We start from the raw sequence: 144,179 nt of genomic DNA, 5'->3' as shown, positions 1-144,179 counted from the left end.
TTGATATCACGTGGAGTGAATCGAATTGGCCGAAGACTGGCTTCCGTGATGGTGGGGATATCGGGAGGAGGCTGAGATGGATTATCCACTCGGCACTTCTGGCTGAAGATGGTTGCAAACGCTTCAGCCTTGTCTTTTGCACTCACGTGCTGGACTCCGCCATCATTGAGAATGGGGATGTTTGCAGAGCCTCCTCCTCCCGTTAGTTGTTTAATTGTCCACCACCATTCACGACTGGATGTGGCAGGACTGCAGAGCTTTGATCTGATCCGTTGGTTGTGGAATCGCTTAGCTCTGTCTATAGCATGTTGCTTCTGTTGTTTAGCACGCATGTAGTCCTGAGTTGTAGCTTCACCAGGTTGGCACCTCATTTTTAGGTACGCCTGGTGCTGCTCCTGGCATGCTCTTCTACACTCCTCATTGAACCAGGGTTGATCCCCTGGCTTGTTGGTAATGGTAGAGTGAGGAATATGCCGGGCCATGAGGTTACAGATTGTGCTGGAATACAATTCTGCTGCTGCTGATGGCCCACAGCGCCTCATGGATGCCCAGTTTTGCGCTGCTGCATAAAAGATTATTCCTCAAGATGAAGAATCACTGGATTGGGGGTAATATTGTGGCATGGGTGGAGGATTGGTTATCTAACAGGAAGCAGAGAGTTGGGATAAATTGTTCATTCTCGGACTGGCAACCAGTAGCCAGTGGTGTTCCGCAGGGGTCGGTGCTGGGTCCCCAACTCTTTACAATCTATATTAACGATTTGGAGGAGGGGACCGAGTGTAACATATCAAAGTTTGCAGATGATACAAAGATGGGAGGGAAAGTAGAGAGTGAGGAGGACATAAAAAACCTACAAGGGGATATAGACAGGCTGGGTGAGTGGGCGGAGATTTGGCAGATGCAATACAATATTGGAAAATGTGAGGTTATGCACTTTGGCAGGAAAAATCAGAGAGCAAGTTATTATCTTAATGGCGAGAAACTGGAAAGTACTGCAGTACAAAAGGATCTGGGGGTCCCAGTGCAAGAAAATCAAAAAGTTGGTATGCAGGTGCAGCAGGTGATCAAGAAGGCCAACGGAATGTTGGCTTTTATTGCTAGGGGGATAGAATATAAAAACAGGGAGGTATTGCTGCAGTTATATAAGGTATTGGTGAGACCGCACCTGGAATACTGCATACAGTTTTGGTGTCCATACTTAAGAAAAGACATACTTGCTCTCGAGGCAGTACAAAGAAGGTTCACTCGGCTAATCCCGGGGATGAGGGGGTGGACATATGAGGAGAGGTTGAGTAGATTGGGACTCTACTCATTGGAGTTCAGAAGAATGAGAGGCGATCTTATTGAAACATATAAGATTGTGAAGGGGTTTTATTGGGTGGATGCGGTAAGGATGTTCCCAAGGATGGGTGAAATTAGAACTAGTGGGCATAATCTTAGAATAAGGGGCTGCTCTTTCAAAACTGAGAAGAGGAGAAACTTCTTCACTCAGAGGGTAGTAGGTCTGTGGAATTTGCTGCCCAGGAAGCTGTGGAAGCTGCATCATTAGATAAATTTAAAACAGAAATCGACAGTTTCCTGGAAGTAAAGGGAATTACTAGTTACGGGGAGAGGGCAGGAAATTGGACATGAAGCTGAGTTTGGATCGGTCAAGGCCCTGTGGGTGGCGGAGCGGGCCCAGGGGCTGAGTGGCTGGGTCCTGCTCCTACTTCTTGTGTTCTTTAGATTTGAGGTTAGGATCAGATCAGCCATGATCTTATTGAATGGTGGAGCAGGCTCGAGGGGCCGATTGGCCTACTCCTGCTCCTGTTTCTTATGTTCTTATGTTTTGGTGAAAATATAATAATTACAAATGGTGCTGCAAAGAGCAAATGAAAAGTATCCAAAATCAAGTGGGGATGACATTTTATAGACTAAAATATTTGTGGCGAATTTAGAGAACCATCAAAACTGATTCATGGAACATACCACAGAAAGAGTGCTAATACCCATTATTATGCACACTTTGTATAATTTACTTGTATCTATTAGAAGAGATTTCACTTATATTTTAGTTTCAGAAATAATTAGTGTTACATGCTCCTTTGTGCAGCTGCACGATCAGATGATAGACTAGCATGAATTGACTGCTGTGATAATTGTTGTTAAGCATTTTCTTTCACCGGCCTTGCATTCCAATGTACTTCTACAAGTACATTGTTTGTCATGCTTTTTCTGTCCTGGGTAGGAAAAAAAAAATTAAAGGGTTCCGTGACAAACCTGTATCACCTCCAACATGGGACCAAGTAGCATGCTGCTTTTATTAAAGTTAAGTAAATGTACCATCCTCCGCTGGCCTATTTATCAATAGTACATAGAAATTGAATTGGCCATTCAGCCCAACCAGTCTGTGTTGGTGTTTACTGTCCATGTCAGCAATTAGCTCCAATCACATTTACCCTCCTGTTCCCCGATCCCTTCAATCCATTTTCCTTCATCTACCTATCCAATCTAGTGTCTGTATCTAATTAATAATGAATAAATAGTGTCTGTGAGACTGTAATTCATAATGGCACTGGTTATTGCCACCTAACCAATGGGGGTGAATTTCCTCACTCTGCCTTGGTAACTCAAGCGTAAACGAGGTTTCCACCAAACATCTGCTGAAGTTACATCGATGGAGCAAGAGAAATTCACCCCGACATTTCATTAACAATGTTCGTGAGTACTTGTGGGAAAAACTACAGTTTTCCTCCCCAGTTCAGATTTAGGGCAATTGCATCAGGTTATTGTGATAAAACAACCTTAGTAACATAATTAGGCGGATATCCCCCACCATCAACATCCTGGGGGTCACCACTGACCAGAAACTTAATTGGACCAGCCACATAAATACTGTGGCTACCAGAGTAGGTCAGAGGCTGGGTATTCTGTGGCGAGTGACTCACCTCCTGAGTCCCCAAAGCCTATCTATCCATCTATCTATCTAACTACCTATCCAACATAGTAGGTGCAGCACAGGAGGAGGCCATTCAGCCCATCATGCCTGTGCCAGCTCTCTGAAAGAGCTTTCCATTCCCCTATCTTTCCCCATAGCCCTGTAAATTTCTTCAAGTATTTATTCAATTCGCTTTTTAAAGTTACTGTTGAATCTTCTTCCACCACCCTTTCAGTCAGTGCATTCCAGATCATTACAACTCGCTGCGTAAAAAATTGTTTCCTCATGTTGCCTCTGGCTCTTTTGCCGATCACCTTAAATCTGTGTCCTCTGGTTACCGACCCTTCTGCCACTGGAAACAGTTTCTCCTTAATTACATTATCAAAACTGTTCATGATCTTGAACACCTCTATCCAATCTCCCCTTAACCTCTGATCTAAAGAGAACAACCCCAGCCTCTCCAGTCTCTCCACATAACTGAAGTTTCTCATCTCTGGTACCATTCTAGTAAATCTCTTCTGCAACCTCTCTAAGGCCTTGATGTCCTTCCTAAGTTGTGGTGCCCAGAATTGAACACAATACTCCAGCTGTGGTCTAACCAGTGTTTTATAAAGGTTTAGCATAACTTCCTTGCTTTTGTACTCTATGCCTCTATTAATAAAGCCCCGGATCCCATATGCTTTTTTAACAGCCTTCTCAACTTGTCCGACCATCATTGCCAAATACCCCACCATCAACATCCTGGGGGTCACCATGATGATCCGGATTCTTTCCCCTCAGTCTGGTTCAGTAAAAACTGAAGTCAAATACATTTTAAAGTTCATAACAACTTTAATAGCAGGGTTCTTAGTCTGCAGCATTGATTTGGACTCCTGATAGAGTCCCTCTATGCTGGCAGAGTAAGAACAAGAAACATACAGAAATCCATACGTTTTTATACAAATCAATAGGGGTTGGAACATACTTAACGAGGGTCAACACCAATCATAAGCTGGGCAGAGGTTGCCATGCGAGGTTACATTATTTCCGGCCAATCATAGACAATCCATGTGCTGATCACGCTGCTGTTAGACATCAAAGGGGATAACTTCCTCACCTTCCAACTTGGAATGTTCTTCCCTGTTCCTTCTGTTCCTTATCTCCCAACCTGGAATGTCTTTCAACTTTGGCTAAGCTCGTTACTTATATTGATCTGCCATAAACATGGAGACATTCAGACCAGTCCTTGACTCACATCAAAGACTCTACATTGCTAAGACAATGCAAACCTGCTGACTACGCAAACATATGGCCCAGCAGGAGGCCAGGCCACCTGTACCAATCTCAGTTACTAACTAATTAACCCTTTCTAACCATTTTGCATTCTGCTTCTTTGCCACGTAGGCATCTTAATATTTTACCGAAAACTGACCACGTAGGGATTCTCAACCACTGGCCAGAAACTTAACAGGACCAGCTACATAAATACTGTGGCTACTAAAGCAGGTCAGAGGCTGGGTATTCTGCACCTCCTGACTCCCCAAAGCCTTTCCACCATCTACAAGGCACAAGTCAGGAGTGTGATGGAATACTCTCCACCTGCCTGGTTAAGTACAGCTCCAATAACACTCAAGCAGCTTGACGCCAACCACGACAAAGCAGCCCGCTTGATTGGCATCCCATCCACCATCTTAAACATTCACTCCCTCCATCACTGGCTCACCGTGACTGCAGTGTGTACCATCTACAAGATGCACCGGAGCAACTCTCCAAAGCTTCTTCGACAGTACCTCCCAATCCCATGACCTCCAATACCTAGAAGGACAAGGGCAGCAATCACATGGGAATACCACCACCTGCACATTCCCCTCCAAGTCACACACCATCCAGACTTGGAAATATATCACTGTACCTTCATCATCGCTGGGTTGAAATCCTGGAACACCCTACCTAACAGCACTGTGGGAGAACCTTCACCACACGGACTGCAGCGGTTCAAGAAGGCGGCTCACCACCACTACCTCTCAAGGGCAATTAGGGATTGGCAATAAATGCTGGCCTTGCCAGCGGTGCCACATCCCATGAATGAATAGAAAAAAAGATGTGTGTACCTACACGCCCAGTCTCCCTGTTCCTGTACTCCCTTTAAAATTGTACCATTTAGTTTATATTGCCTTCCCCCATTCATCCTTCCAAAATGTATCAATTCACACTTCTCTGGGTTAAATTTCATCTGCCATGTTTCTGCCCATTTCACGAGTCTGCCTACATTCTCCCGAAGTCTGTTATTATCCTCCACATTGTTTATTTCACTTCCAAGTTTCATGTCATCTACAAACTTTGATATTATAGCCTCAATACCCAAGTCCAGGTCATTAATATATATCGACATGAGCAATGGTCCTTATACCAACCCCTGGGGACCATCACTGTACACTTCCCTCAGGTCTGAAAAACAACTGTTCAGCACAACTCTCTGATTTCTGTCCCTTAGCCAATTTTGTATCGACACTGCCACTGTCCCTTTAATCCCATATTTTGCTAATAAGTCTATTATGTGGTAATTTATGAAATGCCTTTTGAAAATCCATATACATAACAGCAGCCGCACTACCCTCATCAACCCTCTCTGTTACTTTATCAAAGAACTCAATCAAGTTAGTCAAACATGATTTTCCTTTAATAGATCCGCGCTGACTTTCATTTCTTAGCCCATACTTTTCCAAGTGCCAATTAATTTTGTCCTGGATTATTGCCTCTAAAAGTTTCCCCACCATTGACATTAGGCTGACTGGCCTACTCTCCCCTTTTTTGAACAGGGGTGTAATATTTGCAATCCTCCAGTCCTCTGGCACCGTCCCCATATCTAAGGAGGATTGTAAGATTGTGGCCAGAGCCTCAGCAATTTCCACCCTCACTTCCCTCAGTAACCTAGGATGCATCCCATCTGGACAGGATGACTTTTCTACTTTGAATACTGCTAATCTTTTAAATACCTCCTCTTTATCAATTTTTATCCTAGCCAATATCCTTAGTACCTCCCCCTTTACTGCTACAATGGCAGCATCCTTTTCTCTAGTGAAGACCGATGCGAAGTATTCATTTAGTACCTCAGCCATCCCCTCTGCCTCCACAAGAAGATCTTTTTTGCCCCTAATCGATCCCACCCTTCCTTTGACTACCCTTTTACTATTTATATGTTTATAAAAGACTTTTGTGTTTCCTTTTATGTTAGCCGCTAATCTAGTCTCATACTCTCTCTTTGCCCCTCATTTCCTTTTTTTATCTAGGATTGCTGTCTGTCTTTCTATCTATCTATCTTCTGACCTGCAGCCTGAAATTTGAAGGAAGTTTCAATCTGTAAACTTCCATCATCAAAAGGCAATTAAACTCTGATTTACCTCACTTTATGATTCCTTAACAACAATTAAACTTAGCTGCTTTAAAGGGATTTAACTTCATTTAAGCACTGAATAATGCATTGCATGTTACATGCCCATATAAAACACCATATCATCTGACTGACTGTGAGCAACACTACAGGACGCTCATTAATCTATAACATATTAAATTTGCTATGTATGTCATACACTGCTTATTTGGGCATCACTTGTATGTTATGCCATTAGGTGGCATCTTAATAGGATTATCTCATTACAAAGTTACCTGTCGCACAGTCACACCTGCAGCTGCACACTTCTACCACTAGATGAATTATCTTAAGCTCCAGAAGATGCAGATCCCCTTACCGATACCTACAGCATCACTATTGCCGCTGAAAGACATTTCCTTTTTCCTGACTTTCCATGGGCAATGCTACAGGAGATTAACTAGTTTGTGTATAAAAGTATTGCATTTAGCGTGCACCCATCATTCCAGCTGTCACACTCCAGATGTCACAAAAAGATAGACATTTCATCCCAGGGGCCTGAAATTTACAATCAGTTTAATGACCTTTAACTGACCTGAGGAATTTACAAGCAGATACAGTTTCCTGGATCACCATGTGGAATGCTTGAGCAATTGCTTTAAAGATGCAGGCCAAGTTAGCACCTTGGGGCGTTTTACTACGTTAAAGACACCATATAAATGAAAGTTGTTGTTGTTGTTAGCAGCTAAACATAAGAAGCCTTAAATTCTGTGCGGGGGTTCTCCTGATCTCCCATCATAAATCCGGCAGGAGACTGGCAGAGCCCGCAAGGGAAACAAACAGTCGTTTACGCCACTTCTATTGATGTTGTGGCGGGAGACCAGTGGAATGCCTGCTCTTCCCGGCAGAATTTCAGGGCCAAGAGCCATGCTGCTGAGCCAGGATTACTGGGGAGCATATCACCCTTTTCTATGTGGAAATTTTATATTACACGTGCACCTGATTGAAATTGCCTTTTTATACAACAGTAATGAATCAGAACTGAACAGGTAGAGAATAAGCCAATCAGAAGCAGACAAAGTATCTGTGGTATGTAAGGGGAACAAATGTATTTGTTTATCTCCTACAGTGGGTAAGGAAAACACAAAGATTAATTTAACAATCCGGACATTGAAGTGGCGAGCCTGGAGCACAATGAACCTTTGCACTCGCTGAAATCTTGCCTGACCAACCTCACCTGATTTCCCAAAAAAAGCTTAATTAAATATTCATAGTGAGCGACTGACTTGGATTGAGCCTGCTGGTGGGAGCTCACTGTGAGTGGAGGTGGGGAGCTCTTAAAACATTCTTGGAATAAAAACAGAAAATATTGGAAACACTCAAGTGATCTACTTGAAGTGTTTAAAATGATAAAGGAATTCAATTGGATTCTGGCAAGAGATCATCGACCTGAAACATTAACCCGATGTTTTGGCTCCACGGATGCTGCCTGGCCAATTGAGGATTTCCAGCATTTTTATTTTTATTTTAGATTTCCAGCATCTACAGTATTTTGATTTTTATATAAGCTTGGTTTGTATCCGCCCCTGCCTCAGCCCATCTGCAGCTGAAACCCTCATCCATGCCTTTGTTATCTCTAGATCTGACTATTCCAATGCTGTGCTGGCCGGCCTCCCATCTTCCACACTCTGTAAACTTCAGTTCATCTAAAACTCTATTGTCCATATCCTAACTCCCACCAAGTCCCATTCACCCATGACCTGTGCTTGCTGACCTTCATTGGCTCCTGGTGCAGCAACGCTTCAAATTTAAAATTCTCATCCTCGTATTGAAAATCCCTCCATGGTGCAAGACAAATTCGGACCTGACACTAATTGGTTACAGTGGTTGTTCTTTTATTTTGAGCACAAGCAAGGATTAATACATACAAGTAGATAAGCAGTAATTTTACAGAGAATAAGGAATTATATTACCCGTTGTCCTCTGGGTAGTGATCGTAACTTGGTTGTTGCTCGGAGTTCCTGTCTTAGAACATAAGAACATACGAAATAGGAGCAGGAGTAGGCCAATCGGCCCCTCGAGCCTGCTCCACCATTCAATAAGATCATGGCTGATCTGATCCTAACCTCAAATCTAAAGAACACAAGAAGTAGGAGCAGGACCCGGCCACTCAGCCCCTGGGCCCGCTCCGCCACCCACAGGGCATTGGCCGATCCGAAATCAGCTTCATGTCCAATTTCCTGCCCGCTCCCCGTAACCCCTAATTCCCTTTACTTCTAGGAAACTGTCTATTTCTGTTTTAAATTTATTTAATGATGTAGCTTCCACAGCTTCCTGGGCAGCAAATTCCACAGACCTACTACCCTCTAAATGAAGAAGTTTCTCCTCATCTCAGTTTTGAAAGAGCAGCCCCTTATTCCAAGATTATGCCCACTAGTTCTAGTTTCACCCATCCTTGGGAACATCCTTACCGCATCCACCCGATCAAGCCCCTTCACAATCTTATATGTTTCAATAAGATCGCCTCTCATTCTTCTGAACTCCAATGAGTAGAGTCCCAATCTACTCAACCTCTCCTCATATGTCCACCCCCTCATCCCCGGGATTAGCCGAGTGAACCTTCTTTGTACTGCCTCGAGAGCAAGTATGTCTTTTCTTAAGTATGGACACCAAAACTGTATGCAGTATTCCAGGTGCGGTCTCACCAATACCTTATATAACTGCAGCAATACCTCCCTGTTTTTATATTCTATCCCCCTAGCAATAAAAGCCAACATTCCGTTGGCCTTCTTGATCACCTGCTGCACCTGCATACTAACTTTTTGATTTTCTTGCACTGGGACCCCCAGATCCTTTTGTACTGCAGTACTTTCCAGTTTCTCGCCATTAAGATAATAACTTGCTCTCTGATTTTTCCTGCCAAAGTGCATAACCTCACATTTTCCAATATTGTATTGCATCTGCTAAATCTCCGCCCACTGACCCAGCCTGTCTATATCCCCTTGTAGGTTTTTTATGTCCTTCTCACTCTCTACTTTCCCTCCCATCTTTGTATCATCTGCAAACTTTGATATGTTACACTCGGTCCCCTCCTCCAAATCGTTAATATAGATTGTAAAGAGTTGGGGACCCAGCACCGACCCCTGCGGAACACCACTGGCTACTGGTTGCCAGTCCGAGAATGAACAATTTATCCCAACTCTCTGCTTCCTGTTAGATAACCAATCCTCCACCCATGCCAGAATATTACCCCCAATCAAGTGATTCTTTATCTTGAGGAATAATCTTTTATGTGGCACCTTGTCGAATGCCTTCTGGAAGTCTAAATACACTACATCCACTGGTTCCCCTTTATCCACCCTGTACGTTATGTCCTCAAAGAACTTAAGCAAATTTGTCAGACATGACTTCCCCTTCATAAAGCCATGCTGACTTGTTCCTCTAGCCTGTATCCTTGGTTGAGCTGTATATTTACGCACTGTCAAGAGTCCCGCTTGCTCTTGGCAGCGTGACAGTAAGTCATCATTTTATCTGAGGATCGTGTAGCACGCTGACTTAACATCATCAACTTGCTGAGGAGGTTAGGGCTGATAACAGTAAAAGTCAGTTTTTAACCCTTTACAATCCCCACCTTGAGAGTACGGCACCACAGGGGTCAATCTCTTTTGCTTTCGATTGACTTTCTTCAGATTTTAAAGTAATTCTGTGAGTTACAGTTAAAGAAGGCCTCGAGCTTATGTGCAATCGTTTGTCGATGGACGGTTACATACTTTTCATTACACAGCAGGGTGGGCAAGCCTACATTACTATAGTTAAATATCAAGAGGAAAATCTCATAGGGTATATCATTGTATAACATCTGTCCAGAGTCATAGGCAACCAGTCCATTGGTGGGCCCTTTCTTCGAGGTAGGGCAACTTAGTAGTTCCCAGGAGAAGACCTGAGATTGAGTGTGGCTCTTTGGTTTCTTAACGTTTTCCAGCCTTATCGCTCCTTGGGATCCCTTTGCTTCATAAGCAGGAGTGAATTTTATCTTGATCTTATGCCATCCTGGTCGTTGCCGTGCATAAAAGGCCGGAACCCATCTCCATGAACAGTGACAGATATATGTCCCGTTGTTGTCGGGCCAGAACCTGGGCCAACACAACTTATCCTCTTCTTGACGTGGAACCCCAATGTCTCTCACTTGCTGCCATTCCGACGGCCAGGTCTTTGCCTTGAAGAAGATTGGGACGAGATGTCCTCCCTTGAGCTTGGTTACTTTTTTCCCATTTATGACTGGCCATACGACTAGTATCCTACAATGCAGGCAGGTTCGCTTAAGACATACCTCCTTTCCTTCCGTGACATGGTATGTGGTCATTGTTACTTTTATATTGCATTGTGTTGATATCCTATGGTCATAGTGCAGTGGAGCCTGAGTCCCGGTGAGGGCGGGGGCAGATGTCTTGATTCCTCCTTCCACTCTGATGTCACATTCCCTGATTAACTGTACCCTTAAAGGCATGAGTATCAGTATTGCTGTCATAATTACTCTGATCATCTTAATATCGTCGGTGTAACCTAAAAATCAAGTATATTGTTTTAATTACCAGCTTTATCTCTGACATTTGCTGACTTAAGCTGATTAATGTGGTACCATCTCATGACCTTTTTCTTTCCCTTTGCTGTGTACTGTATTAAATATACCGCTGGACTAGCCCTGTCCGCTATTGGAAAAGGTCCTTTCCATTTTGGTTCAAACATGTGGGCTCGTTTCCCATAATTTAGGACCATAACTACATCTCCTACTTCATACTCGGAAGGTTTCACCTTTTCGTCAAAATAATTTTTGATCTGATTTTTAGATTTTCCAATATTCCGTGCAACAAATCTGTTAGTTTCATTTGCATATTCCACCATTTGATTCAGCCATTTGTTTCCAATTGCCCCTAACAGTAAAGGTGTCATTGTGGGCCCTAAAAGGTGTCCTGGGGTACGCATCAATCTTCCCACCATTGCTTGGCTATGGTGAGATACCTGTGGTGGCATGAGGGGTTGATCTAATTACCATAAGACACATGGGCAGTATATTTGCCCATTGAGTTGGGGTGATCTGCACAAAACTTACTTAGTGTAGTTTTCAATGTCCTATTTCCCCTTTCTTCCACGCCCGATGACTGTGGGTGGTGAAAAATGTACAATTTATGCTCCATTTTCATGAGCTTTTGCAATTTGGTTAAAAAGTGACCCTTGATCACTGTCGACTTGTATTGTACTCCCCACCTGCAGATCACCTCACTCAATAACAGTCTAGCCGTAACTTTGGCTGTGTTAGCTTTACAAGGGAAAGCTTCTGTAGGGTGTTTTGTTTCCGGGGCTTATCGTAGGTCAGCCAGTTATGTTTTCCTGAGCTGCCCTGCCCGCTGTGCGGTTTCGAATCGCTTTCCCCTTCCTGATTCTGAGCTCAGGACTTATCGAGTGGTAATAAGGACAGACAAACAGCCCAGTGGATTGGTGCAAAGAAAACCAATGTTTATTAATAAGAAAACTAAAACTACAAGGTAAACAGTATTATACACAAGATAAAAGGAATCGCTATGGATGCAATACAGTCTTACACTTAACGGGGTGGAAGAAACGGACACATCGAGGGAAAATTCTAAAATCACAATTTTAGCAATACCCCTTTAACTCCCACCCTTACACCTAGCTAGGTTGTCTTGTGGCGGCCAGAAAAAAAATAATGCTCACCGTGAAACAGATGAAATGGCCTGGCCCCTGTGTCCTGCTGCTGCCGTCGACATGTGGTTGCGATGTTTACTGGACGGCCTTCCTTCTTGGTTGCTAGCAGGCAAGCAGGACACTGGGCCAAGGCGAAGAGAGAAGAAAAGAGAGAGAGGTTCTGGGATGCCCCCAGTTATACCCTCCCGGTAATGGGTTAATTTCGCGCCTCATCAGTTTGCTCCATTGTCCGATTTGGGCATGAAAATGTAAGACAATAGGGTCCCGATCTTGGCCCATTTACATTAATGGCCGGTACCTGTACTGATCGGTTCCATAACTGCTTTCCATTGTTCCGAATGTTCCTTAATGGGTTACCTTTAGTCCTGGGATCACTCCTGTGTGGACCGGCAACGTTGATGGCTTGCCTCAGGGCGTGAATGCAACTGCATTGTTCAAAGAGAATCCAATTTCAAATGCTGCAGCCTTTGGCCATGTGTCTGACCGCAGCCATTTTGAAAGACCCTGGATTTTTAAAAACACAGTCACACCAGGGTTTCTTTAATAACTCCAATAAATCTTCGGTGGGGGGGGGACATGTGAAATTTTGCGAATCCTTTCACTCCCCCTGTGGATACCTAAACTTGCTTGAAGTGTCCATGCAAGGTGAGCAAAATTTTCTGACCGTCGCAAACAACCCTCCCCTTTATTTACCTATCCCTTATCCCTCGACACATCCATTCCCTTACTTGGAGAGAACCCCAGTGTACGGCAGGCATTTAGATAGAAAACAAGGTTGAATTACGACAATCCCACACGGAGGGGTCCAAATACCCCTGCACCACTTGGGATGAAACAGTATTTCGCATACTATACATTCTTCATTAAAATGAAAATACAATGAAAACAATCTTTATTCAAAACAACACCAAAACGAAAACAATCCTTATTGAAAACAACAAACGGAAGGGACCATCTTTATTAAAATAATGAAACAGGCTGCCATCACTCGCAAGTGATGCGTCACCGAACTCACGCGGGTGTTTCGTCCACCCGAGCATACTGGTCCTTCCATACCCTTTGTGTTCTAACTACTACCTCGAGACCCCTATTCCTACACTGGATGCAAACCAGATTGAGGACGATCCCGAGCTGACAGATTACTATTACGTGCGATGCCAGACGAATCCAGGAGGAGACCTCTATATTCTCAAAGTTGTCCCACCAGAGTGGGGTCGTCATACTCAGAATATCGGCCCCTATCTGGACAGTCTTCTGCTCCAGCGTGTAAAAGTGTTTTTGGGAAACCCCTACTGCTTTTAATAATTTAACGAGATGTTCTGGGAGAGAGGGGATCTGGTAGCCGAAGTGGGCTACATACTTTTGGAGGTTAGTGAAATTCTCTTTCACAGTGAGGTGAACAGTGGATGGTTCAGGGATGGGGACAATTCATAACTGTGCCACTTGAACTTCTGCCTCGGGTTTAAAGCAGAAACTGCTGTCACTCACCGCGCACCAGCTGTGCTGACCGTGCTGGTAGTGAGACGCTGCTGTGGTGACGTAATATGTCCCAGCTCCTATATACGCCACCTGTGGGGGAACATGGCCTTGTGCCATGGCTTCCATGGTGCAGTTTATAGGCTTTGCGTCAGCAGCTCTGAACCCGCACTGCGGTTTTGAATAGGCATTCAAGTGCTGGGGACACAGGATTATGTGTGATCCCCGGCTCCGGCACCCTGAGAGGTCAGTACCCGTCATAGCATGCTATCACTTTATGACGTAGGGCGAGACCGCTGTAAAACGAATGAGTGCACCCCCCTGAATGACACCAATGTTCTCCACCCTGTACACCGGTGCGGGTCGGGCCGTCCCGCCCATGACTGGCATCCTTACAACTATCCCTATGATGGTGTGGTTGGAACGCCCACAGTCCACTGGGACTGGGTAGGCCTCAGAAGCTAGGCGGAGCTGGCACGGACTTAATGTATTCTCAAAAGGGTGGAGGGCTGCGAGGTGTTTGTTGCTGATCCAGGAGGGGACTAAACCTTGCTTTAAATCCTCCAGATTGCTGCGGTCCTCGCCCAGCAACCATGCCCCGTACAGCAGGCACACTTCATTCTGCACCTCCTGGTCTGACGCAATCCGATCCTCCCGAATGAGTGCATTCACCGTCTCTGCATGCTTTTCCAGCTCCGCTATGATCTCCTTTAAGTGGAGAGTCATGGCCTGATCTTCGTGCAGTTCCGAACCCACCACCTTATTCGCATCAATTAATATTTTCTTTAATTGCGTTTTTAAACCACTAATCTGGGTCTGCAGCTTGATGTCATCTAAGCTGTTGATGACAGAAGACCCCGTGTTAAAACCAGTTAAGACATCGTTAAAAGCACCCCTTCTTTGTCTCCCAATCCCTTCCAAAAGCTCGTGGGTGTATAGTCTGGTTCTGTCAACGTCTGATAAATCAAACTGATAAAATTTACGGAACATCTCTTTTAAGAGGGCTTGATACAACTGCGCAGTCTCTGTGGGGCACCAGGCGGGTAGGTGTACCTCGGTGAGGTTTAAAATCACGGAGGCTACCGCGTAGTGTACCCCTTGATACAGCACCTGGTCTGCAGGTACTAGCACCAAGCCGTTCCCTGGTCCCTTGGTGGTGGCGGGGCATCCCTCTACTATCATACGTGACATCGCGGTCGTGGGCAGGGGCTGTCGGGGGCGGGTTACTAATTCAGTGGCATTAACCGAGATTGGGGAGTATGGGATCGCGCATGCGCCCAGGCGCGATTCCCAGTCAATCCCCCTCCCGTCATCTTGCCACTGGCTGTGGAAAATGATGGAAATGGCTGTGGGGCAGACCTTCTATGAACCCCACATACAGACATAGATCCCCTGATCCGGTTCCCACCATTTGTCCCAGCACACACTTAACCCTCCCTGGGTCCCTGTGATGGTCCTGTGGGTGTTATTCCCTAACCTCTCCCACTCTACCCTGGGGTTCCCCATATCCTTACTTAATTTTCTAAGCCACCACCACCTATCCAGGGGAACGTTGCCTTTACATGACAAACATATTCCTTTTCCCGCGGTGACGCTAATCCTTGGGGTGATAATTCGTATCCTCGGGCACTGGAGGGAGGTCTCCCCATATGAAAAACCGGTCTGGCTCGAGTACTGGGTCGAATTTGACCCCAGCCATCCGGGCCAGCTCCCCTCGTGACTGTACAAGGCGATTTCATCCGCCTCGCGTAGGCCACTCCCATCGTGGGCTCGGGGCGCCGTTTTTCCGGAGCATCCGAAGATGTGGTGGTCCTCGGTGTTGCCCCTTCTCGCGAGGCTGAGCCCAGACAGGGCGAGCAGGATCACACCTCCGAACATTCCCTTTAATTCCCTGTAAAAGATAAAGAACATCTGGCCGGGCCCCCCATGGGCTTCCTGGCTCGGGTGAAGTGTGAGCGGGTCCCTCGACCTCGACTCACGTAGACAACACTGGAACGGTTCCATCTTAAAATTACACTACGGTTCCACACCTTATAATAAACCTATACATTTTAACTTAAAACTACAAACTTAACTGCTAAAGTTATATACATCCGCCGCCCGTCTCCGAGCGGCCAGCTCAAATTCTGTCAGGACTGCTGCAGGCTGCTCCCTGCGGCATGGCTGTACTGACCTTTACTTCCGGTCCCTCACAGCCCGCGACTGCAGGCTGAGGACCTTTGTCTTTCGACTTAACTTTAACGCGGGAGGTGGCCCTTTTAAACTGGGGAGCCGGCGACCATGTCTTCCTAGGCTGGGGTGTCCGAGGGGACCTCCTAGGAAGTGCTGTTGGTGGGGCTACCCTGGCGAGCGGACCCTTGCTGTGGGTCGCAGTCCTCGCTGGCTGGGGGCTTTTCCCCTGTGGCTCCTCCCTTCCCAAGTCTGAGCTGGGGACAGGCAACCCCTCGCTGCCTGCTGCCGGTGGCTGAGAGTCTTCCTCTCCAGGTTCAATACCTGGGTCGGGGGCGGGGCTACCTGCCTCGGGCTCCTCCTCCTCCCCACCTGAGTCCCAGAAGAGAGGGGGAGTGGTTTGGACAGGGGCCTGGGTGACTCCTTCCCTGACGCACGCGACTGTGCCTGCGTGTGCTGCCTGTGAGCTGTGACCTGCTGGGAGCTGGGGATTTCTAACCTCGGGTTGGATCCCGGCTGCCTGCTTTCTCGCCTCCGATCTAAACAGCTTACATTGGTTTATATGAAACCATTTCATCCGCCGGGGCAATTTTACAGCGTAAACCATGGGGCTGGCTTTATCTACTATGCTATAGGGTCCCATGTACAGTGGCTCCAAACTCCCCACTCGGGCGTAGTTCCTCACCATTACCTGGTCCCCTATCTCCCACTGATGACTTTTGTTAGGCTCGAGCAGCAATCGGTTATTCCGATGCTGCTTCCCCATACTACCTGCTGCCTGTTCGTAAATCTGCTTCAGGCGCTCGAGGAGTGTTCGGGCGAATTTATCCCGGTTTACCTCCCGAAGCTGCCCTTCAGTAAGAACTGGGGCTAGGACATGGGTGGGGGTTCTCATGACCCTACCGGTCATGAGCTCGTGCGGGGAATACCCCGTACTCTTTGACTGACTGGCCCGGATCCCCATGAGGACCAGAGGCAGGATCTCTGCCCATTTTCGGGGCGAGTCCGCTGTCTCCTTCCTCAGCCTTTCTTTGACGGTGCGGTTCATGCGTTCCACAATCCCTGAGGACTGTGGATTGTGGGCTACGTGCCACTTCCCCTGAATACCGAGCAGCATAAGTGTATTCTGCATGACCTGGACGGTGAAGTGGCTTCACTGGTCGGACTCCACAAATTGGGGTAGCTCCCATCGTGAGAACACCTCCCTGACCAGGATCCTTGCAGTCCCTAATGCTGTGGCTTTTCTACAGGGGAAGGCCTCGACCCACTTGGAAAACACGTCCACCAGGACGAGGCAGTGTTTGTAGCCTCCCTGGGCGGTGGGTAGGGGCCCAATGTAGTCGATCTGGATCGATTGCCATGGTCCCTCTACTCTCCTAACGTGTCCCATGAGCACCTTCCTTCTGTGGGGGTCGGGGTTATTTGCAGCGCACACGAGACAGCTGGCACAGAACTCGCGGACATCTTCCCGGAGTCCTGGCCACCATCCCGCCTGCTCCACCCGCTGCCAGGTGGTCTCAGGCCTGGGTGTCCTGCTCCCGGCCCTTCATGGGCCAGTTGAAGGAACTCCCTCCGGTGCTGCTGGGGTACTACCCACTGTCCTTCCCTGAACAGCATGCCCTCTCTTATGGAGAGGGCTGCCGCGCCCTAAGGGCCTTCTATCCTCCTACCCTCGCTCACTGCGCTAGTGACGGTTTTCAGGACAGGGTCCTGGGCTTGGACTGTTTTAAGATCCGGGGCTAATGCTACCCCTAAGCTCCTCTGGGTCCCACCCCTGCCTCTAACTGCTGCCACGGGCCCGGACCCATAGGGGTCCCAGAAAATGCCGGTGCGGGCACCCTCCTTGGCCAGCGTGTCGGCCTGCTGGTTGCCCTGGCTGCGGGGTTCTGCGGAGGAGTGGGCCTTCACTTTGTGGATAAAGACCTCGCCTTTCTCCCCCACGGCTGCCAGGATTTTCTCCATGATGTGGAGATGCTGGTGATGGACTAGGGTGGACAAATGTAAGGACTTGCACAACACCAGGTTATAGTCTAACAGTTTTATTTTAAATCACTCACCTGACGAAGGAGGAAAGCTCCGAAAGCTTGTGATTTAAAATAAAACTGTTGGACTGTAACCTGGTGTTGTGCAAGTTCTAGGATTTTCTCCAGCAGGGGTTTTACTGTTAAGGGCCTCCCGTCAGCGGAGGTATATCCGCGACGGGACCAGATTGCCAGGTATTCTGTGCACGAGTTGCAAGTGAACATACTGTCCGAGCAAATCGTGTATGGGGTGGGGAAGATTTCGGGGTGTGTAACCACGTACACTACCGCGGACAGTTCAGCCTGCTGGGCGCTCATGGTGCTGGGGAGCTTAATTGCCAGGGCAAGGTTTGCCGCTGGGTCATAAACTCCACACCCCGTGAGTCGCTCACCAGCAGATATTGTGCTGGAGCCATCCACATAGATTTCACGGCCTGTGGGGTGTATCCCGACCCGTAAACCTATGCCTACTTCCCAAACCCCTTCTGTTCCAGGATATACCAGGTTAGCTGCGAGCTTTGGCTCGCAGAGCCCTTTTACTTTCAGGTCCATCTGTGAGAGAAGCAGGGTCCAGCGAGCAATGCGGGCACTGCTCACTGTCCCATCCTTGATTCTCCCGTCCAGGAGCATCTGGGTGGGCGTGTGATGGGTGAGGAGGGTGATGGGAGAGGTGCCTGTGAAGATCAGCGATCTTTTCACAGCCCAATGTGTGGCCAAGAGGTGCCTTTCACAATTGGAGTAGCTCTTCTCCGATTCTGTGAGTATCCTGGAGGAGTAGACCACCGGTCTCAGCTTGCCATATAGGAGCAGCACAGCACTCAAGCTGTCCCCGCTGGCTGCTACCTCCAGGAAGAACTCTTTCCCTCCATCTATGGCCCCTAGAGCTGGTGCGGTCTGCAGATCTTTCTTGAGCCTGACAAATGCTGCCTGGCAACTCTCATCCCAAACCCACTCCACTCCTTATGCAGGAGTCGGAGCAGAGGGGCTGCTGTGGCCGCATAGTCCTCAATGAAGTCTCTGCAGTACCCGGTTAGCCCTAGAAACGATCTCACTCCCGTGACTGTGTTGGGGACTGGTAACTCCTGTACTGCTTCCCTTCCAACTTTATCTATGGTCCTTTCCCCCGCGCGTATTGTCAGGCCCAGGAATTTCACCTCCTGCTGGCCGATCTGCGCTTTCTTAGGGTTCACTTTAAAACCTTTATTCTGCAGCAGCTCCAGCAATTCGGCCAGTAGCGAGCATGCTCCCCGACTGAGTCGGTAAACAAGAGCAGGTCGTCTACATACTGCACCAATTGGCTGGGCTGGCTAAATTCCTTTAAACTACTTGCCATGCACTGGTGAAAGATGCTGGGGCTGTTATGAAAACCTTGCAGCAAACAGTTCCAAGTATACTGTTGCCCTTTAAAAGTAAAAGCGAACTTATACTGGTCTTCCCTCCTCAAGGGGATCGACCAAAACCCATTTGAAATATCCAGCACCGTGAACGTAGTCGCGGATGCTGGAATGCTTCCGATGAGGTCGGCAACTGCTGCCACTGTGGGGGCACACGCGGGGATATTGCTGTTGAGCACCCGATAGTCCACCGTGGCTCTCCATGAATTGTCCGGTTTCTTGACCGGCCAAAGCGGAGAATTAACATGAGTGGCTATGGGCCTCAGCACTCCCTGCTGCACCAACGAGGATATGGCCATCTCGATATCGGGCTCTGCTTCTCTAGGAAAGTTATACTGCTTCTGGGGCCGGGCCATGGGGTCCCCGTCTACCCTGACCTCAAACCCGGTGACCCTCCCGCAGTCGTGTTTGTGCGTGGCGAACGCAGCCATGCGAGCCTGCACGACTGCTTTAAATTCCTCCGGGACACCCTCCACCATGAGCCCGAGGTCGTAACCTCCTTTCGGCTTCACAGTACACAGGGTTCCCTTCCCTTCTTTTCCTGGGATAACTACCACACCATTCTCCTCACCCGTGTCAGCTCCCCAAAGGCAATGGTTGCGGAGATCCACGAGGATCCCGTGGCCCACGATGAAGTCGGCCCCTAGGATCCCCTTTCCTCCCTCCGCTTCCCACCTCGCCAGGACACACGTCCACTTGGTTTGGAGTGGGCCCAGGTGGACTGAGAGCGGCTTGGAGAATGCTCCCGCCTGTTCCTTACCGGTGAACCCCGATAGAACGTATGGAACTCCGCTAGACAGAGGTGAGGTGGTGGGATTAGCTGCGTGGATCACGGTGCATGATGCCCTCATATCCAGCAGATAAGTCCCTTTAACCTTCTCTACCTCCATCTGCACGAGCGGTCTCTTCCATCCATCATACCGGAGAGCACACAGGTAGACAGGCTTCGTGGGCTCTAGTCATTTCAGGGCATCGTCAGAGGGGGCTGAGGGAGCTACCACACCAGTAGTGGCTGCTATTTTTCCCTGGCTGGCCATAAAAGATCGCATGGCCTCAAAAAATGACTCCATGGCAGCGGGGGCAATTCCTGACTCTGCCTCCCCCATCGCTGCCTTTTGGGCTGGGGCGGTGGGATTCTTTCCCTTGGTGTCCTTCCAGGGGTTTTTACAATCTTTGCGCCAGTGGCCGTCCTTCCCGCACCCATAGCAGTTTAATTTAGCCTGGGCGGGACGATTCCCTTCCTGGTGCCATTCCCTTTTATGCTGGGCCCCTGGTTTAACCTCGTAGACTTTCCCCTTGGGTTGGTAAGTCTCAATACTGATATTTTTAAATGCTATCGTGAGCTGGCGGATCACCATTTCCTCGGTGGTCTGGGGGTTACGGAGGTCAAACCAGGCCGCAGCTCGAGTTCGAATTTGGGGCAGGCAGTTTGCCATGAGACAGCGGAGCCAGTGGGCCGATTGATCTCTGTCCAGGAATGCCCCCCCTGGCATTCCCGGGCATGCGCTCCGGTAGACTGGCCACAGCCTGTCTGCGAAAGCCTATGGGGACTCCCTGGGGAGCTGTACCGTTTTTCCCACCCGGGCGAACGGACTCCCATCATTTAGTCTCATGGCCTCCAATATCTCATCCCTTAACTCCTTGTAAACTTTCTGCCCCCTTTTGCACTCATCTGATAAGGTTTGGAGGAGGTCACCCCCCAGAGAAAACAGCAGCATTTTTGCTTGTTCTGCTTCATCGCAGTCATTAACGCACGCTGCCTGCTCTATCTCACAGAAGTGTAAAGAGGGGTCTCCCCTCACTGTAAGCTTAGGGATATGGCTAACCATGGCCCTGAGCTGTGGGGTGCCATGCGGCACTACAAACTGGTTCTGGATGGCCCCTAGGTCCTCGCCATCGGCGGGCGGGCCGTACCTCCGTTGTCGGAGGGGGTATACTAGTCCCGGTCCTGGTCTATCTACCAGGGCTTGCTGGGTCTCCCCCAATGCTTCATCCTCCACCATCCCTTGCTGCCAGACCTCCTGAAAACTCGGGGCTATGGGTGGTGGCCGTGAAGCCTCTGGTTCCCTAACCAGTGTTGTTCTGGGAGCTGCCTGTGGGACTTCCCTGCTTGGGTTTCCGGTAAAATCCGACTGGCCCGCCTTCGGGCTAAGGAGGCATACCATGCCCTTGGCCCTCGCTAAGGCCATGCCCAAGCTTTCTATTTCTTGCCTGCAGGGGCCATGATCTGCGTCTTCAAACCCCTGGGCGCAGGCCAGCTTATATGCTGCCTTTACCTCGCCTACTTTCTCCTCCTGCTCTTTTAGTTCTTGCATGAGGCTGTGGATCTTACCCATTAACCTAACCTCACTGCCTCTCGCCTCTCTGACCTGGTATTCCAGGTGTTCCATTCTACCTCTAGTGCTACTTTTGAGCTCAGTGATCTGGTATTCCAGGCACTCTACCTTTGCCTGGTGGTCCCTTGCCATCTGCGCCCTTTCTTGGCTAATTGCCTGGAGCGCCGCTACCCCTTTCTCTTCCGCTGCTGTCTTTTCCTGCAGCTCTAGGGTCAACTGCTTAATCTTGGCTGCTCGCGCTGCTACAGCACGGTCTAGTACTAAGACCTGCGTTTTAAAACACAAGAGCCTTCTCAATACCTTTCTTATACTGTTTACTTGCTGTCCACTGGATGGCTGCATCTATGGGACGCTCGGCCTTTAACATATCGCCCACCCATTTTTTCGCGATATTTATCTTGCCGCACACATAGGTAGACAACCTTTCCTCCATTGCGGATTCCTCTTCCGCACCACTGTCTGCCTTGTTACACACTTTCGTCTGAGCTCCTACCTGGCTCGCCATTTCTGTAGGGGGTTTTGTTTCCGGGGCTTATCGTAGGTCAGCCAGTTATGTTTTCCTGAGCTGCCCTGCCCGCTGTGTGGTTTCGAATCGCTTTCCCCTTCCTGATTCTGAGCTCAGGACTTGTCGAGTGGTAATAAGGACAGACGAACAGACCAGTGGATTGGTGCAAGGAAAACCAATGTTTATTAATAAGAAAACTAAAACTACAAGGTAAACAGTATTATACACAAGATAAAAGGAATCGCTATGGATGCAATACAGTCTTACACTTAACGGGGTGGAAGAAACGGACACATCGAGGGAAAATTCTAAAATCACAATTTTAGCAATACCCCTTTAACTCCCACCCTTACACCTAGCTAGGTTGTCTTGTGGCGGCCAGAAAAAAAATAATGCTCACCGTGAAACAGATGAAATGGCCTGGCCCCTGTGTCCTGCTGTTGACGTCGACATGTGGTTGCGATGTTTGCTGGACGGCCTTCCTTTTTGGTTGCTAGCAGGCAAGCAGGACACTGGGCCAAGGCGAAGAGAGAAGAAAAGAGAGAGAGGTTCTGGGATGCCCCCAGTTATACCCTCCCGGTAATGGGTTAATTTCGCGCCTCATCAGTTTGCTCCATTGTCCGATTTGGGCATGAAAATGTAAGACAATAGGGTCCTGATCTTGGCGCATTTACATTAATGGCCGGTACCTGTACTGATTTGTTCCATAACTGCTTTCCATTGTTCCGAATGTTCCTTAATGGGTTACCTTTAGTCCTGGGATCACTCCTGCTCGAATTTTGATGTGTAGGCCGGCAACGTTGATGGCTTGCCTCAGGGCGTGAATGCAACTGCATTGTTCAAAGAGAATCCAATTTCAAATGCTGCAGCCTTTGGCCATGTGTCTGACCGCAGCCATTTTGAAAGACCCTGGATTTTTAAAAACACAGTCACACCAGGGTTTCTTTAATAACTCCAATAAATCTTCGGTGGGGGGGGGGGGACATGTGAAATTTTGCGAATCCCTTCACTTCCATCCATTTTTTGAATTTGTCAATAATAACTAGGCAATGCAAATACCCTGATGGCATTCAGTGCAAAGGCCCAATAAAATCAATTTGCAAATGAGTCCATGGTCCTTCCTGGAGCGCAACGTAAGAACGCAAGGTTGGTATGCAAAGCTGGGCTATGCTCAGATAGACTAAACAACACGCAACTCTCTGAATGATGTCATCTTTACATTTGGGCCACCATGCAGCCTTTTGAATCTTGGCTGCTGTGGTTTCTGCATCTATGGCACAGTCGTGAAACATATGGAAAAGTTCCTCAGCCACACTTGGGGGTACACAAGCGATTGGAAACGAGACTGGATCAGATTGGTACATTAACAAAGGTTGTTCTGTATTGATAAGTATGGTCTCATTAGCCCTTTGTGCGGGTTGAGGTAGGGGTTTGTTATCTTGTTGCCAAGCTATTGTTTGTTCATACAGTGGCCAAGACACTTGTAGAGTGTGCAAATCACACTCTTGTGTTTCCACAGTTATGGCACCGACTGGAAGAGTTGGCACCACACGGACTGCAGCGGTTCAAGAAGGCAGCTCACCACCACCTTCTCAGGGCAATTAGGGATGGGCAATAAATGCTGGCCTAGCCAGCGATGCCCACATCCCATGAACGAATAAAAAAAAACTTGCCATGGCAACCCTGTGTGGGTGGCCTCTTTTGGTGCTCTGTCAGCCTTGGAATTATCCACAGAGTGTGGGTCAGTTCCTTAGTACGAGTCTTAACTTTACCTATAAAACATCTGTAAGGAGTCGTACAACACCAGGTTATAGTCCAACAGCTTTATTTTAAATCACAAGCTTTCAGAGCTTTCCTCCTTCGTCAGGTGAGTGCAGGGTTCCATAAAGGCACAGCATATATAGTCACGGAACAATGCCAGATGATTACAGATAATCTTTCCAACTGCCCGCTATCACACCTTGGCAGAGAGGTAATCACAGCAATCAAAGGAGTGGATGGTGTTCAGACAGAGAAACATTACACCCAAGACTACTGAATACACAAGCGGTCAGATCACAAAGACAGACAGAGAGAGAGAGACCCGAAAGGCAGAGAGAGAGAGAGAATGACCAGTTGTATTAAAAACAGCTAACTTTTTTTCGCTGGTGGGGTTACATGTAGCGTGACATGAAACCAAGATCCCGGTTGAGGCCATCCTCATGGGTGCGGAACTTGGCAATCAATTTCTGCTCGCCGATTTTGCATTGTGTGTCTCAAAGGCCGCCTTGGAGAACGCTTACCCGAAGATCGGAGGCTGAATGTCCTTGACTGCTGAAGTGTTCCCCGACTGGGAGGGAACCCGACTGTCTGGCGATTGGTGTGCAGTGTCCGTTCATCCGTTGTCGCAGTGTCTGCATGGTCTCGCCAATGTACCATGCTCCGGGGCATCCTTTCCTGCAACGTATGAGGTAGACAACGTTGGCCGAGTCACAGGAGTATGAACCATGTACCTGTGGGTGGTGTCCTCTCATGTGATGTGGTATCTGTATCGATGATCTGGCATGTCTTGCAGAGGTTGCCGTGGCAGGGTTGTGTGGTGTCGTGGATGCTGTTCTCCTGAAAGCTAGGGAATTTGCTGCGAACGATGGTCTGTTTGAGGTTAGGTGGCTGTTTGAAGGCGAGTAGTGGAGGTGTGGGGATGGCCTTAGCGAGGTGTTCATCGTCATCGATAACATGTTGAAGGCTGCGAAGAACATGGCGTAGTTTCTCCGCTCCGGGGAAGTACTGGACGACGAAGGGTACTCTGTTGGTTGTGTCCCGTGTTTGTCTTCTGAGGAGGTCTATGCGATTTTTGGCTGTGGCCCGTCGGAACTGTCGATCAACGAGTCGAGCGTCATATCCCGTTCTTACGAGGGCGCCTTTCAGCGTCTGTCGCTGCCCTAAGCTTGACATGTATGTTCAAGTTGTCAGGAGATGCGTCAATGCCAGATTCATCAGCCGCACTCTCAAGACAGTCCAGAATGTCACCCGAGCACAACGCAATGCCATCGACGCTCTCAAGACCAACTGCAACATCATCATCAAACCAGCGGACAAAGGAGGAGCCATCGTCATACAGAACAGAACAGACTATTGCATGAAGCATACCGACAACTGGACAACCAGGAACACTACAGACGGTTACCCGCAGATCCGACCAAAGAACACACCCACCAGTTCAACAAATGATCAAGATCTTTGATCCAGACCTTCAAAGCATCCTATGCACTCTCATCCCACGTACTCCCCGCGTGGGAGACTTCTACTGCCTCCCAAAGATACACAAAGCCAACACACCCGGACGTCCTATCGTATCAGGCAATGGAACCCTGTGTGAGAACCTCTCTGGATACATCGAGGGCATCCTGAAACCCATCGTACAGGGAACCCCCAGCTTCTGTCGTGACACTACAGACTTCTTACAAAAACTCAGCACCCACGGGCCAGTTGAACCAGGAACACTTCTCACCACGATGGACGTCTCGGCACTCTATTTTGGTGTGATATCAAGGTGTCGTTCCATCAATAAAAGTGTCCAATTACACCAATGTGTCTCCAGGTTTCATCAATAGGTTGAGTGGAGAGTGGAGAACAAAAGATTGAAGGTCTGTGATGTGAATAAAATGTTTTACTGCCCAAAAGGTGGCCAACAAATGTCTTTTGCAAGAATTGTAGGTCTTCTCCACTCCCATCAATATTTGTGATGCAAAGGCAATAGGTGAAAGCTTACCTTGGATGTCTTGACACAGGACTGCTGCCAAACTTTGGTCAGTCGCTTCTACCTCCAGATGGAAAGGTTTACTCGGATCTGGGGTGATCAGGCACCAAAAATGAGCGAAGTGCTGTCTTAGACACGATTTGCACTTTGTGCTGATGTGGAGTCTGTCCTGCAGCAGAGATGCAATGCCCAGAAATGTAACTTGTTCCTGTAACAGATTTAATTTCGCGGATTTAATTTTAATCTAGCCCCTTTTAACAGTTGTCCAACGACAGTAGATTTTCCTCTTTTGTCTTTGTCGCTAGTAGCAAATCACTTATGAACTGCAAAAGGTACTTTGATCTCGAGAAACCTTTAATGGCCTTTCCCATTTGCATGTGAAAGATAGTTGGAGCGTTATGGAATCTCTGGGGAAGACAAATCCATGTGTAACTCTGATCTTCAAAGGTAAAGGCGAATTTGTACTGATCTTCCTTTCTTATGGGTACGCTCCAGAATCCATTAGCTATGCCTAGGGTCGAAAACCATTTGGTTACGGGTGGGATTTAGGATAAATGCGTTGGTGCTTCCCTCATGGTTCACAAATGTCGTTGAGGGAAGGAAACCTGCCGTCCTTACCCGGTCTGGCCCGTATGTGACTCCAGATCCACAGCAATGTGGTTGATTCTTAATTGTCCTCTGAAATGGCCGAGCAAGCCACTCAGTTGTACAATCTCGCGAAAGAAAGTCATAATAAGAATAAAATCAGACGGACCACCCCGCATCGGACCACTAGGCACCGGACACAACAAAGGCAAACCAAGCCCAGTCGACCCTGCAAAGTCCTCCTCACTAACATCTGGGGACTTGTGCCAAAATTGGGAGAGCTGTCCCACAGACTAGTCAAGCAACAGCCTGACATAGCCATACTCACAGAATCATACCTTTCAGCCAACGTCCCAGACTCTTCCATCACCATCCCTGGGTATGTCCTGTACCACCAGCAGGACAGACCGACCAGAGGTGGCGGTACAGTGATATACAGTCAGGAGGGAGTGGCCCTGGGAGTCCTCAACGTTGGCTCTGGACCCCATGAAAATCCATGGCATCAGGTCAAACGTGGGCAAGGAAAATTCCGACTGATTACCATCTACCGCCCTCCCTCAGCTGATGAATCAGTCCTCCTCCATGTTGAACACCACTTGGAGGAAGCACTGAGGGTAGCAAGGGGACAAAATGTACTCTGGGTGGGGGACTTCAATGTCCATCACCAAGAGTGGCTCGGTAGCAACACTACTGACCGAGCTGGCTGAGTCCTGAAGGACATAGCTGCCAGACTGGGCCTGCAGCAGGTGGTGAGCGAACCAACACGAGGGAAAAACTTACTTGATCTCGTCCTCACCAATCTACCTTTTGCAAATGCATTTGTCCATGACAGTATTGGTAGGAGTGACCACTGCACAGTCCTTGTGGAGACGAAGTCCCGTCTTCGCACTGAGGATACCATCCAACGTGTTGTGTGGCACTACACCGTGCTAAATGGGATAGATTCAGAACAAATCTAGCAGCTCAAAACTGGGCATCCATGAGGTGCTGTGGGCCATCAGCAGCAGCAAATTGTATTCCAGCACAATCTGTAACCTCATGGCCCGGCATATTCCTCACTCTACCATTACCACCAAGCCAGGGGATCAACCCTGGTTCAATGAGGAGTGTAGAAGAGCATGCCAGGAGCAGCACCAGGTGTATCTAAAAATAAGGTGCCAAACTGGTGAAGCTACAACTCAGAACTATATGCACACTAAACAGCGGAAGCAACATGCTATAGACAGAGCTAAGCGATTCCACAACCAACGGATCATAGGAACATAGGAACAGGAGTAGGCCATTCAACCCCTCGTGCCTGCTCCGCCATTTGATAAGATCATGGCTGATCTGTGATCTAACTCCATATACCCGCCTTTGGCCCATATCCCTTAATACCTTTGATTGCCAAAAAGCTATCTATCTCAGATTTAAATTTAGCAATTGAGCTAGTATCAATTGCCATTTGGGGAAGAGAGTTCCAAACTTCTACAACCCTTTGTGTGTAGAAATGTTTTCTAATCTCGCTCCAAAAAGGTCTGGCTCTAATTTTTAGACTGTGCCCCCTACTCCTAGAATCCCCAACCAGCGGAAATAGTTTCTCTCTATCCACCCTATCCGTTCCCCTTAATATCTTATAAACTTCGATCAGATCACCCCTTAACCTTCGAAACTCCAGAGAATACAACCCCAATTTGTGTAATCTCTCCTCGTAACTTAACCCTTGAAGTCCGGGTATCATTCTAGTAAACCTACGCTGCACTCCCTCCAAAGCCAAATATGTCCTTCCGAAGGTGCGGTGCCCAGAACTGCTCACAGTACTCCAGATGCAGTCTAACCAGGGTTTTGTATAGCTGCAGCATAACTTGTGCCTTCTTGTACTCTCGTCCTCTAGATATAAAGGTCAGCATTCCATTAGCCTTACTGATTATTTTCTGCACCTGTTCATGACACTTCAATGATCTATGTACCTGAACCCCTAATTCGCTTTGGACATCCACTGTTTTTAACTTTTTACCAATTAGAAAGTACCCTGTTCTATCCTTTTTTGATCCAAAGTGGATGACCCCACATTTGTCTGCATTGAATTCCATCAGATCAAAGCTCTACAGTCCATCCACATCCAGTCGTGAATGGTGGTGGACAATTAAACAACTAACGGGAGGAGGAGGCTCTGTAAACATCCCCACACTCAATGATGGCAGAGCCCAGCACGTGAGTGCAAAAGACAAGGCTGAAGCGTTTGCAACCATCTTCAGCCAGCAGTGCCGAGTCGATGATCCATCTCGGCCTCCTCCCGATATCCCCACCATCCCAGAAGCCAGTCTTCAGCCAATTCGATTCACTCCACGTGATATCAAGGAATGGCTGAGTGCACTGGATACAGCAAAGGTCATGGGCCCCGACAACATCTTGGCTGTAGTGCTGAAGACTTGTGCTCCAGAAGTAGCCCCGCCTCTAGCCAAGCTGTTCCAGTACAGCTACAACACTGGCATCTACCCGACAATGTGGAAAAGTGCCCAGGTATGTCCTGTCCACAAAAAACAGGACAAATCCAATCCGGCCAATTACCGCCCCATCAGCCTACTCTCAATTATCAGCAAAGTGATGGAAGGTGTTGTCGACAGTGCTATCAAGCGGCACTTAATCACCAATAACCTGCTCACCGATGCTCAGTTTGGGTTCCGCCAGGACCACTCGGCTCCAGACCTCATTACAGCCTTGGTCCAAACATGTACAAAAGAGCTGAATTCCAGAGGTGAGGTGTGAGTGACTGCCCTTGAAATCAAGGCAGCATTTGACCGAGTGTGGCACCAAAGAGCCCTCGTAAAATTGAAGTCAATGGGAATCAGGGGGAAAACTCTCCATTGGCTGGAGTCATACCTAGTACAAAGGAAGATGGTAGTGGTCGTTGGAGGCCAATCATCTCAGCCCCAGGACATTGCTGCAGGAGTTCCTCAGGGCAGTGTCCTAGGCCCAACCATCTTCAGCTGCTTTTATCAATGACCTTCCCTCCATCATAAGGTCAGAAATGGGGCTGTTCGCTGATGATTGCACAGTGTTCAGTTCCATTCGCAACCCCTCAGATAATGAAGCAGTCCGAGCCCGCATGCAGCACGACCTGGACAACATCCAGGCTTGGGCTGATATGTGGCAAGTAACATTCGCGCCAGACAAGTGCCAGGCAATGACCATCTCCAACAAGAGAGAGTCTAACCACCTCCCCTTGACATTCAACTGCATTACCATCGCTGAATCCCCCACCATCAACATCCTAGGGGTCACCATTGCCCAGAAACTTAACTGGACCAGCCATATAAATACTGTGGCTACAAGAGCAGGTCAGAGGCTGGGTATTCTGCAGCGAGTGACTCACCTCCTGACTCCCCTAAGCCTTTCCACCATCTACAAGGCACAAGTCAGGAGTGTGATTGAATACTCTCCACTTGCCTGAATGAGTGCAGCTCCAACAACACTCAAGAAGCTCGACACCATCCAGGACAAAGCAGCCCACTTGATTGGCACCCCATCCACCTCCCTAAATATTCACTCCCTTCACCACCGGTGCACTGTGCCTGCAGTTTGTACCATCCACAGGATGCACTGCAGCAACTTGCCAAGGCTTCTTCGACAGCACCTCCCGAACCCGCTACCTCTACCACCTAGAAGGACAAGAGCAAAAGGCACATGGGAACAACACCACCTGCACGTTCCCCTCCAAGTCACACACCATCCCGACTTGGAAATATATCGCCATTCCTTCATTGTCGCTGGGTCAAAATCCTGGAACTCCCTCCCTAACTGCACTGTGGGACAACCTTCACCACACGGACTGCAGCGGTTCAAGAAGGCGGCTCACCACCACCTTCTCGAGGGCAATTAGGGATGGGCAATAAATGCTGGCCTTGCCAGCGACGCCCACATCCCACGAACGAATAAAAAAATTCACCGGGAGTTACTGAATTTAACTTGCGATAATCGAGTCAATCGCCAACTACCGCCTGGCTTCTTAACTGGACCAATAGTAGAATTTGTGGTAAACATGCCAGTTCTAACAACATCCTGCTGTACTAGTGACTGTACAGTAGGCTCCACATATGGATGGCTTTCCTTTGGAATTGGGTATTGTTTTGCAAACGGATGTGGGGGTCCGTTCACAGACTTCTCTCCTTTCATCCGCCCACAATCATGCTTACTCTGGGCAAATGTGGATGCCCATTGTCGCATCAACTCTTGTACCTCTGGGTCCTTGTGGACCGAAAGTTGGTGCACTTCAACTTTCTTCATCGCAAACACAGAATGCAAATTTGAAATTTTCACGACTGACTTACTGTCACTCGCCCAAACCATCAACATTCATTGGAGTAATTAATAACGATACTGTATTGATCTAAAGCACCAGTTCCTAATATATCGTGCCCATCATTAGTTTGCATAGCTACCGCAGTGCGTAGTTGACACCCCACACCTTGTAAAGATATTTGGGCAGAGCTCAACTGATAGGCATATTGTGAAGATCCATCAAAGCCTTTTAAAAGCGTACACTTCCTTCCGGGTGCAGCGTGGCGTTCAGGATGTGGAGTATGAATGATGGTCACTGCTGACCCAGTGTCTACTAACATCATCTGCCATTGGCCCCCATCAATAACGATAGAGACAATAGGTCTAGTACGGCCATCACGTCGGAAATCCACTACTGTCGGTGTCGGGGGGGCCAACTCCCTTCACTTTTGATTCTGAATTTGTCCTTCTCGTTCAATTGGTGCGGAAGGGGTGGGAGATGTGGCAATTGCCGCCACTTGTTTAGAATGTCCTGTAATGTTACTGGTGGTCATTAGTGCCAGTAATTGACCATTCTGAGTATCGGGGTTGACGAACAGCAGGATAACGATTCCTTCCCTGTCTATATTCCTTCGCAAAATGTCTCATTTTGCCAAAGTTGTAGCATTGTGGTCCCCAATTGTTCTTTCCCTTTTGTAGTTCTTCCACTATGGCTCCGGATTTACCCCCGGTTCTAGAGTTTTGTGACCCTCCCGTTGGTCTAACAATATGTCCTTTTATATCTCCCCCAGTGAGTCTTGAGATATAAGCGCATCTATCACCTTTATTTACGGTCAGTCCCAATGCAATTTTCACCAAGGGCTGTAACTGACTTACAAACGTTTGTTTAAAGAAGGGTTCATCGCACCTAACGGGTGGCTGAACGCCTGCCATGGTGGGTGGTGCAGCAGTTTGTGTCATTTCATATACATCAAACAGTTGGTTCCCAAAAGCAGTGGGATGTTTTATTGGTCCCTGTATTGTCTGCCCACAAATCTGCATTAAATTTAGGCTGTGTATTCCCAATAAGTCCACTATCTCTCTGAACAATACATCAGACCCATTCGCAGCTTGATAACCCGTGGGGCCGAGACACTGTTTCAAGCCTCCATTAAGGTCTACGAACAAATCAGTTTTTAGGTCGGTATCCTCCAATTCCCCGTTTCCTCTTTTAAAATCTCTGCAGGCTCTAGTGAGTACAATAGGATCATTCCCATCTTTAGTGGACCCTGATTCTCCAGCCAGGGCTGCTGTTTCATCCGGCCTCAGGGGTTTATTTTCAGTGTATTTTGCCGTGACCGCTTCTTGAGGATTACGTCTCACACTGGTTGTTAGCACATTTACCAATCACCACAATCAGGATTATTATAACATGCTGCTTCTTTACCCAAAGAATCTCAAATTACATCATCTCCTCCATTTCCTTCTCCTACCCCACAGTTTGGTCTTCCTGTGGTGATAAATAATACAAGGGCTGCCTGTTGTCCTAGTTTGCCCTGCAACTCATAGATTTTCAGCTGTCACTTGGTGTGATCTGTCTCCCCAGCAGGTCTATTCACCATTTCTCTAGGAGCTCCTCACGCATCTTCTAATTGTTGTCACAAGACATTGTTTTCTCTCATTAATTCATCAATTCTATATTTCATTTGCTGCACTCCTAATCCATGCGCAGCTGTAGTAGCAGCTCCTGCCTGCAACTGAATCATCATTCATGTCAGATCTCAATTCCTACTTTCTCATTCTTCACATTTCTTTTCTTTTTCTTCTTTATCTTTTTGACTTTCGTGTTACTTGTTTTAATTTTTCCTCATTTCTCTGAGTGCTGAAACGAGCTGCACATATTAACAACTGTCTACCTTTGTCTAACTTGAACTTCTTGTCATCTATTTGACCCTGAATCTACTGTACTGTTGATTCAAATATCCCGTCTCCACTTATCACTGCTGACAAGAAATATGTAACACAAATTCTCTCTAGTTTCTTCTGTAAGGCTTTTTCTACCTCTGTTCTTACTTCCACAGTTACTGAATTACCGGTAGGTGGAATCACCTCCTGCACTCCCTTAGGAATCCTTCCTTAGCCAATTAGGTATGTCCCCATGTCAGTCTAGTAACGGGAGGAGGAGGCTTTGTAAACATCCCCATCATCAATGATGGCGGATTCCAGCGGGTGAGTGCAAAAGACAATGCTGAAGCATTTGCAACCATCTTCAGCCAGAAGTGCCGAGTGGATGATCCATCTCTGCCTTCTCCCGATATCTCCACCATCACAGATGCCAGACTTCAGCCAATTCAATTCACTCCACGCGTTATCAAGAAATGGCTGAGTGCACTGGATACAGCAAAGGCTATGGGCCCCGACAACATCCCGGCTGTAGTGCTGAAGACTTGTGCTCCAGAACTAGCTGCGCCTCTAGCCAAGCTGCTCCAGTACAGCAACAAAACTGGCATCTACCTGATAATGTGGAAAATTGCCCAGGTATGTCCTGTCCACAAAAAGCAGGACAAATCCAATCCGGCCAATTACTGCCCCATACTCTCAATCATCAGCAAAGTGATGGAAGGTGTCATCCACAGTGCTATCAAGCGGCACTTAATCACCAATAACCTGCTCACCGATGCTCAGTTTGGGTTCCGCCAGTACCACTCGGCTCCAGACCTCATTACAGCCTTGGTCTAAACATGGACAAAAGAGCTGAATTCCAGAGGTGAGGTGAGAGTGACTGCCCTTGACATCAAGGCAGCATTTGACCGAGTGTGGTACCAAGGAGCTCAAGTAAAATAGAAGTCAATGGGAATCAGGGGGAAAACTCTCCAGTGGCTGGAATCATACCTAGCACAAAGGAAGATGGCAGTGGTTGTTGGGGGCCAATCATCTCAGGCCCAGGACATTGCTGCAGGAGTTCCTCAGGGCAGTGTCCTAGGCCCAACCATCTTCAGCTGCTTCATCAATGACTTTCCCTCCATCATAAGGTCAGAAATGGGGATGTTCGCTGATGACTGCACAGTGTTCAGTTCCATTCGCAACCGCTCGGATAATGAAGCAGTCCGAGCCTGCATGCAGCAAGACCTGGACAACATCCAGGCTTGGGCTCATAAGTGGCAAGTAACACTCGTGCCAGACAAGTGCCAGGCAATGACCATCGCCAACAAGAGAGAGTCTAACCACCTCCCCTTGACATTCAACGGCATTACCGTCGCCGAATCCCCCACCATCAACATCCTGGGGGTCACCATTGCCCAGAAACTTAACTGGACCAGCCATATAAATACTGTGGCTACAAGAGCAGGTCAGAGGCTGGGTATTCTGCGGTGAGTGACTCATCTCCTGATTCCCCAAAGCCTTTCCACCATCTACAAGGCACAAGTCAGGAGTGTGATGGAATACTCTCCACTTGCCTGGATGAGTGCAGCTCCAACCACACTCAAGAAGCTCGACACCATCCAGGACAAAGCAGCCCGCTTGATTGGCACCCCATCCACCACCCTAAACATTCACTCCCTCCACCACCGGCGCACCGTGGCTACAGTGTGTACCACCCACAGGATGCACTGCAGCAACTCGCCAAGGCTTCTTTGACAGCACCTCCCAAACCCGCGACCCAAACCACCTAGAAGGACAAGGGCAGCAGGCACATGGGAACAACACCACCTGCACGTTCCCCTCCAAGTCACACATCATCCCGACTTGGAAATATATCGCCGTTCCTTCATCGTTGCTGGGTCAAAATCCTGGAACTCCCTTCCTAACAGCACTGTGGGAGAACCTTCACCACACGGACTGCAGCGGTTCAAGAAGGCGGCTCACCACCACCTTCTCAAGGGCAATTAGGGATTGGCAATAAATGCTGGACTTGCCAGCGATGCCCACATCCCATGAACGAATTTTTAAAAAATTACCTTTTTTTGCTCAAATACAGTGCACTGTTTGTCAGGTCCTGTCGTGGTCGCCAATTGTATCAGATAAATTCGGTCCTGATACCAATTGGTTACAGTGATTGCTCTTTTATTTTGAGCTCAAGCAAGGTTTAATACATACAAGTATATAAGCGGTAATTTTACAGAGAATAAGGAATTATCTTGTCCAATTGTCCTCTGGGTAAGGATCGTAACTTGGTTTTTGCTCAGAGTTCCGTCTTGTTCCTCTACCGTGAATCCTTATACACTGTCAGAGTCCTGCCCATGCTTGAATGTGACAGTAAGTCCATTATTTTTGCCGGGAATCATGTGGCACGTTGACGTAACTGATTTACTGTGAAGCAGAGGATAAAGTTGTTAGACTGCTGGCTTGACTTCTCAAATAAATCTAAAACTGACACATGGGCCCCAATTTTAAAAGGGGTGTGTGCGAGCCCCAAAGTGTGCAGCATACCTGGAGAGTCCGGGGACGTGGAGGCCCTATTGGTCTTAACAGCAAGGCCTCATTCAAATAAAAGTTCCTGGAGAACCGCCCGGCACCTGATTTGACCCACGGTCTGGCCGGCAGGCGGGAGTGAGGTCTTGGCAAAAGCGGAAGGCTGGGGCTGGGGACTCCAGGCTGATCGGAGATCAGGAGGATGCTAGGGCTGGGGTTTGCAGGGCCATTGGAGATTGGGGGAGGCTGGTGCTGGGGAGGCCCAAGGACTCTTTGTGGCACTTCTGCTCCTCCTGGCTCACAAGGAGTTCGAACAGAAGTAATTTTTAAAGAATATCACCGAGAGGGTGCAGAACATTTTGAGGGGGGAAGGGGAACAGCCAGAAGTCATGGTCCATGTGGGTACCAATGACATTAAAAGGAAAAGGGTCGAGGTCCTGCAGTCAGAGATTCAGGAGCTAGGGAAGACGTTAAAAAGCAGGACCTCAAAGGTAATAATCTCTGGATTACTCCCAGTGCCATGCACTAGTGAGTATAGGATCAGGCAGGTTAATTTGTGACTGAAACAAAGGTGCAGGTGGGAGGGCTTCAGATCCCTGGGGCATTGGGACCAGTTCTGGGGCAGGAGGGATCTGTTCAAGATGGATGGGTTGCACCTCAACAGACCATTGTCCTCACGGGGAGGTTAACTAGTGCTGTGGGGGAGGGTTTAAACTAATTTGGCAGGGGGATGGGCACACGATGAAACATTTGAGAGGAGAAATATGGTGCACAGAGGACTGGGAGACACAAGTAGCACTAGAGTAAAGAATAGTTCAGAAATAGGAGGGATCAGACAGGATGCAAATGTGAGGCAGTCTAAGATGGGTTTGGAGTGCATGTACGTAAACGCACGTAGCGTGGTAAATAAGATTGGTGAGTTGCAGGCTCAAGTTGCCACATGGTATAGTGGCAATAACAGATCCACGACTCAAAGAAGAGGAGGATTGGGTACTTAATATTCCTGGCTACAAGTTATTCAGGAAGGATACGGAAGGAAAGAAAGGAGAGGGGGTGGCAGTACTGATCAAAGAAACTATTATAGCACTGGAAAGCGATGATGTAGTTGAGGGCAGAATTTATTTGGTTAGAATTAAGGAACAATAGAGGAGCTATTACACTACTGGGTGTATACTAAAGACCACCAAATAGGAGGAAGGAGAGAGAGGAGGAAATTTGCAAGCAAATTACAGAAAGATGCAAGAACTATAGAGTAGTGATAATGGGGGACTTCAATTATCCCAATGTAGACTGGGACAGTAACAATGTGACGGGCAAAGAGGGGGAGGAATTCCTGAAATGTGTTCAATTGAACTTTCTGGAACAGTGAGTTTCCAGCCCAACCAGGAAGGAAACAGTGCTGGATCTAGTTCTGGGGAATGAAGTGGGGCAGGTGGACCATGTTTCAATGGGGAAGCATTTGGGGATCAGTGATCATAATATCATTAGGTTTAGAATAGTTATGGAAAAGAACAAGGAACAATAAAATGTGAAAATGCTGGAGGAGGGCAAATTTTGAGTTAATTAGTGATGGATTGGAATCAAAAATTGGCAGGCAGAACAGTAATTGAACAATGGGAGGCCTTCAAGGAGGAGTTGGTTTGGGTACAGAATAAATATATTCGTACCGGGGGAGGGGGGGTGGAAGGAAGGGCATCCAAAGCTAGAGCTCCCTGGATGACTAAAGATATAGAGATTAAAATGAAACAGGAAAAGGAGGCTTATGACAAATGTAAGGATCATAATGCAGTGGAGAACCAAGCTGGATACAGAAAGTACAAAGCAGATCTAAAAATAAGGAACTAAGAGAATATGAGAATAAATTAGCGGCTAACATAAAAGGGAACCCAAAAGTCTTTTATAAAAATATAAATAGTAAAAAGGTAGTCAAATGAAGGGTGGGACCGATTAGGGACAAAAAAGGGGATCTTCTTGTGGAAGCAGAGGGCATGACTGAGGTGCTAAATGAATACTTCACATTGGTCTTCACTGGAGAAGAGGCTACTGCCATCGTAGCAGTAAAAGAGACGGTAGTAGCGATATTGGATAGGATAAAAAAATTGATAAAGAGGAGGTTTATTAAAAGATTAGATCAGCCATGATCTTATTGAATGGCGGAGCAGGCTCGAGGGGCCGATTGGCCTACTCCTGCTCCTATTTCTTATGATCTTATGTTCTTATAAGATTAGCAGTACTCAAAGTAGAAAAGTCACCCGGTCCAGATGGGATGCTTCCTAGGTTACTGAGGGAAGTAAGGGTGGAAATTGCAGATGCTCTGTCCACAATCTACCAATCCTCCTTAGATATGGGGATGGTGCCAGAGGACTGGAGGATTGAAAACGTTACATCCCTGTTCAAAAAAGGGTAGAGGGATAAACTCGGTAATTACAGATCAGTCAGCCTAACGTCCGTGGCGGGAAAACTTTTAGAGACAATAATCCGGGACAAAATTAATTGGCACTTGGAAAAGTATGGGCTAATAAATGAAAGTCAGCATGTATTTATTAAAGGAACATCGTGTTTGACTAATTTGATTTGAGTTCCTTGATGAAGTAACGGAGATGGTTGATGAGGGTAGTACAGTTGATGTTGTGTATATGGACTTTCATTTGATAAAGTACCACATAATAGACTTGTTAGCAAAATTAAAGGCCATGGGATTAAAGTGGCAGATTGGATACAAAATTGGCTAAGGGACAGAAAGCAGAGAGTAGTGGTGAATGGTTGTTTTTCAGACTGGAGGGAAGTATACAATGGTATTCCTCAGAGGACAGTATTAGGGCCATTGCTTTTTTTGATATATATTGATGACCTGGACTTGGGTATACACGGTATAATTTCAAAGTTTGCAGATGACACGAAACTTGGAAATGCATTAAACAATGTGGAGGATAGTAACAGACTTCAGGAGAACATAGACAGACTGGTGAAATGGGCAGACACATGACAGATGAAATTTAACACAGAGAAGTGTGAAGTGATGCATTTTGGAGGAAGAATGAGGAGAGGTAATATAAACTAAATGGTACAATTTTAAAGGGGGTGTAGGAACAGAGAGACCTGGGGGTACACATACACAAATCTTTGAAGGTGGCAGGACAAGTTGAGAAGGCTGCTAAAAAAGAAAATGGGATCCTGGGTTTTATTAATAGAGGCATAGAGTACAAAAACAACAAATTTATACCAAACCTTTATAAATCACTGGTCAGGCCTCAGCTGGAGTACTGTGTCCAATTCTGGGTACCACACTTTGGGAAGGATGTGAAGGCCTTAGAGAGGGTGTAGTAGAGTTTTACTTGACTGGTACCAGGGATGTGGGACTTCAGTTATGTGGAGAGACTTAAGAAGCTGGGGCTATTCTCCTCAGAACAGAGAAGGTTAAGGGGAGATTTGATAGAGGTGTTGAAAGGTCATGATCATGAAAGGTCAAGATCATGAAAGGATTTGATGGAGTAATAAGGAGAAACTGTTTCAGTGGCAGAAGGGTCAGTATCCAGAGGGCGCAGATTTAAGGTGATTGGCAAAAGAGCCAGAGGCGACATGAGGAAACATTTTTTTACACAGCGTGGTGTAATGATCTGGAATGCACTGCCTGAAAGGGAGGTGGAAGCAGATTCAATAGTAACTTTCAAAAGGGAATTAGATAAATACTTGAAGGGAAAAAAATTATAGGGCTCTGGGGAAAGAGTAGGGGAATGGGACTAATTGCATTGCTCTTTCAAAGAGCTGGCACATGCATGATGGGCCGAATGGCCTCCTCCTGTGCTGTATGTACTATGATACGGATTGCCTTGGTCTCTTCTGGCCAGTTGACTCCTCCTGCATGGCTCTGCTGCTGGGCTGCAGATGGTGCCGGACCTCCCCTGCCTTCAAGTTAATGTTATGTTGTGGCGCTGATGACCTCATCAGGCTGAGACTTTTAAATATTAAGTAGGCCCCCGCCTGCCTTAGTGGGAGCCTCGAAGATGGCATGATTTGCCGTCATAAAAATTATGGTGGTCAGGATTGCGGTGGGTTGAAGCCAGGAGGTAGAATTTTCAAATTCTAACCCCTTCCACGCATCATTCTCGCTGACGAGGGGGGTTAAAATCCCAGCCATGAACTTTAGAATAAGAGACACGTTGGATTCCTAAATATGACAAAGGACTTTGAACAGATCATGTGAAGGTATTTTATTTTAGACTTTTATCAGAATATATCAATGAGAAGGCATGATACTTAGCCTCATAACACATGCAACTCAATGGCCCCAATATTTATGGGGAGGTGGGGAGGGAGCGGGGGGACGGGGTAGAGGGGGGTGAGGTTTAGCGGTCAGGAAACCCAAATTTAATGGTGGGACCTGATTTCAGTTTTTTGAATCCGTTTCCCGGCCACAGCCAGATAGATTGAGGGGCTAGCCGACCGTCGGGCAGGTAGGCCTGCGGCACCAGGCTGCAGCCAGGGAGCAGAGTGCAGGGTTGGGGATCGGAGATTGCAGGTCGGACATCAGAGGTGGGAATGAGTCAGAGATCACAGGTCAGACATCGGGGGGTGGGGGTCGGAATTCGCGGGTCGGACATCGGATGAGTGAGTCTTAGATCGAGTTGGAGATCGAAGGGGAAGAGGGCGCGATCGCGGGGATGGAAGCAGGTTAGCTTGGTGGGCTGGGTAAACACTCCTGCTCCTCCTAGCCCACAAGCAGTTCTGGAAACGCACGTACCTGTTCCATCCTGCCATATTCGCCTCCTTTCAGCTGCCGGGTTTTCTGAGGCCTGGGAAGCCCGGAAGGCCAGTGTTAAATCTGAAAGAGAGCTAAAATGTGAGGCATACAGCCTCATTAAAATATTTAAATGTTGGGGCCAGCCTCTGGAGAGCAGGTTTGTCATCCGCCCCCCAACCAGCCTCCGTTAAAACTGTTTTAGGCAGGTTGAGGTCGGGTTTCCCATTTTAAAACTTTTAACCCCCCGCCGCCCCCTGGTCTTGGGGAGTTAAAGTTATTCTCAATGTTTGTATGGCTTAAATGGGATAAATAAATAGTTATTTGTAAAAATAGAACCAATTAGTATCCAATATTTAATCATACTGTTAAGAAGACTACCAAAACGTATCAACAATAAAATTAAAAATACAAATCCATGTAGCTAATTAATTTAGGCATGCATAATGTGAAACATGATACAGATAAGATTTAGGATCTAATATTTAAAAGCCACTGAGCAGCTCAGTGGTGTCTAAACTATGGACCATGACCAGATGTGGCCCCCTAGCTCAACCAATCCAGCCCTCAAAAGCCAGGCAATTTCGCCTTACGTATGAGTCCCCCCATTCCACCCATATCCATCTCCTTGAGTTTTCCACTTTTGAGGTTTTGTTTGTCAACAAGGAAACCTCAGATCAGTTCTTCATCTCTCTCACCATCCACATCTCCCTGCCCAGCCCCAACCCCATTATCCTCAACCTTCGCTGCTAGAAATAACTTCTCCCACGTCTCCCCCACCATCACACTAACTTGCAACTCCCTGTCCTCTGGCCTCACATGTGCCACGATACTGTTGCGACTGGTGACTTCCCTGAGATCTAACTATGGCGCCCTTATACCTACCATAGCCTCTCACCCATGCCGTTCCCCAGTACAGTTCCTACAGCTGCTTCCTTAAGTCTGAGGGCAATAGACTCAATTGCATCTGGTGCATGAGTGACATGGTCGTTGTCTACCAGAACCAGCCTGACAATCTCAAGCAATACCATGTCTCTCTATGATCAAATCCAGGACAATCTTGAGCATCACAACAATCCCAGTCTCCTCTTCTCAATAACCAACACCTCCTCCTACCTTCTTCCTTTGCCCTCTCCTTCCTCACCTCTAACAGCAAGTGCAAGGAGCTTGTACAATTTTTAATCTCTAAGATTATGACTATCAGTCCTCTCCTCCTTCCTCAACCTCCACACCCCTTTCTTCCTCATGTTCCAAACCACTTATCACTCTGTAGCTTCTTCCCTAGATGGTGAAATTATTCTTGGGCAGTAGTGCAAAATGGGCAGTTGAGAATCGGTAGCCCATTTTACACCACGTCCAATCTTCATTTCATTTTTGATTATTAATGACTTGGACTTGGGTATAAAGGGCATAATTTCAAAGTTTAAAGATAACATGGAACTCAGAAATGTAGTAAACAATGTGGAGGATAGTAACAGACTTCAGGAGAACATAGACAGACTGGTGAAATGGGCAGACACATGGCAGATGAAGTGTGAAGTGATGGATTTTGGAAGGCAGAATGAGGAGAGGCAATATAAACTAAATGGTACAATTTTAAAGGGGGTGCAGGAACAGAGAGACTTAGGAGTGCACATACACAAATCTCTGAAGGTGGCAGGACAAGTTGAGAAGGCTGTTAAAAAAGCATATAGGATCCTGGGCTTTATCAAAAGAGGCATAGAGTACAAAAGCAAGGAAATTATGCTAAACCTTTATAAAACACTGCATAAACCTCAACTGGAGTATTGTGTTCAATTTAGGTAGGATGTGAAGGCCTTAGAGAGGGTGCAGAACAGATTTACTAAAATGGCCAGGGATAAGAGACTTCAGTTATGTGGAGAGACTGGAGAAGCTGGGGTTGATCTCCTTAGAACAGAAAATTGTAAACAATTTTACAACACCAAGTTATAGTCCAGCAATTTTATTTTAAATTCACAAGCTTTCGGAGATTTCCTCCTTCCTCAGGCAAATGTTTCAAGAGCTCCTTGAAGCCTACGCATTTATACATATAGAACAATACATGGTGTTTACAGACTGCCCCTGCAACTGCCCGTTGCCAAGGCAATCACCGTGTTCAGACAGAGAGGTGTCACCTGCAGAACCCCCGAATACACATTCAACAAAAAAACAAACAGGGAAAAAAAACAGAGAAAAAAAACAGAGAGAGGCAGAAACATCCGGAAGGCAGAGAGAGCCAGCAAATGACCCATTATATTAAAAACAGATAACATTTGTTCGCTGGTGGGGTAACGTGTAGCGTGACATGAACCCAAGATCCCGGTTGAGGCCGTCCTCATGGGTGCGGAACTTGGCTATCAATTTCTGCTCGACGATTTTGCGTTGTCGTGTGTCTCGAAGGCCGCCTTGGAGTACGCTTACCCGAAGGTCGGTGGATGAATGTCCATGACTGCTGAAGTGTTCCCCGACTGGGAGGGAACCCTCCTGTTTGGCGATTGTTGCGCGGTGTCCGTTCATCCGTTGTCGCAGCGTCTGCATGGTCTCGCCAATGTACCATGCTCTGGGGCATCCTTTCCTGCAACGTATGAGGTAGACAACGTTGGCCGAGTCACAGGAGTATGAACCATGCACCTGGTGGGTGGTGTCCTCTCGTGTGATGGTGGTATCTGTGTCGATGATCTGGCATGTCTTGCAGAGGTTACCGTGGCAGGGTTGTGTGGCATCGTGGACGCTGTTCTCTTGAAAGCTAGGTAGTTTGCTGCGAACGATGGTCTGTTTGAGGTTGGGTGGCTGTTTAAAGGCGAGTAGTGGAGGTGTGGGGATGGCCATAGCGAGGTGTTTGTCCTCATTGATGACATGTTGAAGGCTGTGGAGAACATGGCGTAGTTTCTCCGCTCCGGGGAAGTACTGGACGACAAAGGGTACTCTGTTGGTTGCGTCCCGTGTTAGTCTCCTGAGGAGGTCTATGCGATTTTTTGCTGTGGCCCGTCGGAACTGTCGATCGATGAGTCGAGCGTCATATCCCGTTCTTACTAGGGCGTCTTTCAGCGTCTGTAGGTGTCCATCGCGTTCCTCCTCGTCTGAGCAGACCCTGTGTATTCGCAGGGCCTGTCCATAGGGGATGGCCTCTTTGACGTGGTTAGGGTGGAAGCTGGAAAAGTGGAGCATCGTGAGGTTGTCCGTGGGCTTGCGGTAGAGTGAGGTGCTGAGGTGCCCGTCTTTGATGGAGATTCGTGTGTCCAAGAAAGAAACTGATTCTGAGGAGTAGTCCATGGTGAGCTTGATGGTGGGATGGAACTTGTTGATGTTATCGTGTAGTCTCTTTAGTGATTCCTTGCCGTGGGTCCATAGAAAGAAAATGTCGTCGATGTATCTGGTGTATAGTGTTGGTTGGAGGTCTTGTGCAGTGAAGAAGTCCTGCTCGAACTTGTGCATGAAAATGTTGGCGTATTGGGGTGCGAATTTGGTCCCCATGGCTGTTCCGTGTGTTTGGGTAAAGAACTGGTTATCGAAGGTGAAGACATTGTGATCCAGGATGAAGCGGATGAGTTGTAGGATGGCTTCCGGAGATTGGCTGTTGTTGGTGTTGAGTATTGATGCTGTCGCAGCGATGCCGTCATCGTGGGGGATACTGGTGTATAGTGCCGAGACGTCCATCGTGGTGAGAAGTGTTCCTGGTTCAACTGGTCCGTGGGTACTGAGTTTTTGTAGGAAGTCTGTAGTGTCGCGACAGAAGCTGGGGGTTCCCTGTACGATGGGTTTCAGGATGCCCTCGATGTATCCAGAGAGGTTCTCACACAGGGTTCCGTTGCCTGATACGATGGGACGTCCGGGTGTGTTGGCTTTGTGTATCTTTGGGAGGCAGTAGAAGTCTCCCACGCGGGGATTACGTGGGATGAGAATGCATAGGATGCTTTGAAGGTCTGGATCGAAGGTCTTGATCAGTTTGTTGAGCTGGTGGGTGTGTTCTTTGGTCGGATCTGCGGGTAACCGTCTGTAGTGTTCCTGGTTGTCCAGTTGTCGGTATGCTTCTTTGCAATAGTCTGTTCTGTTCTGTATGACTATGGCTCCTCCTTTGTCCGCTGGTTTGATGACGATGTTGCGGTTGGTCTTGAGAGCGTTGATGGCGTTGCGTTGTGCTCGGGTGACATTCTGGACTGTCTTCTGAGTGCGGCTGATGAATCTGGCATTGACGCATTTCCTGACAGCTTGAGCATACATGTCCAGCTGAGGGCAGCGACCCTCCGGAGGAGTCCAGTTTGACTCTTTCCTCTTCGGTTGCTGTACCGCGGATCCCTCTGTCTGCTGTTCCGGATCGTCGATTGTCTCATTGGGTTCGCTGCTGAAATCTTGGGGTTTGTGGTAGAATTCCCGGAGCCTCATTCTCCTGATGAATTCCTCTGTGTCCGCCGCGAGACTAGTGGGGTCCCTTTTGGTAGTGGGGCAGAAATTGAGCCCTCGGCTGAGAACTTCGATTTCGTCTGGTTGAAGGGTGTGGTCGGATAAATTGACAATAGACTTCCCTGTGGTTGCAACCGTGGTACCAGGGGAAGCTTGGTCGTTGCTGGTGGTGATGCCGAGTTTCTCAAGCTTCCTGCTCTTGGTTTTCATGTAGGCAGCGTAGTTCCGTTGCCTCGTCTGTTTGGCGGTATAACGTAGCTGGTCTGCTGTGTTGCAGGAACAACACAGCAACACAGCAACGTCTACCTCATACGTTGCAGGAAAGGATGCCCCAGAGCATGGTACATTGGCGAGACCATGCAGACGCTGCGACAACGGATGAACGGACACCGCGCAACAATCGCCAAACAGGAGGGTTCCCTCCCAGTCGGGGAACACTTCAGCAGTCATGGACATTCATCCACCGACCTTCGGGTAAGCGTACTCCAAGGCGGCCTTCGAGACACACGACAACGCAAAATCGTCGAGCAGAAATTGATAGCCAAGTTCCGCACCCATGAGGACGGCCTCAACCGGGATCTTGGGTTCATGTCACGCTACACGTTACCCCACCAGCGAACAAATGTTATCTGTTTTTAATATAATGGGTCATTTGCTGGCTCTCTCTGCCTTCCGGATGTTTCTGCCTCTCTCTGTTTTTTTTCTCTGTTTTTTTTCCCTGTTTGTTTTTTTGTTGAATGTGTATTCGGGGGTTCTGCAGGTGACACCTCTCTGTCTGAACACGGTGATTGCCTTGGCAACGGGCAGTTGCAGGGGCAGTCTGTAAACACCATGTATTGTTCTATATGTATAAATGCGTAGGCTTCAAGGAGCTCTTGAAACATTTGCCTGAGGAAGGAGGAAATCTCCGAAAGCTTGTGAATTTAAAATAAAATTGCTGGACTATAACTTGGTGTTGTAAAATTGTTTACAATTGTCAACCCCAGTCCATCACCGGCATCTCCACATCATGACTACCATAGAACAGAAAAGGTTAAGGGGTGGTTTGGTAGAGGTGTTCAAGTTCATGAACGGTTTTGACAGAGTAAATAAGGAGAAACTGTTTCCAGTGGTAGAAGGGTTGTTAACCAGAGGCCATAGATTTAAGGTGATCGGCAAAAGAGCCAGAGGCGACATGAGGAAACATTTTTTTACGCAGCGAGTTTTAATGATCTGGAATGCACTGCCTGAAAGGGTGGTGGAAGCAGATTCAAAAGAAAATTGGACGGTATAAAATTTACAGGGCTATGAGGAAAGACCAGGGAATGGGACTAATTGGATAGCTCTTTCAAAGAGCTGGCACAGGCATGATGGACCAAATGGCCTCCTCCTGTGCTGTACCTACTATGATGTGAATTGAAGTCAATGGAAAAGAAAATCGAGCGGGGTGTAAAACGAGGTCCCAATTCGCTATTATCCGTATGACTCTACTGTCCAAGACTAATTTCCCTCCATAGCTCCTCCCCAGCCTGCGCTGGGTTCATATTTTTGCAGGACCCATTTTCTCTATTTCTGCACTAGACCATAATGCATGCATGTGATGGGAAAGGAATAGATTGTTTTACTGTGTGAACATGTGACGTGATTTTTGGTAAGTGCATCCAACCTCACAGTAGCAGGAATTGTGCTACATTGTGAATTAATTTTAGTTCATTTGTGAATGAACTCAAAATGATCAAACTCACCAGATGGAGTTTGCTATTGCTGATTGAATGGATTTGACATCGAAGGATTGCTAAATCATTGGTGGCATGTACTTGCACTAATTATTGCTGAAGATAATTTAATGTCAGTGCCAGATCTTGGCTCAATTTTCACATGTGAGGGAAGATTTGAGGAAGGTAGTTTGGGTATACAGTAGGTAGAAATAACTGTGATACAAGAGAAATGGTGCAAAATAGTGCATGTGCATAAAACACAGAGAAAATCAGGTGGGTTCTGTTATTTTTTTTATTATTCATTCATGGGATGTGAGCGTCGCTGGCAAGGTCAGCATTTATTGCCCATCACTAATTGCCCTTGAGAAGATGGTGGTGAGCCGCCTTCTTCAACCGCTGCAGTGCGTGTGGAGAAGGTTCTCCCACAGTGCTGTTAGGAAGGGAGCTCCAGGATTTTGACCCAGCAACGATGAAGTAACGGTGATATATTTCCAAGTCTGGATGGTGTGTTACTTGGAGGGGAACATGCAGCTGGTGGTGTTTCAATGTGTTTGCTGCCCTTGTCCTTCTAGGTGATAGAGGTCGCGGGATTGGGAGGTACTGTCAAAGAAGCTTTGGCGAGTTGCTGCAGTGCATCTTGTAGATGGTGCACACTGCAGCCACAGTGCGCCGATGATGGAGGGAGTGAATGTTTAAGATGGTGGATGGGGTGCCAATCAAGCGGGCTGCTTTGTCCTGGTTGGCGTCAAGCTTCTTGAGTGTTATTGGAGCTGCACCTATCCAGGCAAGTGGAGAATATTCCATCACACACCTGACTTATAGATGGTGGAAAGGCTTTGGGGAGTCAGGAGGTGAGTCACTCGCCGCAGAATACCCAGCCTCTGACCTGCTCTTGTAACCGCAGTATTTATGTGGCTGGTCCAGTTAAGTTTTGGTGAAGTTGCCCCGGAATTTTTCTTGCGGAATTTACAAAATTCCGCACATGCTCCAGCAACAAAAATTTGTGCACATGCCCGGAGATTGCGGGAAACACTTCAATTCTGCGTTGGCTCGGCCTGGCATAGGTGGCAGACAGTTAAGGGGATTAACATTCACCTGACCTTTGGAATTAGTGAGCCCTGAAATCCAAGACTAGAGAGTTTATCATTTCCAACATTGCACTGTCTGTGTTATTGCCATGGGCTGCTGTTACTGTAGGATAAATAATTCCTATATTAATATTGGCAGCATTCTCCTGGGTTTTGCTCACTTCCTATTACTTTCTGATGGTACAATAATCGCAAGTCAATTGCGACTTGTAACAAATACTTCATTTGAAATATCAGTAGTCTTTGCAGTATTAATTAATTTGTGATTCAGAGACTGAATAACACTAACTCCAAAATGCTGGAAAATGTCACAAATAAAGGGGTAGAAATTTGTCTTGGGCAGTAGCGCGAAACAGGCGTTATTGCATCGGCTGCCTCGATATAATCCCTGCCTGTTACTCAGTTCCATTGACTTCAATAGAACTGAACATCAGGCGGGGAGTATATCAGGCGGCTGATACATTCCTCCCACTTTGTGCTACCATCTAAGATGAATTTCTACCCAAAAGTGTTTAAAATCAAACTTTCCTGGGCAGTGGACACACCCCCGGGGCCCATCACAAATTTCTGGATCCATCCCTGCAAAAGATGCATTGTTGTGACTTCAGTTTTTCCCCGCAATACAAGCGATGAAGCCTTCTGCCCAGCCATTACATCAGTGGGGAACGAGAGGGCAGACTTGATAATGTAAAGCATAGCCTGGGTAGAGTGCACCGAAGGAAATCTGTCCAAGAGGATTGCACGCTTGTAGCAGAGCTAAGCGAATCCACAACCAACGGATCAGATCAAAGCTCTGCAGTCCTGCCACATCCAGTCGTGAATGGTGGTGGACAATTAAACAACTAACAGGAGGAGGAGGCTCCGTGAACATCCCCATCCTCAATGATGGCAGAGTCCAGCACGTGAGTGCAAAAGACAAGGCTGAAGCATTTGCAACCATCTTCAGCCAGAAGTGGATGATCCATTTCGGCCTCCTCCCGATATCCCCACCATCACAGAAGCCAGTCTTCAGCCAATTCGATTCATTCCATGTGATATCAAGAAACGGCTGAGTGCACTGGATACAACAAAGGCTATGGGCCCCGACAACATCCCGACTGTAGTGCTGAAGACTTGTGCTCCAGAACTAGCCGCGTCTCTAGCCAAACTGTTCCAGTACAGCTACAACACTGGCATCTACCCGACAATGATGAAAATTGCCCCGGTATGTCCTGTCCACAAAAGCAGGACAAATCCAATCCGGCCAATCATCAGCAAAGTGATGGATGGTGTCGTCGACAGTGCTATCAAGCGGCACTTACTCACAAAGAACCTGTTCACCGATGCTCAGTTTGGGTTCCGCCAGGACCACTTGGCTCCAAACCTCATTACAGCCTTGGTCCAAACATGGACAAAAGAGTTGAATTCCAAAGGTGAGGTGAGAGTAACTGCACTTGACATAAAGGTAGCATTTGACCGAGTGTGGCACCAAGGAGCCCTAGTAAAATTGAAGTCAATGGGAATCAGGGGGAAAACTCTCTAGTGGCTGGAGTCATACCTAGCACAAAGGAAGATGGTAGTGGTTGTTGGAGGCCAATCATCTCAGCCCCAGGGCATTGCTGCAGGAGTTCCTCAGGGCAGTGTCCTGTGGCCCACCATCTTCAGCTGCTTCATCAATGACCTTCCCTCCATCATAAGGTCAGAAATGGGGATGTTCGCTGATGATTGCACAGTGTTCAGTTCCATTCGCAACCCCTCAGATAATGAAGCAGTCCGAGCCCGCATGCAGCAAGACCTGGACAACATCCAGGCTTGGGCTGATAAGTGGCAAGTAACATTCGCGCCAGACAAGTGCCAAATAGTGTTGCGTACTGTAAAAAATGCCGGTTTTCATCAGCTAACACTGGCATGTAGGCAGGTCTGGGAAATGCTGATATCAGCGGGAAAAGCTGATGGTTGGCAGATATCACATTAGAGGATAGATCTTCCTGGTCCTGTGCACTGGATCACCTGGGCACAGTGAATACAGGAAAATCAAGAGGGAAGAGTGCCCATCCATAAAGGAGCCTGCCTGTGTTTTCTGTCTTCCCTGTACCCTGGTGATCCAATATGCCCTGCACAGAGCCAAGAAATCTTGACTTATTGGAGAAAATAATGCCAATTTGGAATTTTGATGGATAAATTATTTTCTTAAACAATGGTTCAAGTTGAATATTAATAGAGCACAATGAGTACTCACAATCTGCTCACATTGTTGGATCTGTGTACGAGCAAGAGCAAAATAATGACGACGAATCCAAGTGGAAGGAGCTATCATGAAATACCTACGTCTTATTAAAAACCGATGGTTAGCTGCGAAATTTTTAAAGATATAAAGAATGGCAATGAGAAAAAACACTGCACTGTCATTTATTTTGAGCCGCCAGATGCCCTTAAAGTGACTCAAATCAAATTTTGACTTCTAGTTTCGTCAATACAATTTCCACTGTTTAAGCAGACATGTGTAGTAGAGAAACTTGAGGACACCAAAAGAAAGGTTATGTCATCTTTGATGAACCTCTTAACTAAAAGTGTAAGGACTAGTCAAATGTGGTACCCAGTAACTGCAACTCAAATTCAAGAAACTAACTTAAAAGCTAAATTTTTCAATTTTACTCTCAGGGTGTGGGTGACACTGGCAAGGCACTATTTATTGCCTAACACTAGTTGTCCTGTAGAGCATTATGAGTCAACCACATCATGTGGGTCTGGAATCACTTGTAGGCCAGATCAATATAGGTGGCAGGTTCCTCCCCTGAAGTACTAGGTGGGTTTTCACAGTAACTCCATACCACAAATTACCAGATTTATTTAATTCAATTTCACAACTTGCTATAGTGGGATTTGAACTCACAATTTTCTATTTACTAGATCAGTATCATAACCACGAGGCTACCACCTTGAACAATCTTCATACCAAGGCAGGGAATTCCTGGGAGCTGCTCCCACTCCACCACCGTAACTTCACTGGAAGTTGATGGAAAGATGGTTTACGCGTGTAAATGGGGTTTCTGTCACACTTCTGGCGAAGTTACAGCGGCAGTGCAGGAACAGCTGTAAGGAAATTCCCGACCCAAATCTCTGGTATGCTAATTCATAAAATATATTGCTTTACGACTTATGTGAATCTTTGGTTAGTTTCGTTTTGCAGCAGAGCTTAGGTTACTTCTCCTGTGTATGGGCTCAAACCAAAGAGCTGTTCTACTTGTCCCTCCACAGAGTCAGGAATTATTGGGTTGCTGATCTCCATCCAGCTACAATGACTAGATTGAAATTAGAAGCAATCTTTTCTTCAGCATATATTGTCACATTCTCTAACCATTTCCTGCATTCATTACCACCTCAGTTGATATTTGACACTTTTCTGATTGAATGATTATTTTTGCACATATACTGCAACATTTTTCAGGCATGGAAACATATTGGCTAGACACAAATGTGGCTTCACACTGTTTTAAAATTTCCTCCACCAGCTGAATTTAATTCTGTCTCTCTGAAACATGGTTTCCTCATTTGTTTTTTCCCTCACCATTTTTCAGAGTTTACTGCCAGTAGGAAGAAAAAAATTCCACTAGTATTTAAATTACATTTATAAGTCTCCTGCATGGATGGCTGATGTAGGAAGTGGAAAAATTCATTCTTGTGCAGTGCGTTTGGAACAGGGCTGTACTCCTGAGATATTATGTTATGTACTCAAGAAAATTAGTGGAAATTGTGGATGCATTAGTTGTCATCTTCCAAAATTCTATAGATTATGGTACAGTTCTTGCAGATTAGAGGGTGGCAAATGTAAACCCACTATTTAAAAAAGGAGGGAGAGAGAAAACAGGGAACTACAGACCAGTTAGCCTAACATCAGTAGTAGGGAAAATGCTGGAGTCTATTATAAAGGTTGTGATAACAGGACACTTAGAAAATATCAACAGGATTAGACAAAGTCAAAATGGATTTATGAAAGGGAAATCATGTTTGACAAACTTACTGGAGTTTTTTTGAGGATGTAACTGGTAGAATAAATAAGGGAGAACCAGTGGATGTGGTTTATTTGGATTTTCAGAAGGCCTTTGATAAAGTTCCACATAAGAGTTGGTGTGCAAAATTAAAGCACATGGGATTGGGGGTAATATACTGGCATGGATTGAAAATTGGTTAACAGACAGGAAACAGAGAGTAGGAATAAATGAGTCTTTTTCGGGGTGGCAGGCAGTGACTAGTGGGGTACCGCAGGGATCAGTGCTTGGACCCCAGCTATTCACAATATATATCAATGATTTGGATGAGGGAACCAAATGTAGTATTTCCAAGTTTGCTGACGACACAAAACTAGGTGGGATTGTGAGTTGTGAGGAGGATGCAAAGAGGCTTCAAGGCGATTTAGACAAGTTGAGTGAGTGGGCAAATACATGGCAGATGCAGTATAATGTGGATAAATGTGAAGTTATCCACTTCGGAAGGAAAAACAGAAAGGCAGAGTATTATTTAATTGGTGATAGATTGGGAAATATTGATGTACAAAGGGACCTGGGTGTCCTTGTACACCAGTCACTGAAAGCAAACATGCAGGTGCAGCAAGCAGTTGGGAAGGCAAATGGTATGTTGGCCTTCATTGCAAGAGGATTTGAGTATAGGAGCAAGGATGTCTTACTGCAGTTATACAGGGCCTTGGTGAGACCACACCTGGAGTATTGTGTGCAGTTTTGGTCTCCTTACCTGAGAAAGGATATACTTGCCATAGAGGGAGCGCAGCGAAGGTTCACCAGACTGATTCCTGGGATGGCAGGACTGTTGTATGAGAAGAGATTGGGTCAACTCGAGTTTAGAAGAATGAGAGGGGATCTCATTGAAACATATAAAATTCTGACAGTGCTAGACAGACTGGGCGCAGGGAGGATGTTTCCCCTGGCTGGGAGTTCCAGAACGAAGGGTCATAGTCTCAGGATACGGGGTAGGACATATCGGACTGAGATGAGGAGAAATTTCTTCACTCAGATGGTGGTGAACCTGTGGAATTCTCTATTACAGAAGGCTGTGGAGGCCAAGTCACTGAATATATTTAAGAAGGAGATAGATAGATTTCTAGACACAAAAGGCATCAAGGGATATGGGGAGAGAGCGGGAATATGGTATTGAGATAGAGGATCAGCCATGATCATATTGAATGGCGGAGCAGGTTCGAAGGGTCGAATGGCCTACTCCAGCTCCTATTTTGTATGTTTCTATGTTTCTAAGATGAGAAAAACCCATCTGTCATATTTACATTTGCCCCAACTTCTTACTGGGCTCATTGCCTTCGCCCCAACTCACAGGAACATAGGAATATGAATAGGCCATTCAGCACGTTGAGCCTGTTCTGCCATTCAATCAGATCATGGCTGATCTGTACGCCTGCGAGAGGTCATTAAAAAAAGCGACCCATAGCCAATTCAGCAAACCTGTCAAAACTGACTCTGCAACCTTTCAAGGTGATCAGCCAAGCCCCAGAATGACCCAACCTATTCGGTATTAACCAAAATCTTCCTTTCCTTCTGCCATGACCTTGTAGTTTTCCAAAAATGCTTCTAACGCCTTCTTGAAGGGCTGCAAGAAGTCAATCCTTACTACCAACTTAGGAATGGTGGAATAGTCCTGAGAAAAATAAAACATTTGCACATCCAACCTCACTCCCTGATTCCTCATTTTAAATGGATGGCTCCTCATTCTCCCCGGCCCCCTCACCTCAAACAACCCATCCACCTGTATGTTGTCAATGCCCATTATAGTTTTAAAGACCTGAGTCAGATCTACTCTAAGTCCATGCCTCTCCAGCGAATCCAATCACAAGGCAAGAAGTCGAACTCCAGCTCCAGCTTAGTGTATTCAGGCTGGGATATCTTCTCCAGAGCCAAAATGTCCTTTCCTGAGGTGAGGGTACACAGTGTTCCAGATAAGGTCACACCAAAGCCTTGTATAACCCTGTTATTATTTGGTTAAAGCACATTGTTGAGGCAGAATAAGAGGAGCTTTACGCTACATCTTCGACCACGTTGTGTCATGTGATGAAAATAAATGCAGTTTGCAAGGCTCAGTTAAGCTGAACAGTAGAACTAAATTGCAGTTACAAATATAAAAAACAATTGCTCCTATCGCGCACTTTATTCATCACATTCCAGACATTACTGATATTACACTCTAGATGTTACACACCAGATATCACATGTTGTTACAGATGCAAAACAATCCTAAACTTGGGAAAGAAAACCAGTCACTTAATGCTGGGTGCTTCTGTTTGCATTTTCCAATCTGCACAATCTGCTCACCAAACAACAATTAAAGTCTTATTAATTTGAGGCTCTGTTTACTTAACAACTAGACGTTGAACCTTTAACAGGACACAATCCTACCTTAGCAGCATAATACTACATCCTGACATAGCAGTCCTATTCCTATAACCAAGCATGTCACCTGGTTTATCATAAGCAACATTTCAGAAGATTTACTGGTTGGTAAGAAAGATGAAGTGATTCTATTACTGCAAAAACAGGGCCAATTTTACCCCTGTCCTGCCCACCTGATGTGAACGGGCCAGATGGGTGGTTAAAATGGCATTCGGCACTTTCCTCTCTGTTCCTGACGTGCTCCCTCCACCACCATTTTAACTGTCAGGTTTTGGGCAGCATCAGGGGATCCTGCCTCAGGCAGGCATGGGCCTTACTAACAGGTAAAAGTTGGAGTCCTATGACACAATTAGATCCCCGATGCCGATTGTTCAAGTCGTGCACAGTGATGGGACCGGCCAGTGAAACCTGGTGGCACACAGGAATGGGGCCAGAAGAGGTGCAGAAAAGTGCAGTGCTCCTCCAGGCTCCACAAGGAAGCCTTGGGCCTTCCCTGGGCTTCCCTCTCCATCCCATGATTCCCTCTGGACACCCCCCCGACCTGGCTAAACCAGACTGTTCGCAGGCTTGCCATCCTATTTGACCCTGAGATGAGCTTCTGACCGCATATCCTCTCCATCACCAAGACCGCCTACTTCCACCTCTGTAACATCATCCGTCTCCGCCCCTGCCTCAGCTTATCTGCTACTGAAACCCTCATCCATGCCTTTGTTACCTCTATACTTGAATTTCCAATGTTCTCCTGGCCAGCCTCCTATCTTCCACCCTCCATAAACTTGAGCTCATCTAAAACTCTGCTGCCTGTATCCTAACTCTCACCAAGTCCCGTTCACCCATCACCGCTCGCTGACCTACATTGGCTCCCGGTCTGGGAACGCCTCAATTTTAAAATTCTCAACATTGTTTTCAAATCCCTTCATGGCCTCGTCCCTCCCTACCTCTGCAACCTTAAGGATCAACAAGGTCATCTATGTGCGGAACCACAAGAGATGGGTGAGATCCTAAATGAATATTTCACATCGGTATTTACAGCTGAGAAAGGCATGGATGTTAGGGAACTTGGGGAAATAAACAGTGACGTCTTGAGGAGTGTACATATTCCAGAGAGGGAGGTGCTGGAAGTCTTAACGCGCATCAAGGTAGATAAATCTCCGGGACCTGATGAAATGTATCCCAGGACGTTATGGGAGGTTAGGGAGGAAATTACGGGTCCCCTAGCAGAGATATTTGAATCATCGACAGCTACAGGTGAGGTGCCTGAAGATTGGAGGGTAGCAAATGTTGTGCCTTTGTTTAAGAAGGGCGGCAGGGAAAAGCCTGGGAACTACAGACCGGTGAGCCTGACATCTGTAGTGGGTAAGTTGTTCGAGGGTATTCTGAGGGACAGAATCTACAGGCATTTGGAGAGGCAGGGACTGATTAGGAACAGTCAGCATGGTTTTGTGAGAGGAAAATCATGTCTCACGAATTTGATTGAGTTTTTTGAAGGGGTAACCAAGAAGATAGATGAGGGCTGTGCAGTAGACGTGGTCTACATGGACTTCAGCAAAGCCTTTGACAAGGTACCGCGTGGTAGGTTGTTACATAAGGTTAAATCTCACGGGATCCAAGGTGAGGTAGCCAATTGGATACAAAATTGGATTGACGACAGAAGACAGAGGGTGGTTGTAGAGGGTTGTTTTTCAAACTGGAGGCCTGTGTCCAGCGGTGTGCCTCAGGGATCGGTGCTGGGTCCGCTGTTATTTGTTATTTATATTAATGATTTGGATGAGAATTTAGGAGGCATGGTTAGTAAGTTTGCAGATGACACCAAGATTGGTGGCATTGTGGACAGTGAAGAAGGTTATCGAGGATTGCAACGGGATCTTGATAAATTGGGCCAGTGGGCCGATGAATGGCAGATGGAGTTTAATTTAGATAAATGTGAGGTGATGCATTTTGGTAGATCGAATCGGGCCAGGACCTACTCCGTTAATGGTAGGGCGTTGGGGAGAGTTATAGAACAAAGAGATCTAGGAGTACAGGTTCATAGCTCCTTGAAAGTGGAGTCACAGGTGGATAGGGTGGTGAAGAAGGCATTCAGCATGCTTGGTTTCATTGGTCAGAACATTGAATACAGGAGTTGGGATGTCTTGTTGAAGTTGTACAAGACATTAGTAATGCCACACTTGGAATACTGTGTACAGTTCTGGTCACCCTATTATAGAAAGGATATTATTAAACTAGAAAGAGTGCAGAAAAGATTTACTAGGATGCTACCGGGACTTGATGGTTTGACTTATAGGGAGAGGTTGGATAGACTGAGACTTTTTTCCCTGGAGAGTAGGAGGTTTAGGGGTGATCTTATAGAATTCTATAAAATAATGAGGTGCATAGATAAGGTCGATAGTCAAAATCTTTTCCCAAAGGTAGGGGAGTCTATAACGAGGGGGCATAGATTTAAGGTGAGAGGGGAGAGATACAAAAGGGTCCAGAGGGGCAATTTTTTCACTCAAAGGGTGGTGAGTGTCTGGAACGAGCTGCCAGAGGCAGTAGTAGAGGCGGGTACAATTTTGTCTTTTAAAAAGCATTTGGACAGTTACATGGGTAAGATGGGTATAGAGGGATATGGGCCAAGTGCAGGCAATTGGGACTAGCTTAGTGGTATGGACATGTTGGGCCGAAGGGCCTGTTTCCATGTTGTAAACTTCTATGATTCTATTCTATAACCTCCTCCAGCCCTACAACCCTCTGAGATCTCTGCACTCCTCCAATTCTTGCCTCTTGCGCATCCCCGATTTTAATCGCTCCACCATTGGCGGCCATGCCTCCAGCTGTCTATGCCCTAAACCTCTCCCCCTTGCTACGTCTCTCTCCTCCTTTATGATGTTCCTTAAAACCTACCTCTTTGACCAAGCTTTTGGTCACCTGTCCTAATATCTCCTTATGTGGCTCGGTGTCAAATTTTGTTTGAAAATCATTCCTGTGAAGCGCATTGGGATGTTTTACTACATCAAAGGCGCTATATAAATGCAAGTTGTTCTTACCTCATTACTCTGGTCCGTTCCCAAAGGGACCCCAGTGGCGGTCTCCTGCCGCCTGAAATCTCACTCCCGCCCGCCCACTGAACAGATAGTCATCCTGCTGGGTTCTGGCGGTAGACTGATGTCCAGCATGGAAATTTGATCAGTGAGTGATAATTTCCCGGGCCTCGCAGCAGGGGGGGTTGGGGGAGGGGGGAGAAGCAATGGTTTGCCGTCCGCCAGCATGAATCCCTCCTGGAGTTAAATCCAAACGACTACTTGAAACTTTTGGAATACTTGATTCTGACAATTGCTGCCAAATATGGAAATTATTTCTGTCCCAACATTAACATCCTTCATAAGCTTAAAATAAAGCAACAGAAATATATTGGAAAATATACAACTCCAGTATGGCTATGCAAAGAATATTTTCTGCAGTTTTGGACACCTTAATTTCAAAAGGATATTGCTGCATTGGAAAAGTTAGGAACAGAGGAACAGGGATGATTTTGAGATTTAGAGCTCAAAGTTTTGAAGATAGCCTCACCAAACTGAACATCTTTCGTGAGAGCCGATACCAAGGAAAACTTGATCCAAGTCATTAAAATGCAGAAAGGCGTGAATAATATAACCGTGAAGAGATTATGTGATCTCAGAACTAGAAGACTTAAGTACAAAATTGACAAACCTTAATTAAGACCAAACTTTTTTTGCGCGTAACAGTAGATGTGTGGGACAGACTGCCAACAAAGCAGTTGATCCTAGGCTGATTAACTCATTACTAAAGATGCTGGAGGAATATTGCATTGAGAACAGAATTAAAGGTAATCAGGGCAAAATTATGCAGGTGATCAGGCACTCTATGGAAAACAATGATTCCTGTTCTATTTGGTCAATAGGAACTTCGACCAGAATTTAATTGGTGAGGGTTGAATAATTAAGACAGATATTTCACAGATATCCTAAGGTTCTTGCTTGTTTGCCTTGGATGTTCAGGTATAAATATTAGAGTTTTGTCTCGGAAATTTTTACCTGTGTTTATTCATCTCTCTCAGGAGATCAATTGAATCAGAGTAGTGCATGATAGTGTAAATTACACACAGTCTCCTGGAAAGAGATAGTCTTTACTTGTTCTTTACATTTTAGTAAGGTTACAGGTAGAAAATATCCCCACCATCACAGAAGCCAGTCTTCAGCCAATTCGATTCACTCCACGTGATATCAAGAAACGGCTGAGTGCACTGGATACAGCAAAGGCTATGGGCCCCGACAACATCCCGGCTGTAGTGCTGAAGTCTTGTGCTCCAGAACTAGCCGTGCCTTCAGCCAACCTGTTCCAGTACAGCTACAACACTGGCATCTACCCGACAATGTAGAAAATTGCCCAGGTATGTCCTGTCCACAAAAAGCAGGACAAATCCAATCCGGCCAATTACCGCCCCATCAGTCTACTCTCAATCATCAGCAAAGTGATGGAAGGTGTCGTCAACAGTGCTATCAAGCGGCACTTACTCACCAATAACCTGCTCATCGATGCTCAGTTTGGGTTCCGCCAGGACCACTCGGCTCCAGACCTCATTACAGACTTGGTCCAAACATGGACAAAAGAGCTGAATTCCAGAGGTGAGGTGAGAGTGACTGCCCTTGACATCAAGGCAGCTTTTGACCGAGTGTGGAACCAAGGAGCCCGAGTAAAATTGAAATCAATGGGAATCAGGGGGAAAACTCTCCAGTGGCTGGAGTCATACCTAGCACAAAGGAAGATGGTAGTGATTGTTGGAGGCCAATCATCTCAGCCCCAGGACATTGCTGCAGGAGTTCCTCAGGGTAGTGTCCGAGGCTCAACCATCTTCAGCTGCTTCATCAATGACCTTCCCTGCATCATAAGATCAGAAATGGGGATGTTCGCTGATGATTGCACAGTGTTCAGTTCCATTTGCAACTCCTCAAATAATGAAGCAGTCCGAGCCCGCATGCAGCAAGACCTGGACAACATCCAGGCTTGGGCTCATAAGTGGCAAGTAACATTCGCGCCAGACAAGTGCCAGGCAATGGCCATCTCCAACAAGAGAGAGTCTAACCATCTCCCCTTGACATTCAACGGCATTACCATCGCCGAATCCCCCACCATCAACATCCTGGGGGTCACCATTGACCAGAAGCTTAACTGGACCAGCCATATAAATACTGTGGCTACAAGAGCAGGTCAGAGGCTGGGTATTCTGTGGCGAGTGACTCACCTCCTGACTCCCCAAAGCCTTTCCACCATCTACAAGGCACAAGTCAGGAGTGTGATGGAATATTCTCCACTTGCCTGGATGAGTGCAGCTCCAACAACACTCAAGAAGCTCGACACCATCTAGGACAAAGCAGCCCGCTTGATTGGCACCCCATCCACCACCCTAAACATTCACTCCCTTCACCACCGGCGCACAGTGGCTACAGTGTGTACCATCCACAGGATGCACTGCAGCAACTCGCCAAGGCTTCGACGACAGCACCTCGCAAACCCGCGACCTCTACCACCTAGAAGGACAAGAGCAGCAGGCACATGGGAACAAAACCACCTGCACATTCCCCTCCAAGTCACACACCATCCCAACTTGGAAATATATCGCCATTCCTTCATCGTCGCTGGGTCAAAATCCTGGAACTCCCTTCCTAACAGCACTGTGGGAGAACCTTCATCACATGTAGTGCAGCGGTTCAAGAAAGCGGCTCACCACCACCTTCTCAAGGGCAATAGGGATGGGCAATAAATGCTGGCCTTGCTAGCGAAGCCCACATCCCATGAACGAATGAAAAAAAAGGTAGAAAAGTAATAGGGGAAAAAAGCAGCTAAGAGCATTATTTTGTGGACTGAGATGTCACATTTTCTGAAACAATTCTGCTGTGTAAACATGCCATCATTGATAAACTGAGGAAAGACTTCTTTATTGGAGTGCCCAAGACAAACATTGCTCCTGATGTCTGAATTAACTTACAAGGGGTGATTCCATAACCCGGCACTTCCATTGGGGGGCACCGGTCACAGGGAATGCATCTCGTGAAATCAGGATTTCCCAAAATGTGCTCCGTGTGTGTGCAGCCCTCTGCTGGAATCTCTAGATTGTGGAAAAGCCCCTACAATGCATTTATACAGCAGAACCATTCAGGAAGCAGGGCAAACTGTCCACTCTATATGATAGGGGAGATATTTTACTGACATCCTAAGGTTCTTGCTTGATTGCCTTGGATGTTCAGGCATAAATATTAGAGTTTTGTCTTGGAAAAGCAGCTAGAACAACAGCACACATACAAACGTGTAAATGCACAGCTGTTTTTAAATTGCAGTTCATGGCTTCCTTTCTGGCTGCTGTACCTTCTACAAGGTTTATACAAGTCAACAAGTGCAAAACTGCTTTGCTGGCTTCTGGGCGGCAAACTTAACTGCCTCCACCTCCAACTGTTAGAATTGCCATGATGGGTGGCACCAATTCCAGAGGTGTTCCTGAAAACCAGATATTTTGGCCGGCTGTTAATAGTGCAGAAAAGTAAATTTTCAAAGCTTAGAACCAACCTACTCCTGCAGAGCATTAACATGTGCGGGCAGGCAGTCCGACTAACTTGCTGATTACTGTCATTGAAGTGTATCCTGGATTAGTCCAACTATTGTTCACAATGTAGAGCTGATTTTGTGAATGAGTGCTTGTGGTGGGGAAGTCTCTGATAAAGTGGAATATAAATGCAAATTCTTTCTTTCTTGCATCTTGCGTTGGCTCAGCTTTCTCCTAACACTTCCGTCTTATGTTCAGGGAGTAGGAAAGATGGGTTCATTGAGCAGAATGTAGGGCTGATGCCACGATCAGGCATGGAGTGGAGCCCGCTGGGAATGCTGGTTGAGGTATTGCAGCTCTGTAACTCCTGATTCTCTATACAATCAGGAGCTGTGAGCCTGTGATTTCCCAACCAACACTCCCTGCAAGCACCACTCCATGGCAGGAATGCCCAATTGGGAAATCAGCCCTCGAATCCACTATAATATGAGACCTGCACCATTATCTGCGCAGTGTGTGAAGTAGTGTGCCCAAGATCAACAATTGCCTCCTAATTACACCATATAATATGTTGGAGATCATAGGCAATCTCCACCACATTCTTCTTCCTCCTTCAAAAGGCCAAAAGTGTCATCCCATCGGACCAACGTGTTTAGGCTAAAACTGGTAATCAGTTTTATTTACAGGGTGAATGATATGTAGAAACAATGGGACCTAGCAGGGTCCATGTTGGCTACTAACTATTTGGTTGCTAGTTGATCTCTCTACTAGTATATCTGTCTACTGTTTGTTTACTGATAATCCAGATTGGGCTATCATGAGATGATCTAAATAACAGAACTGTAAATAATTCAAATCTTTAGGGAAAAGTTACTGTTACAAACATATTTTTATCTTTGGAAATTTTAGAAAGGTTGAATTACCCAGTGAAAATTTACTTGCATTTAGCCAGACTGGTTATGGGTAATTTTGGCAGGGAAACTCCTGGCAAATCATACTGGCACCAATTGAAATTTTAACTGGCACACAATCAATCCCTGAGGCACATTTGCTTTACATAGCTCCAGTTTAGCTTTGCGAGTCATGTTTACTTTACTACAGAATGGAAGTCATTGTAGCCTGCTTTGCTGCCCATCTAACCTCTATTTGCCGGTGTAACCAAACTAAGCCTTTGGCTTAGTGGTAGCATTCCAGTCCCTGATTCTGAAGGTGCAGGATTCAAACCTCACTCCAGACAGTCCCAGTAGTGGAGACCAGAGTTCCGACTCTGAATTCTGGGTTGACGTCCAGCGGGATACTCACATCCAGTCGGTGTGGATGGCCCCTTCTCCTCATTGTACAGGTTGTGAGACCCCATGAAACCCTCCTGTTGTATAGGACTAACCACCCTATCAGCTGGTATAATGATGGTGATAGCCATAGAAGGCGCATTCACATTGCAGCCTGTCAGACTGTTAATCAGCCTACAAATCCTTCCGCTATTTCACACTGTTCTCCAAGAGAAGAGTGTGAAGATACAGAAACAACCAAATATTAATTTCCCATTTAATGCTGAAAAGGCTTTCAGATTGGCTTATGAAAATGAGGTTCTAATCCCAAAAATGGGCAGCTTACACTCCAAGTGATTTTAGAGATGAGATAGGATGGGGAAAATATGGCTGCTAGCTCCCCACCCTTTCCTGTTCGCTCACTGCCAGATCAGACCCCTTGCTGTGGTTTTTGCCCCTACTTTCTATGTGGGGGGTGGCTGATGGCTTAAAAAAAGTAACACTGCTTCTATGTGCCAAAAAGCAGAGTGTTTATGCTCCACTTTTCTTCAGCTGGTTCCTGTGCAGTGCGTAATGTAAATAAGTAGACAAACTGAAGGGATTCGCAAAATTTCACATGTTCCCCCCCCCCGAAGATTTATTGGAGTTATTAAAAAAAATAACCCTGGCGTGACTGTGTTCTAAACAAGCCAGGGCCTCTCAAAATGGCTGCAGTCAGACACATGGCCAAAGGCCTGCAGCATTTGAAACTGGACACCTTTCCACAAGGGCAGACAGGGATTTTTTTTGAACAATGCAGGGAGACAAGCAGTTGCATTCACGCCCTGAGGCAAGCCATCAGAAGTAATCCCACCTAAGGTGAACCATCAAGGAACATTCAGGAACAATGGAAAGCAGTTATGGAACTCATCAGTACAGATACCGGCCATTATGTAAATAGGCCAGAGATTGGGGTCCTTTGTCTTACGTTTTCATGCTCAAATTGAACAATGGAGCAGCTCTGAGGAAATTCCGGACCATTATCTGTGCAAGACAGTTGGTCTTGGTTTAATAATGTAAGTTATGAGGTTAGATAGATAGTCTGGAGCCTTTGGAAAGAGATGAAGAGATGGTGGAGAACCACTGGAGGTCTGGTGGCTGTATAGGGGAGAGGTAAATTTAATGGGAATGTTATTCTGGTTCATTCTTGTGCTTTCCCTGGTGGTCAGTTCAGTGTAACATAGAGAGCAGGTGACCTTCTCCGCCTCAGGTGGTGCATGGCATCGGGAGACCAGAGTGGAAAAAATGGGGGGAAACAATGAGAGAGTGAATAGTCTAAAACATATCCCAGACCCCAAATACACTCCTTGTTTCCAGTGGTGTGATCTGGAAAGGCACCACTATGTCACTCATCAGTAAAATAAAAAGACATGAACCTGCAACTCATTGCCTGGAGAATTTTGTTGTAACATTCATCTGTGGGGACAGACATTCTTATGATTACTTGCAATATATCTTAAGTGTTGCACTGCAGCATGAATTTCAACAACAACTTAACATTGGCCCAGAAATTGCTCTGATAGATTTGAACTCACCCACTAAGTTACTGCTGCCTTTTTGGTGGCAACTTACTTCAAATGCGAGTTCAAAAAACTGCAGCGTTCTTTCCCAGGCTGTGTGAGCAGGGAAAGTATTTCTCTGTTCCTTCCACCAATTAGCTTGAAGCAAACCACACTGTGAGAACCAGGAAGTGAATGTCATTCACAAACCGTGTAGAGTAAGAACCAGGAAGTGTCAGATAAGATTAGTAAATGTACTATACAATTAGATAGAGGAAGCAAAATAAAGAGAGAATAAGATTAAAAGACTGAGATAAAAGAGACAGAAAGAAAAAGTAAAATAATTAAAATCTTAAATTTTTTAATTTAAAAAAAAAGTTTTTAAATGTCCAAAAACTATTAAAGTCGGGAGTAATGAGATTCCACATTTTTAAAAGGTAATTTTCAGAGCCAGAGAGGTTTTTTGGCAGTCATTAATATTTATCTTGCCGTTAAAAGTTAGTTTCGACCTGATATAACTCAGCGTACTTTTTTTTCTGGCGCGATTAGTTAATTTCCAGGTGGGCAGGAGAGTAAGTTCGCACCGGTCCATTGATTTCTGCCTGCGATATCTCTTCAACGCGAAGCTGTCAGATTAGCATGGAACCAGGAAGAGCAAGTTCCGGATTTCTGCATTTGACTGTACATGTGCGCTCGCTGGAACTTGCTCTCCAATTTGCCTATTAATAGTGATGAGTGCTGTTAGGCTCGCCATTATTTTACAAACAGCTTACGGCCCAATTTGTAGCACCTTGTGCAGAGCCAAACGTCACAAGAGACTAGTTCCAGGTCAGACCCAAGCAGCAAGGTGGGGGGACAAGGGGAGATGACTAAAAGTGTGGTTGAGGGGTAAGTTTTAAGGAGGCACATGAGATGGGGAGCGATAAAGAACTTGGATGAGTTTGGGGAGTTTCAGGGCGGGCGGGGTGAGAGGGCTGAGAGTTCTATCTCCGATGATAGAGCAAAAGGAAAGGGAGCACGCAGTAAAGCAACCAAACTGAACACTTCTCTGAATATTTGACTGCGGTGAATTGCAATTTCTCTTAAAGTTGTTTAAGACAATGGAATTTGGTTCTCAATTTGTTTAATGGATGTTACTTACTTGCATCAGTGCCTGTCGTTTGTATCAACTTAAAATCTAGTCGCGTCCTACTCATTCTTTCTTGAGGATGTTGATTTCCCCCTCGTTGTTTGCCTTGAAACTTGGGCTCCGATCATTGGTATCTACAGATCTCAATGTCTAAGCATGTTAATGATAGGCATTTAGCATAGTGCCATTGCATACAAATGAAGTATGTTTCTATCCCTCTCGTATCATTTTCTATTAATGTTACTATAATTGAGAGAAATGGGATCTTTTAGTGTTTAATATGAATTATACTTAGGTATCATTAAACTATGTCTCCCGGCAGATGTTGCCTATAGTATGAAAGATAAAATTCTTTTCACATTTGGGCTCAAGCACTTAGCAGTCTACAGCTCGATTTGATATAAACATCTGCAAAGGTTGAAAAGGAAAATTTCTAACATTATTCAAGTTGAACTTGCCTCACTGATGCAGCCTACCCTTGATCCTGATTCCCTAGAGTGCTGTGATGATTCCATTTTCTCCCCACTTTCGTCCCACAGTTCTTCTTTACAATCTTGAATAAAAGAAAACCCTTTAAATTTCTTTGAGGATGGAGTGTGTAAGTCTAGAATCTTCACAGATGATTACAGCTACCCAAAGAGAATTGATTTTAACTCTTCCTAATGTCAGGTAATACAATCCTCTAATCACCTCCAGAGGCTACAATATGCCCACACCTCTCATTACTTGCAGAACGACCTACAGATTGACATTTTGAGATGTCAGCTTGGCTCAGTTAGTAGCATGTTTGATTCTGAGTTAGAAGATCATGGCTACAACCTCCACTTGAACATGTAGTCCTATGCTTTGTGCCACACTGACCCTCCACTTATCTTGGTGGGCAGCAGCAGTGTGGTGCTACTGGATGTGCTCCACTGTGTCCCTTCCTCTATGTTCTGTTTTCTGGGGCCTGGGCCTGGCAGTGTAGGTCAATAATATGTAAATGAGAGAAACATGTCCTTCAACGTGTTTCCCATGATTTACATCCTTTGGATGCTGGACACTGGGGCCACCTATTAGGCCCAGGCATTCAGCATTTTCCTTACACGGTGGGGGCCTCGGATTATTTTTATGGGGCAAATCTGGGCCTGTGCAAGCACTCGGGCTGTGACCTTGCACAGGCCAATGTGAAAGCCCCATAATTTTTTTTAAAAGTTAGTTTTGTCAGGCAGCATGGAGGCTACCTGCCTCTCTTGGATGTGGTAGGCCTCAGAAGCTGACTGCAGCTAAAATACTCCCCCATTTCAGTGGTAATCCCCAGCAACCACCTCTATTTAAATGCCCAAAGCCAGAAAGTTGGCCGGGGTCAGGGGTGCAATTCTATGGCAGGCGGAAGTCCTGCCCCAGCCCCCATTTGGATGCGCATTCCAAACAATAAGCGGCAGAAAGCCAAGGCTATTATCTAAGCTGGCACTTCAGTGCGGTGCTGAGCAGTGCTTCATTATTGGAGCAGTTGTCTTTTGAGGGAGCTGTTAAACCTAGGCTTTATCTGCCTTTTGAGGTCTATTGGCACAATTTAAAACAGGGCATTCTCCTGGTGCCCTGGCTCCAACAAAAATAGGTCAACTGGTCATCTCATTCACTGTTTGTGGGAACTTGCTACATGCAAATTGGTTGCTGCATCTTCCTATGTAACAACAGTGTCTACAGTTCACTGGATTTAAAGCACTCTGGTTGTGTAAGTGCCATTTCTTTCTCTTTCTGTTTTCATTACGCTGACCACCTTGAGCACAAGTGGCAAGCTGTACTGCCTTGGTGGCAAATGCTAAATTTTTCATCATTCCAAAAAAAATTGAGGTGTAACCTGGACCTAGGAGCTAGAAAATCAAACTAGCTACATGAAGAGGTGACAAGATAGGTTGGTACTCTAAAGGTTTGGGCTAAGTAGTAATCGAACTCAAATTTCCATCAACCATTGCCCATTCACTGAGCCCTGATCTTGGGTACTGTGTCAGGGGAAGGTACAGAGCAAAGGCTCTCCATGTTTGCTCACCTAGCTGTCGCCTCAAGAAGATGTGACCAGATTACCTTCCTCTCATTGGTGCAAGTGAGAGGTGAAGAAAAATGCCTTGAAATCAGAGGAAATCAAAGCTAGCTTGGTAGCAAGTAAATCAAATGAAAGCTTTTTTTTGGGGTAACCCATGAGCCTAATCCATGCACTTTTCAGTGAGGATCAGGAACAGGAATCCTCACTGATTTTAGTAAATATTAATATGAGCATACGGATAATGACGGTTACATCATGGTTACATCCAGCCTGTTCCACACCATGTGACCTCCTGGAAGAGGCGAAAAACTAGATAAACACCCTGGCCAATTTGAGGGGGAAAAACATCTGTGAAATTCCTCTCCAACCCCTTTGGTGATTGAAACTAATCCAGGCGATCACTCTGGCCCTGATAATTCGATACATTATGTACCTTTTGTAAGAGGTGACCCTCGTCCCAGATAGAAACAGGTCCAGATCTCGCTTGAAGGAATTCAGTGAATCGGCGTCCACCGCACGAGCCAGCAGCCTGTTCCAGACGTGTACGAATACATAATACGTTCTTTTGATATTCTTTAGTCAGGTATAATTGTGAAGGTATTAAGCCATTTATAATAAATGGGTTAACACCCCTGCTAAAATAGAGAAGGGAGCACTTCCATATAAACACATTGAGTGTTCATACGCTAATATTCACATAGCATCATTTTAAAGTAGTGTTTCATTACTACCCTCACTGAGATCAGCTAATTCAGCAGAAACTACAGATCCAGTCTGCAGGGCCGTACTGGATCTGCATGCTCAGTATGACAACAGTCGGTGCTTTTACCCACAGAAGCACTGGGGGAGCTCATAAAACTTAAATACAGCATCCGGACAAACAACTTGAAGAGTAAAAGTACTGAGATGACTCAAAGTCTAGAAGTGTGTTAAAATCTTAAATACTTAATTCATGACACTTCACAAACGTCCACACCTGGCATGAAGCCTTTCCCACCTGGAGCACGTATCAGGGACTTGGCCGCGCATTCTCTCCACCAATGTTTTCCATTCAATTTGTTTAAGTTAATGAATGGAAAATTGCAGGACTTGTGCTTGCGATTTTCCGATATGCCCAGGAGTAACCATTCCTAAATACGTCTCTGATATTCAATCTTGAAAATGTTTTCAAATTAAGTTCTTTCTTGATTTTGAAAGGCACAAAAAGGTTACTTCTCATGGTAGCCACTCTAAGTAACTGGAATAAAGAAAGTATCGTCACAGTTCAGTGTCCTGACAGGGCTGGATTCTGAACTCACAGAATGAGTATGAATACCAGTTAACCCAGGGAATGAAGTTCCCTGGAAAGCTGTATGAAAATTCAGGTTTACAAGGATATAATTCTCAGTAAGTATAAAGGGACAAAACACTTGTCTGTTTTATCATTTTCTGCATAGTATTGTAATGCTGCCACATTTACCTGACGAAGGAGGAAGCCTCCGAAAGCTTGTAGATTTCAAATAAAAATTGTTGGACTATAACTTGGTGTTGTAAAATTGTTTACAATTGTCAACCCCAGTCCATCACCGGCATCTCCACATCACCTTACTCCAGGCATTCTTATGCGCTGTCAAAAAAAAGGTACCAGTAAATCTTTGTCTTGAGCCCTTTTGGTACTGATCTTTGCACCTCAAAAGCATGTATCAGGATCAAGGATCACTCAGGAAATGCCCGATATGCGCTCCAGACATGCAAAGCGTGAACATCTATCCAATAGTGATCATAACATGATCGAGTTCAAGGTAGTGTTTGAAAGGGAAAATAGTGAATCAGCTGCTAAGATTCTAGACTTGGGCCAGGCCAATGGGATGAGACAGAGACTGTCCACAGTAAACTGGGCAAATCTGTTAATGGGTGAAACGATGATGATCAGTGGGAAATGTTTAAAGAAACACTTAACGTGATATAGAATCGGTTCATACCCCTGAGGGGCAAGAACTCTACTTGCCAAAAAAAACAGCCATGGACAACTAAAGAGGTAAGGGACAGTATAAGACATAAGGAAAGGGCATACAAAAAGGCAAAAAATGGCACAGATCCTGACGAATGGGAAAGATACAAAGATCAACAAAGGGTCACAAAACAGATATTAAGAGCTACGAAAAGAGTATGAAAAGAAACTTGCAAGGGATATGAAAACCAATATAAAGAACTTTTATAGTTATATTAGGAAAAAGAGGGTGGTCAGGAGAAGTGTTGGCCCCTTAAAAACTGAAAGTGGGGATATTGTCATTGACAATGGGGAAATGGTGGACATGTTGAATAATTACTTTGCGTCAGTATTTACAGTAGAAAAAGAGGATAGCATGCCGGAAATCCCAAGAAAACTAATATTGAATCGGGGACAGGGACTCAATAAAATTAACATAAGTAAAACAACAGTAATGAAGAAAATAATAGCACTAAAGAGTGACAAATCCCCAGGACCAGATGGTTTTCATCCCAGGATTTTAAAGGAAGTAGGTGAGCACATTGCAGATGCCCTAACTATAATCTTTCAAAGTTCTCTAGATTCAGGAACTGTCCCTCTGGATTGGAAAATTGCACATGTCACTCCGCTTTTTAAGAAAGGAGAGCAAGGGAAACCAGGGAATTATGGACCAGTTAGCTTAGCATCTGTTGTGGGGAAAATGCTGGAGTCTATAATTAAGGATAGGGTGACTGAACACCTCGAGAATTTTCAGTTAATCAGAGAGAGCCAGCATGGATTTGTGAAAGGTAGGTCGTGCCTGACAAACCTGATTGAATTTTTTGAAGAGATGACTAAAGTAGTGGACAAGGTAATGTCAATGGATGTTATTTATATAGACTTCCAGAAGGCATTTGATAAAGTCGCACGTAAGAGACTGTTAGCTAAGATAGAAGCCCATGGAATCGAGGGAAAGTACAGACTTGGATAGGAAGTTGGCTGAGCGAAAGGCGACAGAGAGTAGGCATAATGGGTAGGTACTCACATTGGCAGGATGTGACTAGTGGAGTCCCGCAGGGATCTGTCTTGGGCCCTCAATTATTAACAATATTTATTAACGACTTAGATGAAGGTATAGAAAGTCTCATATCTAAGTTTGCCGATGACACAAAGATTGGTGGCATTGTAAGCAGTGCAGATGAAAACATAAAATTACAAAGCGATATTGATAGATTAGGTGAATGGGCAAAACTGTGGCAAATGGAATTCAATGTAGGCAAACGTGAGGTCATCCACTTTGGATCAAAAAAGGATAGAACAGGGTACTTTCTAAATGGTAAAAAGTTAAAAACAGTGGATGTCCAAAGGGACTTAGGGGTTCAGGTACATAGATCATTGAAGTGTCATGAACAGGTGCAGAAAATAATCAATAAGGCTAATGGAATGCTGGCCTTTATATCTGGAGGACTATAGTACAAGGGGCAGAAGTTATGTTGCAGCTATACAAAACCCTGGTTAGACCGCACCTGGTGTACTGTGAGCAGTTCTGGGCACCGCACCTTCGGAAGGACATATTGGCCTTGGAGGGAGTGCAGCGTAGGTTTACTAGAATGATACCCGGACTTCAAGGGTTAAGATACGAGGATAGATTACACAAATTGGGGTTGTATTCTCTGGAGTTTCGAAGGTTAAGGGGTGATCTGATCGAAGTTTATAAGATATTAAGGGGAAGAGATAGGGTGGATAGAGAGAAACTATTTCTGCTGGTTGAGGATTCTAGGAGTAGGGGGCACAGTCTAAAAATTAGAGCCAGACCTTTCAGGAGTGAGATTAGAAAACATTTCTACACACAAAGGTGGTAGAAGTTTGGAACTCTCTTCTGCAAATGGCAATTGATACTAGCTCAATTGCTAAATTTAAATCTGAGATAGATAGCTTTTTGGCAACCAAAGGTATTAAGGGATATGGGCCAAAGGCAGGTATATGGAGTTAGATCACAGATCAGCCATGATCTTATCAAATGGCGGAGCAGGCTCGAGGGGCTGAATGGCCTACTCCTGTTCCTATGTTCCTATATTCCTTTGTGTTGGGAGTGCTGGAGACTAAACTTCACCCCATAATGTCCAGCATATAATTCATTGCTTCAAATAAGTAGCAACACATAACTTTATTTAAAGAATGAGGAGAGGCAATATAAACTAAATGGTACAATTCTAAAGGGGGTGCAGGAACAGAGAGGCCTTGTATATGTGCACAAATCTTTGAAGGTGGCAAGACAGGTTGAAAAAGCGGTTAAAAAAGCATACGGGATCCTGGTCTTTATAAGTAGAGGCATCGAGTTCAAAAGCAAGGAAGTTATGTTGAACCTTTATAAAACACTGGTTCGGCTACAACTGGAGTATTGTGTCCATTTCTGGAAACCACACTTTTGGAAGGATGTGATGGCCTTAGAGAGGGTTCAGAAAAGATTTACTAGGGTGGTTCCAGGGATGAGGGAGTTCAGTTACGTGGATAGACTGGAGAAGCTGGGGTTGTTCTCCCTAGAGCAGAGAAGGTTAAGAGGAGATTTGATAGAAGTGTTCAAAATCATGAAAGTTTTAGATAAAGTAAATAAAGAGAAATTATTCCTGATTGGCAGAAAAGTCGAGAACCAGAGGACACAGATTTAAGGTGATTGGCAAAAAAACCAAAGGCGATGTGAGGAAAAACTTTTTTACACAGCGAGTAGTTTTGATCTGGAATGTGCTGCCTAAAAGGTGGAAGCAGATTCAATCGTAGCTTTCAAAATGTAATTGGATAAATACATGAAGGGAAAAAAATTGCAACGCTATGGGGAAAGAGCGGGGGAATGGGACTAACTGGAGTGCTCTTACAAAGAGCCGGCACTGGCTCGATGGGCCGAATGGCCTCTTGTGCTGTAACCATTCTATGATTCCATGAATTGTACGTTATGGAAGACTCCCAAATGGCACTATTTGTTTCTCTCTGGATCATTGTTAGCCATTCTATGTTGATAGAAAAACACCTTCAATTTTTAAACAGCGATAAGATTGGGCCGGACTTTTCGTAAAAGTGGGATGATACATTGCTGCTTTCTCTTTTCAGTCTCCAGTTTGAATTCATATTGCACACATATAGCTTTTCATTGTTGTAGACTTGGTGCTTCTACACATGACTTCAGCTACACCTTAGAAAGAACACAAAAGGGACCATTGTGTTCTCTGGTTCTGAAACCACATTAATCGGGTCACATTGCTACGAGACGCAATCCCCGTCTGCATTGTAAGAGGATGAGTTTTTGTGGCTGCCTCGTTGTGAATTCAGTGTTCACATGATTCATCTAAGAATCTGTTCTTTAACAATTCTTCCTTAGCTGCTGTCTCACTATTCTGTAACATTTAATAATCAGCAAATGATGAGAAGAGCATTCGCTGCAAGGTGTTAATATAGTTCAGTTACTTTTTGCTACAATTTCTCCATATGGGGCAGTTTAATTAACCTTTAGCTATATTCATGAACTAATTTGAAATACCATTCACTGTTATGAACAATAGCCCTTAATTTTCAATTTTTCTTCTGCCTCCTTTTCACTCATTTTCTCCTCTCCACAACTGCTGGGGACTCTTCGATGACTCACTCAAGTGGTATTCTTTACACGTGAGCCTATGCAGTCAATGTCAGGAGGCTATTCAACTGCCAGTCTCGTGCGCTTCCAACAGGAGGCGTTGGATAATGTTCAGTTTCAGGAACCCTGGCTGTCGTTCTCCCCTATTAACAACTGTGACGTATTTGTATATTTGTTGCATTTAATGTAAGATGTCTGACCCAGAGGACTAAAGCACAGATCGCATCGCAAAGAGAGTGGATCGTGAACTTGAGTGAGAACTTGAAAATTTGGTGAGAGTGGGAATCTGGTAAAATAGTTGGTGAACTGAAATTAAAATTTAGTTTAAAATTTAACGTAGAACTTTAAAAGAAACTGCAAGTTAGTTAACGGTTAACAGAAACTGCAAGTCAGTGACAGTTAACAGTCAATTAGCTGTTAAGTGATCACCTGAATAGAGGGGAATTACTGTGAGCTGGAAGCTGACTGATCAACTGCAACTGCTGTTCTCAAAAGGTGTCTAAAGTAGAAGGTTATCTACAGAAGCTCAGAGCGCATTGCAAAGAGAGTGGTTCTTGAACTGAACGGGAACTTGAGAATTTGGTGAGAGTAGGAATTAGGTGTTAATTTTTTTTAAAAAGCAGAAAAACCCAAAACAGACTAAAAGTTAATTATCTATATATAAATATGATGTGGAGATGCCGGTGATGGACTGGGGTTGACAATTGTAAACAATTTTACAACACCAAGTTATAGTCCAGCAATTTTATTTTAAATTCACAAGCTTTCGGAGGCTTCCTCCTTTCCACATCGTTCACCTGAGGAAGGAGGAAGCCTCCGAAAGCTTGTGAATTTAAAATAAAATTGCTGGACTATAACTTGGTGTTGTAAAATTGTTTACAATTATATATAAATAGATAGTTTAGTCAAGAGAAGCAGCGCTGAGCACCAGGGGAGGAGCTCACAGAGATCCAGAATGAAAGGCTAGGTTAATCGGGTAAGTCAACAATAAGTAAATTAATAATAATAGAGTATAAAAATATTGTTTTTTAAAAAAAAGGTTTCTAAATATAATGGACGAGCAACTGAGACCTGCAATTCCTGTGCCATGTTGGGGCTTCATGTGTCCTGGAGGGTCACATGTGCAGGAAATGCCTCCAGTTGCTCGAGCTCAAGTTGAGAGTTTCTGAGCTTGAGGGGCGGCTGGAGTCACTGCAGAGCATAAAGGAGGCTGTAGGTTTCCTGGGTCGTACGTTCCAGGAGGTGGTCACCTTGCAGCCACAGAGAGTTCAGGATAGCAAGTGGGTGGCCATCCGAAAGGGTAGGAAGAGGAAGGCAGGGCAGGAATTTTCTGGGTGTGTGGCACTCTCAAACCGGTATTTAGCATTGAATACCAGTGAGGGTGATAACACCTCGAAGGAGTGCAGTCCTGAGCATGGCAGGGGGCAGTGTAGAAATGCAGTGGTCAAAGGGGATTCCATAGTCAGGGGGACAGGCAGGCGTTACTGTGACTGCTGGTGTGTTGCCTCCCTGGTGCCAGGGTAAAGGACATCCCAGAGAGTGTATAGAACATTCTGTGGGGGGAAGGGGAACAGACAGAAGTTATGGTCCACGTGGGTACCAACGACATAGGAAGGAAAAAGGATCAGGTCCTGGGGTCAAAGTTTCAGGAGCTAGGGAGGAAGTTAAAAAGCAGGACCTCAAAGGTAGTAATCTCTAGAATACTCCCAATGCCATGTGTTAGTGAGTACAGAAATAGAAAGATAAGGCAGGTTAATGCATGGCTAGAGACATGGTGCAAGAGGGAGGCTTCAGATTCTTGGGGCATTGGGATCAGTTCTGGGGCAGGAGGGACCTGTTCAAGATGGACAGGTAGCACCTCAACAGAGCTGGGACCAATGTCCTCGCAGGGAGGTTCTCTTGTGCTGTGGGGGAGGATTTAAACTAATTTGGCAGGGGGATGGGCACCAGGATGTAGCATTAGAAAGGAGAAACAAGGTGCACAAAGGATTGGAAGAGACAGATGCCACTAGAGTAAGAAATAGTACAGTATTAGGTGGGATCAGGCTAAGAGAGAATGTGAGCCGTCTAAGATAGGTTTAGAGTGCATGTGTGTTAACGCACAAAGCATGGTAAATAAGGTTGGTGAGCTGGAGGCACAAATAACCACATGGGAATATGATGTAGTGGTGATAATGGAGATCTGGCTCAAAAAAGGGCAAGATTGGGTACTAAATATTCCTGGATACAAGGTGTTCAGGAAAGCTAGGGAAAGAAAAAAAGGATGGGGGTGGGGTGACAGTATTGATTAAGGAGAATATCGCAGTGCTGGAGAGAGAGGATGTCCTTGAGGGGTCAAGGACAGAATCTATTTGGTTAGAGTTCAGAAACAATAGAGGTGCCATTACACTACTGGATGTATTCTATAGGCCACCAGCTAGTGGGAAGGAGATAGAGGAGCAAATTTGCAGGGGAATTACAGAGAGTTGCAAGAACTTTAGAGTAGTGATAATAGTGTAAAGGGCGGGGGGGGGAATTTCTGAAGTGTGTTCAGGAGAACTTTCTTGATCAGTATGTTTCCGGCCCAACGAGGAAGGAGGGATTGCTGGATATGGTTTGGGGAATGAAGAGGAGCAAGTGTTAATGGGGGAACATTTAGGGAACAGTGATCATAGTATCATAAGGTTTAGATTAGTTATGGAAAAGGACAAGGAACAATCTAGGGTAAAAATACTTAATTGGAGGAGGGCCAGTTTCAATGGGTTGAGAGTGGATCTGTCACTGGTAAATTGGAATCAAAGATTGGAAGGCAAAACTGTAATCGAATAATGGGTGGCCTTTTAAAGAGGAGATGGTTAGGGTATAGTCTAGGTACATTCCCACGAGGGGGAAAGATAGGTCAACCAAAGCCAAAGCTCCATGGATGATGAAAGAGATAGAGAGTAAGTTGAAGCAGAAAAAGGGGGTGTAGGACAGATGTCAGTTTGATAATACAAGTGAGAACCAGGCGGAATATAGAAAGTACAGAGAAGAAGTGAAAAAGGAAATAAGAGGGAGCATGAGAATAGAAAGCCGGCTAACATAAAATGGAATCCAAAAGTGTTCTATCGGCATATAAATAGTAAACGGGTAGTGAGAGGAGGGGTGGATCGAAAAGGAGATCTACGCGTGGAGACAGAGGGCATGGCTGAGGTACTAAATGAATACTTTGCATCTGGATACATTGGTGTTACCCAGGGGTCAGTACTAGGACCACTGCTTTACATTATATATTAATGACTTGGACTTGGGTGTACAGGGCACAATTTCAAAATTTGCAGATGACACAAAACTTGGAAGGGTAGTAAACAGTGAGGATGATAGTAATAGACTTCATGAGGACATAGACAGGCTGGTGGAATGGCTGGACACATGGCAGATGAAATTTAACACAGAGAAGTGCGAAGTGATACATTTTGACGGGTAGAATGAGGAGAGGCAATATAAACTAAAGGGTACAATTCTAAAGGGGATGCAGGAACAGAGAGACCTGGGGGTATATGTGCACAAATCTTTGAAGGTGGCAGGGCAGCTTGAGAAAGCGGTTAAAAAAGCAAACAGGATCCTGGGCTTTATAAATAGAGGCATAGAGTGCAAAAGCAAGAAAGTTATGTTGAACCTTTATAAAACACTGGTTTGGCCACAGCTGGAGTATTGTGTCCAATTCTGGGCATCACACTTTCAGAAGGATGTGAAGGCCTTAGAGAGGGTACAGAAAAGAATTACTAGAATGGTTCCAGGGATGAGGGACTTCAGTGATGTGGATAGACTGGAGAAGCTGGGGTTGTTCTCCTTAGAGCAGAGAAGGTTAAGAGGAGATTTGATGGAAGTGTTCAAAATCATGAAGGGCTTAGATAAAGTAAATAAAGAGAAACTGTTCCCATTGGAGGAAGGGTTGAGAACCAGAGGACATAATTTAAGGTGATTGGCAAAAGAACAAAGGCGATGTGAGGACAACATTTTTTACACAGTGAGTGGTTATGATCGGGAATGCGCTGCTTGAAAGGGTGGTGGAAGCAGATTCAGTCGTAGCTTTCAAAAAGGAATTGGATAAATACTTGAAGGCAAAACATTTGCAGGGCTACGGGGAAAGAGCATGGGAATGGGACTAACTGGATACTCTTACAAAGAGCTGGCATGGGCTCAATGGGCCAAATAGCCTCCTGTGCTGTAACCATTCTATGATTCTAACGCAGGGCATCCGACTGTAGCTCCCCTACCACAATGAAAAACTAGAGCCTTTCATTGATGCACTGATGCATGTTACAAATAAACACGTAGCAAGATTTAGATATAAACAGTAGGTCAGATTTTACACATTCGAGCTCCCGATTTGGGTCCGGAGGTCAGCGGCCCTGAGGTATTTCTCATCCATTAAAACTGGGCCTATGAACCCACCGAAACAGGGAAGGGTTGCCAACTCTGGTTGGAGGCATTCCTGGAGGTTTGACCACGTGACATCTGACCATGTGATGTCTGATCACAAGCCCCCATTTCCCAGTCTCTATCTCCCCCAAGCCCCCATTGCCCAGTTTCCCTCTCCTCCCCCGAGCCCCCATTCCCCAGTTTCCATCTCTCCGTGAATCCCGAATCCTGAGCTCCCCCAACTCTTGAGGCTCCCTGATTCCCGAGGACGCCTGACTTCCAACCCTTGATTGTTCCTGACACACCAGCCGGTCTGGGTTCTCTGTGGCGGTGCGGGTAATGTCATTGGGCCGCAGGCGGGAAATTACACGATGGAGCCCAGTTCAACTGGCGCCTTAATGTAAACTGAAGGGGAAGTAGAGCAGTGTCCCGGTGTTCATTCATCCTGCACAGGGACAGACTGTAGCACGATGCACATGTGCGAACTGGCGATACAATGAACTTTTCTCCTGAGTTGCCAGCAGCAACACTTGGAAGAGGAACCGCTGATTTCGGGAGACTCCAGCAGAAACCAGGAGAGTTGGGAACCCTACATCAGGGTCACAATTCCACTGCACCGCTCCTCACGGATGCCGAGTGCATACAATGCAAAACTGCTCACGACCAGTCAGGCCAGTTTCCATCCATTAAATTTAATGGTCGGAACATTCCAGGCCGGAGGTGCAGAATTTTGCGATAAGCACTGCTGGCACCAGCAATAATCAGGGCATTTTTATTCCATCAGTGCTCGTAGCAGCTCCCGGACAGTGTTACCCGGGATCTGAATTAAATGGCCATTATGAAAGCAACTTTAAGTTCATGTGTGTTTACTTATAACTGTAACTTGACCCTGTTGAGAGTAAAACATTAACACAGTATATGACCACCTGGGTCACCAGAGTGCACTTACATAGCTCATTAGGCTACACCCACCCACTACCCACCCACCCACACACACCACCCTCACACATATCACCGCCCAGACACACACCCACCCACCCACACACACCACCCCCACACACACCACCGCCCAGACACACACCCACCCACTACCCACCCACCCACACACACCACCCCCGCCCAGACACACACCCACCCACTACCCACCCACCCACACACACCACCGCCCAGACACACACCCACCCACTACCCACCCACCCACACACACCACCCCCGCCCAGACACACACCCACCCACTACCCGTCCACACACACACACCACCCCCACACACACCACCGCCCAGACACACACCCACCCACTACCCACCCACCCACACACACCACCCCCGCCCAGACACACACCCACCCACTACCCACCCACACACACCACCCCCACACACATCACCGCCCAGACACACACCCACCTACCCACACACACCACTGCCCACACACACACCCACCTACCCACACACACCACTGCCCACACACACCCACCTACCCACACACACCACTGCCCACACACACCCACCTACCCACACACACCACTGCCCACACACACACCCACCTACCCACACACACCACTGCCCACACACACACCCACCTACCCACACACACCACTGCCCACACACACACCCACCTACCCACACACACCACTGCCCACACACACACCCACCTACCCACACACCCACCTACCCACACACACCACTGCCCACACACACCCACCTACCCACACACACCACTGCCCACACACACCCACCTACCCACACACACCACTGCCTACACACACACCCACCTACCCACACACACCACTGCCCACACACACACCCACCTACCCACACACCCACCTACCCACACACACCACTGCCCACACACACACCCACCTACCCACACACACCACTGCCCACACACACACCCACCTACACACACACACCACTGCCCACACACACACCCACCTACCCACACACACCACTGCCCACACACACACCCACCTACCCACACACCCACCTACCCACACACACCACTGCCCACACACACACCCACCTACCCACACACACCACTGCCCACACACACACCCACCTACACACACACACCACTGCCCACACACACACCCACCTACACACACACTCCACTGCCCACACACACACCCACCTACCCACACACACCACTGCCCACACACACCCACCTACCCACACACACCACCGCCCACACACACCCACCTACCCACACACACACCCACCTACCCACACACACCACTGCCCACACACACACCCACCTACCCACACACACCACTGCCCACACACACACCCACCTACCCACACACTCCACTGCCCACACACACCCACCTACCCACACACACCACTGCCCACACACACACCCACCTACCCACACACACCACTGCCTACACACACACCCACCTACCCACACACACCACTGCCCACACACACACCCACCTACCCACACACACCACTGCCCACACACACACCCACCTACCCACACACACCACTGCCCACACACACACCCACCTACCCACACACACCACTGCCCACACACACACCCACCTACCCACACACACCACTGCCCACACACACCCACCTACGCACACACACCACTGCCCACACACACACCCACCTACCCACACACACCACTGCCCACACACACACCCACCTACCCACACACACCACTGCCTACACACACACCCACCTACGCACACACACCACTGCCCACACACACACCCACCTACCCACACACACCCACCTACCCACACACACCACTGCCCACACACACACCCACCTACCCACACACACCCACCTACCCACACACACCACTGCCCACACACACACACACCTACCCACACACACCACTGCCCACACACACACCCACCTACCCACACACACCCACCTACCCACACACACCACTGCCCACACACACCCACCTACCCACACACACCACTGCCCACACACACACCCACCTACCCACACACACCCACCTACCCACACACACCACTGCCCACACACACACCCACCTACCCACACACACCACTGCCCACACACACACCCACCTACCCACACACACCACTGCCTACACACACACCCACCTACCCACACACACCACTGCCCACACACACACCCACCTACCCACACACACCACTGCCGACACACACACCCACCTACCCACACACACCACTGCCCACACACACACCCACCTACCCACACACACCACTGCCCACACACACACCCACCTACCCACACACACCCACCTACCCACACACACCACTGCCCACACACACACCCACCTACCCACACACACCACTGCCCACACACACACCCACCTACCCACACACACCCACCTACCCACACACACCACTGCCCACACACACACCCACCTACGCACACACACCACTGCCTACACACACACCCACCTACCCACACACACCACTGCCCACACACACACCCACCTACCCACACACACCACTGCCTACACACACACCCATCTACCCACACACACCACTGCCCACACACACACCCACCTACCCACACACACCACTGCCCACACACACACCCACCTACCCACACACACCCACCTACCCACACACACCACTGCCCACACACACACCCACCTACCCACACACACCCACCTACCCACACACACCACTGCCCACACACACACCCACCTACCCACACACACCACTGCCCACACACACCCACCTACCCACACACACCACTGCCCACACACACCCACCTACCCACACACACCACTGCCCACACACACCCACCTACCCACACACACCACTGCCCACACACACACCCACCTACCCACACACACCCACCTACCCACACACACCACTGCCCACACACACCCACCTACCCACACACACCACTGCCCACACACACACCCACCTACGCACACACACCACTGCCCACACACACACCCACCTACCCACACACACCACTGCCTACACACACACCCACCTACCCACACACACCACTGCCTACACACACACCCACCTACCCACACACACCACTGCCCACACACACACCCACCTACCCACACACACCACTGCCTACACACACACCCACCTACCCACACACACCACTGCCTACACACACACCCACCTACCCACACACACCACTGCCTACACACACACCCACCTACCCACACACACCACTGCCCACACACACACCCACCTACCCACACACACCCACCTACCCACACACACCACTGCCCACACACACACCCACCTACCCACACACACCACTGCCCACACACGCACCCACCTACCCACACACAACACTGCCCACACACACACCCATCTACCCACACACACCACTGCCTACACACACACCCACCTACCCACACACACCACTGCCCACACACACACCCACCTACCCACACACAACACTGCCCACACACACACCCACCTACCCACACACACCACTGCCTACACACACACCCACCTACCCACACACACCACTGCCCACACACACACCCACGTACCCACACACACCACTGCCCACACACACACCCACCTACCCACACACACCACTGCCCACACATACACCCACCTACCCACACACACCACTGCCCACACACACACCCACCTACCCACACACTCCACTGCCCACACCCACCCACCTACCCACACACACCACTGCCTACACACACACCCACCTACCCACACACACCACTGCCCACACACACACCCACCTACCCACACACACACCCACCTACCCACACACACCACTGCCCACACACACACCCACCTACCCACACACACACCCACCTACCCACACACTCCACTGCCCACACACACACCCACCTACCCACACACTCCACTGCCCACACACACACCCACCTACCCACACACACCACTGCCCACACACACACCCACCTACGCACACACACCACTGCCCACACACACACGCACCTACCCACACACTCCACTGCCCACACACACACCCACCTACCCACACACACCACTGCCCACACACACACCCACCTACCCACACACACCACTGCCTACACACACACCCACCTACCCACACACACCACTGCCCACACACACACCCACCTACGCACACAGACCACTGCCCACACACACACCCACCTACGCACACACACCACTGCCCACACACACCCACCTACCCACACACACCCACTGCCCACACACACACCCACCTACCCACACACACCACTGCCCACACACACACCCACCTACGCACACACACCACTGCCTACACACACACCCACCTACCCACACACACCAATGCCCACACATACACCCACCTACCCACACACACCACTGCCCACACACACACCCACCTACGCACACACACCACTGCCCACACACACCCACCTACCCACACACACCCACTGCCCACACACACACCCACCTACCCACACACACCACTGCCCACACACACACCCACCTACGCACACACACCACTACCTACACACACACCCACCTACCCACACACACCAATGCCCACACATACACCCACCTACGCACACACACCACTGCCCACACACACACCCACCTACGCACACACACCACTGCCCACACACACCCACCTACCCACACACACCCACTAGCCACACACACACCCACCTACGCACACACACCACTGCCTACACACACACCCACCTACCCACACACACCACTACCCACACACACACCCACCTACCCACACACACCACTGCCCACACACACACCCACCTACCCACACACACCACTGCCTACACACACACCCACCTACCCACACACACCACTGCCCACACACACACCCACCTACCCACACACACCACTGCCCACACACACACCCACCTACCCACACACACCACTGCCCACACACACACCCACCTACGCACACACACCACTGCCTACACACACACCCACCTACCCACACACACCACTGCCCACACACACACCCACCTACACACACACACCACTGCCCACACACACACCCACCTACCCACACACACCACTGCCCACACACACCCACCTACCCACACACACCACTGCCCACACACACACCCACCTACCCACACACACCACTGCCCACACACACACCCACCTACCCACACACACCACTGCCCACACACACACCCACCTACCCACACACACCACTGCCCACACACACACCCACCTACCCACACACACCACTGCCCACACACACACCCACCTACCCACACACACCACTGCCCACACACACACCCACCTACCCACACACACCACTGCCCACACACACCCACCTACCCACACACACCACTGCCCACACACACACCCACCTACCCACACACACCACTGCCCACACATACACCCACCTACCCACACACACCACTGCCCACACACACCCACCTACCCACACACACCACTGCCCACACACACACCCACCTACCCACACACCCACCTACCCACACACACCCACCTACCCACACACACCACTGCCTACACACACACCCACCTACCCACACACACCACTGCCTACACACACACCCACCTACCCACACACACCACTGCCTACACACACACCCACCTACCCACACACACCACTGCCTACACACACACCCACCTACCCACACACACCACTGCCTACACACACACCCACCTACCCACACACACCACTGCCTACACACACACCCACCTACCCACACACACCACTGCCTACACACACACCCACCTACCCACACACACCACTGCCCACACACACACCCACCTACCCACACACACCACTGCCTACACACACACCCACCTACCCACACACACCACTGCCTACACACACACCCACCTACCCACACACACCACTGCCTACACACACACCCACCTACCCACACACTCCACTGCCTACACACACACCCACCTACCCACACACACCACTGCCCACACACACACCCACCTACCCACACACACCACTGCCCACACACACACCCACCTACCCACACACACCACTGCCCACACACACACCCACCTACCCACACACACCACTGCCCACACACACACCCACCTACCCACACACACCACTGCCTACACACACACCCACCTACCCACACACACCACTGCCCACACATACACCCACCTACCCACACACACCACTGCCTACACACACACCCACCTACCCACACACCCACCTACCCACACACACACCCACCTACCCACACACCAACCTACCCACACACACACCCACCTACCCACACACCCACCTACCCACACACACCCACCTACCCACACACACCACTGCCTACACACACACCCACCTACCCACACACACCACTGCCCACACACACACACACCTACCCACACACACCACTGCCCACACACACACCCACCTACCCACACACACCACTGCCTACACACACACCCACCTACCCACACACACCACTGCCCACACATACACCCACCTACCCACACTCACCACTGCCTACACACACACCCACCTACCCACACACCCACCTACCCACACACACACCCACCTACCCACACACCCACCTACCCACACACACACCCACCTACCCACACACTCCACTGCCCACACACACACCCACCTACCCACACACACCACTGCCTACACACACACCCACCTACCCACACACACCCACCTACCCACACTCACCACTGCCTACACACACACCCACCTACCCACACACACCACTGCCCACACACACACCCACCTACCCACACACACCACTGCCCACACACACACCCACCTACCCACACACACCACTGCCCACACACACACCCACCGACGCACACACACCACTGCCTACACACACACCCACCTACCCACACACACCACTGCCTACACACACACCCACCTACCCACACACACCACTACCCACACACACACCCACCTACCCACACACACCACTGCCCACACACACACCCACCTACCCACACACACCACTGCCTACACACACACCCACCTACCCACACACACCACTGCCCACACACACACCCACCTACCCACACACACCACTGCCCACACACACACCCTCCTACCCACACACACCACTGCCCACACACACACCCACCTACGCACACACACCACTGCCTACACACACACCCACCTACCCACACACACCACTGCCCACACACACATCCACCTACACACACACACCACTGCCCACACACACACCCACCTACCCACACACACCACTGCCCACACACACCCACCTACCCACACACACCACTGCCCACACACACACCCACCTACCCACACACACCACTGCCCACACACACACCCACCTACCCACACACACCACTGCCCACACACACACCCACCTACCCACACACACCACTGCCCACACACACACCCACCTACCCACACACACCACTGCCCACACACACACCCACCTACCCACACACACCACTGCCCACACACACACCCACCTACCCACACACACCACTGCCCACACACACCCACCTACCCACACACACCACTGCCCACACACACACCCACCTACCCACACACACCACTGCCCACACATACACCCACCTACCCACACACACCACTGCCCACACACACCCACCTACCCACACACACCACTGCCCACACACACACCCACCTACCCACACACCCACCTACCCACACACACCCACCTACCCACACACACCACTGCCTACACACACACCCACCTACCCACACACACCACTGCCTACACACACACCCACCTACCCACACACACCACTGCCTACACACACACACACACCTACCCACACACACCACTGCCTACACACACACCCACCTACCCACACACACCACTGCCTACACACACACCCACCTACCCACACACACCACTGCCTACACACACACCCACCTACCCACACACACCACTGCCTACACACACACCCACCTACCCACACACACCACTGCCCACACACACACACACCTACCCACACACACCACTGCCTACACACACACCCACCTACCCACACACACCACTGCCTACACACACACCCACCTACCCACACACACCACTGCCTACACACACACCCACCTACCCACACACTCCACTGCCTACACACACACCCACCTACCCACACACACCACTGCCCACACACACACCCACCTACCCACACACACCACTGCCCACACACACACCCACCTACCCACACACACCACTGCCCACACACACACCCACCTACCCACACACACCACTGCCCACACACACACCCACCTACCCACACACACCACTGCCTACACACACACCCACCTACCCACACACACCACTGCCCACACATACACCCACCTACCCACACACACCACTGCCTACACACACACCCACCTACCCACACACCCACCTACCCACACACACACCCACCTACCCACACACCAACCTACCCACACACACACCCACCTACCCACACACACCCACCTACCCACACACACCACTGCCTACACACACACCCACCTACCCACACACACCACTGCCCACACACACACCCACCTACCCACACACACCACTGCCCACACACACACCCACCTACCCACACACACCACTGCCCACACACACACCCACCTACCCACACACACCACTGCCCACACACACACCCACCTACCCACACACACCACTGCCCACACACACACCCACCTACCCACACACACCACTGCCTACACACACACCCACCTACCCACACACACCACTGCCCACACATACACCCACCTACCCACACTCACCACTGCCTACACACACACCCACCTACCCACACACCCACCTACCCACACACACACCCACCTACCCACACACCCACCTACCCACACACACACCCACCTACCCACACACTCCACTGCCCACACACACACCCACCTACCCACACACACCACTGCCTACACACACACCCACCTACCCACACACACCCACCTACCCACACTCACCACTGCCTACACACACACCCACCTACCCACACACACCACTGCCCACACACACACCCACCTACCCACACACACCACTGCCCACACACACACCCACCTACCCACACACACCACTGCCCACACACACACCCACCTACCCACACACACCACTGCCTACACACACACCCACCTACCCACACACACCACTGCCCACACACACACCCACCTACCCACACACACCACTGCCTACACACACACCCACCTACCCACACACACCACTGCCCACACACACACCCACCTACCCACACACACCACTGCCCACACACACACCCACCTACCCACACACACCACTGCCCACACACACCCACCTACCCACACACACCACTGCCCACACACACACCCACCTACCCACACACACCACTGCCTACACACACACCCACCTACGCACACACACCACTGCCTACACACACACCCACCTACCCACACACACCACTGCCCACACACACCCACCTACCCACACACACCACTGCCCACACACACACCCACCTACACACACACCCACCTACCCACACACACCACTGCCTACACACACACCCACCTACCCACACACACCACTGCCTACACACACACCCACCTACCCACACACACCACTGCCTACACACACACCCACCTACCCACACACACCACTGCCTACACACACACCCACCTACCCACACATACCACTGCCCACACACACCCACCTACCCACACACACCACTGCCTACACACACACCCACCTACCCACACACACCACTGCCCACACACACACCCACCTACCCACACACACCACTGCCCACACACACACCCACCTACCCACACACACCACTGCCCACACACACACCCACCTACCCACACACACCACTGCCTACACACACACCCACCTACCCACACACACCACTGCCTACATGTGCACACACACACCCACCTACCCACACACACCACTGCCCACACACACCCACCTACCCACACACACCACTGCCCACACACACACCCACCTACCCACACACACCACTGCCCACACACACACCCACCTACCCACACATACCACTGCCCACACACACCCACCTACCCACACATACCACTGCCCACACACACCCACCTACCCACACACACCCACTGCCCACACACACACCCACCTACCCACACACACCACTGCCTACACACACACCCACCTACCCACACACACCACTGCCCACACACACACCCACCTACCCACACACACCCACCTACCCACACACACCACTGCCTACATGTGCACACACACACACACCACTGCCTACACACACACCCACCTACCCACACACACCACTGCCCACACACACACCCACCTACCCACACACACCACTGCCTACATGTGCACACACACACACACACACACACACACTCACACAACCGCCCACACACACCCCAAAAACATTCCACACACGCACATTCCCTCCACACACACACGTTCATTACCCCCACGCACACTACCCACCCACACACATACACCCCCCACAAACACACACCCTCCACACACACATTCCCCAACACACACAAACTCTCCCTCGCCACACACGCTACCCCGATCTACACACACCCACACAGGCCCATCCCCATCCACACACACTCCCCCCACAACACACAAACTGCCTACTGCCCACCCACACACCCAACCACACGCAAATGCTCCCCACAAACACACCCAAACACACTCCTTCCCCACCCCTCCACAAATACCCACACTCAAACTACATGCCCACACACACAAACCCCCCACACATAAACTATCCACCACCTGCCCACACACATATGTTCTCCTCCCTCCCACAAATATTTCACACACCCCACCCCCGTGCACACCCCACACATATTCCACACACTCCCCCCAAAAACACATTCCGCACCCCGCTAAAAACACATTCCGCCCACCCCCCAAAAACACATTCCGCACACCTCCCCAAAAATACATTCCGCACACCTCCCCAAAAACACATACCGCACACCCCCCAAAAACACATTCTGCGCACCCCCCCAAAAACACATTCCGCACACCCCCCAAAAATACATTCCGCACACCTCCCCAATAACCCATTCGACACCCCCCAAAAACACATTCCACGCACTCCCCCCAAAAACACATTCCACACACACCCCCAAAATCAACATTCCACACACCCCCCCAAAACACATTCCACATACCCCCCAAAATCAACATTCAACACCCCCCTCCCAAAATACACATCCCACACACTCCCCCCGAAAACACATTCCACACAGTCCCCTCCCCCCAAATCACATTGCACACACTCCCCCCCAAACACATTCCACACTCCCCCCAAAAAAACATTCCGCACACCCCCCCAAAACACATTCCGCACACTCCCCCCCCCAAAAACACATTCCACACACCCCCAAAAACACATTCTGCACACCCCCCCCAAAACACTTTCTAAACTCCCCCCCAAAACACATCCCACACACTCCCCCCGCAAAACACATCCAACACGCTCCCCCCAAAAAAACATTCCACACACTCCCCGCCAAAACACATTCCACACACACCCCCAAAAATACATTCCACACACACCCCCAAAAACACATTCCACACACTCCCCCCAAAAACAAATTCCGCACACCCCACCAAAAACACATTCCACGCACTCCCCCCAAAAACACATTCCACATACTCCCCTCAAAAACACATTCCACACACTCCCCCCAAAAACACATTCCGCACACCCCACCAAAAACACATTCCGCACATCCCGCCAAAAATACATTCCGCACACCTCCCCAAAACACATTCCGCACCCCCCCCCAAAAACACATTCTGCACACCCCCCAAAAACACATTCGATCCCCCCCCAAAAACACATTCCACGCACTCTCCCCAAAACACATTCCACACACACCCCCCAAAAGCACATTCCACACCCCACCCCCAAAATCAACATTCCACACACACCCCCCAAAAACACATTCCGCACACCCCACCAAAAACACATTCTGCACATCCCCCCAAAAACACATTCCGCACACCCCACCAAAAACACATTCTGCACATCCCCCCAAAAACACATTCCGCACACCCCACCAAAAACACATTCTGCACATCCCCCCAAAAACACATTCCGCACACCCCACCAAAAACACATTCTGCACATCCCACCAAAAACACATTCCACACACTCCCCCATAAAACATTCCACACACTCCTCCCAAAACACATTCCACACACTCCCCCTCAAAAACACATTCCACATTCCCCCCCATAAACACGTTCCACACACTCCCCCCAAAACACATTCCACAAACTCCCCCCAAAACACATTGAACACACTCCCCCCAAAACACATTACGCACACCCCACCAAAAACACATTCTGCACATCCCACCAAAAACACATTCCACACACTCCCCCCAAAACACATTCCACACACTCCCCCCAAAACACATTCCACACACTCCCCCAAAACACATTGAACACACTCCCCCCAAAACACATTCCACACACTCCTCCAAAAACACATTCCACACACTCCCCCCAAAAACACATTCCACACAGACCCCCAAAAACACATTCCACACCCCACCCCAAAAACACATTCCGCACACTCCCCCAAAACACATTCCGCACACTCCCCCCCAAAAAACACATTCCACACACCCCCAAAAACACATTCTGCACACTCCCCCCACCAAAAACACTTTCTAAACTCCCCCCCAAAACACATCCCACACACTCCCTCCAAAAACACATTCCACACACTCCCCCCCAAAACACATTCCACACACCCCCCCAAAAACACATTCCACACACCCCCCCAAAAACACATTCCACACCCCCTCCCAAAAACACATTCCACACACACCCCCAAAAACACATTCCACACACACCCCCAAAAACACATTCCACACCCCCTCCCAAAAATACATTCCACACACACCCCCAAAAACACATTCCACACACACCCCCAAAAACACATTCCACACCCCCTCCCAAAAATACATTCCACACACTCCCCCAAAAACACATTCCACACACGCCCCCCAAAAACACATTCCACACATTCCCCCCAAAAATACATTCCGCACACCTCCCCAAAACACATTCCGCACACCCCCCCAAAAACACATTCTGCACACCCCCTAAAAACACATTCTGCATACCCCCCAAAAACACATTCGATCCCCCCCCAAAAACACATTCCACGCACTCTCCCCAAAACACATTCCACACACTCCGCCAAAAACACATTCCACACCCCCCCCCCCCAAATCAACATTCCACACACACCCCCCAAAAGCACATTCCACACCCCACCCCCAAAATCAACATTCCACACACACCCCCAAAAACACATTCCGCACACCCCACCCCCAAAAACACATTCTGCACATCCCCCCAAAAACACATTCCGCACATCCCACCAAAAACACATTCTGCACATCCCCCCAAAAACACATTCCGCACACCCCACCAAAAACACATTCTGCACATCCCACCAAAAACACATTCCGCACACCCCACCAAAAACACATTCTGCACATCCCACCAAAAACACATTCCGCACACCCCACCAAAAACACATTCTGCACATCCCACCAAAAACACATTCCACACACTCCCCCCATAAAACATTCCACACACTCCTCCCAAAACACATTCCACACACTCCCCCTCAAAAACACATTCCACACACTCCCCCCAAAACACATTCCACACACTCCCCCCAAAACACATTGAACACACTCCCCCCAAAACACATTCCGCACACCCCACCAAAAACACATTCTGCACATCCCACCAAAAACACATTCCACACACTCCCCCCATAAAACATTCCACACACTCCCCCCAAAACACATTCCACACACTCCCCCCAAAACACATTGAACACACTCCCCCCAAAACACATTCCACACACTCCTCCAAAAACACATTCCACACACTCCCCCCAACAACACATTCCACACACACCCCCAAAAACACATTCCACACCCCACCCCAAAAACACATTCCGCACACTCCCCCAAAACACATTCCGCACACTCCCCCCCAAAAAACACATTCCACACACCCCCAAAAACACATTCTGCACACTCCCCCCACCAAAAACACTTTCTAAACTCCCCCCCAAAACACATCCCACACACTCCCTCCAAAAACACATTCCACACACTCCCCCCCAAAACACATTCCACACACTCCTCCAAAAACACATTCCACACACTCCCCCCCAAAACACATTCCACACACTCCTCCAAAAACACATTCCACACACTCCCCCCAAAAACACATCCCACACACACCCCCAAAAACACATTCCACACACCCCCCCAAAAACACATTCCACACCCCCTCCCAAAAACACATTCCACACCCCCTCCCAAAAACACATTCCACACACACCCCCAAAAACACATTCCACACCCCCTCCCAAAAATACATTCCACACACTCCCCAAAAACACATTCCACACACGCCCCCCAAAAACACATTCCACACATTCCCCCCAAAAACACATTCCGCACACCTCCCCAAAACACATTCCGCACACCCCCCCAAAAACACATTCTGCACACCCCCTAAAAACACATTCTGCATACCCCCCAAAAACACATTCGATCCCCCCCCAAAAACACATTCCACGCACTCTCCCCAAAACACATTCCACACACTCCGCCAAAAACACATTCCACACCCCCCCCCCCAAATCAACATTCCACACACACCCCCCAAAAGCACATTCCACACCCCACCCCCAAAATCAACATTCCACACACACCCCCCAAAAGCACATTCCACACCCCACCCCCAAAATCAACATTCCACACACACCCCCCAAAAACACATTCCGCACACCCCACCAAAAACACATTCTGCACATCCCCCCAAAAACACATTCCGCACATCCCACCAAAAACACATTCTGCACATCCCCCCAAAAACACATTCCGCACACCCCACCAAAAACACATTCTGCACATCCCACCAAAAACACATTCCACACACTCCCCCCATAAAACATTCCACACACTCCTCCCAAAACACATTCCACACACTCCCCCTCAAAAACACATTCCACACACTCCCCCCAAAACACATTCCACACACTCCCCCCAAAACACATTGAACACACTCCCCCCAAAACACATTCCGCACACCCCACCAAAAACACATTCTGCACATCCCACCAAAAACACATTCCACACACTCCCCCCATAAAACATTCCACACACTCCCCCCAAAACACATTCCACACACTCCCCCAAAACACATTGAACACACTCCCCCCAAAACACATTCCACACACTCCTCCAAAAACACATTCCACACACTCCCCCCAACAACACATTCCACACACACCCCCAAAAACACATTCCACACCCCACCCCAAAAACACATTCCGCACACTCCCCCAAAACACATTCCGCACACTCCCCCCAAAAAAACACATTCCACACACCCCCAAAAACACATTCTGCACACTCCCCCCACCAAAAACACTTTCTAAACTCCCCCCCAAAACACATCCCACACACTCCCTCCAAAAACACATTCCACACACTCCCCCCCAAAACACATTCCACACACTCCTCCAAAAACACATTCCACACACTCCCCCCAAAAACACATCCCACACACACCCCCAAAAACACATTCCACACACCCCCCCAAAAACACATTCCACACCCCCTCCCAAAAACACATTCCACACACACCCCCAAAAACACATTCCACACCCCCTCCCAAAAATACATTCCACACACTCCCCCAAAAACACATTCCACACACGCCCCCCAAAAACACATTCCACACATTCCCCCCAAAAACACATTCCACACCCTGCCCCAAAAACACATTCCACACCCCACCCCAAAAACACATTCCACACACGCCCCCCAAAAACACATTCCACACATTCCCCCCAAAAACACATTCCACACCCTGCCCCAAAAACACATTCCACACTCCCCCCCAAAAACACATTCCACATACCCCCCAAAAACACATTCCACACACTCCCCCCAAAACACATTCCACACACTCCCCCCAAAAACACATTCCACACACTCCCCCCCAAAACACATTCCACACCCCCTCCCGAAAACACATTCCACACACTCCCCGAAACTCATACTCTACACACACACTAAACACATTCCACACACCCCTCAAAGACACATTCCACGCGCACACAGAACCCATTCCAGACATGCCACCCAAACACATATTCCGCACACACACCAAACACACAACAAACACATTCCACATGCACCCCAAACTCACATTCCACACACACACCCCAAACAGACATTCCATACACGCACACTAAACAAACATCCCACACACACACACCCGAAACATTCTTTCCACACACAGACCCAACACACATTCCACGTACACATCACAAACACACATTCCATACACACTCCCCACTTTCCACACACCACCCGCAAACACACATTCCACACACACACCTAAAACATTCCACAAACACACATTTTCCACACACGGTCCCCAAACACACATTCCACACACACACCAAACACACATTCCACACACACACAAAACACATTCCACATACATCCCAAACACTCATTACACACACACACCAAACACACATTCCACAGACACACCAAACACATTTCATGCACACCCCCAAACACACATTGCACATACACACATCCGAAACACACGTTCCACACACAAACCAAGTACACATGGCACACACACGAAACATATTCCCTACTCCTGGCCTACTCCTGCTCCTATCTCTTATGGTCTTATGGTCTTATGACATCCCAAACATACATCCCAAACATACATCCCAAACATACATCCCAAACATACATCCCAAACATACATCCCAAACATACATCCCAAACACACTTACCACGCAAACACCAAACACACATTCCATACACAACGAATACATTCCACACTCCTCCCAAGCACAGATTCCACACACACACCCCAAACACACATTCCACACACACTTTCCACACATCCCGAACCCACATTCCACACACACCTAACGTATTCCACAAACAGGCCCCAACCACACATTCCACACCCATCCCCGAAACACACACACCAAACACATTCCACATAACTCCCAAACACACATTTCACACACACAACCAAAACACACATTTCACACACACACTCCCCACACCCCCCAAACACACATTGCACACACGCTTGCAAACACACATTCCACACATACCTAAGTCTTTCCACAAACACATCCCAAACACACATTCCACACACACCAAATACATTCCACACACAGACCCCAAACACACATTCCACACACACATCCCAAACATACATTCCACACACACCTTTCACAACACACACCCCAAGCACACATTCCATACACACACCCCAAACAGACATTCCATACACCCCTCAAATGTGCATTCCATACACACCAAACATATTCCACACACACACACCCAAACACACATTCCACACAAAATCCAAACACATTCCACATGCATACCCAAAACACACATTCCACAGACACACCAACACATTCCACACACACAACCCAAACACACATTCCACAAACACATCCCAAACACACATTCCACACACACCAAACACATTCCACACACCCCCCCCCCAAACACTCACCCAACAAACACATATTCCACACACATACACCAAACACACAGCCCAAATACACTTTCCACACACAGACACCAGACACACATTCTCCACACCCATCAAACACACATTCCACACACACCAAACACATTCCACAAATGCCCCTCAAACACACATTGCACACACACTAGACACTTTCCACACACACACCTGCAAACATACATTGCACACACACCTGCAAACACACATTCCACACACACCTAAAACTTTCAACAAACACATCCCAAACACACATTCCACACACACCCTGAACACAAATTCCACACACATCCCCCAAATACGCATTCCAACACACCAATCACATTCCACACACACCAAACACACATTCCATAGACACACACCAAACACAAGTTCCACACAGAAACCCCAAACTCACATTCCACACACACACCACAAACACACATACCCCAAACACACATTCCAAACACATCCCCCAAACACACATCCCACACACTCACCAAACACACATTCCACACACACCAAACACATTCCACATTAACCCCAAACTCTCATTCCACACACGCACCCCAAACACACATTCCATGCACCCCAAACGCACATTCCACACACACCCCAAACACACATTGCACACACACCAAACACATTCCACACACACCCCCAAACACACATTCCACACGCACATCTGAACACAGTTTCCACAAATGCTCCAAACACACATTCCACACACACGCTCCAAACACACATTCCACACACACACCCCAACACACATTCCACACACACACCCCAACACACATTCCCCATACCCACTTAACATCTTCCACACACACTCCCAAAACACAGATTCCACACAAACACCACACACTTATTACACACACACAACCCAAACACACATTTCACACCAATACCCCAAACACAAATTCCCCACAGCCAACAAACACACATTCCACACACCCCAAACACACATTCCACACACACCAAACACATGCCCAACACACATTCCAAACACAGATTCCACACATACACACCAAATACACATTCCACACATATCACCTCAAACACACATACTGCACACACACCCCAACACACACATTCCACACATACACAAAATACAGTCCAAATACACCCCGAACACTCATTCCACACACACACAAACACAAATTCCACACACACCCCACAAACATATTCCACACACACCACATACTTTCCACACCGCCCCCCCAACACACATTCCACACACAAACCCCAAATATGCGTTCCACACAGACACCACCAACACACATTCCACACACAAACCCCAAACATGCGTTCCACACAGACACCACCAACACACATTCCACACACATACCCCAATGACACACCCTCAAACACCCCCCCGCAACACACATTCCACACACAAACCCCAAACATGCGTTCCACACAGACACCACCAACACACATTCCACACACACACACCAATGACACACCCTCAAACACCCCACCGCAACACACATTCCACACACAGACACCACCAACACACATTCCACACACACACCCCAATGACACACCCTCAAACGCCCCCCGCAACACATATTCTACACACACACACCAAACCCACATTCTGCACACACACCCCAAACACACGTTCCACACAAACACCATGAACACACATTCCACACACATTCCACATGCACACCCCAAAGACATACCACCCAAACACACACCCCATATACACATTCCACACACACAAAACACATTCTACACATCTCCCAAACACACATTCCACACACATCCGAAACACACATTCCACATACACACCCCCAAACACACATTCTATACACACACCCCAAACACACATTCCACACAAACACAACCCAAAAGCATATTCCACACACACCCCAAATGCACATTCAAAACAACCCAAAAACACGTTCCACATACACCCCAAACACTCATTCCACACACACACCCCAAATACAAACACTCCAAACATACACTCCAAACATACTTTCCTCACACACCAAACGCACATTCCACGCTCACACGCCCAACACATATTCCACGGACTAAGCCGAAACACACATTTCACACACACCACAAAAACACATTCCCCACACCTATTACAAATGCATTGCACAGACACCCGAACACATTTCACGCACACTCCCCAAATGCACATTCCACACACTCCACACACTTTCCACACCGTACACCCAAACACACATTCCACACACACACACCCCAAATACACATTCCCCACACCCACCAAAAACACATTCCACACACACAAAACACATTCCACACTCACCCGGTAAACATACATTCCATACAAACACCACACACATTCCACACACAACCCAAACACACATTTTACACGCCCAAAACACACATTCCACAAACACCCGAAGCACAAATTCCACAAAAAAATCAAACACATTCCATACGCATGCCGAAAAACACATTCCACACACACATCTGAAGACAGTTTCCACACACAGTCCAAACACAATTTCCATACAAACACCCCAAACACACATTCCCCATACCCACCAACCACACATTCCACACACGCCAAACACATTCCACACAAACTCCCCAAACACAGATTTCACACACACACCACACACTTATTCCACACACACAACCCAAACACATTTCACACCAATACCCCAAACACAAATTCCCCACAGCCAACAAACACATATTCCACACACACCAAATACATGCCCAACACACATCCCAAACACACCACACACTTTCCACACACACACACACGCACCCAAACGCACATTCCACACATACACATCAAACACACGGTCCACACATACACCCAAACAAACATTCCACACACACAACAAAAACATTACCATCACACACCCCAAGCACACATTCCACACACACACACCCCAAACACACATTCCACTCACACACACGCCAAACACACATTTCACACCCCCAAAACACACATTCCACACAGACCCCAATCACACATTCCACAAAAAAAATCAAACACATTCCACACCCCCCCCCCAAACTCACATTCCACACACACACCACAAACTCACATTCCTCACACACATCTGAACACAGTTTCCACACACACTCCAAACACACAACCCACACCCACTCCCCATACACATATTCCACACACCTCGCAAACACTCATTGCACACACAGTCCAAAGACACATTTCACACCAATACCCCAAACACAAATTCCCCACAGTCAACAAACACACATTCCGCCCACCCCAAACACACATTACACACACCAAACACATTCCGCACATATACTCCAAACACACATTCCACACACACACACTCCAAATACATATTCCCCACAGCCAACAAACACACATTCCACACACAACCCAAACGCATATTCAAAACAACCTAAACACACGTTCCACACACACACCCCCTAAATACACATTCCATAACACCCCAAATACATATTCCACCACACATCCCAAACACACACCACCCAAACACACACTCAAAACATTCTTCCCACACACATCAAATGCACATTCCACGCACACATGCCAAACACACATTCACACACTTACAATACTCACATTGCACAGACACCAAACCCATTCCACACATCCCCCCAAAACACACATTCCACACACTCTACACACTTTCCACACTACACCGCCAAACACACATTCCATACAAACACATTTTTTATTCGTTCATGGGATGTAGGCGTCGCTGTCGAGGCCCATCCCTAATTGCTCTTGAGAAGGTGGTGGTGAGCCGCCTTCTTGAACTGCTGCAGTCCGTGTGGTGAAGGTTCTCCCACAGTGCTGTTAGGAAGGGAGTTCCAGGATTTTGACCCAGCGACGGTGAACAACAGCAATATATTTCCAATTCGGGATGGAAGGGAATGTGCAGGTGGTGTTGTTCCCATGTACCTGCTGCTCTTGTCCTTCTAGGTTGTAGAGGTCACTGGTTTGGGAGGTGCTGTCGAAGCAGCCTTGGCGAGTTGCTGCAGTGCATCCTGTGAATGGTACACACTGCAGCCACAGTGCGCCGGTGGTGAAGGGAGTGAATGTATAGGGTGGTGGATGGGGTGCCAATCAAGCGGGCTGCTTTGTCCTGGATGGTGTCGAGTTTCTTGAGTGTTGTTGGAGCTGCACTCATCCAGGCAAGTGGAGATTATTCCATCACACTCCTGACTTGTGCCTTGTAGATGGTGGAAAGGCTTTGGGGGGGTCAGGAGGTGAGTCACTCGCCGCAGAATACCCAGCCTCTGACCTGCTCTTGTAGCCACAGTATTTATGTGGCTGGTCCAGTTCAGTTTCTGGTCAATGGTGACCCCCAGGATGTTAATGGTGGGGGATTCGGCGATGGTAATGCTGTTGAATGTCAAGGGGAGGTGGTTAGACTCTCTCTTGTTGGAGATGGTCATTGCCTGGCATTTGTCTGGTGTAAATGTTACTTGCCACTTATCAGCTCATGCCTGGATGTTGTCCAGGTCTTGCTGCATGCGTGCTCAGACTGCTTCATTATCTGAGGGTTTGCAAATAGAACTGAACACTGTGCAATCATCAGTGAACATCCCCATTTCTGACCTTATGATGGATGGAAGGTCATTGATGAAGCAGCTGAAGATGGTTGGGCCTAGGACACTGCCCTGAGGAACTCCTGCAGCAATTTCCAAGGGCTGAGATGATTGGCCTCCAATAACCACTACCATCTTCCTTTGTGCTAGGTATGACTCCAGCCACTGGAGAGTTTTCCCCGATTCCCATTGACTTCAATTTTACTCGTGCTCCTTGGTGCCACATTTGATCAAATGTTGCCTTGATGTCAAGGGCAGTCACTCTCACCTCACCTTTGGACTTCAGCTCTTTTGTCCATGTTTGGACCAAGGCTATTATGAGGTCTGGAGCCGAGCGGTCCTGGCAGAACCCAAACTGAGCATCGGTGAGCAGGTTATTGGTGAGTAAGTGCTGCTTGTTAGCACTGTCGACGACACCTTCCATCACTTTGCTGATGATTGAGAGTAGACTGATGGCGTGGTAATTGGCCGGATTGGGTTTGTCCGCTTTTTGTGGACAGGACATACCTGGGCAATTTTCCACATTGTCGGGTAGATGCCAGTGTTGTAGCTGTACTGGAACAGCTTGGCTAGAGGTGCAGCTAGTTCTGGAGTAACCGAAACACACAAACCCCAAACACATGTTTCACACAGACAGCACAAACACACGTTCCACACACACACACACAAAGACACACACTCCAAACACACACCCACAACACACATTCCACACAAACACAACCCAAATACACATTTCACATACAGAAAAATGCACATTCAAAACAACCCAAACACACATTCCACACACACACCAAACACACATTCCACAAATACACCAAACACAGTCCACATACACCCCACACACTCATTCCACACACACACTCTGAATACACATTCCACAAACAACCCAAACACATATTCCACACACTAAACCGGAACACACATTTCACATACACCACAAACACACATTCCCCACACCTACTACATAAACATTGCACAGACACTAAACACATTCCACACACCATTCCCAAATGCACATTCCACACACTCCACACACTTTCCACACTGCACCACCAAACATACATTCCACACATGCACCCCAAACAAACATTCCACACACACACCAAATGGACATTCTGCACACAAACCCCAAACACACATTCCATACAGACACCACAAACACACATTCCACATGCACACACCCAAAGACACACACCCCAAACACACACCCGCAACTCACATTCCACACAAACACAACTCAAACACACATTCCACACACCCACCAAATGCACATTCAAAACAACCCAAACACACTTTCCACACAAACGAAACACATTCCACACATCTCCCAAACACACATTCCATACATACAGCAAACACAGTCCATATACACCCCAAACACTCATTCCACACACACCCCCAAACACACATTCCACACAGACATCTAAACACAGTTTCCACACACACCCCAAACACACATTCCCCACAACCACCAAACACACATTCCACACACACCAAACACATTCTACACACACTCCCCAAACACAGATTCCACACACACACACCAAACACATTCCACACACACTCCCCAAACACAGATTCCACACACACACCAAACACATTCCACACACACTCCCCAAACACAGATTCCACACACACACACCAAACACATTCCACACACACTCCCCAAACACAGATTCCACACACACACACCAAACACATTCCACACACATACCCAAACACACATTTCGCACACACACAACATATGCCCAACACACACCCCAAACAGAGATTCCACACACACACACCAAACACACATTCTGCACACAAGCCCCAACACACACATTCCACACAAACACAACATAAATACACATTCCACACATACACAAAATATAGTCCACGTACACCCTAAAAACACATTAAACACACACACCCCAAAAACAAATTCCATACACACCCCAAACACACATTCCATACACACATCCCAAATACACACCACCCAAACACACACTCCAAACATATTTTCCACACACACACCAAACACACATTCCACACACACACCAAACACATTCCACACACACACACCAAACACACATTCCATACATACAGCAAACACAGTCCATATACACCCCAAACACACATTCCACACACACCACACAATTTCCACACCGCTCCCCGCTAATCACCCATTCCACACACACACGCCAAACGCACATTCCACACACAAACCCCAAACACGCGTTCCACACAGACTACACCTACACACATTCCACACACACACAGCACAAAGACACACCCCCCAAATACACACCCGAAACACACATTCCACACACACACCCCAAACACACATTTCACACACCTATTACACACACATTGCACAAACACCAAACACACTCTACACACACACCCCAAATGCACATTCTACACACTCCACACACTTTCCACACCACACCTCCAAACACACATTCCCCACACCCACCAAAAATACATTCCATAAACACAAAACACATTCCACACTCACCTGGCAAACATACAGTCCACACACGCACCGCATATATTCCACACTCCCCCAAACTCACATTCCACACACACCCCAAACATACATTTTACACCCCCAAAACACAGTTTCCACACACACTCCAAACACACATTCCATACACACAGCCCAAACACACATTCCACACACACCAAACACATTCCACACAAACTCCCCAAACACAGTTTCCACACACAAACCCGCAAAAACACATTCCACACACACACACACCCGCAAAAACACATTCCACACACACACCCCTGCAAAAACACATTCCACACACACGCCAAACACACATTTCACGCACACATCTGAACACAGTTTCCGCACACACTCCAAACACACATTCCACACACACTCGCCAAACACATATTCCACACACCTCCCAAACACACATTACACACACAATCCAAACACAAATTTCACATCAATACCTCAAGCACAAATTCCCCACAGCCAATAAACACACATTCCACACACCAAACACATTCCACACACCTCAAACACATTCCACACACATACCGCAAATACACATTCCACACAAACCTCCAAACACACATTCTACACACACACCCCAAACACACATTCCACACACACACACTCCCCAAACACATATTCCCCACCGCCAACAAACACACATTTCACACACTCCAAACACATATTACACACACACACACACACACACACACCAAATACATTGCACACACATATCCCAAACACACATTCCACACACACACCCCAAAGACACATCTGCCAAACACACACCCCAAACACATATTTCACACACCCCTCCAAACACACATTCCACACATACACCCAAACACGCATTCCACACACACAACAAAAACATTCCCAACACACATCCTAAACACAGATTGCGCACACACACCCCAAACACACATTCCACACACCCACCTTCAAAAACACATTCCACTCACACACACCCCAAACACACATTTCACACCCCCAAAACACACATTCCACACACACCCCTAACACACATTCCACAAAAAAATCAAACACATTCCACACACACTCCCCAAACACACATTTCACACCAATACCCCAAACACAAATTCCCCACAGCCAATTCATACACATTCCATACACCCCAAACACACATTACACACACTTCAAACACATTCCACACACATACCCCAAACACACATTCCACACACATACCCCAAACACACATTCCACACAAACACACCCAAACAATCATTCTACACACACACCCTGAGCACACAATCCACACAAACACAACCCAAACACACATTCCTCATACACCCCAAACACACATTCAAAACAACACAATACCAATACCTCAAGCACAAATTCCCCACAGCCAACAAACACACATTCCACACACCAAACACATTCCACACACCCCAAACACACACATGCCAAACTCACATTCAACACATACACCAAACACAGTCCACACACACCCCAAATACATATTCCACACACACATGCCAAACACACACCACCCAAACACACATTCAAAACATATCCAAAACACACATTCCACACACAAAGACCAAACACATATTTCACAGACACACCACAAACACACATTCCCCACATCAACTAAACAAATATTACACAGATAGCAAGCACATTCCACACACACCCCCCAAAAACACATTCCACATGCCCCACACACTTTCCACACCGCACCACCTGAACACACATTCCACACACACACACACACACACACACACACACACACCAAATGCACATTCCGCACACAGACACCACAAACACACATTATACACTCACACACCCCAAAGATACACCCCCAAACACACACCCGCAACATACATTCCACACACACACCACCCAAACACACATTCCACAAACATCACAAACACACATTCCACACACAACCCAGCACACATTTCACCAACACCCATCAAACACACATTGCACACACAGCAAGCCCATTCCACACACACCCTCATAAATTCACATTCCACACACACCACATATTTTCCACGTCACCTCCTCAAACACATATTCCACACACACACAACAAACACACATTCCGCACACACACCCCAAACTCATGTTCCACACAGACACCACAAACACACAATCCACACATAAACACCAAAGGCACACACCCCAAATACACACCCCAAACACACGTACCACACACCTCCCAAACACACATTCCACACAGACAAACAAAACACACATTTCACACACACACCCCAAACAAACATTCCCAACACTCCAGACACTTTCCACACATTACTCCCCAGCAGACGTTCCACACACACAGCAAGCACCAACTCAGGGTATGGTAGAATAGTGGTTACATTACTGGACTAGTAATCCTAGGAGGCCTGGACTAATAATCCAGAGTCATGAATTCAAATCCTGCCTTGGCAGCTGGGGAATTTAAATTCAATTAATTAAATAAAATCTGGAATTAAAATACTAGTATCAGTAATGGTGGCCATCAAACTACCGGATTTTCGTAAAAACCCATCTGGTTCACTAATGTCATTTAGGAAAAGAAACCTGCCGTCCTTACCCAGTCTGGCCGATATGTGACTCCAGACCCACAGCAATGTGGTTGATTCTTAATTGCCCTCTGAAATGGCCCAGCAAGCCACTCAGTTGTAAAACTTTGCGAAAAAAAGTCACAATAAGAATAAAACCGGATGGACCACCCGGCATCAGACCACTAGGCACCGGACACGACAAACCAAACCCACAGACTAGTCAAGCAACAGCCTGACATAGCCATACTCACAGAATCACACCTTTCAGCCAACGTCCCTGATTCTTCCATTACCATCCCTGGGTATGTCCTGTCCCACTGGCAGACAGACCGACCAGAGGTGGCAGTACAGTGATATACAGTCAGGGAGGGAGTAGCCCTGGGAGTCCTCAACATTGACTCTGGACCCCATGAAATCTCATGGTATCAGGTCAAACATGGGCAAGAAAACTTCCTGCTGATTACCACCTACCACCCTCCCTCAGCTGATGAATCAGTCTTCCTCCATGTTGAGCACCACTTGGAGGAAGCACTGAGGGTAGCAAGGGCACAGAATGTACTCTGGGTGGGGGACTTCAATGTCCATCACCAAGAGTGGCTCGGTAGCACCACTACCGACCGAGCTGGCCGAGTCCTGAAGGACATAGCTGCTAGACTGGGCCTGCGGCAGGTGGTGAGCGAACCAACACGAGGGAAAAATGTACTTGACCTCATCCTCACCAATCTACCTGTCGCAGATGCATCTGTCCATGACAGTATTGGTAGGAGTGACAACCGCACAGTCCTTGTGGAGACGAAGTCCCGTCTTTGCACTGAGGATACCGTCCAACGTGTTGTGTGGCACTACCGTCATGCTAAATAGGATAGATTCAGAATTGATTTAGCAGCTCAAAATTGGGCATCCATGAGGCGCTGTGGGCCATCAGCAGCTCAGAATTGTATTCCAGCACAATCTGTAACCTCATGGCCCGGCATATTCCTCACTCTACCATTACCAATAAGCCAGGGGATCAACCCTGGTTCAATGAGGAGTGTAGAAGAGCATGCCAAGAGCAGCACCAGACATACCTAAAAATGAGGTGCCAACCTGGTGAAGCTACAATTCAGGACTACATGCATGCTAAACAGTGGAAGCAACATGCTTTCGACAGAGCTAAGCGATTCCACAACCAATGGATCAGATCAAAGCTCTGCAGTCCTGCCACATCCAGTTGTGAATGGTGGTGGACAATTAAACAACTAACGGGAGGAGGAGGCTCTGTAAACATCCCCATCCTCAATGATGGCGGAGTCCAGCACGTGAGTGCAAAAGACAAGGCTGAAGTGTTTGCAACCATCTTCAGCCAGAAGTGCCGAGTGGATGATCCATCTCGGCCTCCTCCTGATATTCCCACCATCACAGAAGCCAGTCTTCAGCCAATTCAACTCACTCTACATGATATCAAGAAACGGCTGAGTGCACTGGATACAGCAAAGGCTATGGGCCCCGACAACATCCCGGCTGTAGTGCTGAAGTCTTGTGCTCCAGAATTAGCTGAGCCTATGGCCAAGCTGTTCCAGTACAGCTACAACACTGGCATCTACCCGACAATGTGGAAAATTGCCCAGGTATGTCCTGTCCACAAAAAGCAGGACAAATCCAATCCAGCCAATTACCGCCTCATCAGTCTACTCTCAATCATCAGCAAAGTGATGGAAGGTGTCGTCGACAGTGCTATCAAGCGGCACGGACTCACCAATTACCTGCTCACTGATGCTCAGTTTGAGTTCCGCCAGGACCACTCGGCTCCAGAACTCATTACAGCCTTGGTCCAAACATGGACCAAAGAGCTGAATTCCAGAGTTGAATTGAGAGTGACTGCCCTTGACATCAAGGCAGCATTTGACCGAGTGTGGCACCAAGGAGCCCTTGTAAAATTGAAGTCAATTGGAATCAGGGGGAAAACTCTTCAGTGGCTGGAGTCATACCTTGCACAAAGGAAGATGGTAGTGGTTGTTGGAGGTCAATCATCTCAGCCCCAGGACATTGCTGTAGGAGTTCCTCAGACAGTGTCCTGGGCCCAACCATCTTCAGCTGCTTCATCAATGACCTTCCCTCCATCATAAGGTCAGAAATGGGGATGTTCGCTGATGATTGCACAGTGTTCAGTTCCGTTTGCAACCCCTCAGATAATGAAGCAGTCCGAGCCCGCATGCAGCAAGACCTGGACAACATCCAAGCTTGGGCTGATAAGTGGCAAGTAACATTCGCGCCGGACAAGTGCCAGGCAATGATCATCTCCAACAAGAGAGAGTCTAACCACTTCCCCTTGACATTCAACGGCATTACCATCGCCGAATCACCCACCATCAACATCCTGGTGATCACCATTGACCAGAAACTTAACCGGACCAGCCATACTGTGGCTACAAGAGCAGGTCAGAGGCTGGGTATTCTGCGCTGAGTGACTCACCTCCTGACTCCCCAAAGCCTTTCCACCATCTACAAGGCACAAGTCAGGAGTGTGATGGAATACTCTCCACTTGTCTGGATGAGTGCAGCTCCAACAACACTCAAGAAACTCGACACCATCCAGGACAAAGCAGCCCGCTTGATTGGCACCCCATCCACCACCCTAAACATTCACTCCCTTCACCACCGGCGCACTGTGGCTGCAGTGTGTACCATCCACAGGATGCACTGCAGCAACTCGCCAAGGCTGCTTCGACAGCACTTCCCAAACCCGCGACCTCTACCACCTAGAAGGACAAGGGCAGCAGGCACATGGGAACAAAACCACCTGCACGTTCCCCTCCAAGTCACACACCATCCCGACTTGGAAATATATCGCCGTTCCTTCATTGTCGCTGGGTCAAAATCCTGGAACTCCCTTCCTAACAGCATTGTGGGAGAACCGTCACCACACGGACTGCAGCGGTTCAAGAAGGCGGCTCACCACCACCTTCTCAAGGGCAATTAGGGCTGGGCAATAAATGCTGGCCTTGCCAGCAATGCCCACATCCCATGAACGAATAAAAAAAAACCCTGGCCATAGAACTAGGATCCCTCCATACCACGTGGGAGTGCGTCCTGGTGCAATGGGAACAGCCAGAATCAGGAGTCCTCGGGGCTGACTTTATGTTAGCCAACCGAGTGATTGTGGATTTAACGAATCACTGCCTATGGTGGGGCAGTGGATTCAGATAAATCCGAGGAGGTGCTAGTGATCCCAAGAGATAGGGAAGGAAGGGGTAATGTGTGTACTATGATCCCAATGAGAATTACGACCAAGAGCAGTTGGTCTGTAATACCCCAGCCAGATATCAGGCGAATGTGCGGGACAACCTCACCGCATTCACCACTCACAGCACGACTGTGGCAGGGTGACAGGGGTAGACGTCAGGGTGCAGGGGAACCCCATGTCACGGCCACAGAAACAGTAAACTTTCCCCAGAGAGGCAGAAGCCGACTTAGAGACAGCACTGGGATCCCTCGTAGAACAGGAGGTGTTGAGGCCGATAGCCACCCACGTAAACTCAACACTTTGGCCGGTCAAGAAGCCGACCAGTCATGGAGAGTCACCGTGGACTATTGTGTGCTCAATAAAAATACCCCAGCCTGCGCGCCCATAGGGAGCATTCCAGTGGCTGCAACCACTTTCACGGTGCTGGATATCGCCAATGGGTTCTGGTCGATTCCCCTTAAATGGGAAGACCAGTAAAAATTTGCCTTTACATTTAAAGGGCAACAGTACACCTGGACATGCCTTCCTCGGGGGTTTCATGACAGCCCCTCCATACTTCACCAGTGTATGGCAGACCCACTCAAACTTTCAGCCGACCCAACCAGCTAATCCAGTATGTGGACGACTTGCTTTTGTTCTCCGCGGGGGGAGGGGGAGGAGCACGAGCCACTGCTAGACAAGCTGTTGAGGCTGTTGTGGGAGACAGGGTTTAAAGTGAACCCAAAGAAAGCCCAGGTCGGTCGGGAGGAAGTCAAATTCCTCGGGCTGACCGTAAGAGCTGGTGAGTGAGCGATATATGAGGCTAAAAGAAAGGCAGTACAGGAGTTACCAGCCCCCAAGGATGTAAGCGGAGTAAGATCCTTCCTGGGACTCACAGGGTACTGCAGGGACTTTATAGAGGGTTACGCAGCCACGGCAGCCCCTCTGCTTTGGCTCCTCCGCAAGGGAGTGGGGTGGGAGTGGGACCAGAACTGCCAGGAAGCGTTCACCCGCCTCAAGGAGCATTTACAGACGGCACCCACGTTGGGAGCCATCAACAGTAGTGAGGAATTTTTTTTGGAGGCAGTAGCCAGTGGGGATAGCTTGAACGCGGTGTTGCTCCAGGAGCGGCATGGCAAGCTACGACCCATGGTCTACTCCCCAAGGGTTCTCACTGAGGTAGAAAAGGGATATTCCAACTGTGAGAGGCATCTCCTAGCCACGCACTGGGCCTGAAAGTACTCCCAGCTCTTAACGGGATCATCCCCGATAACTTTACTAACTCACCACACCCCCACTCAGATGTTGTTAGACGGGAGGATAAAGGACGGAACAGTGGGCAGTGCCCATATTGCTAGCTGGACTTTATTGCTCATACAAATGAATCTGAGCGTGCAGGGGTTGAAAGAGCCAAAGCTCATAATGAATTTAATCTACCCAGGGACTGCCCATGCATGTACTGTAGAAGGGGTGTGGGACGTAGATGTGGGATTCCGGTCAGGGATATACCCATCAGGCTGGGACATCTACGTAGATGGGTCCAGTTCAGTGGAGCGTCTCACCGGGTGTGGGATTTATGACCCCACAGCTAAGGTAGCAAAGGCCATTAAACTCCCCAGCACCCTGGGCACTCAGCACGCCGAACTGTCAGTGGTAGCATACATATTTACCCACCCCGACGAATTCCCCACCCCCTATACCATCTGCTCGGATTCCATGTTCACCTGTAATTCGTGCACCGAGTACTTGGCCGTTTGGGCCAGGCACGGTTTCAAGTCCGCAGATGGGACGGCCCTAGTAACAGCACCGTTGCTAGGGAGAATATTAGAAGTCATAGACACCCGGGGGGATTACTACATACACAAGGTCAAAGCCCATTCAAACACAGAGCCCAAGTGGGAGGGCAACCAAAAGGCTGACGAGATGGCCAAACAGGGGGCCAGGGAGGGAGTATTCTGGGATCCGTACAGAGCAGGTCCGGTAGCAGCAATCCGGGACAAGGGAGGCACACAGGGTAGCTTTGGCCCTGGACTTAACACAATTCCAAGTGCAGGATCCCGTACTTCAGGCCGTCCTTGTAAAAAGGGAAAAGGGTCCATTCGGGGCAGCGGACATCCCAGTTAAGGAGGGGATGCTTTTCAAGGGGGATCATTGGATCGTTCCAGCACAGCACTGGGAGGAGTTCCTCCAGTTGGCCCACGGGGCCCGGGAGCGGGACACCCAGGGCCGGAAACTACCTGGCAAAGAGGAGAGGAGGTCATCCAGTTTGGGAGGAAAAAAAATAAAAAAGCAAAATATTATTTGAATGGAGAAATACTACAAAATGCTGCAGTACAGAGGGATCTGGGTGTCCTTGTACATGAAACACAAAAAGTCAACATACAGGTGCAGCAGGTAATCCGGAAGGCAAACGGAATATTGGCCTTTATTTCTAGGGGGATTGAGTATAAAAGCAGGGAAGTAATGTTACAACTGTACAGGGTGCTGGTGAGACCACACCTGGAGTACTGCGTACAGTTCTGGTGCCCTTATTTAAGGAAGGACATACTTGCATTGGAGGCAGTTCAGAGAAGGTTCACTAGGTTGATTTTGGGTATGGAAGGATTGTCTTATGAGGAAAGATTGAACAGGTTGGATCTATACTCATTGGAGTTTAGAAGAATGAGAGGAGATCTTATTGTAACATACAAGATTCTGAGGGGACTCGATCGGGTTAATGCTGAGAGGATGTTACCCCTCATGGGGGTATCTAAAACTAGGGGGCATAGTCTCAGAATAAGGGGTCGCCCGTTTAAGACGGAAATTAGGAGGAATTTCTTCTCCTAGAGGGTCACGAATCTTTGGAATTCTTTATCCCAAAAAGCTGTGGAGGCTGAGTCATTGAATACATTCGAGGCTGAGTTAGACAAATGTTTGATCAGCAAGGGAGTCAAAGGATATGGGGAAAAGGCGGGAAAGTGGAGTTGAGGTAAAAATCAGATCAGCCATGATCTCATTAAATGGCGGAACAGGCTTGAGGGGCCGAATGGCCTATTTCTGCTCCTATCTCTTAGTGGGGGTGGAGGCCCCAAGGAATTCTATGCGAATTATTTGGTGTGTGCGGCTAACAACCCCAACCCTCAGTGCAGAAAAGTCCCCACAGGACACACCAGAAGGGTAGAGGGACCGTGGCAGTCCCTGCAGGTTGATTTCATCGGACCACTACCCACCACTAAAGCAGGTAACAAGTACTGCTTAGACCTAGTGGACGTATTCTCGAAGTGGGTGGAAGCCTTCCCATGCCGAGCAGCTACGGCACTAGCGACAGCTAGGATCCTAGTGAGGGAAGTGTTCTCCTGATGGGGACTGCCACAGGTCGTGGAGTCCGATCAAGGGAGCCATTTCACGGGGAAGTTGATGCAGGCCACCTTAAAACTTCTGGGAGTACAAGGGAAGTGACATATGGCTCACAACCCCCAGTCATCGGGGATTGTGGAGCGCATGAACCCGACACTGAAAGAAAGACTGAGGAAGGAGATAAGCCCGTTCCCACAGAGGTAGGAAGAGGTCTTGCCTCTAGTCTTAATGGGTGTGCGGGCCAGCCCCTCCAGAAGCACAGGGTACTCCCCACATCAGCTCGTGACCGGGAGGATTATGCGCACCCCAACCCACGTGTTGGCGCCGGTCCTCACAGAAGTTCAGGTCAGGGAGGTAAACCGGGACAGGTTTGTCCAGAATCTGTTTGACACTTTAAAACAGATTCACTGGCAGGCAGCCAGTAACCTGGGGAGCCAATACCGGAAAAATCGATTGCTGCTAGAGCCCCAGAGAACCCATGAGTGGAAGGTGGGAGACCAGGTAATGCTCAGGAACTATGCCCGCGTAGGGGCATTCGAGCCACTGTACATGGGGCCTTATAACATTGTAGATAAGGCGAGCCCCATGGTATATGAAGTGAGACTCCCAAAACACACAAAATGGTATCACATCAACCAGTGCAAGTTGTTTAACCCCGAGGAGGGGAAAACAAAGGCAAAGAGAAACCAGGGCACAATATTGAGCCTGGTGAATGCGGGTCTTCCTCCCATGGTGTGGGGCGATGATGATAACCTGGAGGACGGGGCGGTAAGGAGAAGCAGTCGAATACCACGGCCTAGTGTACCGTGGACACTTCCTTACTCGCCGACCGTGAGCCGCAAGAGGCCCAGCTGGAAAGGTTTTAACCGGGGGCACTCGATAACGCGGAACAAACTGTAAATATATGTAAATAACGAAAGCCAGACCTGTGGAGGAAAAACCTCTCACAGAACGGTGTTGCTGTATCTGTTTGTCTCTAAGAAATCAGAATCCTCTACGGCTGACAACACCTCGTTGAAAGAAATGTTCCACCGGTTTTACGAGCTAAGTTACGGGAATGAGAGTCGGGAGGGGTTATATACATTAAATACAAACAGTTGCGTTGGTTCGGGGAGACAGAGGAGAGGGGTGTTCAACGATGCTGCCATAGCATTTAGCTCAGGAGCGTCTCTGAAACAGTTTGGACGATGCACAGCTGCAGATGCAGGTCAACACTTTAAGGGACCAGCTGCGAAAGATACTGGGAGAGGGTAACGAGCTAGAGGGGGTCAGAGTTACAGGAGGACCAGGCTATGACCATACATTTAAAGGAAGTCATAGCCAAGCTGGAGGCGCATGCTCAGACAATCAATAGTTTGATCAGGGAGGATCAGAATGCGTTGGCACAGGCAGCAAGAAATGATGCGTGTGTGTTGTACGGTGCGCGGTTGCTGAACGAAGGGCGCTGTAATTTGGAGGACCTGCAGCAAGGTCGCGTCCCTTCCTGGGTTAGCAACCAGCACCTCACCGCGCTGAGCCCGTATGATAATCTGATGAGCCCGTGTCAACTCCGACTGGCCTCAGAGGCAGACCCGGTTCCAGTTGACTGTGGCCAGTCCAACCATACAGTGATGGGGATTGTACTCCGGATGTCGGTAATGGGCGGGTCACCACGGCCAGCACCGGTATACCAGGTAGAAAACATTGGCGTCCTGAGGAATGGGGTGCACGTGCAGCACCGTTTGGAATAAAGTGGGAGAACGCCATGACCGGCACTGACCTCAAGGGGTGCCAGAGCAGGGGCGCACACGTGGTGTTATGTCCCAAGCACCTGAACGTGTTCGATCGACCAGTGTGTGGGTTTGAATCGGACAGTGCAGAGCCCATCAGTTGTACCATGGAGGTGATGGTCCAGAGCCATGTTCCACGCAGGCAACGGGACATACTGCGTCACGACGAACATGGACCAGTATCACATACACAACTAGACTTGGTGCCCTGTCACCGACAAAACTTTCTGCTTCAAACCCCACACAGAGGTTCAGGTGGCACAAGAGCACATCATCCCCATTTCAGATTTCACCACAGTACACCTCCCAGTGAATGACACGGTATATCTCCCAGTGAATGACACGGTATATCTCACAGTGAACGACACGGTATATCTCACAGTGAATGACACGGTATATCTCCCAGTGAACGACACGGTACACCTCCCAGTGAACGACACGTTACATCTCACAGTGAACGACACGGTATACCTCCCAGTGAACGACACGGTATATCTCACAGTGAACGACACGGTACACCTCACAGTGAATGACACGGTATATCTCACAGTGAACGACACGGTACACCTCCCAGTGAATGACACGGTATATCTCACAGTGAACGACACGGTAGATCTCACAGTGAACGACACGGGATACCTCACAGTGATCGACACGGGATATCTCACAGTGAACGACAAGGTATATCTCACAGTGAACGACACGGTACACCTCCCAGTGAATGACACGGTATATCTCACAGTGAACGACACGGTACACCTCACAGTGAATGACACGGTATATCTCACAGTGAACGACACGGTACACCTCCCAGTGAATGACACGGTATATCTCACAGTGAACGACACGGTAGATCTCACAGTGAACGACACGGGATACCTCACAGTGATCGACACGGGATATCTCACAGTGAACGACACGGTACACCTCACAGTGAACGACACGGTATATCTCACAGAGAAGGACACGGTATATCTCACAGAGAAGGACACGGTACACCTCACAGTGAACGACACGGTATATCTCACAGTGAACGACACGGTACACCTCACAGTGAATGACACGGTATATCTCACAGTGAACGACACGGTACACCTCCCAGTGAATGACACGTTATATCTCCCAGTGAACGACACGGTAGATCTCACAGTGAACGACACGGTACACCTCACAGTGAACGACACGGTACACCTCACAGTGAATGACACGGTATATCTCACAGTGAACGACACGGTACACCTCACAGTGAATGACACGGTATATCTCCCAGTGAACGACACGGTAGATCTCACAGTGAACGACACGGTACACCTCACAGTGAACGACACGGTACACCTCACAGTGAACGACACGGTATATCTCACAGAGAAGGACACGGTATACCTCACAGTGAATGACACGGTATATCTCACAGTGAACGACATGGTACACCTCACAGTGAACGACACGGTATATCTCACAGAGAAGGACACGGTATACCTCACAGTGAATGACATGGTATATCTCACAGTGAATGACACGGTATATCTCACAGTGAACGACACGGTACACCTCACAGTGAATGACACGGTATATCTCACAGTGAACGACACGGTACACCTCCCAGTGAATGACACGGTGTATCTCCCAGTGAACGACACGGTATACCTCACAGTGAACGACACGGTATATCTCACAGTGAACGACACGGTATACCTCACAGTGAACGACACGGTACACCTCACAGTGAACGACACGGTAGATCTCACAGAGAACGACACGGTACAACTCACAGTGAACGACACGGTAGATCTCACAGTGAACGACACGGTACACCTCACAGTGAACGACACGGTACACCTCACAGTGAACGACACGGTATATCTCACAGTGAATGACACGGTATATCTCAAAGTGAACGACACGGTATATCTCACAGTGAACGACACGGTACACCTCACAGTGAATGACACGGTATATCTCGCAGTGAACGACACGGTCGATCTCACAGTGAACGACACGGTATACCTCACAGTGATCGACACGGTATATCTCACAGTGAACGACACGGTACACCTCACAGTGAACGACACGGTATATCTCACAGTGAATGACACGGTATATCTCACAGTGAACGACACGGTACACCTCACAGTGAACGACACGGTATATCTCACAGAGAAGGACACGGTATATCTCACAGAGAAGGACACGGTATACCTCACAGTGAATGACACGGTATATCTCAAAGTGAACGACACGGTACACCTCACAGTGAATGACACGGTACAACTCACAGTGAATGACACGGTATATGTCACAGTAAATGACACGGTATATCTCACAGTGAAGGACACGGTACACCTCACAGTGAATGACACGGTATATGTCACAGTGAATGACACGGTATATCTCACAGTGAACGACACGGTATATCTCAAAGTGAACGACACGGTATATCTCACAGTGAATGACACGGTATATCTCACAGTGAACGACACGGTACACCTCACAGTAAATGACACGGTATATCTCACAATGAATGACACGGTATATCTCACAGTGAATGACACGGTACACCTCACAGTGAATGACACGGTACACCTCCCAGTGAACGACACGGTACACCTCCCAGTGAACGACACGGTATATCTCACAGTGAACGACACGTTATATCTCACAGTGAACGACACGGTATATCTCACAGTGAACGACATGATATACCTCACAGTGAACGACACGGTACATCTCACACTGAACAACACGGTACACCTCACAGTGAACGACACGGTATATCTCACAGTGAACGACACGGTATATCTCACAGTGAAAGACACGGTATACCTCACAGTGAACGACACGGTACACCTCCCAGTGAACGACACGGTATATCTCACAGTGAATGACACGGTATATCTCACAGTGCACGACACGGTACACCTCCCAGTGAACGACACGGTATATCTCACAGTGAACGACACGGTATATCTCACAGTGAACGACACGGTATATCTCACAGTGAACGACACGGTATATCTCACAGTGAACGACATGATATACCTCACAGTGAACGACACGGTACATCTCACAGTGAACAACACGGTATACCTCACAGTGAACGACACGGTATATCTCACAGTGAATGACACGGTACACCTCACAGTGAACGACACGGTATACCTCACAGTGAACGACACGGTACACCTCCCAGTGAACGACACGGTATATCTCACAGTGAATGACACGGTATATCTCACAGTGAACGACACGGTACACCTCCCAGTGAACGACACGGTATATCTCACAGTGAACGACACGGTATATCTCACAGTGAACGACACGGTATATCTCACAGTGAACGACACGGTACACCTCACAGTGAATGACACGGTATATCTCACAGTGAACGACACGGTACACCTCACAGTGAACGACACGGTATATCTCACAGTGAACGACACGGTACACCTCAAAGTGAACGACACGGTATATCTCACAGTGAATGACACGGTATACCTCACAGTGAACGACACGGTACACCTCACAGTGATCGACACGGTATATCTCACAGTGAACGACACGGTACACCTCACAGTGAACGACACGGTATATCTCACAGTGAACGACACGGTACTCCTCAAAGTGAACGACACGGTATATCTCACAGTGAATGACACGGGACACCACACAGTGATCGACAGGGTATATCTCACAGTGAACGACACGGTACACCTCACAGTGATCGACACGGTATATCTCACAGTGAACGACACGGTATATCTCACAGTGAACGACACGGTACACCTCACAGTGAATGACACGGTATATCTCACAGTGAACGACACGGTATATCTCACAGTGAACGACACGGTATATCTCACAGTGAACGACACGGTACACCTCACAGTGATCGACACGGTATATCTCACAGTGAATGACACGGTACACCTCACAGTGATCGACACGGTACATCTCACAGTGAACGACACGGTATATCTCACAGTGAACGACACGGTACACCTCACAGTGAACGACACGGTACATCTCACAGTGAATGACACGGTATATCTCACAGTGAACGACACGGTATATCTCACAGTGAACGACACGGTACACCTCACAGTGAACGACACGGTATATCTCACAGTGAACGACACGGTATATCTCACAGTGAACGACACGGTACACCTCACAGTGAACGACACGGTATATCTCACAGTGAACGACACGGTACACCTCACAGTGATCGACACGGTATATCTCACAGTGAACGACACGGTATATCTCACAGTGAACGACACGGTATATCTCACAGTGAACGACACAGTACATCTCACAGTGAATGACACGGTATATCTCACAGTGAATGACACGGTATATCTCACAGTGAACGACACGGTACACCTCACAGTGAACGACACGGTATATCTCACAGTGAACGACACGGTATATCTCACAGTGAACGACACGGTATATCTCACAGTGAACGACACGGTATATCTCAAAGTGAACGACACGGTATATCTCACAGTGAACGACACGGCACACCTCACAGTGAATGACACGGTATATCTCACAGTGAACGACACGGTATATCTCACAGTGAACGACACGGTAAACCTCACAGTGAACGACACGGCACACCTCACAGTGAACGACACAGTATATCTCACAGTGAACGACACGGTATATCTCACAGTGAATGACACGGTATATCTCACAGTGAACGACACGGTACACCTCACAGTGAACGACACGGTACATCTCACAGTGAACGACACGGTATATCTCACAGTGAACGACACGGTACACCTCAAAGTGAACGACACGGTATATCTCACAGTGAATGACACGGTACACCTCACAGTGATCGACAGGGTATATCTCACAGTGAACGACACGGTACACCTCACAGTGATCGACACGGTATATCTCACAGTAAACGACACGGTATATCTCACAGTGAACGACACGGTACACCTCACAGTGAATGACACGGTATATCTCACAGTGAACGACACGGTATATCTCACAGTGAACGACACGGTATATCTCACAATGAACGACACGGTACACCTCACAGTGATCGACACGGTATATCTCACAGTGAATGACACGGTACACCTCACAGTGATCGACACGGTACATCTCACAGTGAACGACACGGTATATCTCACAGTGAACGACACGGTACACCTCACAGTGAACGACATGGTACATCTCACAGTGAATGACACGGTATATCTCACAGTGAACGACACGGTATATCTCACAGTGAACGACACGGTACACCTCACAGTGAACGACACGGTATATCTCACAGTGAACGACACGGTATATCTCACAGTGAACGACACGGTACACCTCACAGTGAACGACACGGTATATCTCACAGTGAACGACACGGTACACCTCACAGTGATCGACACGGTATATCTCACAGTGAACGACACGGTATATCTCACAGTGAACGACACGGTACACCTCACAGTGAACGACACGGTATATCTCACAGTGAACGACACGGTACATCTCACAGTGAATGACACGGTATATCTCACAGTGAATGACACGGTATATCTCACAGTGAACGACGCGGTACACCTAACAGTGAACGACACGGTATATCTCACAGTGAACGACACGGTATATCTCACAGTGAACGACACGGTATATCTCACAGTGAACGACACGGTACACCTCACAGTGAACGACACGGTATATCTCAAAGTGAACGACACGGTATATCTCACAGTGAACGACACGGCACACCTCACAGTGAATGACACGGTATATCTCACAGTGAACGACACGGTATATCTCACAGTGAACGACACGGTAAACCTCACAGTGAACGACACGGTATATCTCAAAGTGAACGAGACGGTATATCTCACAGTGAACGACACGGTACACCTCACAGTGAACGACACGGTATATCTCAAAGTGAACGACACGGTACATCTCACAGTGAACGACACGGGACACCTCACAGTGAACGACACGGTATATCTCAAAGTGAACGACACGGTACATCTCACAGTGAACGACACGGTACATCTCACAGTGAACGACACGGTATATCTTACAGTGAACGACACGGCACACCTCACAGTGAACGACACGGTATATCTCACAGTGAATGACACGGTATATCTCACAGTGAACGACACGGTATATCTCACAGTGAATGACACGGTACACCTCACAGTAAATGACACGGTATATCTCACAGTGAACGACACGGTATATCTCACAGTGAACGACACGGTATATCTCACAGTGATCGACACGTTATATCTCACAGTGAATGACACGGTACACCTCACAGTGAACGACACGGTACACCTCACAGTGAACGACACGGTACATCTCACAGTGAACGACACGGTATATCGCACAGTGAATGACACGGTACACCTCACAGTAAATGACACGGTATATCTCACAGTGAACGACACGGTATATCTCACAGTGAATGACACGGTATATCTCACAGTGAACGACACGGTACACCTCACAGTGAACGACACGGTATATCTCACAGTGAACGACACGGTATATTTCACAGTGAACGACACGGTACACCTCACAGTAAATGACACGGTATATCTCACAGTGAACGACACGGTATATCTCACAGTGAATGACACGGTACACCTCACAGTGAACGACACGGTACACCTCACAGTGAACGACACGGTACACCTCCCAGTGAACGACACGGTACACCTCACAGTGAACGACACGGTATACCTCACAGTGAACGACACGGTATACCTCACAGTGAATGACACGGTACACCTCACAGTGAACGACACGGTACACCTCCCAGTGAATGACACGGTGCACCTCACAGTGAACGACACGGCACACCTCACAGTGAACGACACGGTACACCTCACAGTGAACGACACGGTATATCTCACAGTGAACGACACGGTATATCTCACAGTGAATGACACGGTATACCTCACCGTGAACGACACGGTACACCTCACAGTGAACGACACGGTACACCTCACAGTGAACGACACGGTACACCTCCCAGTGAACGACACGGTACACCTCCCAGTGAATGACACGGTACACCTCACAGTGAACGACACGGTACACCTCACAGTGAACGACACGGTATACCTCACAGTGAACGACACGGTACACCTCACAGTAAATGACACGGTATATCTCACAGTGAATGACACGGTATATCTCACAGTGAATGACACGGTATACCTCACAGTGAACGACACGGTACACCTCACAGTGAACGACACGGTATATCTCACAGTGAATGACACGGTATATCTCACAGTGAACGACACGGTACACCTCACAGTGAACGACACGGTACACCTCACAGTGAACGACACGGTACACCTCACAGTGAACGACACGGTACACCTCACAGTGAACGACACGGTATATCTCACAGTGAACGACACGGTACATCTCACAGTGAACGACACGGTACACCTCACAGTGAACGACACGGTATATCTCACAGTGAACGACACGGTACACCTCACAGTGAATGACACGTTATATCTCACAGTGAATGAAACAGTATATCTCACAGTGAACGACACGGTATATCTCACAGTGAATGACACGGTATATCTCACAGTGAATGACACGGTGCACCTCACAGTGAATGACATGGTATATCTCAAAGTGAATGACACGGTATATCTCACAGTGAACGACACGGTATATCTCACAGTGAACGACACGGTACACCTCACAGTGAATGACACGGTACACCTCACAGTGAATGACACGGTACACCTCACAGTGAATGACACGGTATATCTCACAGTGAATGACACGGTATATCTCACAGTGAACGACACGGTACACCTCACAGTGAATGACACGGTACACCTCACAGTGAATGACACGGTATATCTCACAGTGAATGACACGGTATATCTCACAGTGAATGACACGTTATACCTCACAGTGAATGACACGGTGTATCTCACAGTGAATGACTGGGTACACCTCACAGTGAACGACACGGTATATCTCACAGTGAATGACACGGTATATCTCCCAGTGAACGACACGGTACACCTCCCAGTGAACGACACGGTATATCTCCCAGTGAACGACACGTTACATCTCACAGTGAACGACACGGTATATCTCACAGTGAACGACACGGTATACCTCCCAGTGAACGACACGTTACATCTCACAGTGAACGACACGGTGTATCTCACAGTGAACGACAAGGTATATCTCACAGTGAACGACACGGTATACCTCACAGTGAATGACACGGTATATCTCACAGTGAACGAAACGGTACACCTCCCAGTGAATGACACGGTAGATCTCACAGTGAACGATACGGTATATCTCACAGTGAATGACACGGTATATCTCAAAGTGAACGACACGGTATATCTCACAGTGAATGACACGGTATATCTCAAAGTGAACGACACGGTATATCTCACAGTGAACGACACGGTACATCTCACAGTGAATGACACGGTATATCTCACAGTGAACGACACGGTAGATCTCACAGTGAACGACACGGTACACCTCACAGTGAACGACACGGTATATTTCACAGTGAATGACACGGTATATCTCAAAGTGAACGACACGGTATATCTCACAGTGAATGACACGGTATATCTCAAAGTGAACGACACGGTATATCTCACAGTGAACGACACGGTAGATCTCACAGTAAACGACACGGTATACCTCACAGTGATCGACACGGTATATCTCACAGTGAATGACACGGTACACCTCACAGTGAACGACACGGTACACCTCACAGTGAACGACACGGTACACCTCAAAGTGAACGACACGGTAGATCTCACAGTGAACGACACGGTCCACCTCACAGTGAACGACACGGTACACCTCACAGTGAACGACACGGTATACCTCACAGTGAACGACACGGTATACCTCACAGTGAACGACACGGTATATCTCACAGTGAACGACACGGTATATCTCACAGTAAATGACACGGTATACCTCACAGTTAACGACACGGTACACCTCACAGTGAATGACACGGTATATCTCACAGTGAACGACACGGTATATCTCACAGTGAACGACACGGTATATCTCACAGTGAACGACACGGTATATCTCACAGTGAACGACACGGTATATCTCACAGTGAACGACACGGTACACCTCACAGTGAACGACACGGTATATCTCACAGTGAACGACACGGTACACCTCACAGTGAACGACACGGTATATCTCACAGTGAATGACACGGTATATCTCAAAGTGAACGACACGGTACACCTCACAGTGAACGACACGGTGCACCTCACAGTGAACGACATGGTGCACCTCACAGTGAACGACACAGTACATCTCACAGTGAACGACACGGTACACCTCACAGTGAACGACACGGAACACCTCACAGTGAACGACACGGTATACCTCACAGTGAACGACACGGTATACCTCACAGTGAACGACACGGTATATCTCACAGTGAACGACACGGTATATCTCACAGTAAATGACACGGTATACCTCACAGTTAACGACACGGTACACCTCACAGTGAATGACACGGTATATCTCACAGTGAACGACACGGTACACCTCACAGTGAACGACACGGTACACCTCACAGTGAACGACACGGTGTATCTCACAGTGAACGACACGGTATATCTCACAGTGAACGACACGGTACACCTCACAGTGAACGACACGGTATATCTCACAGTGAACGACACGGTACACCTCACAGTGAACGACACGGTACACCTCACAGTGAACGACACGGTGTATCTCACAGTGAACGACACGGTACACCTCACAGAGAAGGACACGGTACACCTCACAGTGAACGACACGGTACACCTCACAGAGAAGGACACGGTGTATCTCACAGTGAACGACACGGTACACCTCACAGTGAATGACACGGTATACCTCACAGTGAATGACACGGTACACCTCACAGAGAAGGACACGGTGTATCTCACAGTGAACGACACGGTATACATCACAGTGAATGACACGGTATATCTCACAGTGAACGACACGGTACACCTCACAGTGAATGACACGGTATATCTCACAGTAAATGACACGGTATATCTCAAAGTGAACGACATGGTACACCTCACAGTGAATGACACGGTATATCTCACAGAGAAGGACACGGTACACCTCACAGTGAATGACACGGTATATCTCACAGTGAATGACACGGTATATCTCACAGTGAACGACACGGTACACCTCACAGTGAACGACACGGTACACCTCACAGTGAACGACACGGTACACCTCACAGTGAATGACACGGTATATCTCACAGTGAACGACACGGTACACCTCACAGTGAACGACACGGTACACCTCCCAGTGAATGACACGGTACACCTCACAGTGAACGACACGGCACACCTCACAGTGAACGACACGGTACACCTCACAGTGAACGACACGGTATATCTCACAGTGAACGACACGGTATATCTCACAGTGAATGACACGGTATACCTCACCGTGAACGACACGGTACACCTCACAGTGAACGACACGGTACACCTCACAGTGAACGACACGGTACACCTCCCAGTGAACGACACGGTATACCTCCCAGTGAATGACACGGTACACCTCACAGTGAACGACACGGTACACCTCACAGTGAACGACATGGTATACCTCACAGTGAACGACACGGTACACCTCACAGTGAATGACACGGTACACCTCACAGTGAACGACACGGTACACCTCACAGTGAACGACACGGTATATCTCACAGTGAATGACACGGTATATCTCACAGTGAACGACACGGTACACCTCACAGTGAACGACACGGTACACCTCACAGTGAACGACACGGTACACCTCACAGTGAACGACACGGTACACCTCACAGTGAACGACACGGTATATCTCACAGTGAACGACACGGTACATCTCACAGTGAACGACACGGTACACCTCACAGTGAACGACACGGTATATCTCACAGTGAACGACACGGTACACCTCACAGTGAATGACACGTTATATCTCACAGTGAATGAAACAGTATATCTCACAGTGAACGACACGGTATATCTCACAGTGAATGACACGGTATATCTCACAGTGAATGACACGGTGCACCTCACAGTGAATGACATGGTATATCTCACAGTGAATGACACGGTATATCTCACAGTGAATGACACGGTATATCTCACAGTGAATGACACGGTATATCTCACAGTGAATGACACGGTATATCTCACAGTGAACGACACGGTACACCTCACAGTGAACGACACGGTACACCTCACAGTGAATGACACGGTACACCTCACAGTGAATGACACGGTATATCTCACAGTGAATGACACGGTATATCTCACAGTGAACGACACGGTACACCTCACAGTGAATGACACGGTACACCTCACAGTGAATGACACGGTATATCTCACAGTGAATGACACGGTATATCTCACAGTGAATGACACGGTATACCTCACAGTGAATGACACGGTGTATCTCACAGTGAATGACACGGTGTATCTCACAGTGAACGACACGGTACACCTCCCAGTGAACGACACGGTATATCTCCCAGTGAACGACACGTTACATCTCACAGTGAACGACACGGTATATCTCACAGTGAACGACACGGTATACCTCCCAGTGAACGACACGTTACATCTCACAGTGAACGACACGGTGTATCTCACAGTGAACGACAAGGTATATCTCACAGTGAACGACACGGTATACCTCACAGTGAATGACACGGTATATCTCACAGTGAACGAAACGGTACACCTCCCAGTGAATGACACGGTAGATCTCACAGTGAACGATACGGTACACCTCACAGTGAACGACACGGTATATCTCACAGTGAATGACACGGTATATCTCAAAGTGAACGACACGGTATATCTCACAGTGAATGACACGGTATATCTCAAAGTGAACGACACGGTATATCTCACAGTGAACGACACGGTACATCTCACAGTGAATGACACGGTATATCTCACAGTGAACGACACGGTGGATCTCACAGTGAACGACACGGTACACCTCACAGTGAACGACACGGTATATTTCACAGTGAATGACACGGTATATCTCAAAGTGAACGACACGGTATATCTCACAGTGAACGACACGGTAGATCTCACAGTAAACGACACGGTATACCTCACAGTGATCGACACGGTATATCTCACAGTGAATGACACGGTATATCTCACAGTGAACGACACGGTATATCTCACAGTGAACGACACGGTCCACCTCACAGTGAACGACACGGTATATCTCAAAGTGAACGACACGGTATATCTCACAGTGAACGACACGGTACACCTCACAGTGAACGACACGGTATATCTCACAGTGAACGACACGGTATATCTCACAGTGAACGACACGGTACACCTCACAGTGAACGACACGGTATATCTCACAGTGAACGACACGGTACACCTCACAGTGAACGACACGGTATATCTCACAGTGAATGACACGGTATATCTCAAAGTGAACGACACGGTACACCTCACAGTGAACGACACGGTATACCTCACAGTGAACGACACGGTACACCTCACAGTGAACGACACGGTACACCTCACAGTGAACGACACGGTATACCTCACAGTTAACGACACGGTACACCTCACAGTGAATGACACGGTATATCTCACAGTGAACGACACGGTACACCTCACAGTGAACGACACGGTACACCTCACAGTGAACGACACGGTGTATCTCACAGTGAACGACACGGTATATCTCACAGTGAACGACACGGTACACCTCACAGTGAACGACACGGTATATCTCACAGTGAACGACACGGTACACCTCACAGTGAACGACACGGTACACCTCACAGTGAACGACACGGTGTATCTCACAGTGAACGACACGGTACACCTCACAGAGAAGGACACGGTACACCTCACAGTGAACGACACGGTACACCTCACAGAGAAGGACACGGTGTATCTCACAGTGAACGACACGGTACACCTCACAGTGAATGACACGGTATACCTCACAGTGAATGACACGGTACACCTCACAGAGAAGGACACGGTGTATCTCACAGTGAACGACACGGTATACATCACAGTGAATGACACGGTATATCTCACAGTGAACGACACGGTACACCTCACAGTGAATGACACGGTATATCTCACAGTAAATGAGACGGTATATCTCAAAGTGAACGACATGGTACACCTCACAGTGAATGACACGGTATATCTCACAGAGAATGACACGGTACACCTCACAGTGAATGACACGGTATATCTCACAGTGAATGACACGGGATATCTCACAGTGAACGACACGGTACACCTCACAGTGAACGACACGGTACACCTCACAGTGAACGACACGGTACACCTCACAGTGAATGACACGGTATATCTCACAGTGAACGACACGGTACACCTCACAGTGAACGACACGGTATATCTCACAGTGAACGACACGGTACACCTCCCAGTGAATGACACGGTACACCTCACAGTGAACGACACGGTATATCTCACAGTGAACGACACGGTACACCTCACAGTGAACGACACGGTACACCTCCCAGTGAATGACACGGTACACCTCACAGTGAAAGACACGGTATAACTCACAGTGAACGACACGGTATATCTCACAGTGAATGACACGGTACACCTCCCAGTGAACGACACGGTATATCTCACAGTGAATGACACGGTATATCTCACAGTGAACGACACGGTATACCTCACAGTGAACGACACGGTATACCTCACAGTGAACGACACGGTACACCTCCCAGTGAACGACACGGTATATCTCACAGTGAATGACACGGTATATCTCACAGTGAATGACACGGTACACCTTACAGTGAACGACACGGTATATCTCACAGTGAACGACACGGTATATCTCACAGTGAACGACACGGTACACCTCAAAGTGAACGACACGGTATATCTCACAGTGAACTACACGGTACACCTCACAGTGAACGACACGGGAGATCTCACAGTGAATGACACGGTACACCTCACAGTGAACGACACGGTATATCTCACAGTGAACGACACGGTACATCTCACAGTGAATGACACGGTATATTTTACAGTGAATGACACGGTACACCTCACAGTGAACGACACGGTATATCTCACAGTGAACGACACGGTATACCTCACAGTGAACGACACGGTAAACCTCACAGTGAACGACACGGTATATCTCACAGTGAACGACACGGTACATCTCACAGTGAATGACACGGTATATTTTACAGTGAATGACACGGTACACCTCACAGTGAACGACACGGTATATCTCACAGTGAACGACACGGTATACCTCACAGTGAACGACACGGTATACCTCACAGTGAATGACACGGTACACCTCACAGTGAACGACACGGTATACCTCACAGTGAACGACACGTTATACCTCACAGTGAACGACACGGTATATCTCAAAGTGAACGACACGGTATACCTCACAGTGAACGACACGGTACACCTCACAGTGAACGACACGGTATATCTCACAGTGAACGACACGTTATACCTCACAGTGAACGACACGGTATATCTCAAAGTGAACGACACGGTATACCTCACATGAACGACACGGTATACCTCACAGTGAACGACACGGTACACCTCACAGTGAACGACACGGTATACCTCACAGTGAACGACACGTTATACCTCACAGTGAACGACACGGTATACCTCACAGAGAACGACACGGTACACCTCACCGTGAACGACACGGTACACCTCACAGTGAATGACACGGTATATCTCACAGTGAATGACACGGTATACCTCACAGTGAACGACACGGTACACCTCACAGTGAATGACACGGTATATCTCACAGTGAACGACACGGCACACCTCACAGTGAACGACACGGTATATCTCACAGTGAACGACACGGTATATCTCACAGTGAATGACACGGTATATCTCACAGTGAACGACACGGTACACCTCACAGTGAACGACACGGTACACCTCACAGTGAACGACACGGTATATCTCAAAGTGAACGACACGGTATATCTCACAGTGAACGAAACGGTACACCTCACAGTGAATGACACGGTATATCTCACAGTGAATGACACGGTACACCTCACAGTGAACGACACGGTACACCTCACTGTAAATGACACGGTATATCTCAAAGTGAACGACACGGTATATCTCACTGTGAACGACACGGTACACCTCACAGTGAATGACACGGTATATCTCACAGTGAATGACACGGTACACCTCACAGTGAATGACACGGTACACCTCACAGTGAACGACACGGTATATCTCACAGTGAACGACACGGTACACCTCACAGTGAATGACACGGTACACCTCACAGTGAACGACACGGTACACCTCACAGTGAATGACACGGTACACCTCACAGTGAACGACACGGTATATCTCACAGTGAACGACACGGTACACCTCACAGTGAACGACACGGTACACCTCCCAGTGAACGACACAGTATATCTCACAGTGAATGACACGGTACACCTCACAGTGAACGACACGGTATACCTCCCAGTGAACGACACGGTATATCTCACAGTGAACGACACGGTATACCTCACAGTGAACGACACGGTACACCTCACAGTGAACGACACGGTACACCTCACAGTGAACGACACGGTATACCTCACAGTAAATGACACGGTACATCTCACAGTGAACGACACGGTACACCTCACAGTGAACGACACGGTACACCTCACAGTAAATGACACGGTATATCTCACAGTGAACGACACGGTACACCTCACAGTGAACGACACGGTACACCTCCCAGTGAACGACACGGTACACCTCCCAGTGAATGACACGGTACACCTCACAGTGAACGACACGGTACACCTCACAGTGAACGACACGGTACACCTCACAGTGAATGACACGGTATTCCTCACAGTGAACGACACGGTACACCTCACAGTGAACGACACGGTACACCTCACAGTGAACGACACGGTATATCTCACAGTGAACGACACGGTACACCTCACAGTGAACGACACGGTACACCTCACAGTGAACGACACGGTACACCTCCCAGTGGACGACACGGTACACCTCACAGTGAATGACACGGTATTCCTCACAGTGAACGACACGGTACACCTCACAGTGAACGACACGGTATATCTCACAGTGAATGACACGGTATATCTCACAGTGAACGACACGGTACACCTCACAGTGAACGACACGGTACACCTCACAGTGAACGACACGGTATATCTCACAGTGAACGACACGGTATATCTCACAGTGAATGACACGGTATATCTCACAGTGAACGACACGGTACACCTCACAGTGAACGACACGGTATATCTCACAGTGAATGACACGGTATATCTCACAGTGAACGACACGGTACACCTCACAGTGAACGACACGGTGCACCTCACAGTGAACGACACGGTATATCTCACAGTGAACGACACGGTATATCTCACAGTGAATGACACGGTATATCTCACAGTGAACGACACGGTATATCTCACAGTGAACGACACGGTATATCTCACAGTGAACGACACGGTATATCTCACAGTGAATGACACGGTATATCTCACAGTGAACGACACGGTATATCTCACAGTGAATGACACGGTGTATCTCACAGTGAACGACACGGTATATCTCACAGTGAATGACACGGTATATCTCACAGTGAATGACACGGTATATCTCACAGTGAATGACACGGTATATCTCACAGTGAATGACACGGTATACCTCACAGTGAACGACACGGTATACCTCACAGTGAACGACACGGTATATCTCACAGTGAAAGACACGGTACACCTCACAGTGAATGACACGGTATATCTCACAGTGAACGACACGGTGCACCTCACAGTGAATGACACGGTACACCTCCCAGTGAATGACACGGTATACCTCACAGTGAATGACACGGTATATCTCACAGTGAATGACACGGTACACCTCACAGTGAAGGACATGGTATACCTCACAGTGAATGACACGGTACACCTCACAGTGAACGACACGGTATATCTCACAGTGAACGACACGGTACACCTCACAGTGAATGACACGGTACACCTCACAGTGAACGACACGGTACACCTCACAGTGAATGACACGGTACACCTCACAGTGAACGACACGGTATATCTCACAGTGAACGACACGGTACACCTCACAGTGAACGACACGGTACACCTCCCAGTGAACGACACAGTATATCTCACAGTGAATGACACGGTACACCTCACAGTGAACGACACGGTATACCTCCCAGTGAACGACACGGTATATCTCACAGTGAACGACACGGTATACCTCACAGTGAACGACACGGTACACCTCACAGTGAACGACACGGTATACCTCACAGTGAACGACACGGTATACCTCACAGTAAATGACACGGTATATCTCACAGTGAACGACACGGTACACCTCACAGTGAACGACACGGTACACCTCACAGTAAATGACACGGTATATCTCACAGTGAACGACACGGTACACCTCACAGTGAATGACACGGTACACCTCACAGTGAACGACACGGTACACCTCCCAGTGAACGACACGGTACACCTCCCAGTGAATGACACGGTACACCTCACAGTGAACGACACGGTATATCTCACAGTGAACGACACGGTACACCTCACAGTGAACGACACGGTACACCTCCCAGTGAATGACACGGTACACCTCACAGTGAACGACACGGTATATCTCACAGTGAACGACACGGTACACCTCACAGTGAATGACACGGTACACCTCACAGTAAATGACACGGTATATCTCACAGTGAACGACACGGTACACCTCACAGTGAACGACACGGTACACCTCACAGTGAATGACACGGTATTCCTCACAGTGAACGACACGGTACACCTCACAGTGAACGACACGGTACACCTCACAGTGAACGACACGGTATATCTCACAGTGAATGACACGGTATATCTCACAGTGAACGACACGGTACACCTCACAGTGAACGACACGGTGCACCTCACAGTGAACGGCACGGTACACCTCACAGTGAACGACACGGTACACCTCCCAGTGAACGACACGGTACACCTCACAGTGAATGACACGGTATTCCTCACAGTGAACGACACGGTACACCTCACAGTGAACGACACGGTATATCTCACAGTGAATGACACGGTATATCTCACAGTGAACGACACGGTACACCTCACAGTGAACGACACGGTACACCTCACAGTGAACGACACGGTATATCTCACAGTGAACGACACGTTATATCTCACAGTGAATGACACGGTATATCTCACAGTGAACGACACGGTACACCTCACAGTGAACGACACGGTATATCTCACAGTGAATGACACGGTATATCTCACAGTGAACGACACGGTACACCTCACAGTGAACGACACGGTACACCTCACAGTGAACGACACGGTATATCTCACAGTGAACGACACGGTATATCTCACAGTGAATGACACGGTATATCTCACAGTGAACGACACGGTATATCTCACAGTGAATGACACGGTATATCTCACAGTGAACGACACGGTATATCTCACAGTGAATGACACGGTATATCTCACAGTGAACGACACGGTATATCTCACAGTGAATGACACGGTATATCTCACAGTGAACGACACGGTATATCTCACAGTGAATGACACGGTATATCTCACAGTGAATGACACGGTATATCTCACAGTGAATGACACGGTATATCTCACAGTGAATGACACGGTATACCTCACAGTGAACGACACGGTATATCTCACAGTGAAAGACACGGTACACCTCACAGTGAATGACACGGTATATCTCACAGTGAACGACACGGTACACCTCACAGTGAATGACACGGTACACCTCCCAGTGAATGACACGGTATACCTCACAGTGAATGACACGGTATATCTCACAGTGAATGACACGGTACACCTCACAGTGAAGGACATGGTATACCTCACAGTGAATGACACGGTATACCTCACAGTGAATGACACGGTATATCTCACAGTGAATGACACGGTACACCTCCCAGTGAATGACACGGTATACCTCACATTGAACGACACGGTATATCTCACAGTGAATGACACGGTATATCTCACAGTGAACGACACGGTACACCTCACAGTGAATGACACGGTATATCTCACAGTGAACGACACGGTACACCTCACAGTGAACGACACGGTATATCTCACAGTGAACGACACGGTATATCTCACAGTGAACGACACGGTATATCTCACAATGAATGACACGGTACACCTCCCAGTGAACGACACGGTACACCTCACAGTGAACGACACGGTACACCTCACATTGAACGACACGGTATATCTCACAGTGAATGACACGGTATATCTCACAGTGAACGACACGGTACACCTCACAGTGAACGACACGGTACACCTCACAGTGAACGACACGGTATATCTCACAGTGAACGACACGGTATATCTCACAGTGAATGACACGGTATATCTCACAGTGAACGACACGGTACACCTCACAGTGAACGACACGGTATATCTCACAGTGAATGACACGGTATATCTCACAGTGAACGACACAGTACACCTCACAGTGAACGACACGGTACACCTCACAGTGAACGACACGGTATATCTCACAGTGAACGACACGGTATATCTCACAGTGAATGACACGGTATATCTCACAGTGAACGACACGGTATATCTCACAGTGAATGACACGGTATATCTCACAGTGAACGACACGGTATATCTCACAGTGAATGACACGGTATATCTCACAGTGAACGACACGGTATATCTCACAGTGAATGACACGGTATATCTCACAGTGAATGACACGGTATATCTCACAGTGAATGACACGGTATATCTCACAGTGAATGACACGGTATACCTCACAGTGAACGACACGGTATACCTCACAGTGAACGACACGGTATATCTCACAGTGAAAGACACGGTACACCTCACAGTGAATGACACGGTATATCTCACAGTGAACGACACGGTACACCTCACAGTGAATGACACGGTACACCTCCCAGTGAATGACACGGTATACCTCACAGTGAATGACACGGTATATCTCACAGTGAATGACACGGTACACCTCACAGTGAAGGACATGGTATACCTCACAGTGAATGACACGGTATACCTCACAGTGAATGACACGGTATATCTCACAGTGAATGACACGGTTTGTCTCACAGTGAATGACACGGTACACCTCCCAGTGAATGACACGGTATACCTCACAGTGAACGACACGGTATACCTCACAGTGAATGACACGGTATATCTCACAGTGAATGACACGGTATATCTCACAGTGAATGACACGGTATACCTCACAGTGAATGACACGGTGTATCTCACAGTGAACGACACGGTATATCTCACAGTGAACGACACGGTATATCTCACAGTGAATGACACGGTACACCTCACAGTGAAGGACATGGTATACCTCACAGTGAACGACACGGTACACCTCACAGTGAACGACACGGTATATCTCACATTGAACGACACGGTACACCTCACAGTGAATAACACGGTATATCTCACAGTGAACGACACGGTATATCTCACAGTGAATGACACGGTACACCTCCCAGTGAACGACACGGTACACCTCACAGTGAACAACACGGTACACCTCACATTGAACGACACGGTATATCTCACAGTGAATGACACGGTATATCTCACAGTGAACGACACGGTACACCTCACAGTGAATGACACGGTATATCTCACAGTGAACGACACGGTACACCTCACAGTGAACGACACGGTATATCTCACAGTGAACGACACGGTATATCTCACAGTGAACGACACGGTATATCTCACAATGAATGACACGGTACACCTCCCAGTGAACGACACGGTACACCTCACAGTGAACGACACGGTACACCTCACATTGAACGACACGGTATATCTCACAGTGAACGACACGGTACACCTCACAGTGAACGACACGTTACACCTCACAGTGAATAACACGGTACACCTCACAGTGAACGACACGGTACACCTCACAGTGAATAACACGGTATATCTCACAGTGAACGACACGGTACACCTCACAGTGAACGACACGGTACACCTCACAGTGAACGACACGGTATATCTCAAAGTGAACGACACGGTATATCTCACAGTGAACGAAACGGTACACCTCACAGTGAATGACACGGTATATCTCACAGTGAATGACACGGTACACCTCACAGTGAACGACACGGTACACCTCACAGTAAATGACACGGTATATCTCAAAGTGAACGACACGGTATATCTCACTGTGAACGACACGGTACACCTCACAGTGAATGACACGGTATATCTCACAGTGAATGACACGGTACACCTCACAGTGAATGACACGGTACACCTCACAGTGAACGACACGGTATATCTCACAGTGAACGACACGGTACACCTCACAGTGAATGACACGGTACACCTCACAGTGAACGACACGGTACACCTCACAGTGAATGACACGGTACACCTCACAGTGAACGACACGGTATATCTCACAGTGAACGACACGGTACACCTCACAGTGAACGACACGGTACATCTCCCAGTGAACGACACAGTATATCTCACAGTGAATGACACGGTACACCTCACAGTGAACGACACGGTATACCTCCCAGTGAACGACACGGTATATCTCACAGTGAACGACACGGTATACCTCACAGTGAACGACACGGTACACCTCACAGTGAACGACACGGTACACCTCACAGTGAACGACACGGTATACCTCACAGTAAATGACACGTTATATCTCACAGTGAACGACACGGTACACCTCACAGTGAACGACACGGTACACCTCACAGTAAATGACACGGTATATCTCACAGTGAACGACACGGTACACCTCACAGTGAATGACACGGTACACCTCACAGTGAACGACACGGTACACCTCCCAGTGAACGACACGGTACACCTCCCAGTGAATGACACGGTACACCTCACAGTGAACGACACGGTATATCTCACAGTGAATGACACGGTACACCTCACAGTGAAGGACATGGTATACCTCACAGTGAATGACACGGTATACCTCACAGTGAATGACACGGTATATCTCACAGTGAATGACACGGTACACCTCCCAGTGAATGACACGGTATACCTCACAGTGAACGACACGGTATACCTCACAGTGAATGACACGGTATATCTCACAGTGAATGACACGGTATATCTCACAGTGAATGACACGGTATACCTCACAGTGAATGACACGGTGTATCTCACAGTGAACGACACGGTATATCTCACAGTGAACGACACGGTATATCTCACAGTGAATGACACGGTACACCTCACAGTGAAGGACATGGTATACCTCACAGTGAACGACACGGTACACCTCACAGTGAACGACACGGTATATCTCACATTGAACGACACGGTACACCTCACAGTGAATAACACGGTATATCTCACAGTGAACGACACGGTATATCTCACAGTGAATGACACGGTACACCTCCCAGTGAACGACACGGTACACCTCACAGTGAACAACACGGTACACCTCACATTGAACGACACGGTATATCTCACAGTGAATGACACGGGATATCTCACAGTGAACGACACGGTACACCTCACAGTGAATGACACGGTATATCTCACAGTGAACGACACGGTACACCTCACAGTGAACGACACGGTATATCTCACAGTGAACGACACGGTATATCTCACAGTGAACGACACGGTATATCTCACAATGAATGACACGGTACACCTCCCAGTGAACGACACGGTACACCTCACAGTGAACGACACGGTACACCTCACATTGAACGACACGGTATATCTCACAGTGAACGACACGGTACACCTCACAGTGAACGACACGGTACACCTCACAGTGAATAACACGGTACACCTCACAGTGAACGACACGGTACACCTCACAGTGAATAACACGGTATATCTCACAGTGAACGACACGGTACACCTCACAGTGAACGACACGGTACACCTCACAGTGAACGACACGGTATATCTCAAAGTGAACGACACGGTATATCTCACAGTGAACGAAACGGTACACCTCACAGTGAATGACACGGTATATCTCACAGTGAATGACACGGTACACCTCACAGTGAACGACACGGTACACCTCACAGTAAATGACACGGTATATCTCAAAGTGAACGACACGGTATATCTCACTGTGAACGACACGGTGCACCTCACAGTGAATGACACGGTATATCTCACAGTGAATGACACGGTACACCTCAGAGTGAATGACACGGTACACCTCACAGTGAACGACACGGTATATCTCACAGTGAACGACACGGTACACCTCACAGTGAATGACACGGTACACCTCACAGTGAACGACACGGTACACCTCACAGTGAATGACACGGTACACCTCACAGTGAACGACACGGTATATCTCACAGTGAACGACACGGTACACCTCACAGTGAACGACACGGTACATCTCCCAGTGAACGACACAGTATATCTCACAGTGAATGACACGGTACACCTCACAGTGAACGACACGGTATACCTCCCAGTGAACGACACGATATATCTCACAGTGAACGACACGGTATACCTCACAGTGAACGACACGATACACCTCACAGTGAACGACACGGTACACCTCACAGTGAACGACACGGTATACCTCACAGTAAATGACACGTTATATCTCACAGTGAACGACACGGTACACCTCACAGTGAACGACACGGTACACCTCACAGTAAATGACACGGTATATCTCACAGTGAACGACACGGTACACCTCACAGTGAATGACACGGTACACCTCACAGTGAACGACACGGTACACCTCCCAGTGAACGACACGGTACACCTCCCAGTGAATGACACGGTACACCTCACAGTGAACGACACGGTACACCTCACAGTGAACGACACGGTACACCTCACAGTGAACGACACGGTACACCTCACAGTGAATGACAAGATATTCCTCACAGTGAACGACACGGTACACCTCACAGTGAACGACACGGTACACCTCACAGTGAACGACACGGTATATCTCACAGTGAACGACACGGTACACCTCACAGTGAACGACACGGTACACCTCACAGTGAACGACACGGTACACCTCCCAGTGAACGACACGGTACACCTCACAGTGAATGACACGGTATTCCTCACAGTGAACGACACGGTACACCTCACAGTGAACGACACGGTATATCTCACAGTGAATGACACGGTATATCTCACAGTGAACGACACGGTACACCTCACAGTGAACGACACGGTACACCTCACAGTGAACGACACGGTATATCTCACAGTGAACGACACGGTATATCTCACAGTGAATGACACGGTATATCTCACAGTGAACGACACGGTACACCTCACAGTGAACGACACGGTATATCTCACAGTGAATGACACGGTATATCTCACAGTGAACGACACGGTACACCTCACAGTGAACGACACGGTACACCTCACAGTGAACGACACGGTATATCTCACAGTGAACGACACGGTATATCTCACAGTGAATGACACGGTATATCTCACAGTGAACGACACGGTATATCTCACAGTGAATGACACGGTATATCTCACAGTGAACGACACGGTATATCTCACAGTGAATGACACGGTATATCTCACAGTGAATGACACGGTATATCTCACAGTGAACGACACGGTATATCTCACAGTGAATGACACGGTATATCTCACAGTGAATGACACGGTATATCTCACAGTGAATGACACGGTATACCTCACAGTGAACGACACGGTATACCTCACAGTGAACGACACGGTATATCTCACAGTGAAAGACACGGTACACCTCACAGTGAATGACACGGTATATCTCACAGTGAACGACACGGTACACCTCACAGTGAATGACACGGTACACCTCCCAGTGAATGACACGTTATACCTCACAGTGAACGACACGGTATATCTCACAGTGAATGACACGGTACACCTCACAGTGAAGGACATGGTATACCTCACAGTGAATGACACGGTACACCTCACAGTGAACGACACGGTATATCTCACAGTGAACGACACGGTACACCTCACAGTGAATGACACGGTACACCTCACAGTGAACGACACGGTACACCTCACAGTGAATGACACGGTACACCTCACAGTGAACGACACGGTATATCTCACAGTGAACGACACGGTACACCTCACAGTGAACGACACGGTACACCTCCCAGTGAACGACACAGTATATCTCACAGTGAATGACACGGTACACCTCACAGTGAACGACACGGTATACCTCCCAGTGAACGACACGGTATATCTCACAGTGAACGACACGGTCTACCTCACAGTGAACGACACGGTACACCTCACAGTGAACGACACGGTATACCTCACAGTGAACGACACGGTACACCTCACAGTGAACGACACGGTATACCTCACAGTAAATGACACGGTATATCTCACAGTGAACGACACGGTACACCTCACAGTGAATGACACGGTGCACCTCACAGTGAACGACACGGTACACCTCCCAGTGAACGACACGGTACACCTCCCAGTGAATGACACGGTACACCTCACAGTGAACGACACGGTATATCTCACAGTGAACGACACGGTACACCTCACAGTGAACGACAAGGTACACCTCCCAGTGAATGACACGGTACACCTCACAGTGAACGACACGGTATATCTCACAGTGAACGACACGGTACACCTCACAGTGAATGACACGGTACACCTCACAGTAAATGACACGGTATATCTCACAGTGAACGACACGGTACACCTCACAGTGAACGACACGGTACACCTCACAGTGAATGACACGGTATTCCTCACAGTGAACGACACGGTACACCTCACAGTGAACGACACGGTACACCTCACAGTGAACGACACGGTATATCTCACAGTGAATGACACGGTATATCTCACAGTGAACGACACGGTACACCTCACAGTGAACGACACGGTACACCTCACAGTGAACGACACGGTACACCTCACAGTGAACGACACGGTACACCTCCCAGTGAACGACACGGTACACCTCACAGTGAATGACACGGTATTCCTCACAGTGAACGACACGGTACACCTCACAGTGAACGACACGGTATATCTCACAGTGAATGACACGGTATATCTCACAGTGAACGACACGGTACACCTCACAGTGAACGACACGGTACACCTCACAGTGAACGACACGGTATATCTCACAGTGAACGACACGGTATATCTCACAGTGAATGACACGGTATATCTCACAGTGAACGACACGGTACACCTCACAGTGAACGACACGGTATATCTCACAGTGAATGACACGGTATATCTCACAGTGAACGACACGGTACACCTCACAGTGAACGACACGGTACACCTCACAGTGAACGACACGGTATATCTCACAGTGAACGACACGGTATATCTCACAGTGAATGACACGGTATATCTCACAGTGAACGACACGGTATATCTCACAGTGAATGACACGGTATATCTCACAGTGAACGACACGGTATATCTCACAGTGAATGACACGGTATATCTCACAGTGAACGACACGGTATATCTCACAGTGAATGACACGGTATATCTCACAGTGAACGACACGGTATATCTCACAGTGAATGACACGGTATATCTCACAGTGAATGACACGGTATATCTCACAGTGAATGACACGGTATATCTCACAGTGAATGACACGGTATACCTCACAGTGAACGACACGGTATATCTCACAGTGAAAGACACGGTACACCTCACAGTGAATGACACGGTATATCTCACAGTGAACGACACGGTACACCTCACAGTGAATGACACGGTACACCTCCCAGTGAATGACACGGTATACCTCACAGTGAATGACACGGTATATCTCACAGTGAATGACACGGTACACCTCACAGTGAAGGACATGGTATACCTCACAGTGAATGACACGGTATACCTCACAGTGAATGACACGGTATATCTCACAGTGAATGACACGGTATATCTCACAGTGAATGACACGGTACACCTCCCAGTGAATGACACGGTATACCTCACAGTGAACGACACGGTATACCTCACAGTGAATGACACGGTATATCTCACAGTGAATGACACGGTATATCTCACAGTGAATGACACGGTGTATCTCACAGTGAACGACACGGTATATCTCACAGTGAACGACACGGTATATCTCACAGTGAATGACACGGTACACCTCACAGTGAAGGACATGGTATACCTCACAGTGAACGACACGGTACACCTCACAGTGAACGACACGGTATATCTCACATTGAACGACACGGTACACCTCACAGTGAATAACACGGTATATCTCACAGTGAACGACACGGTATATCTCACAGTGAATGACACGGTACACCTCCCAGTGAACGACACGGTACACCTCACAGTGAACGACACGGTACACCTCACATTGAACGACACGGTATATCTCACAGTGAATGACACGGTATATCTCACAGTGAACGACACGGTACACCTCACAGTGAATGACACGGTATATCTCACAGTGAACGACACGGTACACCTCACAGTGAACGACACGGTATATCTCACAGTGAACGACACGGTATATCTCACAGTGAACGACACGGTATATCTCACAATGAATGACACGGTACACCTCCCAGTGAACGACACGGTACACCTCACAGTGAACGACACGGTACACCTCACATTGAACGACACGGTATATCTCACAGTGAATGACACGGTATATCTCACAGTGAACGACACGGTACACCTCACAGTGAACGACACGGTACACCTCACAGTGAACGACACGGTATATCTCACAGAGAACGACACGGTATATCTCACAGTGAATGACACGGTATATCTCACAGTGAACGACACGGTACACCTCACAGTGAACGACACGGTATATCTCACAGTGAATGACACGGTATATCTCACAGTGAACGACACGGTACACCTCACAGTGAACGACACGGTACACCTCACAGTGAACGACACGGTATATCTCACAGTGAACGACACGGTATATCTCACAGTGAATGACACGGTATATCTCACAGTGAACGACACGGTATATCTCACAGTGAATGACACGGTATATCTCACAGTGAACGACACGGTATATCTCACAGTGAATGACACGGTATATCTCACAGTGAACGACACGGTATATCTCACAGTGAATGACACGGTATACCTCACAGTGAACGACACGGTATACCTCACAGTGAACGACACGGTATATCTCACAGTGAAAGACACGGTACACCTCACAGTGAATGACACGGTGTATCTCACAGTGAACGACACGGTACACCTCACAGTGAATGACACGGTACACCTCCCAGTGAATGACACGGTATACCTCACAGTGAATGACACGGTATATCTCACAGTGAATGACACGGTACACCTCACAGTGAAGGACATGGTATACCTCACAGTGAATGACACGGTATACCTCACAGTGAATGACACGGTATATCTCACAGTGAATGACACGGTTTATCTCACAGTGAATGACACGGTACACCTCCCAGTGAATGACACGGTATACCTCACAGTGAACGACACGGTATACCTCACAGTGAATGACACGGTATATCTCACAGTGAATGACACGGTCTATCTCACAGTGAATGACACGGTATACCTCACAGTGAATGACACGGTGTATCTCACAGTGAACGACACGGTATATCTCACAGTGAACGACACGGTATATCTCACAGTGAATGACACGGTACACCTCACAGTGAAGGACATGGTATACCTCACAGTGAACGACACGGTACACCTCACAGTGAACGACACGGTATATCTCACATTGAACGACACGGTACACCTCACAGTGAATAACACGGTATATCTCACAGTGAACGACACGGTATATCTCACAGTGAATGACACGGTACACCTCCCAGTGAACGACACGGTACACCTCACAGTGAACGACACGGTACACCTCACATTGAACGACACGGTATATCTCACAGTGAATGACACGGTATATCTCACAGTGAACGACACGGTACACCTCACAGTGAATGACACGGTATATCTCACAGTGAACGACACGGTACACCTCACAGTGAACGACACGGTATATCTCACAGTGAACGACACGGTATATCTCACAGTGAACGACACGGTCTATCTCACAATGAATGACACGGTACACCTCACAGTGAACGACACGGTACACCTCACATTGAACGACACGGTATATCTCACAGTGAACGACACGGTACACCTCACAGTGAACGACACGGTACACCTCACAGTGAATAACACGGTACACCTCACAGTGAACGACACGGTACACCTCACAGTGAATAACACGGTACACCTCCCAGTGAATGACACGGTACACCTCACAGTGAATAACACGGTATATCTCACAGTGAACGACACGGTACACCTCACAGTGAATACCACGGTATATCTCACAGTGAACGACACGGTATACCTCACAGTGAACGACACGGTCTATCTCACAGTGAACGACACGGTATATCTCACAGTGAATGACACGGTACACCTCACAGTGAACGACACGGTACACCTCACAGTGAACGACACGGTACATCTCACAGTGAACGACACGGTATACCTCACAGTGAACGACACGGTATATCTCACAGTGAACGACACGGTATATCTCACAGTGAATGACACGGTACACCTCCCAGTGAGCGACACGGTACACCTCACAGTGAACGACACGGTATACCTCACAGTGAACGACACGGTATACCTCACAGTGAAGGACACGGTATATCTCACAGTGAATGACACGGTATATCTCACAGTGAACGACACGGTACACCTCACAGTGAACGACACGGTATACCTCACAGTGAACGACACGGTATACCTCACAGTGAACGACACGGTATACCTCACAGTGAACGACACGGTATACCTCACAGTGAATGACACGGTATATCTCACAGTGAACGACACGGTATATCTCACAGTGAACGACACGGTATATCTCACAGTGAATGACACGGTACACCTCACAGTGAAGGACATGGTATACCTCACAGTGAACGACACGGTACACCTCACAGTGAACGACACGGTATATCTCACATTGAACGACACGGTACACCTCACAGTGAATAACACGGTATATCTCACAGTGAACGACACGGTATATCTCACAGTGAATGACACGGTACACCTCCCAGTGAATGACACGGTACACCTCACAGTGAACGACACGGTACACCTCACATTGAACGACACGGTATATCTCACAGTGAATGACACGGTATATCTCACAGTGAACGACACGGTACACCTCACAGTGAATGACACGGTATATCTCACAGTGAACGACACGGTACACCTCACAGTGAACGACACGGTATATCTCACAGTGAACGACACGGTATATCTCACAGTGAACGACACGGTATATCTCACAATGAATGACACGGTACACCTCCCAGTGAACGACACGGTACACCTCACAGTGAACGACACGGTACACCTCACATTGAACGACACGGTATATCTCACAGTGAACGACACGGTACACCTCACAGTGAACGACACGGTACACCTCACAGTGAATAACACGGTACACCTCACAGTGAACGACACGGTACACCTCACAGTGAATAACACGGTACACCTCCCAGTGAATGACACGGTACACCTCACAGTGAATAACACGGTATATCTCACAGTGAACGACACGGCACACCTCACAGTGAATACCACGGTATATCTCACAGTGAACGACACGGTATACCTCACAGTGAACGACACGGTATATCTCACAGTGAACGACACGGTATATCTCACAGTGAATGACACGGTACACCTCACAGTGAACGACACGGTACACCTCACAGTGAATGACACGGTACACCTCACAGTGAACGACACGGTATATCTCACAGTGAACGACACGGTATACCTCACAGTGAACGACACGGTATACCTCACAGTGAACGACACGGTATATCTCACAGTGAATGACACGGTATATCTCACAGTGAACGACACGGTACACCTCACAGTGAACGACACGGTATACCTCACAGTGAACGACACGGTATACCTCACAGTGAACGACACGGTATACCTCACAGTGAACGACACGGTATACCTCACAGTGAACGACACGGTATATCTCACAGTGAATGACACGGTATATCTCACAGTGAACGACACGGTATACCTCACAGTGAACGACACGGTATACCTCACAGTGAACGACACGGTATACCTCACAGTGAACGACACGGTATATCTCACAGTGAATGACACGGTATATCTCACAGTGAACGACACGGTATATCTCACAGTGAACGACACGGTACACCTCACAGTGAACGACACGGTACAGGACCTGCAGCAATATGTAACACGGTTCGGGTGTGAAATTCCTCCTCTGCCCGAACACCTCACAAAGCTAATAAGGAAATTTGAACTCTCTCAAAATCACTTCTACACCCTTGAACCACGGAACAGAGAAGCGGGTGAAGATATAAAAGAGATGGCTTCCCTGTCCTGGTGGGACTTCGGTTTGAATGTTGAGATCCCGCCATGGATCCGAATAGTTTCACACACAATAGTAATCGTACAACTAATCATGGTGTTGTATCTGTTAAAGTTATCCTGTAAAAAGAGAAGGAAAGCTCTCTGAAATCATTGGAGGCCCTAATGAAAGGGTAACCAGGAGTTTTTCTGCCTGTAAGTCTGTTGAATTGAATTGTTTGTATGGTATAAGAAACAGGACCCCAGGTGTAATTGATAAGTAATGTACGGTTTGGTTGAGACCCACAATGCGCCTCCCGCAGTGAAGACGATGAAATTCGTGACATTTCTGGTTTTGATGACGAAATCTTAAAGGGGGGAATGTAGCACCAACGTTCTGGCCGTTTTTATGAATCATATTTTAAATCCAATACCCTCAAAAAAGAACTGTACTGTTTGGCAAGCTTGTCGGAGTGGCTTAGAGAACAGGATTGACTGGCAGGAGTTTCGAGCCAGGTT

Source organism: Heptranchias perlo, chromosome 6 (genome assembly GCF_035084215.1).
Source record: "Heptranchias perlo isolate sHepPer1 chromosome 6, sHepPer1.hap1, whole genome shotgun sequence".
NCBI lineage: Eukaryota > Metazoa > Chordata > Chondrichthyes > Hexanchiformes > Hexanchidae > Heptranchias > Heptranchias perlo.
This window is presented reverse-complemented; position numbering follows the sequence as displayed.